General features: G+C 42.4%; 1 protein-coding gene across 1 annotated transcript; it reads left to right on the top strand.

The window, feature by feature from the left end:
* The first annotated feature begins 76,529 nt into the window (after window positions 1-76,529).
* On the top strand, window positions 76,530-120,037 carry PPP1R3A (protein phosphatase 1 regulatory subunit 3A). Its single transcript, XM_074952026.1, has 4 exons — window positions 76,530-77,323; window positions 114,268-114,326; window positions 114,437-114,573; window positions 116,836-120,037. Exons 1-4 carry the CDS (start codon window positions 76,530-76,532, stop codon window positions 119,812-119,814), a joined length of 3,969 nt encoding a protein of 1,322 aa, XP_074808127.1. The 3' UTR covers window positions 119,815-120,037.
* The last annotated feature ends 24,142 nt before the right edge of the window (window positions 120,038-144,179 follow it).

Genomic DNA, 144,179 nt, shown 5'->3' with positions numbered 1-144,179 from the left:
AGGTGTAATCGCTCCTGTCTGTGAAAGCTGCGAGTGCCAATAAAATGCAAAGAGTAAAACCTGCGTGCGCGGGTAAGATGGGAGGGTGCGTGGGGCGGAGGGGACGACAGAAAGGCAGCTCTTTTGCTGCAGTTGGTAATTTGCAGTGGATGGCTGAAAAAGTGGGATCAGATCCCTGCCGGCCCCCCACCCGGCCGCCGCCGCGTGTGTAGGAGAAAGGAAGAGGTGTAGACTACAGGTTTGGATGGGAGCTCAGCTCTCTACTCCTCAGATTCCTAACTCTCAGCCAATGGGGTTGGATCGGGTTCGAGAGGTGAAAGTTCAGCCTAAGGGCACACACGCTCGCTGCTGTTGCCTGCCACTGCCAAAGGAAGAGGGTGGTTGCTGATGGGTGGCCATAAAATATATTTATTTGCTCCATACAACTGTTATCTCCCCCTCCTCAGCCCCTTAATCGCAGAGTTACCAGTAAAGCCTGTGTGCTTTATTTCACATTAGTTTGTTAGTGGACGCGCTGCGAGTAGCTTTAATTGCACGCGTCCCACTGCCAAGAGACCCCAGCCCTCCAGAACAAAGTTTCTGGGAACACCTGACTTCTGAAGCCCCGACAACAACGAACGCTCTCGTTCTCCAGACAACTCTCGAGAGCCTTCCAACGAAATAACACACCGTGAAGGAGAGCAGCAAACGTGCTCCTAGGATGCCGCCTGTGAGGGCTGAAAGGGCACAAGTACAGCACCCTCCCCACTTCTCTGTCCCCCCTGGCTGGCCAAAGGCAGGCAGGAAAACACGATCTTAGCAAAAGTTGACTTTGCCCGAAAGTCTGTCACTGAGCGTGTCAAAACACAGTTGCAGAGAGAAATGCTTTGCCACGGGATTGTTTGAAAGAGGATCCATACGACAAACAAAAACAGAGGAATGGTTCTCGCTGGCGCCCAGCCAGCGGTCAAGTTCGTTTCACGTGTTCCCTGCCAGCGCTTCTTGCCTGAAAGTGAGAAACCTGAGCGGACTGACCCCCCGGAAAGGAAAGGGAAGGAAAATCCATCCAAGATACTAAGTATCTCCTTCTATCCAGACCTGTCCCAAGTCTCACTCCTTTGGAATGAGACTCCTCGTTTTGTCTTAGTTTTTAGGCGGTATTTACACTCCCTTCCCTATGATGGACTGAGCTCTGTTTCAAGACGGTTTTAAATCTCACTACTCTACTTCAAATTGTCACCGTCTGACAGCCTCTTTCTAGTGGGTAATAATACATGAGGGTACAATACAACGCTCAGCTGCTTAAATTGTTTAGCATTATTAGTGTCTGAATGGCGTGTAAGTCTTTATAAAAAAAACAGAGCTAAGCAGACACACTTTTCAGTTTTTTAAGCGATGCGATTATTAAGGCTTAAAATTATAACTTGGCTTTCTAATGAAAAAGGCTAATACGTTGTATTTGTTCCTGTTTACGGTTTGAGATTTCATCTGCACAGTTGCAATGTATTTCTCTCTTCAAATAAACCACTTTCAAACGTCTTTCTTTCATTAATTTAATGTATTTTTCCTTGCAACTGGCAGATAGGTGAATATCAGATTGCCATGTTCCATTATGATTGTTTATAAAGGGAACAGGAAAACAATAAACAGGCTGCTCTTCTAAATGGGTTTATTCTCTCCCCACCCCACCCATTGTTCCACAGACAGTTCGGGAAGAGGAAAAAAAATACAGTTTTAAACCGAAGTCAAATAAAGGAGAATCTATATTATAACATCAAAGCGAATGGACAAGTTGCAAAATTGGTGGAGTTACACCACCATCTGTCGTTAAGTCTCGGGACTACAAAACTTTGGACTTATAATAAATCTTAATGAGAACTAGCATTCCCCCTCCGTCTCCTAGAAATTATGCACCATTTTAGAATCGGTTTTCTGGTATTGTTCATCTAACAACAGTTTGAATCTTATAAGTGAACGTGTGTAGGTTTCAGATGCCTATTATGAAGCATATGTTCATTGCCAGTTATTACTTCTTTCTGAAAAAAGAAAGGAGTATTTTCCACAAGTGATGGCCTCCAAACAATGCCTTTCAAAATGGACAATCACCCAGACTTAGAGATATTTCCTCTAAGCCTACTGTAACTGCTTTTATGAAAAAATGAGGCTCCAGCAGCTAGACTAGCCACCAAGTGTATGAATTAGTTCATCCCATCATGCAACCCTGTTCCATGCTGTGCTGGTTGAAGTATGTGTAAATCTGCTATATTCTAGGCTAGGGTTCCAGTGGAGAGGTGTATGTAAAAATAAATACGTTGAAATAATACCTGAAGATGCAGTAAGATTAATGAACCTGGACATAACAGGAAGGGCTGAAACCCAGTGCTGTGGAAACTGTATTGTTACATGAAACCGGCCAATGATTTGATGCTACTGAATACAGATGTCACCATAAAGGTTCTCTATCAAGCTCCAGATCTTTTTAGGTCTGTCAGTAAGTCCTTAAATTACAGAGTTCCCATTTACCATAATTATTGGCAAAAAAGAGGACCTAGTTCCTTTAGTATCTTCTGGTGCAGGGGTATTTTGTAATTCAAAAGGTATATTACTACTCAAGGGAAGGTAGAAGAGAACATTTGAGTAGAGGCCAAAGTAGTACTTAAAACAAACTACAGCGAAAACTTACAATCAATTTATCACAGTTGCTATTTTTCCATCTGCCTTAAGATAGGAAGTGGTGAGCCAAGAATGGCAATCTGTATCCAGAGCATGTTAATAGACAGAGTAAAATCAACCGCAGAATTTAAGTTTGTGTTTCTCCAACTGTGGAAAGTCTCAGCCCAATGCTGTGTATTCAGCCTGACATTTTGCAGGTGTACATCATGCTTATACTGCAATTAGTTTTAGCTACCTTCAGGGTGCTTTGGATTCTTTTAAGTGAGTATGACAGTTTAATAGATTCATGTAAATCCTGTTTCCCAATCTAGTTTCTTGACACACCGCTAAAGTAAGTTTACAGTATGTCTGGGATAAATGTTGATGCTTAGTGTGATGGTTTCATTTTCAGCTTGACGTCTCCAAAAAAAGTCAGTTTCATCGAGAGACTCCCATTTTTTGTGAAACATTATCTTGGAGAGAAATATTTTAAGCATGCCTTTCTGCACCACATTATTTACCAATGTTCAGAAACAATCGCATTTGATACCTTCACCACAATCAACTGAGCTCTTCGGGGTTAGTATCAAAAGCTAAGATTTCTGAATGGGCCAGAGAGATGTTTGACGCTCAACTGAACACAGGAGATCCAGTAATATTTGCTCCAACTAGCCCAACCAAAATGATAAATTATAGGTCCTATTGGCACATCTGGCAAAAACTTGGATGTCTAACAACTAACTTTTTCAGTATTTGTATTTTTTGTAATTCTAGGTCTGTCTTAATATGATTTCATTTTAACATAAAGGCAGCAACCAAATTGCTAACCAAATAATTAGTATTGCTAGAGGGGGGGAAAAAAACACCCTCACACACATGGACAATAGATAGTTTGATCAAACCTGTCATCAAGGAGCAATACTTTTACCTGTAGGGACAAAGTACTAGAAAGGATGCTTTCTGGAATAATTCTACATTGGCGAGGAATAGATTAATGTAAAACTTCACATTCTAATTTCTGTGATTCTATTCCTAGGAGATTTTATTTAGGGAGATGACACAAGTCAGGTTCAAAACTTACACTGCTGGATGAACTGGAAAAGCACAAAAACATGTATCAATGCATTTTGCATGTACATGTCAAGATTAAATCTACAATGGTTTCCAGATTTTTCCTCCCTTGTGTGGCCAAAATTGACAAAATTAGCCGTTTTGTGATTTCAGGTAAATGTCCTGGGCCACAAACGTTAGGTAGTTGTGTACAAGAAAGCTTTACTTTAGTCAAAGGCAGGAGAACTTTGAAGGCTGCTAAACTTTCAATGAATTCCCACAGTAAAGCCCAGGGCCACCCTACCAAACCTGTACAAACTGAGTAGCTTTACACACATGAATAGTCCATGCAATTCATGCAAAGTTAAGTGTTGACAGGATTGGGGAGGAACTCTATGTACTTATAGGTACCATCAATGTATCTGATTCACATGTAAACTTAGGGAGAAGGACTTCTGATGTCAAGGGCGAGTTTTACATATTTTCAACTTCAGAGTTTTTTGTTTGTTTTTTTAAGAGAAAATGAACCCTGAACTTTCTTCCAGAATTATGAGGAGGATAGTGTTTGATAAAGAGTATGCAATCTGAAATTATTTTAATGTAATCCTTGTGTGGTGTTGTCTGATTAAAATATGACCATGTAGATCTAGTTATGATTATGCTATTTGTATGCATGTACCATTTTGGTATTTGAAGTTATGACTGTCGGCTCTATACCTGTATTTCAAAATGTTTGCTCCTGGGTAGCGCCCACAGGGTAGTTAGCCAGCACATCTTGGAGGGATTATTCAAACTTGAGTGGCCCATCAAAAGAACACTGAGCTCACAGTGGAAGATTCCAACCTTCCCTGAATAGACTTTCCTGTGAACATGCTGTTTGAGGTATATAATGGCTTCTACTGTATCTAAGTGGAATCGTGCATGGACATGTGACTTGCCTATGTGACTCCAAACTCCATCTTTTACCTCTAATTTTCCACTAGCTGTGCTGAAGGCTTTTTTTGGAAACAATGGGTTTCCCTCCAGGTGGCAGAAGCTATAAAAGGCCCTGGAAACACCTCCATTTTGCCTCTTTCCTGCTCAAACCTCTGGACTATGAGCTTATGCTAATGGGAGCATTCTAACCAATGGACTAAGGACCTTCCAATGATTTGGAAGCAGCCAGAGACTTGATTTAAGACAGCAGTTTATTCCATCACTGCTACAAGCCTGAACCAAGAACTGTGCATTTATTGTATGTATTTGATTCCTTTAATTCTCTCACTCTTTTTTTCCCCTTTTTCTTTCTTTTTATGAATAAACCTTTAGATTTTAGATACTAAAGGACTGGCAACAGTGTGATTTTTGGGTAAAATCTAATTTGTCTGTTGACCTGGATGTGTGGCTGGTCCTTTGGGATCAGAAGAACCTTTTATTTGATGAAACTGGTTTTAAAGAACCACTCATCTTTAATGACAGGTTTCAGAGTAACAGCTGTGTTAGTCTGTATTCGCAAAAAGAAAAGGAGTACTTGTGGCACCTTAGAGACTAACCAATTTATTTGAGCATAAGCTTTCACGAGCTACAGCTCACTTCATCGGATGCATCCGATGAAGTGAGCTGTAGCTCACGAAAGCTTATGCTCAAATAAATTGGTTAGTCTCTAAGGTGCCACAAGTACTCCTTTTCTTTTTACTCATCTTTAAGTCTAGTGTCTGGGTGTTGTACCCAGGACTGGAATACCTAAGGAAACTGCTTTCCTGACTTCTTGTTAGCCAGTGTGGTGAGACAGAAGCTTACTTTTGTTGCTGGTTCGGTATATCTTATGGAAGAATAACTGCCAGTTTGGGGGTTTATGTGCCCTATTTCTAAGCAGTTTGTTCTGAATTTGGTATTCTCAGTTGTGACCCATGGAGGCATGGTTACACCTTGTTCTTCCTCAGTTTCTTTATGTTCAGATATTTGCAGTTCTTTCACTTTGATTCAAGCTGCTTTTGTTGTTCCTGAAGCTTCATCACAGCAGAATTCATTTGTAGAAACTAGAAGAACTTCTCCACTGTGACTGATGGGAATCTCTGCTCCTCTCTCTCTCTCTCTTTATTCACTGTATTGTTTTCCTCCATCTCCCCAAACCTGTATGCAGCTGTAATCTCTGCAGAAGTGACTTTGCTACAGGCTGTGCTCCACCAACAGGTGTTGCCTCCAGGAAAGCTGCTTCAGGGTCAAAGAGATGGGACAGGTGAGGGAGTAAATGAGCAGGCACCTGCAAGTTAAGGAAGGCTCAGCAGACCATATTTTGGCCACCTGTGGAGTAAAACTTCATCTCATGTGAAAATTCAGCTGCCAGAACCTTTTAAGGATAGGGAGGGGAGCAGAAGGAAGCCTTACATTTGACTTTCATGAAAGATAATGGAGCAGCTGCTTCTTTAATTAATTGGGCTCAGCCCTAAACATGATTTCAACACTGATTTTAAAATACTATCAAGAGAGTCAAAGTTATCTCCTTGTACTTTCCTGTTAAATAGAGAAGACTTATATTTAGGGGAAATCATTCTGAAAGTGAATTGCAGAGGTTTCAAAAAATTGATTTGCTTTAGAATATTACACCATATATGTTGCCAGTACCTAGTCACAGACTACATTAAAGATGAAAAACTAGGTCCAGTTTCATGGCCTCTGCCAATTTTTCACAACATTCCAGGCATTTTAGAATTTTTTTCCCCACCATCAGGGATATGGGGCTCTTAAGAAACTATCTCTATACAGGGCATAGAAAATAAACATACCACCCACAAACACTTGGGTCAAATTTATGAGTTTCAGAAGTAAACTGAAAAGAGACCATGAATGCTATTAACATGGTCAGACACATGAGTATTACACCAGTCAAACACTAAATAAACAAGCCCTATTTTTGTAGAAGCTTTATGTAAGAGGGCTGCAGTGACTCAGTCACAGAATTTGTATTTTTAGAGAAATACCATCTTTAGATTTGAATTACACACTTATGCCACCAGAGCAGAAACAGAACTTGCCAAACAAGCTAACATTGAAATAGAGTCAGAAAAGTAACTGTTTGAATACTACCTTCTTACTCAACATATTTTTCATTGAGGGGGTTTGTTTGCCCCCCCCTTTTTTTGGTAGTCAATTTGCATTTAAGCAACAAACAAAGACAGCTTTTTTACTGTTATGGAGAATATAGAGCCAAAAGAGCTAAAAGAGCCAGAGTGCAATTCTGCCTCAAGCACAATCAACAAATTCGGAAGTTGTAGCAAGTTCTATATCATGTTAGTCTTTACCCTGTTGTTCAATGACCAATACAGTATAAAGAAATAAGCAGCTCAGAAAAAACACACTTTCTAGGATAGACAGACAATGCATAAAAAGAGCAGGTTCCATCTAAAGTCTTAAGGATTCCTAACAAAGTCAGTTGACTGATGATTTTATATTTGATCATAAAAAGAAAAAATAACTATTACAAGAAATGCATCTTACTCACAGCAGCCTAATTTTGGGGAATGGACTTCACTTCTTTTCACAATGACAAACAACTACCTTTAGACACCAGCTAAATCCTCTTTCTAACACTCAATTCCTACTTCCTCTCTTTGTCCAGTCATCACTTAGTTGGCTGCAGAGTTCCATTTTCCCAAATGAGAGTCTCCAACTGAGGCTTGACCTATCACATGCTAGAGTTTTAACTCTTTACCTGCTTAAACAAAATAAACTTCCTTAACTTAGTCCAGGTGCCTGATGATTTCTTGCACAAGGTCTATACACCCTGTCACAATGCATTTACCAGAATTATTTATTCTTTGTTCCTAACAATTAAGAAAACTATGGTAAAAATGTTAATAATATGAGAATCAGAGGTTTTTTAATCAACAAAACAGTCCTCTGTCTATGTGCTCCCTCTGGGCCAGCTTTTCAAAAGAAGTCACCCCCACTTTCGGAGCTAAAATAAGTGGCCAGATTTTCAAAAGTGTTCAGCACACCTTTTGAAAATTTGGCCATGTCACAATGGGACTTTTTGGGTCTTGAAAATCTGGCCTTTATTTAGTTGCCTAAGTGGGAACAGAACTGAAAGTCTGGTCCCAATTATGCATGCTGAGTACTTGAAACTTCGGCTTTGAACTCTATTGAAAATCTATCTCTACAGCACCATTGCTGGAACACAAGAATGCAAAAGAGCCTCTATTTTGTGCCTATCCTGACTGTTCACAGAATAAAGGGAAAGGAGTAAGGGCAGATTCACAAAGGTACTTAGGTGCTAAACTCTGGACTTAGGCACCTAAATCCCTGTTTTGGCTCCACTGTGATCCACAGAACTCTCATCAACCCCTGTACGTGCCTAAGCTTGGTGAGCACCTACATTTTCAAAGTAAAAGTTCCCTGGGCTCCCCGTCTCTATCTCTGGATATGCACACTGTTGCCTTGTTCTAGTCTTCTAGCTTGATTCACAAACCAGGGAAAATAGGTGTTCAGACTGCCTAAATTGTATGTGGGGCCCAATCCAGTTGGCATGCTCAGAGGCCCACCTACAGATTAGGTCCCATTTAAAATCTTTCTGGAAAATAAGGTGGTGCCCACCTTATAACTTTTAACCCAGTAGTTAAAGCACTCAGCAGGGTTGTGGGATACCCACATTTTATTCCCTCGTTGAGCTAGAGGAGAAGAAAGCATTTGAGCAGGGGGGCCCCCACCTCTCAGGGGAGTGCCTGAACCACTGAGCCCTGGGATATTCTGATATGGGGCTTCCTCAATCTCTCTTGTTGAAGCTGTTCCACTGTGTGGATAAATAATGAAAGCGGACTGGACCCCGGGTCTCCCACCTGCTAATTGGGTGCCCTAATCACTACACAACTGTTTAAGTATTTATCCACAGTAGTACAGTCATCCCAGGCAAGTGCTCTAGCCTCTGGGCTAAAAGTTGTAAGAGGCGCACTACCACCACCTCCTTTTCCTCCAGCTATTTTGTGTGTGAAGCAAGACAGCCACCTAACTAATTCCCTCAAAGAAGTGGCTAGGTGCATGGGTGTCTGGTGACCGGGCTGTTGGGGGAGGCTAGCCCCTGACCCCTCCCCTTGTGCCCAAGGCCCCACCTCTCCCCCTTCGCTTTGGTCCCCCTCCCGCACAGGAGCCCAGCGCACCCCCAGCCCCAGGCCAGCTCCGGGTGGTGCAGTCGCAGTGCCCCCAGCCCTGGTGCACCAGGCAGCTGCCCCCAGCCCTAGTGCCCTGGGTGGCCAGGCGGTGTTTTCCACAGCACCCCCAGCCCTGGTGCACTGAGCAGCCAGGCAGCAAAGCTGCAGCCCCCAGAGAGCCAGTCAGCCAGGCAGTATGGCTGCAGCACCCCCAGCCCAGGAGTGCCAGTTGTTGCAATCTGAGTGCCAGGCAGGCAGCAGGACCCCAGCGCCAGCTGCCCTGAGTCCTTGCGGGAGGCATGCTGGCCAGCCCCAGCCAGCCTGGGCCAGGGTAGAGCATGGGGAACTGCAGGCGGGGGGCTGGCCCCTGGAGGCAGAGCGTGGGCAGGGCCACACCAGGCTGTTGGGGATACACAGCCTCCCCCAGCCTATGATACCCGCCGCCCATGCCTAGGTGCCCAAGCCACCTGACTCCAGGCAGTGGATTCCCAGTTGTGGATTGATAACCAGAGCTAGGCACCTCCCTGCAGCCTGGATTTATGTGCCTATCTCTGAAGGGTCTTAGCACACACAGCTGTTGTCAGCATCTCCCACTGGGTAGTTTAAGCAGCTCTCCGCCTTGCATGCTGGCTTTTGTGGATCACATTCTTAGGTGCCTATCACTCCCCATTCATTCTGTAGGAAGCCTAGGTGGCTCACCTGGCGTTTGTGGATTACAGTGTTATTCCTGTGATTTTCTAGGCATCTGACAGTTAGGTGCCATGATGCTCAGTGTTGCAACACCTATGTCCCTTTGTGGATCCCACCCTACGTGGACTTTGAGGAGAAAGGAGATACCCCCTACTGCTCTTCTTCTTCCCATGTGTCTGCAAACTTCTTACTTACAGTATGTTATTATATTTAATGTAACAGGGAAACTGGTGCCCCTTGTCACAATGTTGGCTTAAGAGAGAGCATTCTAGGAGATGATCTGCCAGTTCATTCATTGACTTCAATGGGAGCAGGAGTGGGCCTCCAAGGTAAGCAGTACCTAAAATCTACAGCAAGGTTTCTGCTGTATGCTGAGTGGCACAATGGAAATTCTAAGACATAACTACATCTTAGAAATTGGAGGGAGGTTTGGGACACTTTCTCGGGGAACCCAGAACAATGGGTGACCTTGTTAACCTTCAGCCTTAGCAAAAAAAGAGACTTGCTGGAACTAAACTAGGTGACATCTCCCTAGCCTAGGAGATTCCCAAACAGTCTCCTCCAAAGCTCTACCAGGTTTTTGCCTTGTACCCTCAGCCCTCAAGCCCCTGGAAGAGCATTCCTCTACAGTGTCCAGCACCTACCACTGAACACTCACAGAAATTATCGAGTCCGCTGTCTCCAAAGAGACAGTATGCACACCAGCCTGCTACTTCAGCTGAGGAGCCACACTTTAGTATTACAATACTAAGAAGAGCTTATAGTCAAATCAAGAATAAGCTTATTAGTAAAGAACAGATATTTAAGTGATAGTAGGCAAAGATAATAGAAACAGTAACAGGTAATAAAAAATATTCTGGTTCTACAAGAAGTTAATCTGACCTAAAACAATCCCTCACCTAAAACTTTTCTGTAGAACTTGCTGGTATTCAGTCATACTAGGGTCCATATTTTCATGATTCCCTTATGCCCACAGCGGGTTTTTTCAGTAAATGGATAAACACCATGTCTTTTCCCCCTGTTCTTATAGTCCAGTACACCTTTGAAATGTATCCTTTGAAACATACCCCCAGACAAAGTCCCTCTCTCCCACTGTTTATTCTTCTGAGTGTCGTTGCCATGCTGTCTATGTTGATCTTCTGATAATTTGCTTTTCCTGTTGCCTCAATATGCAAATATAACCCCCATAGGCTAACCCTGCTTAATTTACATTAGAGACAGGGAGATAACTATCTCCCCTCCTATCTGGAATAAAACCTGTTTTTCCCTTTGTCTGGTCACAGACTTAGGGCTTGTCTACACTACGCAGCTTTTAGTGACGAGGCTGTGTTGACACAGCCTTGTCGCTAAAAGTCAGCGTGTGTGAACGCTCTGTGCCGGTATTTTGTCAGCAAATACTTTGAGCCCCGCGTTGGCAAAACTCTTGTCTTTCTCGGGGGGGAGGGGCTTTTTAAAGTACCCATGAAAGGCAAAAGTTTTGTCGACAACGTTGCAGTGTAGACCTGACCTTAAAGTATAATATCAGTAAGTATCTATAATTCCTTCTATAGTGTTATATGTACATTTCACAATATTAATGACCAGTGTACTATATATTTTCATGTGATACCTTACATAACATTTATAGATATATGCCATGACACAATGTCTTAGGTATAGTGAGTTTATTAGGCCTGATAGGAGGTTCTGTTACATGACAGGGAACCTTTGCCAATGGTCATTGCGGGGCTCCTAGAGCACATGAGGCCAGTGAAGTATTTTGTACAAAGAAAGGGATGAATCTTCTCTTCCCCCTCCTTTGTGGTCAGACAGGCATGGAATTGATTTTAACGTGTTCTGCAGGAGGCTTGAAGTCCCAGTTAACCACAACAGCAAACCTAAAGAGCAACACATGCCTCACTGTCCTGCTCCAATATACCCACTACTGCGTCTGACACTGAAAGATAAGCAAATTGTTATAGTGGGATTTTTCTCCTAAAATGATCAGCAATGAAACCGTTAACTCTAATAACAAAAGGGGAGGGTGAAAAGGAGGAACAAATGAACACTCAATCAAGATGCTGAGAACAAAATTAATCAGGACACCAAAGGATGTGAAGAGAAGAGAAGAAAATGTTTAATTGCCTATATAACAATTCTAAGAGCCTGGGTAACAAACAAGAGGAATTGGAACTGCTCATTTATGAGCATAACTTCAACCTAGTTGGTATTACTGAAATCTGGTGGTAAGATTCACATGACTGGAATGTTAAAATCAATGGCTATAACCTATTTAGGAAGGCTTAAGTGGCCAAAAGGGGAGAGGAATGCCACTTTAAGTCAAAAATGGCATTACCTGTTTCTGAGTCACTGACAACTCAGAAGCAAATGATCTTGAATGCTTATGAATCAATGTCCTAACAGAGAAAGCACATAATGGGGTTCAGATGTCTGCAAATCACACTAAGGAACAGGATGACCAGCTCCTTAAGCATCTATCTATATTTATGGGGGAGGGGGGAGCTGCATTCTTATGGAGGACTTCAATCTGAGTGACATATATTGGAGGTCTCATGCTGCCAGTTCCCATAATTTCTAAATATTATAAATGACAATTTCCTAACTCAAAAAGTGTTGCATCCAACGTGGGGAGAATTCTATATTGGACCTCATCTTGACAGATAAGGAGGGATTGATCATACCACTATTTTTTAGTTCTGTCTTAAGTACAAGAGATCATGACTTCATCACATTTGTTATGTACAAACAGAATAAAGTGCAAACCAGCAAAAAACAACAACAAAACTTGGTGCTTTAAAAGGGCCAATTTCACAAAGTTGAAAACAACTCTGAGCAAATCAAATGGGAGAAAGAATTTAATCTGAAAAGTGTGAATGATAGTTGGGAATTGTTTCAGAACATTTTACCAGATGCCTGAAAAGCCCCAGTCCCACAACTGAGAAAGAAAGCACACTCGTTAGAAAACAATCTGGCTTTGAGGAGAAGTGAAAGCAGCTATAAAATATATATAACAAATGAAAGAAAGGGGAGGTTGATATTAATGAATATAAATCAGAAGCTCACAATTGTAGAAAAACTGGTAAGGAAAACAAAATGACACAAGAAGTTATCTATAACCAGCAGAGTTAAGGACAGTGAGGAGGAGCGGGTTGTGGGGGAGGAGGGTTAAGTATGTTAGGAACAAAAGCAATCCCCACAACAATAATGGTCCATTACTCGATGGAAATTCTCAGTGGCATTCTCAGTAACAATGCAGAAAAGGCAGAAATAGTCAATAAATATTTCTGTTCTGTATTTTGGAAAAAGTCAGATAATGTAGTCATATCATATGATGATAATGAAACACTCTCCATTACAACAGTAATTCAGGAGGATATTAAACAGCAGCTACTAAAGTTAGAATTATTTTTAAAAAACAGGTTCAGATAACTTGCACTCAAGAGTTTTAAAAGAGCTGCTGGAGCAGTTCCCAGTTCATTAATGTTGATTTACAAAAATTCTTATAACACTGGTTACAGAAAACTGGAATAAAGTAATGTAGTGCCAATATTTAAAAAGCTAAATGAGAAGAACTGAATTATAGGCCTGCCAGCGATCCTGGGCAAAATAATGGAAGGGCCAGTATGGGGATTGATTAATAAAGGATTTTGGGAGGGTAATATAATTAATGCCAATCAACATGGGTGTATGGAAAATAAATAATTATTAATTATTTGTATTATCATATCACCTAGGAGCCCTAGTTATGACCAGAACTCCATTTTGCTAGGTGCTGTACAAATACAGTCTATGCCCTAGACAGCATAAAATCCAAGTATAAGAGCAGAGATGGATACAGACAGATGGGTGAGTACAATAAGACAACTTGGACAGCATGATAGACAGTGGCATCAGCACACCAGCAGCCTAACTGTTGTCATGTTTTTGTAGGCATCACAACAAAGGAGAGTTTGAAGGAGATACTTCCAGGAAAATAATGAATGTTATTTATGGGGAGTACCTCCTTAAGAGTGAGGGGCAGCATGGGACAAAATGTGAATGTGCTCGTTTGAAAATTTAACTAGTGGACAATGGAGGTGCATCATGGGTTGATCAGAAGCTTTTTGACCCTTTGATACTGAATGAGACATGATAGGTAGGGTGGGGATAGGCCATGAAAGGCCTTGAAATTGAAGACAAGTAGCTTATGTTTGATACAATAGAGAAAAAGAAGCTAGTAGAGGGATGGTAAGAGAGAGGTGACATAGTCAAAGTGACGGGCTAGGAAACTGATCTTTGCAGTAGCATTCTGAATGGATATGAGTGGGGCAAGACTGCATTTATCAAGGCCATGGGTTCCCAGCCAATGGGATCTGCGGGGGCCACGCTTGGGGTGGGGGGCAGCATGCGGAGCCCCCTGGCTGCCACAGCACGTGCGGAACAGGGCCAACCCCACTCCCCTGCTGGAGCGGGGCAAGCCCTGGACCCTGCTCCCTGGCGGGAGCTTGACAGCCAAATTAAACCATCTGAAGGGCCGGATGTGGCCCCCAGGCCATAGTTTGCCCACCCCTGGGCTAGATGGTGGTATTGGCCACAGTAATCGAGAAAGGAGGTAGCAGGGAAGGCTCTGGGGTAGGGGGCATGGTGGATGAAAAGCTTAGTTTTAGCCATGTTGTGCTTGATCTGATGGCTACACATCCACAAGGAAATATTAGAAAGGCAGGTCATGATTTAGTTTGGATAGAAGGAGACAGGTCTGAAGTAGAGGTAGATTTGAGAGTCATCTGCATAGAGATGGTAGTTGAATTTCTGTTTGTGGATGAGATTACCCAGAGATAAAGGGTAGAGGGAGAAGAAAATGGGACCAAGGACAGAGCCTTGTGGAAGCCCCACAGAAAGCTGGAGGTGGGATGAGGTGGCTCCTCCAAAAGACATGCTGAAGTAGCAATTAGAGAGGTAGGAGGAGAACCAGGAGAGAACAGAGTCACAGAAGCCAAGGGAGGATGAGATTTCAAGAAGAAGAGCATGACCGACTGTGTTGAAGACAGCTGGCAGGTCAAGGAGGATGAGGCTGAGGCTGGAGGGTGAGGATGATTCTGAGATTTGGCTAAGAAAAGGTCATTAGAGACTTTGGCGAGAACATCTGCAAGTGGAGTGCAAAGGGTGGAAGCCAGATTGGAGAGGGAGTAAGACAGAATTGGAGGAGGAACTCCTGACAGCAACTGTAAACAGTGTGTTCAATAAACTTAGAGATTAAAGGGAAATGGGACAGTAATTAGAGAGGCAGGTGGAGCTGCAAGTGTGTGTTTTTTTGATTTTTTAAAAAGGATGGAAGAGACTAAAATATGTTTGTACTGTGAAGGGAAAGAGCTAGAGGAGAGTGAGAGGTTATGCAGATGAGAAAGAGAAGGGACATGAGCAAGCATGAAGGAGATCAAGAGGTGGGGTGGGATGAGTCATTAGGATCAGAGAAAGGGTAAGAGGAGGACAGCAGATGAGAAATTACAGTATCTGTGACTGAGAAGGAGAAGGAGAGAGCTATAAGAGAGGAAGGGAAAACAGGTGAAGGGGAGAGAAAGATCACTTTGTATTTTGTCAACTTTTTCTTGAAAGAAATCAGCAAGATGCTGTGCAGAGAGAGAAGGTGAGGCATAAGGAAGGGATGATTTGAGGAGTGGGGAAAAGGCAGCTGGGATTGCAGGCCTGGAGTACATTTGTGTTGGAGAAGCAGATTTGTTTATATAGGAAGATGGCATAATTGACTGGGGAGAGAACACATTTGGAATGGGGAATTCAGTCTGGTCACAGGATTACTGCCTGAAACACACTGCACCACAAAAGCAGGAGTGGAGGAAGTGGATATTGGGGTGATCCAGGGCTGGACATTGGCAGGGCAGACTTTGTGATGAGAGAGAGGGGAAAGAGAGGGTGGAGGAAAGTGAGGAATGAAGAACATCAATACCCATATAGAGCTTGTCAGATTAATTTGCTATCTTTTTTTCCCAGAGGCAAATTTAGTTGATCAACAAGGAGTCAGGTGGCACCTTAAAGACTAACAGATTTATTTGGGCATAAGTTTTCGTGGGTAAAAAACCCACTTCTTCAGATGCATGGAGTGAAAATTACAGATGCAAGCAATGTCAGTATAATAATGCCTGCATCTGTAATTTTCACTCCATGCATCTGAAGAAGTGAGTTTTTTACCCACGAAAGCTTATGCCCAAATAAATCTGTTAGTCTTTAAGGTGCCACTGGACTCCTTGTTGTATTTGTGGACACAGACTAACACGGCTACCCCCTGTTAGCTGATCAAGACAATAATGTTGATGTAATATCCCTAGACTTCTGTAAAGTATTTGACTTGATACCCCACAGCATTTTGATTAAGAAACTAGAATGATAAAAAATTAACACGGCACACATTTAATGGATTAAACCTGACAGGTCCCTTCTGCTTGATGTGAAGCAGGAGTTTGAACACAGGTCTTCCACCTATCAGGTGTATAGTCTAACCACCAGACTAGAGAGTCATTCTTATAATCTCTGTAGCCCAATGCATATTTAATTATTTCTTACACAGGGAACAGCCTTCACAAAAGAGATTGAGGGAGACCCTCACCAGAAAGATGATGTGGCAAATTTGATGTACATAGGACCAATTATAGAAAGTCCTCATCACATTCTTTGTAACGTTGCCCTTTTTTGACCAAAGTGGCTAGTCAAATTTTGGGGCCCTGGGTTATTCCAGCTGGGAGTAGAAATTGATGATAGTATTTCTCTGATGCAGCTTTATTTATTTACAAAGAATGTACGAAGTCCTGTGTCTCTGAATGCACAAGGAACAGTTTTTAGCTTATAGCCTCCAAGCCTCTTTAGTCAAGACCAGACCAAAAAGCTCTCTCTCCAGCTTTTTCCAGGATCATCTCACACTGCTCTCAGCTTGCTAGGCTTGCTTGCTTTTGGCCTCTGCCTCTTTGTCTATTCTTGTCCGTCGTGAGTTTCCATGTGTTCTCTTTCTCCCTTTCTATCTCCCACACACACCCCTACATTTGGTCACAATACCCAGTAGAAATTCCCCACCCGGTGCTAATTGCTGGACAGCCTCTATTAAGCTTTGTTGTAGATATGGCCCCTTAACTGTCTCTTATGACTGTTAAATTGAGGACTTATTCACACACCAGTTTGATTTAGGTTTTAACTCATCCTTTAGCAAGATTTCACCCAGCTCATAACAACCCCACCAGCTTTGCCCATCAGCCTGATGAGGTCAGAAAAGGTGATACCCAATAACCAATCCCAAACAGAAAGAAAAGAAATAATTTAACAAATTACAAAAGGATTCAGACTTAACTATTTACAGCTGTACGGTGTCTTTGTCAGGATAATTTCATGTCATCAACATAAAGGAATTTTATTCCCACTCAAATCTTTTGGGGCTTTTCTCTCCCTGGATTTTCTCCCAACCCCCATTGAGGGACTCCTCTCAGTCAGCCCCTGAGGAACACCTACTGTTTCTATGGAATTTGCTGGCTGAGGCAGAGCCTGCCCATTCTGTTCAAATTGGGGATTCATCTCTGTAACAACTTTTCCAGCCTCAACTTCCACTGCTACATTCTCAGATTCAGGGGACAGCTATGTGAAATCCTGTCCCCCAACTGTAAGCATTAGCATCTGTGTGCATTATGAAAGGGGTTTTGAAACACGGAGAGGCCAAGACAGAAGCAGTCACAAGAGCCCTTTTCAGCTCTGAAAATGCTATTTTTACTATTCACTGCCTGTCAGAAACATTCAGCAAATGAACTGGCTTCCATTTCTGAGTCACATCCACAATCGCTTCAGAAGTTAAATTCCTCCAGACCCTAGGTCCCAAAACAGGTTCCCTCACTCATCTCTTGCTGGAAAGCTACAGTGCCTGTTACAATGGGTTCCGCCCCTAGAAGTGGGACAGTTTGTTCACTGTAAAACCAACTGCTACAAAGCATTTATCTTACCTGGGCCACATCTTTAAAGGGAATTTCCAGAAATTGAATTTGGCATTGATTACATAGTTATTACCCAAATTCCCATTAATGTTGTTTTACTCCCCAGATCTAAACAAAAATTGATCCTTGTACCTCCACTAAGCTTTGCCCCTTCAGCTTGGTGTTCCCCCATTTCCCAAACTGGGAGAGAGGCTCACAGGCTATTGCTTGGCTTTCTTGATGTTTGCCTCTGCCTCTCTCTCTCTCTCTCTCTCTCTCTCTCTCTCTGTGTTCTCCTCATCTGTCCTCAGTTTCCATGTGTTCTCTCTCTCACAAAGACAGACACCAGCCTCTGGTCACAATAACTATTGGAAACTTCCCTTTCCCTGCTACTAGTTTCTGGGCAGACTGTTTGGCTTTATTTTAGTTGTGACCCCTTAACAGTCTCCTACAACTCTCAAGTGGAGGATTCGTTCACACATCAGTATGAATGAGGTTTTAACACAATCCATCACAAGGCTACACCCAGCTCACACCGGTAATCAATCACAATTCCACTAACTCATCTAGCCGCTCCTTCGTTGTAGTATGAAAAAGTATACTAGGTTTAAAGCTTAGCAGAACCTGGTCTTGGAAGCATTTGTAACAGGGAACCCGCTCCATTCCTGCCTTTGTCTGTGCGCACAGACGAGATGGAGACTCTCTGCTTGTAAACACTGCATGTGGTTTATTAACAGTAACCCCCATCACCTTTATGGCATTGTGCAGCATCTTTTTGCAACAACATATCATCTTTAGCCCCTCAGTCAAGGATAGAAGAAGTGGGCAATCTCTCTCTTGGTTCTAACTCTGAGACACTGGCTCTCTCCCACTGGCACATCATTCCTGTGCCTTTTCTAGGCTAACGGGTTAGTTATCTTTGTAGCTCTCTACAGCCCAGCCCCAATCGATCAGGCACAGCTGTCACCTCAGGTTTACCCCCAGGCAACTAATTTGGATTGCAGTGACCAGGGTGCTAGTTCAGCTCTGTTGCCCAGCACTCTGTCACAGCATTCTTGATTTTGTTGTTGTTGCAACATAGCTACTATCACTAACCAATAGGGCAGATGCAAATAAGAGAGCTGCTGAAGAGTACATTTTCCCAGTATATTACATGTACAAAAATGCTTATGCTAAATAACAGTCTAGAGTGTAAAATTCACAGTGTCCAGCAGCCCACAAAATATCTTACTTTGTGGTGTGATGGTGTTGATGGTTGCGTATTTGCCTGCTTTATAGCATAACAACACAGAGAATCATAGAAATGTAGAGCTGGAAAGGATCCCAAGAGGTCATTTAATCCACCCATCTCCCCCACAGCCCTGTCCTGAGGAAGGATTAAGGCTACCCAGACAAACCCAGATAGATGTTCAATGACAGGGATTCCACAACCTCCCTAGGCAACCTGTTCCAGTGCTTATCTCTCCTTATAGTTAGAAAGCGTTTTCTAATATCTAACTTAAATCTCCCTTGCTGTAAATTAAGCTGATTGCATTTTCCCCTCCCTTAGCAGACATGGAGAGCAATTGTTCACCTTCTTCACGTATTTGAAGACTATTATCATGTGCCCCCTTAGCCTTCTTTTTTCTAGACTAAGCAAGCTCAATACTTTCAACCTTTCATCATAGATCATGTTTTCCAAACCGTTACTATTTTTGTTGATTTCCTCTGGATTCTCTCCTATTTGTCCACATCATTCTTAAAGTGACACAGTTCTCCAGCTGAAGGCCCACCAGTGCTGGGTACAAGGGAACAATTACCTCCTATGCATTACACAGGGCATTCCTGTTAATACATCCTAGACATGTAAATATATGGGATGAAAACCTTGTACAGAAACAAGGATAACACCTCCGCAGTGCAGTGAGGGATGTTTTTTCACAAGTTAAAGTAATGAGTGTTATCTCTTCTCTCTTTTCAGCTATCCCTCAGTGTGACGATGTTGTCTGCCAAGGGGGTTCATTGGTGGGTTTTCAAGTGGCTAAGGAGCCCAGTTCATACCCTGCAGATTTTCCCACAGAAGTAACAGGTGTAATCTGGAAGGAGATATAGTTGTTGGCTGGACTGTTGTGACCTTTCTTTCCTCCTTTGTCGCTTCTCTGTCTCATGAGCACATCTGTTCTCCCCAAAGTGAGCTGTGGCTTGGTGTATGGTGTGGCGCCAGTGTGTTCTGTTCCGTTCTGTGTCCTCCCAGTTTGTTGGGTTGATGTCTCCCTGTTTAAGGTGTATTTCAGTATGTCTTTGAAGTGCTTCCACTGCCCTCCGCAAGCCCTTCTTCCCTGACTTAACTGAGAGAAGAGTACTTGCTTTGGGAGGTGAGTGTCAGGCATACGTACACAGTGGCCGGCCCAGTGGAGTTGATGTTTCATGACCTGCGCCTCTATACTGCTGATGTTGGCTACAGAGAGAATGCTGATGTTAGTGCATCGTCTTCCCAGCTGATCCTGAGAACCCTCCTGAGGCAGTGCTGTTGGAACCACTCTAGACACTTGAGATGTCGTCTATAAGTTACTCAGGTCTCACATCTATAGAGAAGGGTAGGGATGACAAGTGCCTTGTAAACCAAGATCTTGGTGCCTGTTTGCAGATCCCTGTCATTGAAGACTCATTTGAGTAGTCTTCCAAAGGATGTGCTGGCACAGTGGATCATGTATTCAATTTCTGTGTCAATGCTGGCTGTTTGGGAGAGGTGGCTGCTGAGGTATGGAAAATGGTCCACATTTTCCAGGGGTTCTCCATCGATGGTGATTTATGGAGTACGAAGAGTAGTTTGTGCATGTAAAGGCTGGTAGAGTACCTTGGTTTTCCTGATGTTGAGAGAGGGACCCAAGCTGTGATACGCATCTGCAAAAAGATTTAGGGTGCTTTGCAGGTTGGCCTCTGTGTGTGTGAGAATGCGGAAGTCATCTGCATACTGCAATCAGTGATGCCAATTCTTGTGATCTTAGATTTTGTTTGGAGATGTCGGAGATTGAGGAGTTGGCCATCCATATGATACTCAATCCTCATTCCATCAGGAAAGCCGTCGTGAATGAGAATCAGGATCATGGCAACGTAAATATAGAAGAGTGTTGGAGCAATGATACAGCCCTCCTTGACACCAGGGCGAATGATGAATGGGTTGGGCTCTGAGCTGTTGTACAGAATGGTGGAAGTCATCCCATCATGGAGTAGTCTGATGATGGAAATGAATTTCTGTGTACAGCCAAACCTACACAGCACCTTCCGTAGGGCATCATGATTGAGAGTCAAAGGCCTTGGTTAGGTTGCTGAATGCCATGAACAGATCCTAGTGTTTCTCTCTGCACTTCTTCTGAATCTGTCATGCCACAAAGATCATGTCGGCTGTGCCTCAGGATGGCCTAAAGCCACACTGTGATTCGGGAAGGAGTTCCTGAGCAAGGGGGAGGAGGTGGTTTAGAAGGTTCTGGGCAAGGATCTTTCCTGCGATGGAGAGGAGGGCAATGCATCTGTAGTTCCAGTACAAATATTTGTCCTCTTTCTTAAATATTGTAACAATGCTGGCATTCTTAAAGTCAGGTGGAGTTTCTTTGCAAGTCCAGATTTTGTCGAGGAGTTGGCAAAGTTTGTGCTGAAGCACTGTTCCACCAGCTTTAAAAACCTCAGCTGGGATGCCATCTGGGCCTGGTGCCTTGTGATTTTTTGTCTGGGTGATGGCAGCGTGGGGGATGGGGGATCAGAAAGGTGTTCCATTGCTGAGCGTTGTGGAATAAACTCAATGGTGTCTTCAGAGACCAGGGATTCACAGTTTAGTACGCTCTCAAAGTGCTCCTTCCAGCGTTGTTTAATGGCTGCATTGTCCCTGAGGAGGGTGGATTTGAGTTTGGCCCATATAACTTTTGTTGCTTGAAAGAAGCTTCCCATGTCATCCTGGTCTACGAAACCCTGGATCTCAGAGGCCTTCTCTTGCCACCACTTATTTCTGATGTCACATAGCCTCCTTTGGACTTTGGCTTTGAGCAGGTGATAAGGCTCATGTTTTCATTGGTCAGAGAAATAATTTTGCCAGTTACAGAATACATTTCTTTTCTGTTGAATTAATGCTAGGTTTTCCTCCTTGTTTTCATCAAACCAGTCTTGGTGCCGATGAATGGAATATCCTGTGGTTTCAGCACATGCACTGTGAATGGTATTTTTAAGTTGATCCCAGTGATCTTAAATGTCATTGTTGTTAGCAGTCAAACTAGAGAGTTTCTCAGACAGGTGTTGCTGGAACGCCTCGCAGCTGGCTTCGTCTTTAAATGCTTTGACATTGTACCATTCTTGCTTAGTTGTTGGGTGTTTGCGGTGTGGTGGAGCGAGCTGCAGGTACATGATTGATCTTGCTAATCAATGGTCTGTCCAACAGTGATCTGAACCTCTCATGTCTCAAGTTATATGCAGGTCGGCGTAATCTTGGGCTCTGACTATAACATAGTCAAGGAGGTGCTAGTGTTTGGACCGAGGATATTTCCAGGTGGTCTTAAATTTGTTACTCTGCCTAAAGATAGTATTTGTGATGATCAGGTCTGCTCCATACATTTGCTGAGGAGGAGAATACCATTGGGGTTTACATTTCCCACCCCTTCTTTGCCTATTGTGCTGCTCCAGAGTTGGGAGTCCCGTTCAAGTCTGGCATTGAAATCTCCCAGGAGGATGAGTTTGTCTGCCTTAGGTGTGGCTGTGAGGACTGCATTGAGAGTGGTATAAAACTGCTCCTTGTTGTCTTCCTCATCATCGAGTGTTGGGATGTATGCACAGATGACCGTGGCATATTGGTTGTTGCTGAGCTTGAGCTGAAGAGTCATGAGATGCTCGTTGATCCCCATGAGAAGCTCCAAAAGCTGACTGGTGATCTTATTTTTGATGGCAAAGCCAATCCTGTGAATGTGTCTCTTTTCAGGTGGCTTTTCTTTCCAAAAGAAGGTGTAGCCACTTCCATCCTCTTTTAATTAGCCCTCATTGGGCAGGCAGGTCTCACTAAGAGCTGCAATGTCAATGTTGAGTCTTTCTAGTTCTGTGGCAATTATGACAGTTCTTCTCCCTGGGTATTCACTGTGCTGAGAGTCCTAAGGGTGGTGAAATTCATTGTCTTATATCTCTTGTTTTGGCTGCAGAGTTGAATGATCCCACTGGATGTGGCCATCCAGTCGGAAGAGTGTGTGACAGCCTATGTTTGGGGCACCATTTCTAGCCCTCTTACCATTTGGGGTGAGCAGAGGAGATCCTAAAAAGGCCTTCTCAGTCAGAGTTGCTGCTGCCAAAATGCACTTCTGTCTCACCCAAGCACAGGTCAACCATCACATGGCTGCCACCTGTGTGCAGATTTGTGACTAATGACTCCCAGAGATCACTGCCCCTGCCTGCACCACCACTTGTCCGTCACCGCAGGGCTTTGTGCGGGCGGGTGTGAGCCCTTTGACAGAGGTCTGTGTGTGAACTCTTTTAATATGGGGAAACCGGTGCGCAGACGGTAACCACACAAGAATTGACCAGAGGAAAACCCTGACCCAGTGGCAAGGAGATCTAAGACAACCTCCTGCTGCAGCCCTGCTGCAGCCCTCATCTGCCGTCACAGCCACAGAGTACATATACCACAGAGTATATATGCCTGATCCACATGTCTCAGACCTGCTCACTAAGGGGGACCGTACCAGGAGTATGAAAGTTCTGGACAATATAGCTCTGAGGGTCTTTAGCCCATGCAAGCCTCTCCACCATGACAAGGTTGTGGTCCATCAGAGAGGAATGAGTGTTATAGGACATATATGAATGGATCATTTGTACACTCAGTGCTCAAATCTCCAATTGAAATCAACAAGGGAGAGGGAAGAAAGAGATGTTTTTATCTTAAGAAGACCTTCTGATCCATTCATATAAATGAGTGTTATGAATGGACCAGGAGCTCTTCTTATGATAAACACATCTCTTTCTTCCCTCTCCCTTATCAATTTCAATTGGATATTTGAACACTGGGTGCACAAAACTAGTCTGAACTACAAGGAAAAAAATCTCCATGAACTGGTTTAGAGTGCCTTGTCTAAAGACCACTTTTTAAGCTATACCAACATGGTCTATGATGTGGTTACCTCTCATTAGCGAACAAGGTCAGACCTCTATTATAAAAAATAAAATGTGGGATAGATTCTCTGGTCCAGACCCTTTGTAATCCCTGAACAGCACAATTGGTTCAGAGTCTGTTCACAGCTGCCAGTGTGAGAATTCTCCTGGCAAAGGGGAATGCTCAGATGGCCTAAAACCAGAGGGGCTGGTTCATGTCTTCTACTCCCTCCTAGGGAGTATGTCGGGAAGTGGATAGGAATGTCGGGGCAGTAGGGAATTCAGGTTCGTACTGCTGGTCTCTAGCTGGCATACAGGCCAAATCCCGCTGCCATAAGTTAGAGCAGACCCTAGACTACTCTCACCTATGTTGAGGGCAAAGCCAGGGCCACTTAAAACAGAAGAAGCCATGAATGGTTCCCTGGCCGCCCTTCCTTCTGCATTAAGCAGATCTCAGCGAAGGACAGAAACTGTCTCTAAGTTATGTTCAAAGCAAACACTGTATATCACAAGTAACAAAAGAGAGTTACAACAGATAACAACACAGTTAAATAAAGCACAGAGAAATAAGGATGGTAGTGATCCCACTTACACATGTAATATATCTCACAAAAAGCACAATGATTTTATCCCCTTTCTATCCTATCCACTCTCTTCAAGATTCTTCCTCCTTCTTACTACCTATTAATGTTTTTCACAAATGAATTGGGATTGATATCTGGAGAGATGATAGGTCAATGAAAACTTGAGATAAAGAATCCCTTATTGGAGGTTCTGGAATTTAAGGTAGGCTAGGGTAATGTAAAATAATTGTGTATTTCCATGCAGCTCTTGAGTAAATAAGAGCTTTAGGTAAGTGTTTGTCTCCTTGAACCAAGTCTTACGGGTTGGGTTTGTGATTATAACCCTAAAACTTTGGAATTAATTTTTCACTTGAGGATCAACACAATGTGAATTTGGTGGTCTTCTTTGGATAAGATATAAGGAAGAATGGACTTGTGGATAAAGCACACTGGAATTCAGGAGACCTGCTTCTCTTCTAGTTCTTCTTACCTGATCTGTCTTAATGTACCTAAAACAGAGAGTAGTTTGAGAAGATTTAACTAAAATACGTAGGATTATGAAAGTTATTTAAAAACTGATCATTTTAGCCTTTTTATGTTTTCCCATAATACAACAAGGGAATATATGAAGAAATCTATGGCAGGTTCATTTAAAACAAAGAAAAGACAATTCATCTTCACCCAGCAAGTAGTTAACCTATGGAATTTACTACTAGAAGAGATTGTTGAGTTAAATAGCTTGATTTTAAAAGCTATTTAATAATTTTATGACCAATAATAACATTTAGAATTATGTTTGGTAAGGTAAGGGCAATCAGTTTTTTTGCTTTGGGGTTTATGCTGATCTCTGCAGGCATCAGGAAGGATCTTTCCCCTCATGTAGAGAATTACATAATTTGCTTCATGAATTATGCTTTATTTCCCTTCTCCTTCCTATGAAGCTTCAGCATTGGCCACTGCCAGGGGGAGGAAATTGGTCTTGATGGATCAAAGGTCTCATTTGTATCACAAATCTTATGTTCTTGGGGTCTTGCCTGCACTTAAAACACTACAGTGGCATAGCTGCGTCGCTGTAGCTCTTCAGTGTAGACACTATGTACACCGATTGGAGGGGTTCTCCCATTGGCATACATATGTCAGTAGGAGAAGCTCTTCTGACGACATAATGCTGTCCACACTGGCACTTAGGTCAGTGTAACTTATGTCACTCGGGGTGTGTGTATTTTTTTCATACCCCTGAGTGACATAAGTTATACTGACATAAGTGGTAGTGTAGACATAGCCTTAGGCTGTCTTAACTACACTGCTCAGAGGAGTGAATTTTTGGTCATACCCCTGACCAACATAGTTAAACCAACCTAATTTTCAGCCCTAGGACTGATCGATACAAAGGCCGACTGTTCAATATCTCACTACTAAAAAGGCTTACAATATTGAAGGAATCAAATGAGACACAATGGCAAAATATCTATCACTTTAGAAGGCCTTTATTTTTTTCAAGACAATCTCCAAGAAAATTCTAGGTTTTCTACAGGAAGAGGTTTTACAATCATAGAATCATAGAATCTCAGGGTTGGAAGGGACCTCAGGAGGTCATCTAGTCCAACTCCCCGCTCAAAGCAGGACCAATCCCCAACTAAATCATCCCAGCTAGGGCTTTGTCAAGCCTGACCTTAAAAACCTCAAAGGAAGGAGATTCCACCACCTCCCTAGGTAACACATTCCAGTGCTTCACCACCCTCCTAGTGAAAAAGTTTTTCCTAATATCCAACCTAAAGCTCCCCCACTGCAACTTGAGACCATTACTCCTCGTTCTGTCATCTGCTACCACTGAGAACAGTCTAGATCCATCCTCTTTGGAACCCCCTTTCAGATAGTTGAAAGCAGCTATCAAATCCCCCATCATTCTTCTCCTCTGGAGACTAAACAATCCCATTTCCCTCAGCCTGTCCTCATAAGTCATGTGTTCCAGTCCCCTAATCATTTTTGTTGTCCTCTGCTGGACGCTTTTCAATTTTTCCACATCCTTCTTGGAGTGGGTGGCCCAAAACTGGACACAGTACTCCAGATGAGGCCTCACCAATGTCAAATAGAGGGGGATGATCTGCTCGCAGTGCCCCTACTTATACAGCTCAAAATGCCGTTAGCCTTCTTGGCAACAAGAGCACACTGTTGACTCATATCCAGCTTCTCGTCCACTGTAACCCCTAGGTCCTTTTCTGCAGAACTGCTGCCTACCCATTTGATCCCTAGTCTGTAGTGGTGCATGGGATTCTTCTATCTTAAGTGCAGGACTCTGCACTTGTCCTTGTTGAACCTCATTAGATTTCTTTTGGCCCAATCCTCTAATTTGTCTAGGTCCCTCTGTATCCTATCCCTACCCTCCAGCGTATCTACCTCTCCTCCCAGTTTAGTGTTGTCTGCAAACTTGCTGAGGGTGCAATCCACACCATCCTCCAGATATGAAGATATTGAACAAAACCGGCCCAACGACCGACCCTTGGGGCACTCCACTTGATACCACTGGCAGCTAGACATGGAGCCATTGATCACTACCCGTTGAGCCTGACAATCTAGCCAACTTTCTATCCACCTTATAGTCCATTCATCCAGCCCATACTTCTTTATCTTGCTGGCTTCTTTAACTGTGGGAGACCGTGTCAAAAGCTTTGCTAAAGTCAAGGAATAACACGTCCAGTGCTTTCCCCTCATCCACAGAGTCAATTATCTCACCATAGAAGGCAATTAGATTAGTCAGGCATGACTTGCCCTTGGTGAATCCATGCTGACTGTTCCTGATCACTTTTCTCTGCTCTAAGTGCTTCAGAATTGATGCCTTGAGGACCTGCTCCATGATTTTTGCAGGGACTGAGGTGAGGCTGACTGGCCTGTAGTTTCCCAGATCCTCCTCCTTCCCTTTTTTAAAGATGGGCACTACATTAGCCTTTTCCCAGTCATCTGGGACCTCCCCTGATCGCCATGAGTTTTCAAAGATAGTGGCCAATGCCTCTGCAATCACATCCGCCAACTCCTTTAGCACTCTCGGATGCAGCGCATCCAGCCCCATGGACTTGTGCTTGTCCAGCTTTTCTAAATAGTACCGAACCACTTCTTTCTCCACAGAGGGCTGGTCACCTCCTCCCCATGCTGTGCTGCCCAGTGCAGTAGTCTGGGAGCTGACCTTGTTCGCGAAGACAGAGGGAAAGAAAGCATTGAGTACATTAGCTTTTTCCACATCCTCTGTCACTAGGTTGCCTCCCTCATTCAGTAAGGGGCCCACACTTTTCTTGACTTTCTTCTTGTTGCTAACATACCTGAAGAAACCCTTCTTGTGACTCTTAACAGCTCTTGCTAGCTGCAATTCCAAGTGTGATTTGGCCTTCCTGATTTCACTCCTGCATGCCTGAGCAATATTTTTATACTCCTTCCTGGTCATTTGTCCAATCTTCTACTTCTTGTAAGCTTCTTTTTTTGTGTTTAAGATCAGCAAGGATTTCACTGTTAAGCCAAGCTGATCGCCTGCCATATTTACTATTCTTTCTACACATTGGGATGGTTTGTTCCTGTAACCTCAATAAGGATTCTTTAAAATACAGCCAGCTTTCCTGGACTCCTTTCGCCCTCATGTTATTCTCCCAGGGGATCCTGCCCATCAGTTCCCTGAGTGAGTCAAAGTCTGCTTTTCTGAAGTCCAGGGTCCGTATTCGGAAGTCCAGGGTCCGTATATACCATCATAACTAGTAATACTTGGCACTTCTATAGTGCCTTCAATCAAAGAGTCTTAATGTTTACAAACATTAATGAACTGTCTGTCAATGCTCCTGTGAAGTAGGTAAGAACTATTAGTCCCATTATAGGCTCTAAGGTCAGAAGGGACCATCATAGTGGGGGGAATTAAGGGACAGAGAGATTGCCCAAGATCACAAAGGAATTCTGTGGTAGAGCTGGGAATAGAACCTAAATATCCTGACTCCTGGTCCAGTGCTTTACCCACAAGTCCATCCTCCCCTGTTGGTGATACTGTAAGTACCATCAACAGGTGAAATTTTTCCTACTCAGTCAGCATTGAACCAATACAGGACATTGTGTTTCTAAAGGCTCTGTCTCTCTAATGAAATGTAAAACCAAAGTCCTGGCCACTCATCATCTGAAAACAGTGCAGAAGTAATGGTGGCAACAATGCGACCCCCACGCACAATAGCTGTGTAACCCCCTCCCCCTCCCCGCCCCCATGGCTTCCTATTGGGTTGGGACCCTCATGGTTACAAAACCATGAAATTTCAGATTTAAGTATCTGAAGCTATGAAATTTAAGATTTTTAAACCCTATGACCGTGAACTTGACCAAAATCAACAGTGAATTTGGTAGGGCTCTAGCTATAACAGAATGGTTGTCAGGTCAAATACCTGGTGGTAAATAGTTATTAGATGAATTTAGTGTGTTTGTGCACTGTAAATGGCTCAGACAGTTTTCTTACATTTTTTCCATGGAATAATGTTTGCTAATAATTTTTGAGAGGCAGCATTGTCTAGTGGATAGGGTACTGAATGGGCAGTCTTGAGAACTTGGATTTATTCCCAGCTCTATCGCTGACAAGCTGCGTGAGCTTGGAAAAGTCACTTCACCTCTCTGGGTCTCTATTTCTCCTCACACCTCTTGTCTGTCTTGCTAATTAGACTGTAATCTTTTTGGGTCAGGAACTGTCTCTTACTATGTGTTTTTAAGATCTAGTATAATGGGATCCCACTTTTAAATTTGGGCCCCTAGCCACTACTGTAATCTAAATATATAAATCTTGGTCTGCTCACAAGCAGTTCATTGCATGCATTCTGTATCCAAAATTCAAAATCTGAGCTGTCTTGTTTAGTTTTGATTGTGCAATATAACAGGTGGAATAATTTCTATTTCCTCATTGGCAGAGTTAACTTTTAGGATCAAGTTTCTAGAGCAAACACTCACAATTTTCTTTCCAAAAATATTCTCTAATATTTGCTTAAATTCCATTCACTATTTCCATGCACATTCAAGCAAGTATTCTTCGAAATATTTTAATGTATTTGACCTGCTCTGTTTCTCATTTCCCATCCCAGAGTTAGCAATATTTCAAGTGGGGGACACTATATGAATGTACAGTAAGGTCTAATTTTAAAAATGTCAGTTAATAGGGAAACATTACAAATAGTCACTAGGCTGTCTTTGTGCACTACTGCCTTAGGCCTCAATCCTGCAACCACTTATGCAAGTGTTTAAGATTAAGCAAGTGAGTATCATGAAAACCTACTAAATGGGACTAATCACACACTTAAGGTAAAGTGTTTGCAAGTCTGGAGCTTTAGTCTGAACCTGAATTTCCTGCTCCTGCTAAAAACAGAAAGATGTTATATGAAAGAGTAATTGTTCTTCTAAAACAAAAAGGTTTGTAACATTAAACGAACCAAAATAGAACCCTATAGCAATATACCTGCTACTTTAAAAAGGATTTTTTTTGGTAAAGGTGACTTTACAGGAAAACAGATTAGTCCTGGTGATGCACTACTGGTTTTAGAGGAGATATTAACAGAAAAGTGATCTTTCAGTGAAATATTCTACTGAGCCAATATTGTTGTCCAAATCCAAGTAAACCAAATAATTGTTTTACCCCTGTCATAAATATAAAGGGAAGGGTAAACCCCTTTAAAATCCCTCCTGGCCAGAGGGAAACTCCTCTCACCTGTAAAGGGTTAAGAAGCTAAAGGTAACCTCGCTGGCACCTGACCAAAATGACCAATGAGGAGACAAGATACTTTCAAAAGCTGGGAGGAGGGAGAGAAACAAAGGGTCTGTGTGTCTGTCTATATTCTGTCTTTGCCGGGGATAGACCAGGAATGGAGTCTTAGAACTTTTAGTAAGTAATCTAGCTAGGTACGTGTTAGATTATGATTTCTTTAAATGGTTGAGAAAAGAATTGTGCTGAATAGAATAACTATTTCTGTCTGTGTATCTTTTTTGTAACTTAAGGTTTTGCCTAGAGGGGTTCTCTATGTTTTGAATCTAATTACCCTGTAAGTTATCTACTATCCTGATTTTACAGGGGGGATTTCTTTATTTCTATTTACTTCTATTTCTATTAAAAGTCTTCTTGTAAGAAAACTGAATGCTTTTTTCATTGTTCTCAGATCCAAGGGTTTGGGTCTGTGGTCACCTATGCAAATTGGTGAGGCTTTTTATTCAACATTTCCCTGGAAAGGGGGGGTGCAAGTGTTGGGAGGATTGTTCATTGTTCTTAAGATCCAAGGGTCTGGGTCTGTAGTCACCTAGGCAAATTGGTGAGGCTTTTTACCAAACCTTGTCCAGAAAGTGGGGTGCAAGGTTTTGGGAAGTATTTTGAGGGGAAAGACGTGTCCAAACAGCTCTTCCCGAGTAACCAGTATTTGTTTGGTGGTGGTAGCGGCCAATCCAAGGACAAAGGGTGGAATATTTTGTACCTTGGGGAAGTTTTGACCTAAGCTGGTAAAGATAAGCTTAGGAGGTTTTTCATGCAGGTCCCCACATCTGTACCCTAGAGTTCAGAGTGGGGGAGGAACCTTGACAACCCCATTCTTAGATAGTTTGGGGATTTCTTCCATTACAATCAATGTCCCATGCAGTCCGTATCTCGTGGGTGGAGGACATGATACAGCTATAAGGATAATTGACATAGATACCAAGCCTTAGTACACAAAAAAGATTAAACAACAGATACAAATTCTGCTTCCAGGAAGGGGAAACCACAGTACTTTTCTAGACCAGGGGCCTCTTGCAGAAAAAAATAACATAAAGCAAGGTAGTCCAACGAGTCCCTTGATAATCCCAAGATTGGTTTGGTCATTGGCACCTTGGGCCTTCCATTTGACCAAGGCTATAAGGCATATAATGTTCTTCTTTTATAGCAAAAGAGTGTGAACTACCACCAGAACACCACTGACATCCCTGAGCCAATAAGAATCACCCACCAGGCAGGCCAAAAATCCAGTGGGTTTTGATAACATCCTCTAGTTTGGAATAAACACTTATCTCCCAGCCTAGTCACCAGGGAGTCACAAATCCCTTTCTCCCCATTTTTAGCCTAACATGGAAATCTGAAAACTTTAGATTGTACAGAATGTGGCTGACAACTTACTGGTGGGGTTCTTGATATAGAGTAGGGGTGGCCAAACTGTGTCTCGTGAGCGGCAACTCTCTTACAGTTAAAGTGAGGGTCGTGGAGTTCCCCCACTGCCCTCCCCATTCTCCGCCTACCAGACTGGGGGGGAGGGGCACTTGGGACTTCTGCCATGTGGAGGGGTGGTGGGGCGAGCGGCTTCTGCCAGAGACAACTGGTGCCTGCTGAGTGTTGAGGGGCACACTTTAAAGGTTCACTCCCCCACAACAGCTTTAGTCACTCCCCCCTTACCCTCAGTGGCCCCTTCCTGCAGCTTCCAGGTGTTAGCTCTGCATGGAGAAGTACTGGCAAAGAACTGGGAGCTACAGGGAGGGGATGCTGCTTTATCTCCCTGGGAGATGCAGTAGCAAAAGCAGCAGCTCTCCCTGCAGCTCCCAGCTGTTTGCCAGTGCCTATCTCCACAGCCACAGCTCCCAGCTTGCTAGCTCCAGCAGCTGCCCTGCAGGGACGGGGCCCGGATGCACCATGTGACCAAGCAGGGCCAGCAAACCCTAGCAAAAATCTCAGGGAGGCACGTCACCCATCCACCACCACGCATCACCTCTGGCTTCTGCCCAGCAGGGAGGAGTTCTTGGGGCTTCAGCCCACAGGGTGTGCATGTGGACCCTGGGCATTGGTAATCCCTTTCTATTTTCTTGGTTTGGACTATCCCAGCAGGGGAAAAGCCTTGGACTGAGCTGGCCTGGAGGGTGGGGGAGAAAAGATAGGAAATGGCCCAGGGAGTGCAGCCTTAAGCAGCCTCTATTGCCAGACCACTGGTAGCCCCAAAGGGCCCTGGATTGGAGCCCAATGGAATGAGAGGGCCTGGGATCATCTGCAAACAACCCTCCTGCTAGTCACAGGTCGTGGCCCTAATCACTAAGCCAAGCTTTCCAACCTACCCCCAAGTAAGGACCATTACACCCCCTCATTCACAGGCAAAAGCAGGTCACTTTCCCATCAGAATTCTGCAGACAGCATGGTCAGGGATAGTCAACATTGAACACAGTCCCAAGAAGGCTCAAGTAAGTGTAGTTGCCCCCATTGAAACACCCACTGGAAGAACTATGGAATTTCCCCCAAGTACCACAACTACACTGAATCTTTGACAAGAAGAATGCAGAAAACGCCCCCTACATTGGGACTACAACTTCCTCATTTAAATTTAGCCAGGGTGAAGATACTATTTGGGCAGATATACACAATGTCAGAGCCTGAGCTAGTGGTATTGCAAGAATATCTCCAAGAGAACCTGGCCCAGGTGTTCATCTGTAAGTTGAGTTCACCAGCCAGTGCCCCGGTCCTTTTCATAAAAAAGGACAGCAGCCTCTACCTCTGTTCCAATTACCGAGCTTTAAATCAAATTACAATCTGGAACTGTTACTGCCACCCTGATCTCTGAGTCATTGGAGTGGGGGAGTGGGTGGTGGCTGCCTGCACATTCACTAAACTTGATGTCTGGGGAGCTTACAGTCCCATCCGTGTCTGAGATGGGGACAAATGGAAGAATGCCTTTTGGCTCTGCTATGGCCACTTTGAATATTTAGTTATGCCATTTGGACTGACTGATGCCCCAGCAACATTTCAGCACTTCATTGACAGTGTGCTACAAGACCTACCTGACCAGTTTGTGGTGGTATACTTAGACAATACATTGACCTTTTCATACTATCTGGACCATCACACCACTTACATCCACACAGTCCTGGAGAGACCACTACAACAAGGTCTCTATGCTAAACTTGAGAACTGCACATTCAATCAGACCTCAACTGCATCCCTGGGTTTCATCCTGTCCATGGAAGGAATCAAGATGGATCTACACAAGGTCCAGTCTGTCCGCAAGTGGACAGCACCCCACAATGTGCATGACCTTCAACATTCTTTGGACTTCTAGCAGGGTGGTTACCCCGCTCCTGAAATAAGAAGAGTAAGAACAGCTGGGGGAAGCTGACTGAGTAGTTGACCACAGGTGTGGCCAGCTCAGTCAGTGCCCAGCTGGCCCTGATAAGAGAGCTGGAGGCCAGGAGCTACAGTCTTTCTCTAGCTGTGGAGAGAGAAGGACCTGGCTGCCTGGGAGCTCGGGGTACCGGGAGCAGAGCAGTGCCAGGGAAGGGCAAGAGGAGCTGAGGCCTTGATAAAAGCCTATGTGGGTACTGGTGCTCGGAGTGCAGCCCGGGGTTAGGCAGAGGCAGCTGGTCTGACCCCCTTGCCAATGATGAGCGGCCATTACAGACTGCAGTTTTCCCCAGTGAGCGGACGCTAGATGACGACTGGCAGTAGCCACTGAGGCAAGGTGGGTTTAGAGGGTTGGGGGTTCCCCTGAGAGGGGAGACCTAGAGTGCAGGGGTTCTGTGGTGGGCAGAAACCCAAGGGTAAGGGGCACAAGGGTCCAGGAGGGACATGGGGCCTGAGGCAGGTGAGCCACTGGCCAGCAGAGGCACTCTGGAGCTGGAGTTGAGCTAATTCCCAAAATGACCAGCAGAAGGCGCTGCGCCAGTGAGTCTGTGAACTGCTACAGATGTCACAAACTTCTACTGGAGGTTTATTTCAAATTTTTCAAAAGAAGCTGAGTCTGACCCTAATTTCACAGATCATGTCACCTCCAACTGGGGGCCACAGTTTACTGCCCATTTCTGGCATAGGGCCCTATGTTTATGTCCACACACACACACACACCAGTCTTCTGCCTACCATCCTCAATTGAACAGCTAAATGGAAAGAATCAACTTGATCCTCAAACAATATTTAATGCTACATCAATCATCAGCAGGATGACTGGTTTTCATTGTTACCCTATGCAGAGTTCTTGTACAATAATGTGCATTACAAATCCACAGACCCTTTTATCAACTACAGGAACCCCCCATGATTTCACTCACAACTACCCACATCCTCCCATCTGCCTTGGATCTAGTACAACGCATACATCACATCCAAGAGGAGATGAAGGGACACCTTGAAAAGATGAAGGAGGACTACAAAAGGCACGCAGACAAGCACAGACAACAGGGCCCTGCCTACACTGTAGGACGAAAAGCATGTCTTTCAACAGAACACCTCTGCATTGACAGACCCTCTCGAACACTAGATTATCAGTTCCTTGTTTTGTACTGGATTTGGTGGCAAATCAATCTGCAAGCTCCCGTTCCCGCAATCCCTTATTTTAGGGTATTTCTACACTGCAGTGTAAACCCAGGGTTAGTGAGACTCGAGTCAGCTGACCCTGGATTGAGCCAAAGGGGATTGCTTCTATTTTCATTTGAGTCAATTGGAGATTCTTGGGATAGAGAAGACAAAAGGAAGTTGGCCCATGGGATTATGGGATACTTTTGGTGGACTCCCAGGACCCGAACCGGAGGTGGGGGGCTACATCTACACTACAAAGCAATAGGGCTTGAACCCTGCTTCCAACTTGACTTGGGCTCAGATCTTCCACTCCCTGCATAGTCCTAGGACCCTAGTCCGAGCCCGAGTCTGATAGATTTGTATGTAAAGGGAAGTGGAGTTTGGGCTTAAGACTGAGTCTGAGGCTGTGCTTACATTGCAGTGTAGACATACCCATAGAGTCCACCCCTTTTCCCACATCTCACTACTAAAACCATACAACAAGAACACTTTTCCCCATAGAGTCCACTTACTGCACCCACCGGTGTAAGTACAGGATCAGGAGGAATACATTGTTCACAAAGTCCTGGACTCTGAAATCATGTGGGGCAAATTATGATACCTGATTGATTGGAAAGGTTACAGCCCAGAGGAATGCACTTGGGAGCAGCTGAAAATGTTCATACTCCTACCCTGGTTTGGGCCTTCCACAGGAGCCACTCCAAGAAGTGTAGACCCACCTCACATAAAGGGCACCCCTAGGTGAGGGGTGATCTCATAACCCAGGGCCCTCAAACCCAGGCTCACAGTGTTCAGCCACGCTCCAATGCTCGACCTGGCAGCCTACTAATGGTAGCTTACCTGGGACCAACAAAGCCCATCCCATTGTGAGGCTCCACCCCGAGGGCCGATTGGCAGAGTCCTAGAGCAGCTGATTGGCTCACTGGCCCTACTGACGCCAACAGAAGGAACAGGAAGCTGTCTGAATAAGTGGGCTCCACCCTGCTCTAGACCATGTGTGCCTTGTGACTCCTGCTTCTGCTTCCCTGGTTGATTTCCTTGCATCCTGACCCGGCTTGACTCCTGGTATCTGACTTGTGGTTCTGACCTCCAGTTTGTCTCCTGCCTCTGACCCCCTGGTATCCTGACACAGCCTGACTCTTGCTCCTGACTCACAGTTCTGATCGCCAGTCTGTCTCCTGCTTCTGACCTCCCAGTATCCTGACCCAACTGACTCTTCATCCTGTCTCATGACTGTGGACTCTGGCTCCAACTACTAGGTTGGCTGTCCATGACCTGGCTGGGAAAGAGTAACTTGCAGATTCATGTGTGTTCTTGTTCTGAGCAAAAGGAGTTGTGCATTTGTAACCACAGCAAAACCCCTGTGTGGAGTTTGAAGGGTGGTTCATTTGCTAGAGCCCTTGTTGGAGTCGGGGTGATCTCTGGTAAGCTTATTAGCATGTATGTAGGTTCTTTTATTGCTTTAGTGTGTTTTCTCTGTAATGCTTTCAGCTTAAGAATAAATGTGCTTACCTAGATAGAGCTGTGTGGTAACTTAACTGTGGCCATTACACTGTTTACCATCTCTGAGGAAGGAAGGCAAAACAGGCTTGCTTAGGCAGTCTGACTTTGCTGGGGAATTCACAGAATAGGTAGGAAGCTGCAGGGGCAGGGAGCTGTATGGGCCCGTGGTGCCCAGGCTCCAGAAAATTCAGGGCCCTAGGGACCCGGCTAGACCAATATTCGGGGCCCCAGCCCCACCTGACTCACCCACGTGCCTCTCCCAGAGTGTCCCACAGTGCCGGGGGCAGGCTGAGGTGGCTGCACTGGCGGAGGGCAGAGGGAGGAGGGGAAGAGGCACGTGGCAGACCACCCCCAGCAGGCAACTCTGAGTCGACTCTGGGCGGGGGGAGACTTAGCCTGGCTGGACCTCCTGAGCAGCAGCCTGGTGAGGCTTGGGTGAGTGTCGTGCTGGGAGGGGGCTGAAGTGGGAGCCCCTCTCCCCCGGAGCTCGCTGCTGCCGGCAGGGAGGGGGCTGGGAGGAGTCCTCTCTGTCCCCCACCCCAGCCCTGGGGCAGCCTGCCTGCTGCACCCCAAACTCCTCATCCCCTGCCCAGCCCCACGCCCCACACCCCCTCCCACACCCCAACTCTCTGTCCAAGCCCAGAGCCTGCACCCAGCACCCAAACTCCATCCCAGAGCCTGCACCCCTCCTGTACTCAAACTTCCTCCTGGAGCCTGCACCCCAGCCCCCCAGCCCCACAAACTCCCTCCCAGAGCCTTAGGCAGGTGTGTGTGTGTGTGGCGGGGAGGGACTTCGGCCCATTCTGGACACCACCAAAAATTATACAAACCTGCCGCCCCTGGGAAGCTGTGCAGCCTGGAAATACCCTGGTCAGGAGGGAGAGAGATATGTGTCTTCACCCAGGAGAGATGATGGCTGGGGAGCTGGAAACTGGAAGCCTGAGAGTGGGCGACCTTGGTGGACCATAGAGGGGGAATCCAGCTGCAGTTGCCCTGAACTGTGAGAAAGGTTTCTGAGGTTCAGGAGGAGAGAGCAAGAGTTAGAGTGAGCGAGCGCATGGTGGTTAGGACACTCACCTGGGATGTAAGCAACTCAGCTTCAAATTCGTACTCTGTCTGATACAGGGACTTGAATATGTCTCTGACATCCCACACAAATGCCCGAACCACCTGTCTATTGGCTATTCTGTGGTGGGTGTATTGCTGAATTTTCACAAACAATTTCAAAAGGTCTCATTTTCACTCCACATTATGATGAAGACAAATTTCAAACCTCAAATTTTGTTGTGAAAGAGAACTGTTATTTTCTGGCCAGCCCTATTAATACCTCTCAGAAAACTTGCAAGAAATGTACAGTGCCACCATAATTCATCTTCCCAATACCTGCAGGTTAAAAACTACTCTTATTAACTGAGGCCCAGGGATATGCAGCTAGATCTCTGCTACAAACTGAAACCATGCTAATTGAGAAAGTAGGTTGTTTTATAAAAGGATTAGAACTTGCTCAATAATAATGAAGGTCCAGCCCATATGACATATTTAAGAAAAAGGTGGATCCAGGAGCTCTGGAAAGAACAGGAAGAGAGTTGGAAGATGAAGAGAAAATATGTCTTGATTCTCAAAAGATTTCTGTGTGCTCTAAGAGAAGTTTTAAGACTATTGTATCATCCTTTCTGGTATCTAACTGAGGTTTGAGCCCGTGTACCCTCCAATTAGTTGGAATAGGGTGGGAGAGGAAGAATACGCTAGTTGGAATAGGGAGGGAGAGGGTGGGATGAAGAATACGCTATCTCATATGTGTGATTTTCAAACTATGCTTAGAACACACATTTGCTCAACAAAAGAATTCTGTCTTGAGTTTCATTTATACCTTTGGCTACATCAGCAGAGAGATATAGACAGGAAAGGTAAGTTCTCTCAAGTTATGTCCCCTGAGAGGCCCCAAGATCAGGTGCCATAGTAGACTTCAGCGGATTTTTGGATTAGGACCTTTGAGAACTAAGGCAAGTCACTCCTCCAGGCTGTGCCTCAGTTTTTCCATTTGTTAAACTGACATTGCATACCAGATGTATGTGCTGCCAGGCAACTCCCACAAAGTTTTCTCCCTTCCACCTTGGGCCTCATCTATGTGTGATAAACATCAATGTCCTGGGGTGGCATGAGTTGGCAGAGAGGAAGAATCTGTTTGTGTGCCCCCATTGTAACCCAAATGCTTTGTCATAATGAGATCCTAGGTGGGAAGCAGCAATACTTGGTAAATAAACTTGTATTAAGTGCACTTTGCTTGAAATGTTTTTACTTTGTTCTTGAAAAATATGCCGAGTATGGGCACTAAAGCATGGCATTCAGCTTTGAAGTTCAAATTTGAAGAGGGTGAGTGGTAGAAAGATGGAGAGAGCTTTTGTAAAAATCTGGTGCATTCCCAAGGCAAAAAGTTTGCGTGGGAGGAGTATTTGAATAAGCCCTGAGGGCAACACAGCTGTGAATCCAGCAGTGTCCAAAGAGGTAATTTCATGAGAGACAGTGGCTTTACCCCAACTCTCCCCTCAAATTGGAGGTGGATATTTAAAAAGGGGCTCCCAGGCACACCCGTGAGCACTCTCCAGCCAATCACTGTGATCCCAGTTCAACATTGTACTTGAAGTTAGACAAGTGCTTTAGAATATTATAGTCCCACTGACGTCAGTGGGACTATTGATATGTTTAAAGTTAGGTATATGTTTAAGCACTTTGCTGAACCGTGGCTTGTGTGATGCCTAATAGCTGTTTATAAAGGGCTGGCCACAGAGAGACTCCCCATCCTGGAGAGGGAGCAGCGCTACAGTTGCTCCTGGAGACATTCTGAGCAGTGGCAAGGAGGCAAAAAAGGCCCTGCTAGGCCTCAGGTACTTGGAACTCTGAGTGTAACTGCATTCAGATGTCTTTTCTGTATGTCAGCTGTAGGTGGGGAATTATATGTGGAAGGGTGATAGGGAAAGAGTGGAAGGGAGTGATATAATAGGCATCATGGAAACTTGGTAGAATGAGGACAATCAATGGGACATGGTAATACCAAGGTATAAAATATATAGCAATGACAGAATAGGTCGTGCTGGTGTGGGAGTGGCATTTTTGTGAAGAAAGCATAGAGTCAAATAAAGTAAAAATTTTAAATGAAACAAACTGTATCATAGATGAGTCTCTATAGATAGAAATTCCATGCTTGAATAATAAGAGTATAGCAGTAGGAATATACTACTGACCACCTGTATCTTTTAAAAATGCCATAATAGAGGTTCAGACTAATAGAGGTTTGCATACCCCAAATTAGAAAAGACAATAAGAGGACCAAAAAAATTGTCACCATGGCTAAACAACAGAGTAATGGAGGCCCTTAGAGGCAAAAAGGCACTCTTTAAAATGTGGAAGTCAAAGCCTAATAAGAATAATAGGAAGGAACACAAACTCTGGCAGCGTAAGTGTAAAAGTATAATAAGGCAGGCCAAGAAAGAATTTGAGAAGAAACTTGCTAACAGTGAAAAAGCTAACAAAAAGAAAATTTGTAAGTAGATCAGAATCAGGAAGCATGCCAAACTGGCACTGGGGCCACTAGATTACGAAGGTATTAAAGGAGCACTCAAGGAAGACAAGGCCATTGCAGAGAAGCTAAATGAATTCTTTGCATTGGTCTTCACTGCAGAGGATGTGGGCATGGGCGGCAGGTGAACCGGCCTTTGGGGGAGGCTAGCCCCCGGCCCCTCGCCTTCTGCCCAAGTCCCCGCCCCTCCCCAATTCCTTCTGTCCCCCGCCCCTGTTGGAGCCCAGAGCACCCCCACCACTGCTGCTGGCCACCGCAGCCCAGCCCCGGGCTGCCCCAGCGCCCCCGACTGCTACCCTGGAGCGTGGGGCAGGTGGTGCGGCCACAGTGTCCTCAACCTGAGCCCTGGAGCTCCAGGCGGCTGGCATTTGTGTGCCCCTAACCCCAGCCCCAGAATCCAGGGCGGGTGGTGCTGCCCAATGCCCCCGACCCCAGCCCTGGGAGCACCAGGCGGGTAGCCCCAGCCTCCCAGAGTCCCAGGGGCAGGCCATCCTGCCTCAGCCTGGACCACAAAAGAGCAGGAACTCTGGAAGCAGGCACTCCTTGGGGGTGGAGCACGGGCGGGGCCATGCCAGGCTGTTTGGGGAGGCTCAGCCTCCCCTGGCCTATGATACCCACAGCCCACTGATGTAGAGGAGATCCCCACATCACAACTATTCTTTTTGGTGACAATTCTGAAGTACTGTCCCACAGCGATGTGTAAGTAAAAGAGGTTTTAGAACAAATGGATAATTTAAACTGTAATAAGTCACCAGGACCAGATGGTATTCACCCAAGAGTTGTGAAGGAACTCATATATGAAATGGTAGAACTACTAACTGTGGGAAGTAAGCTATCACTGAAATCAGCCTTTGTATCAGATGACTGGAGCATAGCTAATGTGACACGGATTTTTTTTAAAGGCTCCAAAAGCAATCCTGGCAATTACAGGTTGGTGAGCCTAACTTCAGTATTAGGCAAATTGGTAGGAATTGTAGTAAAGCACAGAACGATCAGATACAGATAAACATGATTTGCTGAGGAAGAGTCCACACAGCTTTTGCAAAGTGAAGTCATGCCTCACTAATCTCTTAGAATTTTTTAAGGATGTCAACAAATTTGTGGATAAGGTTGACTCTGTATATAGTGTTGGATTTTCAGAAAGCCTTTGACAAGGTCCTATGCCGAAGGCTCTTAAGCAAAGTAAGAAGTCATGAGATAAGAAGGAAGGTCCTCTCATGGATCAATAACTGGCTAAAAGATAGGAAACAAAGGGTAGGAATAAATGGTCTGTTTTCACAATGGAGAGAGGTAAGCAGTGGGGTCCTCCAAGGATCTATACTGGTACCTCTACTGTTCAACATATTCATTAATGATCTGGAAAAGGGAGTGAACATTGAAGTGGCAAAATTTGCAGATGGTATAAAATTTATTCAAGATAGTTAAGTCCAAAGCTGATTGTGAAGAGGGGACTCTCACAAAAGTGGGTGACTGTGCAACAAAATGGCAGATGAAATTCAACTTGAATAAGTAAAAAGTAGTGCACACTGGGAAAAATAATCCCAACTATATGCATACAATGATGGGTTCTAAATTAGCTGTTACTACTCAAGAAAGAGATCTTGGCATTACCATGGATAGTTCTCTGAAAACGCAGTGCGCAGCAGCAGTCATAAAGGCTAACAGAATCATAGGAACTATTAGGAAAGGGATAGAAAGTAAGACAGAAAATATCATAAAGGCACTATATAAATCCATGGTGCACCCACCTCTTGAATATTGTGCCCCATCTCAAAAAGAATAATAGTGGAACTGGAAAGGGTTTGGAGAAGGGCAACATAGATGATCAAGCATATGGAACAGCTTCCATATGATGGGAGACTTAAAAGACGAGGGCTGTTCATCTTAGAAAAAAGTTGATTAAGGGGGATATGATAGAGCTCTATAAAATCATGAATTGTGTGGAAAAAGTGATTAGAGATATGTTATTTACCCTTTCCTACAATACAAAAAACAGGGTCACCTGATGAAATGAATATTCAGCAGGTTTAATACAAACAAGAGGAAGTAGTTTTTCACACAATGCACAATTAACCCGTGGAAGTCATTGCTATGGGCTGTTGGGATGGCCAGAAGTATAATTGGATTAAAAAAAGAACTAAATAAGTTCATGGAGGATCAATGGCTATTAGACAAGATGTCAGGGATGCAACCCCAGGCTCCAGGTGACCCTAAATATCAGAAGTCGGGAGTGGAAGAAAGGGATGGATCACACCAAAATTGCCCTTTTCTGTACACTCTACCTGAAATTTTGGTATGGCCACAATCGGAGACAAGATACTGTGCTAGAAGAATGATTGGTCTGACCCAGCATGTTCTTAGGGTAAATAGAAATGGTCAAAAATTTCTAACAATTTTTCATTGATGTTCAAAACTTCTGGTCACATACAAGACCAGTGAGAAACTGAGTTATGTGTGCGGAAATGTTCGCTGGGTATTGTTTAGTGACAGAGTGAGTCTATAAGCAGAAGTACATGGAGAAGAGTCAGAGAGAAGGCAGCGGAAAAGCCAAGGAGATCCTGAAAGCCAGTAGACCTTTTTGAGCTGAGTGCTGGCTGGAAAGAGGTTTGGAATTGTAAGCAAATAAATGGCTTCCTGTTTGATTCCTACTGTGTTCAGGGAAACATTAGTTTGCATACATTCTTTCTAAATACACAGGATTGCATCAAAGGAATACCTGACACCATCATTACTTTCTCTCTTTAATGGAATTAATCTGCAATGCTCTGAATATTAGCTAACCACTGAGGTCAAAAGTATAACAATACCATAGCAACATTTAGGTCCCATTACTATACTGAGGCATTGTGCAGGCACAAAGGTCCACATGGATCCAGTTGGAGGTCCTGCTCTTAGATGCCATGATGATGAGTGCAGTGTAAATGTTTACACACAGGTCTCATGCCTTTCTGAAGACACCTTGCTTACTTTGCACACTGCCCTAGTTGCACAAGTTCCCTTGGCAAAGCTATCGAAGGAGGTAGAAGGGACCTTCACATGCCATTGAGTCCACCCCTCGCACTGAGGCAGGTCCAACTAAACCTAGATCATCCCTGAAAAATGTTTATCCAACCTGATCTTAAAAAACTGCCCGTGATGGGGATTCCACAATCTCCATTGAAGATTATTTCAGAACTTAACTACCCTTATAGTTAGAAAGTCGTTCCTAATATCTGACCTAAATCTCCTTTTCTGCAGATTAAGTCCATTCCTTTTTGTCCTACCTTCAGTGGACGTGGAGAACAATTGATCACAGCCCTCTTTCAAAACAGCCCTGAACATATCTGAAGACTTATCAGGTCCCCCCTCAGTCTTCTTTTCTCAAGACTAAACATGCCCAGTTTTTTTATCCTTTCCTCATAAATCAGGTTTTCTAAATCTTTTATCATTTTTGTTGCAGTCCTCTGGACGCTCTCCAATTTGTCCACATCTTTCCTGAAGTGTGGTGCCCAGAGCTGGATACAGTACTCCAGCTAAGGCCTCACCAATGCTGAGTACAGCGGGACAATTACCTCCCATGTCTTACATACAAGACTCCTACTAATATACCCCATTAGCCTTTTTCGCAACTGTTGTACATTGGTGACTTATTGAATTTGTGATCTGTAACCTCCAGATCCCCTTCAGCAGTATAACCATCCAGCCAGATAGTCCTCATTTTGCAGTTGTGCAGGGACGGCAGGTATAATAGGCCAGGGAAGGCTAAACCTTCCCCGGCGCAGCTGCTGTGGACCCACCATCAGACACCTTGGCTGCAGTGGCCCTGCCCTTTCCCCTTCCCCAAGACCTCCACTGCCTCTGCTGCTGCTGCCTGCCTGCCTGCCGCTGCTCACCGTGTCCCTCCTTTTGGGGGGTGAGGGAGTTAGGAGGGAATGCGGTGAGCCAGCGGTAGGCTGAAGGGTCTGGCAGAGGAGTGAGGCTGCTCGGCTGTGCGCTGCATATGGCTGAGCATGGGGGGGCTGGTGCTGCCGGAGGGCTGGGCGGGCACTTGGGGGGAGGTGGCAGCTCAGCCCGGCCCCAACAGCTTGGGAGGAGGCGGCGGCGGCTCGGCCCGGTGTGGCTAGGACTGGATTGGCACTCGGGGGGGGAGCGGCCCGTCATGGCTGGGATGGGCGGACCGGGACTCCTCCAGTCACAGGGGTGCCCTCAGGGCTCCCCTCCAGAGTGGGGGTTTGGGGGTCCAGCACGTGGGGGGCCGAGCCTCCGGCAGAAGGGGTGCAGCCAGCGGGCTAGCCTCCCCAAAGCGGGGGTGTCACAGTTCCTTCCCCACTCTGAACTCTAGGGTACAGATGTAGGGACCCGAATGAAAACCTCCTAAGCTTACTTTTAGCAGCTTAGGTTAAAACTTCCCCAAGGTACAAACTATTTTACCCTTTGCTCTTGGACTTCCACTGCCACCAGCAAACGTTTATCTGGGTTTATTTTTATTAGGAAAGCGTTGTTTGGAAACGTCTTTCCCCCCAAAATCCACCCAACCCTTGCACCCCACTTCCTGGGGAATCTTTGGTAAAAATCCTCACCAATTTGCATAGGTGACCACAGACCCAAACCCTTGGATCTTAAGAACAACGAAAAAGCATTCAGTTTCTGAAAAGAAGGATTTTAATAGAAGTAAAAAGTAAAAAAGAATCACCTCTGTAAAATCAGGATGGTAAATACTTTACAGGGTAATTAGATTCAAAACATAGAGAATCTCTCTAGGCAAAACCTTCAGTTACAAAAAGACACACAGACAGGAATATCTATTCTGTTCATCACAGCTTAACTTCTCAGCCATTTAAAGAAATCATAATCTAACGCATATCTAGCTAGATTACTTACTAAGTTCTAAGACTCCATTCCTGTTCTGTCCCCAGCAAAAGTATCACACAGACAGACACAGACCCTTTGTTTTTCTCCCTCCTCCCAGCTTTTGAAAGTATCTTGTCTCCTCATTGGTCATTTTGGTCAGGTGCCAGCCAGGTTATCCTAGCTTCTTAACCCTTTACAGGTGAAAGGATTTTTCCTCTGGCCAGGAGGGATTTTAAAGGTGTTTACCCTTCCCTTTATATTTATGACAGGGGGTTTGCCCTCCACCCATGTAGTTGTGCATTTGATTTTTTTTGGTTCCTAGATGAAGTACTTTTCATTTATCTTTACTGAATTCATCTTGTTAAATTCAGATCAATTTTCCCATTTGTTGACGTACACCTCATTAGCCTTTTTTTGGATTCAATTCCTGTCCTCCTCCCAGCCTGGTGCCATCTGCAAGTTTTATAAGCAAAATCGCCCCAGTAGTATCCAAGTCATTAATGAAAATACTGAATGGTACTCGACTCAGAACTGACTCCTGCAGGATGTCACTAGATACGTTCTTCCAGTCTGATGGCAAACCATAGATAACTACCCTTTGAGTATGGGTTTAACCATTTGTGCACCCACCTTATAGTAATTTCATCTAGACCACATTTCCCTAGTTTGCTTTTGAGAATGTCATGTGGTACTGTGTCAAAAGCCTTACTAAAATCAAGATATATCATGTCTACCGTTTCCCTCTTCTACTAAGCCAGCAACCCTGCCAAACCCTGACAGCTGGAACACTGAAATTTTAAGAAATAGAACTGGATCAATAATACCCACATCCGAGCTCAAGGTTTACTGACTATACCCCACAAGATGACTGGCCCTCCACTAGTTACTGTTAGATTTAAGATGCCACCTGATGTTTTCCCAAAATAAATTTGAAAAGCAGATGATTATTATTATCTTCATTTATAATTAGGCTTTAATCTATGGTGTGTGGCAGAGTTTATATATGTATTTGTACTGGTAGCTTGATTATTAGTGTACATATCTTTGTGGCATTGGTCTTGTTTATGTCCCAGCACTCCTTATATACATATATTAATATAACGTATATAGGAAGTGATATTAGTACAAAATCTTTCCGTCCTTTAATAAATGGAAGCAGTTAATCTCACGTGGCACTAACCTTCCCAAGAAAAAGTCATCAGAACTTTACATTTAGATCAGCCACAATTAATTTACTTTTTAGTGCATTTTAACTCTTGTATGATTAAAATCATTCCTAGCTAGTTTAGATCCTTGCCTTTTTAGTTTTAAATAGGCCGACATTGCAGGTAAAATGTAGGTGAATCCTCTGTATTTGGCACGCTATATATCTACTAAGCTTTTGAGCCACAGAAAGTTTACAACTAATGGCTGTTTGGTGCCACCTAGTGGTTAATGGGCCATTAGAACTGGTTTAACTGTAACCATATCAATTTTAAGGACATTTTCAACATTTATTTACCCAATTTCAAACTAATCACAATTGTATAAGACTATGTATTTCTTGGGACGAAAGCTACAAAATACAATGAAAACAAAATCTTCTCTGAGATTTAACAACATTATTGAACAAGAGTTAGCTTCACCCACAAAATCCTTTGTTTTACATAGAACTGCATAATACTTTGCAAGAGGAACTGTTTTTAACTCTATGCCAGAAGAAAGGATTTTTGGCTCACCAGTGATTGGGTTTGGGTTCTAATGCAAGGGCTGAGTACTGGTAGGGTCAGGTGCAATCCCAGGAATATAGAATCATAGAATCATAGAATATCAGGGTTGGAAGGGACCTCAGGAGGTCATCTAGTCCAACCCCCTGCTCAAACCAGGACAAATCTCCAACTAAATCATCCCAGCCAGGGCTTTGTCAAGCCTGACCTTAAAAACTTCTAAGGAAGGAGATTCCACCACCTCCCTAGGTAACGCATTCCAGTGTTTCACCATCCTCCTAGTGAAAATTTTTTTCCTAATATCCAACCTAAATCTCCCCCACTGCAACTTGAGACCATTACTCCTTGTTCTGTCATCTGCTACCACTGAGAACAGTCTAGATCCATCCTCTTTGGAACCCCCTTTCAGGTAGTTGAAAGCAGCTATCAAATCCCCCCTCATTCTTCTCTTCTGCAGACTAAACAATCCCAGTTCCCTCAGCCTGTCCTCATAAGTCATGTGTTCCAGTCCCCTAATCATTTTTTGTTGCCCTCTGCTGGACGTTTTCCAATTTATCCACATCCTTCTTGTAGTGTGGGGCCCAAAACTGGACACAGTACTCCAGATGAGGCCTCACCAATGTCGAATAGAGGGGAACGATCACATCCCTCGATCTGCTGGGCAATGCATCCCAAAATGCCATTGGCCTTCTTGGCAACAAGGGCACACTGTTGACTGATATCCAGCTTCTCGTCCACTGTAACCCCTAGGTCCTTTTCTGCAGAACTGCTGCCTAGCCATTCGGTCCCTAGTCTGTAGCGGTGCATGGGATTCTTCTGTCCTAAGTGCAGGACTCTGCACTTGTCCTTATATGTACTGCTTGGTCTGCACATGGGACATTCATTGATATCAACGGGAGTTCCCGATGCAGACTGAGGACAGTTTGTGATTCATAGAAAGGAGAGGCTTAGTGGTGGAGATTGTTTGTACTAAAGGATATATTTTTAGCAGTCCAACTCTCAGTATTAACAAGTTTTAGGTGCATAATATACAGTGAATGTCACCAAAAACCTCTCTAAAAATGTCAGTCCATGGCCAGGCAGAAACCACAGACTAAGTTATGACTCCCGGACTTGTAACAGCATGGTGGGAGGAAGGAAGTGCACCACATAAGCAACATTAGCTGGAAACAATGGACCAAATTCAGAGATGTTTTAGATGGCGTCAGTTAAATTATTTAACAGTCAGTTGCATTGCCTTACAACTACTTATATCCACTCCAAGGGAGTGTGTTACTGCAAGAGGATCTAACTTACCTCACCTTAAACATCACCTCTGAATTATGCCCTTTATGTGTACAGAGACCTGAGGCAGGCATAACGCCTTTAAGGGGCATTGGGGAAGCATACTCACCACCAGTCCTTATTAATAACCATGTTTATTCTGGTAGATCTTAAGGGCCAACCAAGAATGGTGACCCACTGTGCTGGGTATTATACAAACACAGTAGTAGACAGTCCCTGCCCTGAGGAGCTTAAAACCTAAATTGACAAGATACAGGGTGGGGGCAAGGGTGTAACACACAAGCAGAGTGAACAATAGGATGGCAGCAAACAATTTGTTTTCGTGTAGTGGGTGTTTTTGTTTTGTTTTGGTAGGCTTAGTTAGCAAGGGATGAGCTAAATGGAAAGAAAAGTACAGGAGAGGGAACACTGAAGAGAAGTGGGGTGAAGGGGGCAGGGGAAAAGAGGATAAGTCTTTGCTACACCTGTATGGAAAAAATAGCATGAACTTCATAGTAAAATGCAGCCACCTACATATTTTCAGGACAAGGCCATATCCCAGATCCTCTCCTTCATCCCCTCGGTGGTAATGAGTGTCCCAGCACCATTATTGACATCCTCTTTCTACCTGAGTGTAGACAGCCCTCATTATGGCTTCTTTCTCTGTGCAGGACTGGTATGGAAGCATGAGGCTCCTGCACCCTCTCTTTTTACTTGTGCATCTGCTCATGGGCGGTCATCATTCAGCCCTTAGAATTGCATATTAGAGTTCAGATTTATGTTGCTGAAAATTGTTTTTTTCAGTGCTGAGCATTTGCAAGTGCTCTTCAGTGGTTAGCTATTTAGAACATAAACTGTTTCCCTGAACTGTTAGTTCTAGGATTTTAAAGTTATTTTTGCCAGGGAACGTTTAGAATTTGTTCTTAAGACGCAATTTCTCTTTGAGTGTATGACATGGTAGCGATGTTCTAAACTTCAGAAATCACTTTACTGAAATATTTGTGGTGAAGTCCTGCAATGTTTACTCAGCCAAAACTTCCACTGCGTTCAATGGGATCTTTTACCTGTATAAGGACTGCACACGTTGGGTGAAACCTTTGCCCCATTGGAGTCAGTGACAAAACTCCCTTTGATTTCAGTAGGGTCAGGATTTTATCCTTTGGTTGTATAAAACTGCTCCAGAGAAAAAGTAAAGCATTTTTATTTACAATTACTTTGCTTCATGTCTGAAGGAAAAAATAGTGTTGTTTAAAATTTCCTGACTCATTTTTATAACACTGCAGCTATCAGAACATAAATCCACGGATTTTTAAATCTATTCTTATGCATTATTCTGACATGTAAATCTGTTTTGGGTGTTGGAGAAAAATGTCCTCTTTATGTGTTACTCTGAAGCTGGAGGAAAAGGTTAATATACAGTAGCCCCAGGACGATATACTGTCTCAGTCCATATGTAAATCTCCCACTCTTATGTAAACGGTTCTAATTATTCACGTTTAGCTCTCCTCTTTGGAAAAAGAACACTTCATAATTAAAAGACTTCAAATGCTGCAAACTATATGAGATAAATACATAAATAATATAGTTCCTTCAAGTGAAAAATGCAGATCTACAGTAATTTGGAATCCAATAACTACCCATCCTGAATATCTGAACACCTCCACACTGTTTAGAGTTGGTATTAGCACAGTCACTCACGGCTGTTCAGTAAGAGCTCCCTCACAGAGAAGGTATATTAAAAAAATCAATTGAGAAATCAGTACATCTGACCCAAGTTATCAGAAGTGCTGCAGATACTTAAGTTGCTAAATAGCATTTGATTCAAATAAAATATATCTCATATCCTTTGTATTAAAGGGAGAGTTGGTTTAGTTTTTTCCTTATATTGATTAGCATTTTGCACTCTGGCACCTTTATGTCAGGTTTCAATTGTTAGGGTTTTTTTAAGTCTAGCAAATCATCTCAACAATCATGGGAAATCAAGCCATATAAAATGCTTTTTAGTTTTATTTCCCAAATAAAGTGGTATAAAAACCCAATATAATGAAGGGCTATGGGAGAGATCTCCAGAAGTACTTACAAAAAGCAACAGTCAGTGAAGTGGAAAAATAAGGGAACAAAGACTGGATTTCATAGTAAACTGTTTCTGTTGGATTTCATCTCTAGATGTTACATTGATATTTTATGTGCATATAAATTATATTTCTTGGGAACACTAAGGGGTAAATTAACAGTTCATTGCATAGAGATTAGACATGCAAATGCCACAAATGGGAGATAAGTGCATTGAAAATGTACCCCTAAATCAGCATGTAGTTAACACTTTGGCAAAACAGTTAGGAATGTCAGTAAAGCATTTTAAGACCCTATTTTATTATGCAGGAAAATACATATCTTTCAGTAAGTCTGTTGGTAATGCTGTTGTCAAATTCTCTCATCAGAGAGAGAACCTTTAATTCAAGACTAATAAGTAAAATAATTCTTTTTTTTTATAAAAGAGTCAGTTTTTGGAGTAAATATGTAAAAACCAAGGGATAGTTGGCTTTACAGACTGCTAATGAGATACAGAGCCTCTCCACGGTAGGTATGAATCCTGTTTAGTCAGTAGTAACTGAAAGTTGTTGTTGATAGCTGTTTGGAAGCCACCTTACATGAATTGATCATGGTTTCTGTTAGTTCCTACTCATCAATATCCACATTTAAAAAACCATCATCAAAATTTACACTAGTTATAACCCTTGTTGGCAGACCTAGCAGAGTGGCCAAGATATGAATGGGCATGGAGACTGAAGTCATACAATCCTGGAGGAGGTGTATTGGTGAGATATTATAGGAAAGCTTGCACTGCCACTGCCTCTTCTGTGGACAAAAAGAGAATCTTTATAGCCAGAGCTGCTAATTTAACAGCTTTCAGAAGTAATAAATTCACCTCTAAAAGGCAAAGTTTTGTGGTGCTGATCAAAAAAACTTTTAATTTCGGATTCCTTCCCTTTAATCTTTGCTACCTTAACCTAGTATTTAGAGCATGAACAGTATGAACTCATCACAACATCCGCTGGCCATGTTAGGCAATAGCTCTGCTTTGATCTTCAAAATAAGAGAATTCTATTTAAGTACAATTAACAAAATTAACCTTTTTAAGTTGCTTTTCCCCTTGTATACATCAAACTGCCATTCTAGGGAACAATTTATTAGTCAGGAATGTCTGGTCTTGCAAATGTATTGCCTGCTTTTGTTTGTAATGATAGCACAATCGGTTACATTTATACAATCTAAGGATTTAGAGCAGGGACTTTGCTTTTTTCAGCATCTTCTGAATCAGATAATCATGTCCCCCTTGATTGATTTCCTATGGTTCCTGGAGGACAGGCATTGGTGGACTCTGGTTTCTGTATCTATATCTTTGTTCTAGCTTTTACTTCTGCCTTTGTATTTTCCCTTACCTAATCTTTTTTTGATGTGTTTCATTGCAATTTGCTTAAAGAACATCCAAAAGTGTACAGCCGTCTACTGGTCTCTGGATGGAATTTGTCTGACTGCAGACTATGGATTTTTAAAACGCATATGATTTTTTTGACCCTTTAAGGGAATAGCGTATATTATAATAAACAGGGCCTGGTCTCCCCTGTCTTGCATAGTCATTTACTCCAGTGCCAAGTGTATATAAAACTACTAATCTGTTTTACTTTGCAGTTTGCTGCGATGCTGGGATTTCCTTTCCCTGACCTGAGGAAGAACTCTGTGGTTTGAAAGCTTGTCTCTCTCACCAACAGAACTTGGTCCAATTGAAGAAATTAGCTCATCTACCTTGTCTCTCCAAGTCAGAATGGTAGCGTTTTGCCCTCCCCCCCCATTTTTTACTCACATCATACATACAGAAGTGACTCACAAGGAGCAAAACACTGGAGAATCAGGCCCACAGAGTACACTGCATGTTACAGAACATTTCTCCGCAAATACGCAGGCTTCAGTAATTAGGTCTTGATACAGCAAAGCACATAAGCATATGCTTTATGGATGGGAGTAGTGTAATTGACTTCAATAGGCCTACTCACCTGTTTAAAATGAAGCTGGTGCTAAAATATTTTCCTCAGTTAGGGTCTCGGTGTGTTACAGAAGGGCTACTAGGATTTCTCACACAAGCTTCATAGAACTGCCACAACTAGGTCTGATCCAAAGTCCACTGAATTCCTTTGGACTGGCTTTGGATCAGGCCCCTAGAGTAAGTTGTTCACATTGAAGGAATTGGCAGACAGAGCCCATTTTTTTCTACTCACAGCCTGCTCAGGACTGAACTGATTTCCCCCCCGGATGTTGTTTGTTATTTGTAACTCTTCAAAGAAGAGTCAACAACATTGCCAAACCCATGCATTCAAAAATCATGAGTTAGCTCCCCTGCCCCCGCCTCCAAATATTGATCTTGTCTTAAAAATAATACATTTTGGATACTTTTTATTTGTCTGCTGGTTTTTGAGCCTTTAGGATGCATGCGTGTCACATTTTCTCTTCAACCATAAAGGCTATAAATTTACTTTTTTATCAAAATAAATGGTAAGATTCTCACATGGTCACATTAATGCAGCAGCTGGGGCTTTAGGAAAAGAACAAATATCACGAGACTCACAATAAAAACACAAGCTGGCAACACTGATGTCTATACAAATAAATTTCAGCTCCCAGATTTGTTTGAGAATTTTGTTAATTTTATTATTTATTATTACTAAGGATGAAATTATTCAAATGAAGTCATTTGCCAGAAAATGGTTTTTAAGAACGTTTTTACAAGACCAGTTATGTTTTTTCCCAGTGTCTCAGTTTTCAAGTATTTTGATGAAAACTAAACAAAAACTGACCTGTTTGTTTTTCAATCTTCATTTCAGTCTCTATTTTTCGTTTTGTTTTCTTAATTTCCAGTTACTACAGTATTGCTAACCCCCAAAGGTCAAAAACCATGAGGCAGACCCCCCAAAATGATAAGATTATCCAAAAAAAATAATAATTTAACAAAAAAAAAATTTTTTGTCTTCTTAGTTTTGAAATCCCTTTGTGCACTTCTAATGTGTGAGTGATAATGAGCCGCTCTGAGCGAGGTCACTGTCACACACTGATTCTAGTTTACTTTGTTTTTCCAAAATCCATACCTGCCTACACCTTGTCACAAAAAGCCAGTGGATCTTTAATTGGCATAAAATGGCAGAAAGTTACATCATAGTGCTGCCTGAAAATGCAGAGCTTCCAGCTTCTCCCTAAGCCCCAAAATGATAATTAATTTTGTAACACTCTCCCCCCCCCCCCGAACCCTACATCAATGATGCACCCTACATCAAGTGATTATGGGTCTTCCAGCATCACATCAACTCTGCCCACTCAGCCCTACATATGCCTCTTGCCCCTCAGCACACCTCTGTTCTTTCTTCACCTCCCAGGATTGGATGCTGACAAGCTCCAGGGGCTCTTCAGATCTGGGGCAGAGGCAAGTTGTAGCAGGGGTCCTCTTCACCCCTTTTCCAGGCCTGGTGGTAATGGAGGAGAAGGGAGCAGAGAAGAGTCAACTCTTTCATGAAAGGGGATACCTTTTTCTAAGAAGGTAGAGGGGTGGGGAAGCCAGCCAATCAGAGGTGCTTTTCTCCTTGGCAGGTCTGGAAATTGCATGAAGGCTGTAGCTGTTTACATCATTTGGCCCTGCAGCAGGGCCAAAATTTTGTTACTCAAGAGAAAAATCACAAGAGTTGGCAGCATTGCCATTATACGGTGGCTCAGGGTGACTGGGTGATCCCCTTTTTTGTTTGTTTGATTTTTGGTGGTTATTTGTTGTTTGGGGTTTTTTGTATGGCCAGTTTTGATTTGTCAGTTCAGTCACATGATGGGATTCTTTTCAGAATGGAAAATCCAGTACCTGTGAACATTAAGCTGCTTTTCTAGGCTCCTAACTTTAAGTTTGAAAATGTTGGTTTCAGTTCACAGAACCAGTACAGTAGGAGACCCTGACCTTCACAGTTTTAGAAAGGCAGTCTGTTCTGGAACAATTTTTCCACAGTGTTTGAGACAATCACTTTCATCATTAGCCATGACAATATGCCTTCTTCCCATCATTTTTCCTTAAGTGCAATATTTATTGTAGACAACACAAAGAAAATATTCCTCCCCATTTTCATGTAAGTTGTCCTTTGTCAATCATAAGATATCCTGTGGCAGGAAGGCAATGTAATATCTTGTTTCAAACACACATCTGTTTTGTGGATCTACACTAGATCTGCATTTTCTACACAGTGCCAAAGAGTATCTGGAGTGCTATTTGTCTTTAGTATCATAGCATACAGGTATGTTCTTCCTTTTTGGAGGGAAGGCAGTTTAAGTCTTAAAGGAAGCCCAGATAGTGTAGATCCAGTGCTGAGTTAGTTATATCCCCAGATATTTTGCCTTCCAGAACTCTTTTATCATCATCAACATCATCTGTTAGTGCTGCCCTCAGTAGAACGGTTGGAGTGAGGTGTATTCCAGTTGTCTGACCACAATACTAGCAGCTAAGATTTCACTCCTGGATTCTAATCTGACTTGAGACCCTAACTTCTCCTGTGACCAGCCTTGTGTAATTTACTTGTCCTCATCATATCAGTTTCACCATCTGTAAAGTGGGAATAACTTATATAAATAAAGGGCAAGTTATGGCCTGGCCCTTGTGTGGAAGGGCTCGGTGGAAGTGAGAGAACAAGAAATTCCCGTCCCTACAGACCCCCTCTATGGTATTCAGTGATCACTCAAAGCCAATGAGTCTGTTTCATTCTGTGTATGAGTTCACATCCAGAGTGACTCTCCTCCTGATTTTCTAGTGCTGCAGGTTTACGTGAGTTCAGCACAGAGATCCAGGAAAGTCACCTTCTACTTTTCTGTAACAATCTTGGGGTTCATTAAATAACTAACCAGTGAATGAGACAGGAATAAAACTTTAATAAAACAAACTGGAGAGCATCGCTGGTGAATGGCTGCACACAGCAGCGTGGATGTTCCCAACCCTCACCTCCAGAGCACATCTCCAAATTCCCACACTCACAATACAATCCCTCATGAGGGAGCATCTCCAAATCACAATTTTTCATGAACATATCTCTACACTTCCAAAATTTTGTACTCACTGCTGGACATCCCAGGTCTCCAGAGCTATCCAGAACCACCACTCTGTACTCATTGCTCTGCCCCAAAGAGCACTCCACATAGTGTAGCTGATCATAGAATAGATCATAGAATAATGTAGCTAGATTTCATCACACCACACAGATTTGATCTCTACGTCCTCCTTCCTTCCCCGTATCTCTTCTGAAACATCTGCTAAAACTCCCATTGCCTCCTGGCTGCCTCCATAGTTGCCATTCTCAGTGTTGCCACCTCTGGCGACTTTTTTCGTGAGTGATGAGATTTTGGCTGGGCTGGAGCCAGTCGCGTGATGGTGTGAGAAGTTCCAGCCTTCTAGTGAGTTTGAGCCATTTGGCTGGCTGTCAGTCCCACTTGGCCACCTCCTGGGGGAAAATAACCAGTCAGACCTGCTGCAGGCAGAGCTCTTTCCCCACAGTGTGAAGCTAGTCTCACAGGAAGAGAGTCAGGAGCTAAAAAGTTGGCTCAGGGCAGCTCTGCTCCCCCTCTCTCCTCCCCTCCTGTGAGTAACTGGGTAGGACAGTTCTCTACTTCTGCCCCCTCCAGCCCCAGGGCTGGTGTTAGGGGGTAGCAAGCAGGGCAATTGCTCAAAGTGCTACACCACAGGGGGCCCCACATGGCAGGGCTCAGGCTTCAGCTTCATCCCCTCACGATGGGTCTCAGGCTTCAGCTTTAGCACTAAGTGATGGGACTTGGGCTTCATCTTCAGCCCTGTGCGATGGGGTTTGGGCTTGGGCTCCAGAAACATTGCAGAAATCCAATGTGTGAGCAGCATAAGGGAGGAGGGGTCAAGGCCACTCCTTAGTTTCTGCCTTGGGCCTGAGTGAGTCTAATGCTGGTCCTGTCCAGCACACAGAGTGGGAAGGGCAGGGGGTGAAGAGTGCCTGGGGCTGTCCCCCAGCCTGGAAGGGACCCTGCTGGAGCCCCCTCCAGACCTGGGAGAGGGGGGTAAAGAACCCCAGGAGGAATAGAGGTGAGACTGGGGGAGAGTTGAACTGAGGGGTTGGGGGGCAGGATTGTGGGCAGGGGACGGGCTGATGTGGGGATAAGAGGCACTACAGCAAGGGCCAAAAATCACCTTACCTAATACATTTTGGAGAGGGGGCAACACTACTGAGGCTGGGCAGGGGGAATTCAAACATCAAAAGACAGACCAAAAACCACAATATAGTCTTTAAAAAAATCTCATGATTTTTTGGGCAAATCTAATTATTTTTTATCTCTTGAGGCAGGCAATACTGAATGCTAGGGGCTCTCAAATAGCCCAGGGTCTGCTTTTCTGACTCAGTATTTGACCGGATCACAGTATGCCCCTTGGCCTTCTCCACGCTAAGAGTGATCAGTTTGGAAATGTTGCTGAAACTATGTAAATTCTGGCATACAGCAGGCAAAATTATTCTTCTTCCTGCCGGGACATCAATGACACCATCTGGTATGAAAAGTTCCCATAATGCAGCTGGCCTGGACATAATTCCAGAAACCCTAGGATACCTAACCATATGGAAGTTGATGCAGCACAATCCAACATGGGCACATGGCACAAATGTGAGGTAGTTTATACTGATACAATTACAACAGTGTGAACACACAGAGTAAGTAAGATACATCAGTTTAATTACATCTATGCATGTTAAGCTAGTGGAACTTTGTAATGCAGACGATCCTTCAGTATTGCTGGACATAGCAAAGAATGGCTGGACTCCCCTCCCTTTCCTTGCTTTTTTGCTATAGGGTAGAAGTTAGGGAGATAGACGGATGGATCCCTGTGGCTGAAAATTAGGGCTGAAGTCCCATTGGTCCCCTGTCCCAATAATTATGGCTGTGACTACTGGCACAGTGAAAGAAACTTCCGCTGTGTTGATGGGATGCAAGTGCACAATATATGCTCCTTGGGAAAAAAGGTACATTGTTAGCCTCTTTCTCAGGATAATTTGATTCTCTGTGAAAGGAATCAGGTGAATATTTTGAATAGAGCCTCAGAATTTGGGACTCAGAACCTGGCATGCCAAGGAGTGTGTAAAGATCAGCTCACATATCAGTCCTGCCTCCATTCATGCGGAGTGAATTGGTCAGTGCTTGGCTTCTTCTGATGGAGATGAGGAAGCTAACTGCCAGCCACGAGTGAGCTCAGAATAAAGATTTGGTGGCTGTTTGGAGTGGTCAGGCCTTCTCCTATCCATTTGGACAAGAGAGTCATCTTTGAAGGGCTGGTAAATCTGGGGCACATTTAATCTTAATCTGGATCATCCTTGGAAACTGTGATCATCGTAGGAACTCTGATCATCCTAGGAAACTAATACCAACTCTCAGTACTAGGTTCAAGGTCCTGCAATGAGCATGAGTAATATGGGTCTTAGAAAGCCCTCATCTATTGGCTTTGAATCTGGTGGAGAGGCAGACACCAGAAGCCTCCATGGTACCAGGTACTAGGACAGCAAGGTACAAATACTAGCAGGTGGGGAGTTCACCAGCTGTAACACAGTTGTACATTTTTTCTTTTAAGGTTTTTTAAAAATAACTAAACTGGCTCTTGCCCAATTAGTTGTTGCTGGTTTCCCAGGATAACATGCAATGATTATAGTCCCTGGAGTGCCTTTCATGTGTATGGGTGCTGATTCAAGGAAACCATCTGGGGAAACTCGGTTGAAATAAGGGAGTCAGTTAGGGAATGTTTCCTTCCAAAGTGTCAAAGTTGGTTTACAGCATGAATTTCAAATTCAAGTGTGGTATTTTCACATTAGTTCATGTTGATTAGTTACATAAATTGTGCAATCAGGGAACAGAAACAACACTACAGGATTCAGGTAACTGACACACATGAACCGAAAATTTGACAATCAGATATGAGTTCCAGATTTGCTTTTAGTGAATTCTCAGGCATTTGAATTAAAAATGTGCTTTGGAAAGTATTTGTTTCAGTAAAAGTGCAGTGTTTAAACACAGAAGGTTAAAGAGCTGTGAACAGGGTCGAATCCAAATTTACTGTTGAATTCAAATGAATATTTGGAGAAAAAATTTGAGTGTTCACTCAGTTTTGAAATAAAGCAGACGTGTCTCAGATCTCTCTGTTTCCGTTATGCTGGGTACTGATCAAGCTGACTCCTGAATTATTTCCTGATAAGATCATTTAACTTCAAATCTTGATACTATACAGGTCACATTGTTCTGGTGATATTCAGAGGGGAATTGTCACTTTCAGACAACTATCAGTCACTCTTCTAGCTATATTTGATTTGTAGGCTCAGAAAAGTGAGATGGCAGTTATTAACTGCTCTCAGGAAATCTACTTACAAGATGGATTTATTCCTTGATTAATGATGGAGCTTATCCAAGTATTAATTCAAATTTTTTATATCACAAACTTGATGTTAATATCATTCTTGTTCTATCCACCCTTAAAATTACTATGATTACTCTAATTGTTAAAAAGCTATTATTTGATTCTGATTTCCAGAGAAATTATCAGCCAGTAGCACATCTGCCATTTCTTACTGCATTTTGGAATGTATTGTTGCGTCTCAATTAACAAAAGATTTACCAACTGAAGCATTGCTACATGAATTCGAGTAAGGCTTTCAGACACAACATAAATTCTGTCCTGATTGATTATTACTCTTGCTATGTGCTGTATAATTTGTTGGATTGCTTGCATTGCAGAATTGTTCTCCAAACCCAATACTTGAGAGTCTGATATTTTATGAAATAATCTGAATATGCAGCAGTGCGACATCCATGTAGAGGTTTTCACTGTCTGCATACGCGTCATGACACTATTTTTATTCTTTCTGATTTGCAGTCTCTGTTCTTGTTAACTCTTACTCTTTTGTTGTGTCACAGGCTACAGGGATTAATCAGAATTATAGTTTGTAATCTCATCTTCAAAATGATGCTACTCAGTTACTGCTCACATAATGGGATAATCATCTCTGCATTTCTAGCTTCTCTGTTAGTGAAGAAATTAAGACAGCAAATATCTCAGCCGTTAATGCTGGGTGCATCATTGATTTTCCCTTTATAACTGCTACTCTTCTGATATTAAGTTGCAGAATTTTATGCAGAATGATCAACTGCTCAAGCATATGTCAAGATTTTGAGCATCCTTATACGTGGACCTTAAAGGTCTGTAGGTATTTCCGTATTAAAATCACCCCTGTGAATTGCTTATTACTCAACTGCCAAAATTCACCTTGTATTGAAATGACAATAGTTTAATCAATGAGTAATTTTGTTTTCTTAACACAGTAATTTTGTTTTCTTTACACATTGTGAAGCTTGATGTGTGCATGCTTTCAAGGTGATACTCTTTTGGTCTTCTCTGAAGGTTATTTTCAGACAAAATATCTGCTCCAAAGCACCTGTATGCTTTTCTTGGACTCCTTCTCAGCCTTCAGGTTTAGGGACTATCTATCTAGTTGAAAGGATCCCAGCCAGACATTCCAAACCCGTGAAAAAAATGCAGAAATTGGGCTTGTTTTTGGCTTAATTGGCTTGTGAGTTGCTTGTTGGCTAGTTTTTGGCTTGTAGCTTGTTGCTTGTTTGGTTTGTAGCTTGTTGCTTGTTGTAGCTTATTGCTTCTTTTTTTCAATCGGCTCCCTTCAAGCAGGGGCGGGGGGGGGCAAGCAGGGGCAAGGGGCAAACAGGGGTAAAGAGGGGAGAGAGTCAGGGGTGCACAGCAGGCCCACCACAGTCCCAGACTGCAGGCCGAGGGGATCTAGTCACATAGAGTGTTGGGATTCTTAGGGATTGGCTTGTTTTGGCCTTGTTTTGAAATGGGATTAGCTTGATTTTTGGTTTATTGTGAAAGTCGGGGTGATTATTTACCACGTGAAAGTTGGCAACTGTGATCTCAGCTACAAGATTGTATATAAATAACAACCCCTACAACTATAACACATGGAAGCATATTAATGTGGTTATTACTGCTTGATTAACTGAGAGGTGACGGCTTCTTTTACCGCTACTCTAGTTCTCCATCATAGAAGGATTCCCATAATTCTCCTGGGGCAATAGAATACCCTCTCTACAACTTTATGGTATGGATACCTCATTGAAATGGTGCCTAGACCCTTTATATTTTGTAGGGTGTTTGGCTCAGCACAACTATATTGTTTTAGACTTCGATTTTTATTGTATAATAGTAAGTAATTAATTCCATTGTCATGTATTATTCTTATTAAGCCTGCTCTGAATGTATATACAACATTACAATCTCTTTATAGTACAGAAATATATACTATATTAAATGTTTCTTGGGCCTCAATATTTCAAGGACTGGCCAATTTGGATTAGCACGGAGTGGAATGGTTGTTTTGTACAGCTACCTCCTTTTGTTGTAATGGAGACTTTCCTGAGGAATTGGAGTCAGATATGGGAAAGCACTCAAACCACTTGTCCATTCAGTTAATGTCGGGAGAAATTCACTTAGCAGCACAGTGGGGTTTTTATATCCATGGTTCTTATGTGTCAACTGAGTAGTTACAGGACACTTACACAGGGGAACTAAGCAGCCCTGTGTATGCAGAATTGAAGTCCCTGCCAACTCCACAGAAATCAGCATAGAGGACAGGTGCAGGGGAAGGCAGGGAGAGAGAGAAGTCTGACCAATACCTCTTCAATCTCAAAGACCTGCAGGATGCACAGGGGCTGTGTCCCCTAATATAGCCAAAGTGGCCCCTATTCCATGCTCTAGCCACAGGTTGTAAAGCCAGTTCCATCCCTCCCAACCTCTATATATTTGTTCCCCAGCAAGGTTTGTTTTACTCTGGATTTGTGCAGGGCAATGTGCTCTTTATTAATGCTTTAATTACTTCTTAGAGTTCTTTGTACTTACTTTTTTTGACTTTATCATTATTTAGATACTGTGAAGAAATGGATGTACATCTCCTATATCCAGCGTCATTCCTCAGTTTCCCTACCAATAACAGCCTCCAGGGGTTGGTCGGCTGCATTGGTGTTTTTCACCCTGCTGTCAAAGGACAAGTCCTCACTTTCAAGGGATAAACAAAGACTCTTAAATAAAATAAGTACTTTCACTCACTGGCTGCTGGAGTTCCAAACAGTCCCTTCATCCTTCGGCTACAGGGGTCTCCACTCATTACCTCCAGGTGGCATAGCTGAAGCGTAGGGAAGCTCAATCTTTATCTCTGTCCCAGGCCCTAACTGCACTCCTTGTTCACAGGAGTAGCCATCTGCTCCTGCCTCAATATACTGATCCTTTCTTCACTCCAAGGCTATGTCCTACCTAGCTCTCCCACAAGCCCAGACCATAAGAAAAATCTTCCACAACTCCTTATTACCTTCACACCCAGGAACCAACCAGCTACTCTTTCACCTTGAGGAAAAGCTGCCTTTTCTATATCCCAGCAGGCCTGGCTTTCAATCACATGCTCTTACTAAGCTAGATGTTCCCTCTCAGGATTACAAACACTTTGAAGGCCAAGCCTTAAAGAGGCCAATACCTCATAACAGTAGCATGGGCCAGGCCGTCCCCTTAAAGGGATCTGACAGTTGAAAACAAATCACTAAAAATCATGTTATTACATCAAAACAAAAATTCTACAGAAATTACTGAAAGCTCCAAAGTTTGTTGTAGGGTTTGCAGCTCTGTCTAGGGACCAGACTTGAAGTTCCCAGAAACAAATGTGTTTTGACCAAAGGCATACATTTGCTGAACTATTATGTTGACTGAGGCTAACCACAGTACTGCCCTACAAAGAGACATCGGAGAATTAGTATTTCATGTCTCTTGATAAGAATAAACTTCATGGGCCTGATCCAGTGGCACCAATTAGTAGGTGTCTGAGGGGAGTAGTCAATGTTCCCTCGCTCCCACAGGTTTTTGTACTTGCTCAAAGTTCTACAGGCCACAGAGCGGGTAGGGGTGGGGTGGGGGGGAGGAGGAGGTTAGGGGGTCAGGGTCTGACCACTTTTAAGTGGTGGTTCTGTATTAAATCAGTACAGCTGCTGCCAGAACAGTCTGGAGTGTCATTCCAGCTGCGTGGTCCCAATGCCATCAAAATATGACCCAGTCACCCCTCCGTACAGACAGAGAGTGGCCAGGCCAAAAATCAGTGAGTGATGTTGTGACCTGGTGCGGAGGGAAGTCTGTTCCTATACATTAAAGTGCAGGGCAGTCTGCTGAGAACTTGACTCCATGTTAGAGTGATCATATGTCCCGTTTTGGCGAGGACACTCCCCTTTTTAAACCCTGCCCTGGGGGGCCCAATTTTGGGGAAAAAACTGATCATCAGTTGGCAAGCGCAAATGGGACACAGGCCCAGTTTTGCCAAAAAAGTGGGGCATACCCCCTAGTGGGGGCAAGCCCCACGCAGTGTCTCATTTTCCCTATGGGAAATATGGCCACCCTTCTCTGTGTGGCACCAACTCATGCACTGTGTGGGTAAGAAAGAGGGGAGACTTCCCAGCAGAGGGAGACCTGGAATCCCTGCAAGAGGTGTCAGTGGGTGGAGAGGCAGAGACAGAGATGGGGTCCCTACTGGGGCAGGAGCAGGATGGGGACCAGAATTTTCTCCCCTTCACTCCCAACCCGCTCCATCCCTCCCCCGCCAAATATCTGAATTGGCACCACTGTCTTGATCTCAGTCACTCCATTCTCATGCTGGTGTAATTCAGTTGTCTTTAGTGGAATTAATCCGTTTGTACAGTTGTAACTGTGCTCAGAATCAGCCCCATATCTTCTTTTTGCATTGTTCTTGTGTCCAGCTATTGAAAATATGATAACAACAAGGGTTCATGAACTTTTTCTCAATCCTAATGCACTCAGGTGGCCTGGTTTCTGAAGTTAGACTTGAATCTTTATGGCTTTTTGTTTCTCATCAAGGCACCTGTGGAAAGAAAAGGAACAGCGTAGGGCCAAGAGAAAAACGCTCATTAAAAAAAAGCAGGGTGAAACTGGCACAGAGAGCTAGCAAAGTGAAAAACAAGTAGAGACTGTGTAATAGGAGCAGAAGTGGGGAGGAGGAAGAGAAGAGAATGTAATGAAATAATAATGGGCCACATTCTCAGTTGCATCCAATAAGCACTGGGCACAGCTGAGATGTGGGAGACACAAAGGCTCATTTATGGATCCTGGTTTATCTGCTAAACCAGTCCAGAACATAGTCTAGTGTAGCCTCAGGGATCACTGGAGAACAGCAATGCTCTGACCACACCCTCTTTCTCCCAGCCATACTCCCTATTCTGAAGTTGTGGTGAGACAGAATAGCACAGGAGGTGTTTCACAGTGGCCCAAAACTGCCCAAGGATGCCCCATGCCAGGGGACTCCTCAGATGGCCTGGATATCAGCCTCTTGTATCAGCAGAGTGGCTCAAAGAGGTCATAACATGGTGGAAAATCTGGTTATATATATCCATATATACACACAAACATATACTCACACAAACTATGTCAAAATGCAAAATGGAACTGAGTTTAAGAGTATGTATCATAAATTAGACTAAAATAAATCACAGGGATGTTGCAATTAGCTCCGAACAAAGCATTATAAAACCCAGGCAATTCTGAGTTAAAGTCACACTTAAAAGAAATCCAAATAAGTTGAAATATAGGTAAGTACTGTTAAGGCACCTAAACAAACTTAACTCTGGCTTCTGGTGATTCCATGCAATAATCATGTGATTATGATTAAGGCATTTGCGTGTTTGTAGTCCTATCTACTGATTTTTAAAGACACATTAGATTTTATTTTCTGTCATGGTGTCAGTACAGGCCAAACTTGGCAGATCCTCAGGAATCCATGTGGAGAAGCCTTAGCAGAACCAGAAGAGGAGTCTAAGCTTTGCTTCTTTGCAGAAGGGGAGAGATTTCCTGCATGCACTGATGCAGTAGGCACGATTTGGATGCTTGCCTTGTGAAGAGAAATATATATAAAAGTTAGGGGCTTCTTTTTCCAAGGAAAAACTTCACTCATGCTCTTGGAAAGATATTTTTTTATCCCTGAGAATTGTAAACTTGTTATTATTGTATTTATCAGTTAAATTGCTTTGCATAAATTAGGTATTGCATAGTACTTAGAAATCAATGTTTGCATAAACTGGGGAAGGTCAACTGAAAATGAATTCTATTTACATGGCTTAAAAATGACTAAATGTAAATAGTGCCAATAACAGGTTTTCACTTTCAGGTCTAATTTCTTTTAATATACAGCTAAGTTATAATTATTGAAAGAAATTTTACTTATGGGATGTCAGATGATGTCCAATATGTGATTATTGGATACACCATTTCATTATGCCTGGGAAGTTTTACTTGGTGCAAAAAGAAAAGAGCAATTGACAGTATTTATTTATAAGTGCATACATGACCTCAGTTCTAGCTATTTATGTCATACACTGGCATTTCATCTGTGTACTTCACAGAAGTAGATCTGCTGTAAAAAGATGACCTCTGTCTTATTTATGGGCAGAACAGAAGAGGCTCAGTCAAAATGCTGAGATTCTCTCTCGCTTCCTCTCGTTTTTACCAACCTCATTAATGCATTTCAGCTGGAAAATATTAAGGTTGTCAATATGCAGGTTTTGAATATTGTATTACTGTCACATCTGGTGTAATTTGGAGTTTGTACCTGTGATAGTTGTCACTTCCAAGAGAGCCTCTTACATCACATGCACTGCCTCAGACACTCCATACAAGCATACATGTCAGCAGCTGCCTAATTTTCAGGAGCATTCGTGGCTTCACATCAAATGAAAATTGTCTGTATCAAGAATCTGGTGTCCTCTCTAATTATAGGAGAGGATTTTAAAATCAGAAAATTATATGTTTTCATATACTGGATGGATTTTGTTTTTTGAAATTCAGTTAAAGTATGGACTTTTCTCAGATCTTTAAATTTGATTTCAGTTGTGAACTTCACCTCTGGTGGTCCCAATATAATATTATGCACCCACACCCCCCATATTAAAATAACATGATTAATTTTGAAAAGTCAAGCACTCAGAAATTAGGAAATGCCAGAATAAAGGTTGCCCATGCAATCTTAATTTGCCCCCTTGTGTATATGCATAATGATGCAGTCTTTAATTACATGACTACATATTTTTTTCCAAAGGACCCTTGCCTCATTGAATACACAGAGTTGAGCTGCTATGGGGATGAATCAGAGTTGTATAGTGAAAGAGGCCATTGCCTAGAGGACCCCTGTTACAGATGTTGGAAGTGTGTAGTGAAGGAGGCAGGGGATTGTAGGAAGAGAAAGGTGGTCTCATTGTTAAGGCAATTGAATGCTGCCCTGGAATTGAATGCTGTTTCTATCCAAACCCATGCCACAGCGTTCCATATGATTCTAGGGAAGTACCTCAACCCAACTTTGGACATGTGGTCACTAATTGTATATTCCTCACCTTCTGGGTGCCTGACTTGAGATCCTGAGGTCTGTTTTGCAGAATTACTAAGTATTCGCTGTTGCAGCTGAAGTCAGTGTGAGCGGTGCTTTGAACATTTAATGTGCTATATAACACTAATTACTCTAAAAAATCAGGTCCAAGGTGTCATAAATTGGGCCCCCTAAACTAGTGGATAATAGAGGATACAGGTTTTCTGTGCTTCAGTTCTCCATCTGTAAAATGGAGATAATATCATAGCATTGTGAAAATAAACTAACTGATGTTTGTGAAGCTCTCAGCTAATGTGGTGGTGAGCACCATAAAAAATCCCAAGAGGAAATTAATTATTCTGTTTTCAGAGCAGAGTTTGAAAAGTATGCAGTAAAAACAGTCTGGGGCCACCTATTGAACAATTAAGAGAAAGCAAAATATCAAATAGCTGTTTATTAGCAAGCAGCATCCATTCTGTGCACTGAATGAGGCAGGAGTCATGTTGAAAAAAATAATAGATGATGATATCTAATGACTATCACAAAGCCTATGCACAAGGATGCCAAATTAAGATGTATAAGAAATCTTAATTTTGGCATTTCCTAACTTGACTTTGCAATCTTAATAGTATTCTTCTAACTTAGTTTTTTGTGTATAATTTCCTAGGTTTTTTTTAAAAAGGAAACTGAAAAAACCAGAAATTCCATCATGTGCCATCACATTGACGCCCGTCTGGGTCATCATCAGACTTAGAACTTTTAGATCCACCACACAGACATCTGTCATTTGAGCTAATGGAGTAATTCATAGCAGTAGTAGGTTGTCATTCTCTATGTGGACCAGCAATAGAGGGGCATGTGACACTTTGTCAGTGGGTTTCACTGATGGTTGCTGACAGCAGAGGAATGGTGAGACTCAGAAATCTTGGGTTCCATGCTAGGCTCTGGAAGGGAGTGTGTTCTACTGGGCACAGACTCTTCTGTCGGTTCCCCCAAGCAATTTCCATTCCTTCTGCCCCATCCCCTCAAATCTGCCCTTATCCAAGTCCTATCTCTTCCCTACCCTATGACTCCTCATTCCAGCCTCATTCTCCTCACCTAGCCAGTCCCAATCTGCTCATCTCAGCCGTCTCATTCTCAGTCCTCTTGCCCAGCACATTCTAGGATTACCTCTCCAAACTCTTATCCCCCCACTCCCAGTCCCAGTTTCCTTGCCAAGCCATTCCCAGGGTGTATCCCCCCACTCCCAGTCCCAGTTTCCTTGCCAAGCCATTCCCAGTCCCAGTCTCTGCCCTCCACATTCAATCTAAATCTCTGCTCCAGGGGACCAGTCCCAGGCTACTTGTCCATCCAGTCACAGTCTCCTCTTCCACCCTAATTCTCAGTTTTAGTTTCCCTCTCCCCAACCTGGCAAGCCTACAGTCCCAGTTTCCATCCACCACACCAGGTTCCTTGTCCCTATCTACACCCCAATCCTCCCCTCCCTGCCACCAGTTTGGCTTTTGTTCCCTCTGCAACTGATTCTGACAGCTTCCTTCTCATTGCTACCGGGGCTCAGCAGGAGGGTCATGGAGAGTGCAGGAGAGACAGTCCTCCTGCTTTCAATTCAGATGCCTAGACCTAGGCCCACCATGACCTGCAGCGGCCCAGAGGTACAATTGCAGATAAACCCCTGATCATCCCTAGGTTGGAGCATGCTCAGTTCACATGGAATCTTTGGGAAATCTCGGGGCTAAGATCTAACTCTCTATTGAGTATGTGCAAACTGATTTTTCAAAGGTTTATAACTTCATCAAATATGGGCAGATTTTCACAAGATGGCACAAGGCACATCATTGACAAAAAAGTCTTCTCTCTGCCAAATTTTAAGTCCCTGCTCCAAAGCATGGGATTGCTAGAAATTTTTAAAAAAAAAGTTGCCAAAATTCTTTAACATGGACAAGACAATGCATTTTTCCTAGCCTCATTCTCAGAAAGAGCTGAAACCAGTCTGGCTGAAATTTTCCATATAAATTCATCCTGAAACAGACACCAGCTTGGAAAATTTCAGCCTGAACAAGTAAAGTATGGCAAAGTTATAAGCAAGGAAAACACCTATCATTGGAAGTGTCAAGCAACCTTGATAACAAGCAGTGCTGCCATCTCTGTGTATAATGTAGGTTGATTAATTTCAGTTTCTATACTTAAAAACTATTTCAGATACATTAAATACATGGTGGTTTAAGGTATATTGCTGGAATATGTTGTAACTATTTTACAATACACATTGCAAGGTAGATGTAAATAGTTTATCAAGTAAAAGTAAATGAGCAGTTTAGATGGTCATTAAAATATTTCAGAAATAAACTGAGAAAAAATATTCACACAATCCCATGCAAAACTGCTTCTTATTTTGGTAAACAATATTATTATTCGGGTGACATTATAAAAAAGTGTAAATTTTGTAATTTAGACAGGTTACACACAATTAATGGCTAAGCTATTAATTACTTAAATAGGTTACACAATATGCAGTTGTGGGTTTGAGAACCAAAATCAAAATGTAAAGGTTTTTTCAAATAAAAATTAAATTGAAAGAATGTTTTGATTGTGAAAAGTTTATTCATCTGGATATTTATAAAAAGAGAAGCAAGTAGAAATTCCAGTAATAAAGACCTATATAAATGTATGGTGCCTGTCAAACATAATCTGCCCGACCATAAATAATATAAAGCGAGTCTTGCCTAACAATATCAAATACAATTATCAGAAGCATAATTCATGTAGTATTTTAAAAAGTATGTTATAATTATAGCATTTCAAAAATATCAGCAATGGAGAAGGGAATTTCTTGTGATACTTATTACTATACATGATTTTTTTAGTAAATGTAAGCATATTACATACACGTATGCATATTGGCATCAGTTAAAAAAAGCATGGCGTTATATAACAGTATTACTGGTATGGGGCGATTCTAGTTTAGTTCTGTTGAGTGATCAGCCATATTTGATTTACTCTTATGCTTTATAGGCTATACAACACCAATGATGTACAAGTACAAATTTTTTAAAAAGCACATTGTTATAATTTCAAAAGTTAATACTCTAGTTCATAATCATTGCTAATCATTGCCTTAGGTAACTAGGTAAGATTCTTTCTCTCTCCACACACACACACATTATATATTATGGTGTTGTATCTCTATCCATGTTCATTAATACAGCTGCCCTTGAAATTACTGCCCTTCAAGTGCAAGTGACATTCTTTCTGATACTCACAATGTGCATGAATGCTTAACTTTTCTGCTGACTGTCAGAGGAGAAAAAAATAGAATTAGGGAATGACTGTTGAACATTTAGAAAAATATTCTGCTGTGCAGCTGACGAAGTATGTAATCCATAGAACCAGTCCATATAATTCCCCTTTGGTTCATCAGACTGTATCAGAGGTGAAAACTTTCCTATATTGAAACCATAATTAACATTCCACTTTTGATATTCATTTGCAAAATACAGCCCGTCAGCATAGAGCATTTTCCAAACAGGGTCCAGAAAATAGGAATGTGTTTGGTAAAGTGAAGTTGGTGCTAAACAGGAACAATTTTGCCACGGCACGAAGTAACTCAGAGAGAGATAAGGCTCCAAATCCTTTTGATGCCCTCGCTTTCGTGTTCTTCGATGTTGCCTAAAGTCCCCCTGAACAAAATCATTTACGTTTGCTGGGTGGATGCTCCAGTAATTTCCTTTCCCATCCTCACATCTTCCCACTTTGATAAAACAATCATTTAGTGAAAGGTTATGTCTCACACTGTTTCTCCAACCTTGATCTTTGTTCCTGTAGTAAGGAAAATTATCCTCAATATACCTGTAAATTGCAGCTAAATTCAGCTTATTTGTAGGGGAGGAGAGAATTGCCTTTGCAATTAAGGCTACGTAAGAAAAAGGTGGTTTTTCCAGAAAGCCTTTTTCATTCCTGCTAGTGGAAAGACAACTGTCAGTCCACAATTCAGAACTGGAAGGGTTGGATGGAAATCCAGGAACCAGTTGTAATTCTTCTTCTCCTCCCATTTTACAGGTGTCTTTAATTCCGTCATTGTTTTCAAGACTACCGTCAGTCATTATAGCAGTGTGATGGTTAATTTAAGGTTCCTGGTATTTTACCATAAGAACTTAATGAGAGAATTTGTTCACTGAAGCAAAACTGCAGCAGAAGTAAATGTTAGGCACTATATGCGCTGATGTAACTTGTTCAGATTCCTATTTTATACTGTGTTAAGTCAACATCCTAAACAATTAAAACAGAACTGCCTATATTTACAAAATCAAGGTACAAATCGTAGCTGACTGAAAAAAAAAAGCAAAATAATTATAATATGTTAAGTATGAAGATAAATAGACCATGGCATTAGCCTTTCACTTCATTAGGATCTGGGAAAACACCCTTCAGTGTTCCCCATTGAAACCTAATGATTAATGAAAAAACAATTGTGGTTAGATAGCATTGTGAAAAGATTGAACCCTTCACTGATATGCAGAACAAATTGAAATCAAGACATTGGTTTCTGTGTTCTACACTAGTCAAATATGTTGTATTTAGTATAATAAATGTTTGTTTTGCACACTAAAAGAAAGTACTGTATGAAATGAAACATGATGTCATATTCTATAGCTGCACATTACCTACTGTACATGAAATTGAATTAAAGCACAACTCTTTATTCTTAATTCTCTGCGCCCAATTGTGCAACTGTTCCTCAAGCTGAGTAGTACTTACTCGTGTGATTGGTCCCACTGATCCCAGGAACTACCTGTGTGAGTAAGTACCACTCAGAGTAAGTAGGCATTGCACTGTAGGGCTGGCAGAACATACAGTAGAGCGTGAACTGCATCATTACATTCAGAGCCAATTTAGGCCATTCTAAGATCTGATACCAGTAAGGACAGGCTTATGAATATCACTTCATCTAATATGAGTGGCTGGGGAAGTTCACTACATATTCTCCAGTATGTTTTATAATAATAAAAAAAAGCAGGTGAAGCATTACAAGAGTTTGAAGAAACTTGATCTTCAAAGGAACAAGTCCCTGTGGTTACTTTTAAGCATTCAAAAGGTTTGTCCTCTGTTTGGGCATTTCCTTTGCTCAGATATGTGTTTCTGATAGAAAACAATGATTCTATGGGGACAGCTGTGAGGATCATTCCTGTGAGGCTGGAGCTCCTGGCATTTTGAGGGTTCCGTGGGCTCTGAAAAACCCTGCAAGTTGCTTCCTCCAGGTAATAACTCTGGCAACCAATGACAAAGAGAGTCCTCAGCATATTAAGGCTGCTGGTGCTAACGCTCAGACCCTGTGCAATCCCATTGGCTACCCAGGCTGTGACCCTGTTCCCAACCTACAATGAATAACCCTCATTTGACATTTTCAGGTTTTTCTGGGCTGTTAGCATTAGCAGCTCAAACTTGTGGGCAGCTGTAAAAACGCCCAGATTAGGACTGTTTGGGTGAAAGGGATGTGGGCAGGCCCTGGCTCAGAATCAATTTGTGCATGAATTAACTTAAATTGTAAGTATCACTGGATCACCCTCCTACCCACCCCAATCACTTATAAACTAACTGAAGTCAAACAGTCACTAGGGAAAAAGGAGCCAAGTACAGTGTGTGGGCAAGATCATGCCATTTAGTTGCAGCCCATTCTAAGCAGCAGTGCTGAGTCACATTGCCCCTCAAGAGCTCTTGCAGGTCATTTTCTGGGTGCAGCTTATTCCCTGCTTGCCTAAAATGCTACTCATGAGTCATGATATATACTTGAAGGAGGACAGTTTAGGTGTTGTACAACTATGGGAAACAGAAGTGGCCACAGATGCTTTTTGAGCATCCAATAAAATAAAGGGTCTGTATTGGCAAACACAACAAACATAACTTAGAGATATCACTTCATCATTGTCGAGGAACTCAGGACCGCGTTGACAAAGCAAAAGTACCACAAGGATCAACCCAGACAACCTGATCTGACACATTTACTCTGCTGCTGAATCCATAGTCCCTCAGAGTGGCACAACATTGGTGGATTATGAGTCTTCTGAATGCACCAGCCTTTATCTCAATTAATCATTGGAACCCAATGTTTTTAAATCAGGTGTCCATGTACATTACCAGAATACAATGCTGAAGTTCAGTGGTGCTCAACCTACGGCCCATGGGCCATACACAGCCCACCATAGCATTTCATAATGCCCATGGCTGGCTTCAACCCAATATATTAACAGGGGATTGATTAGTGTTTTATCATCATGTTTACATCATTTTAGTTTATACAAATGTGTAAACAGACCATACTGTACATAGAAACAATCTATCTAAATACATCTGAAACAAGCTGAACTTAAAATATAAATCAATACAGGTGACTTTAGATATTATTAAAATATGTAGAATCTGTTTGGCCCACACAAGGTTGTGCTTAGGTTTATGTGGCCCTCCTGTGTAACAAGGTTGGGCACCACTGCTATATTGCATAGGTCTCAGTGCATCCAGAATTTTTTGTGCCAATGGTGCAATGTCAGCTTCTTTCTTGTCCCGCTCAATCATAGAGCTGTGTCTTCACAGATCATTGGAATGACCTGGGTCAGTCTGGCATCATCCCCATTGATGAACCTTGTAAGTTAATGGAAAAGCCTCAAGATGTTACACAAAAACAACAAGGAGTCCGTTGGCTCCTTAAAGACTAAAAGATTTATTTGGGCATAAGCTTTTGTGGGTAAAAAACCCAGTTCTTCAGGTGCATGGAGTGAAAATTACAGATACAGACATAAATATATATTGGCACATGAAGAGAAGGGAGTTACCTTACAAGTAGAGAACCAATGCTGAAGACCAATTTAGTCAGGGTGGATGTAGTCTACTCCCAATAATTGATGAGGAGGTGTCACAGATGTTACACAGAGTCTCTGTTAGTGGTCACTCTGTGCCAAGTGCAGGCTGCTGTTTTCTGGGCCGGAGTGGAGCTGTGCAGGTAGAAATTCTGGATGACTATATGGTGCTGTTCATAGTTCAGTATTAGCTAATTATGTGGCAGGTGGAATTCCACTGTGTCACCATCTCCTGCTTCATGCTATGGCAGAGATGTTGATGCCTCATTTGAGAAGTCAACATGCAGCAGAAATGGCTGCAACACTCTCAGGCAATGGTGAGAATAGTCTTCACCTGCTCATTATCTTGGACAAACTTCTTCACCACTAGGTTGAAGTAGTGCATAAATCAGGGTCAACGTGTGAGAAACTGCTATCACAGCCTTCATTCTTCATATTTGGCCCATTGTCTGAGGCCATGAACGAAGGAGAGAGAAAGGATGTTGTAAGCTCTTTGGGAGAGGGACCACCTTTTCGTTCTGTGTTTGAATAGCACAGTGCAGTCCTGATCCATAATTAGGGCTACTTGGTGATATGGTAATACAAATAAATAAGAATCTTCTGTGACAGTATTGATTTTTTCCAATCTGTAGCTAGCAGCAGGTTACTCCTCAAGCACACATGCGGGCATATTGTTATTATTATTATTATGATAACATATTATTGTTATCAATGCATTTAGTAATGCATTGTCTAAAGTGCTGATAGAACATTGGAAGCTGCCATCATTGCGTCAACACATTCTGACCAAGAGGAGGAAAATCTCAGGCTAACTCAGATAATGCTTTAGTCAAAGATTAATAGGTATGGCAAGAAGAAAGATATCATACAATTATGTAATGGGCATGAGGTTGATTAGCTGAATTGGATTTTGTTATAATTTGCTATAAATGGAATTTTCTTGAAAAGATAGCCTTGGTGAATACTGGGACAGTAATGGGCAATTCTACCCTGACAAGTGACTGTGTAAGAATGGTGACAGGTTTCAGAATGGTAGCCGTGTTAGTCTGTATCAGCAAAAACAACGAGGAGTCCTTGTGGCACCTTAGAGACTAACACATTTATTTGGGCATAAGCTTTCGTGGGCTAGAACCCACTTCACTGGGTAGCTTATGCCCAAATAAATGTGTTAGACTCTGAGGTGCCACAAGGACTCCTCCTTGTTTTTGTGTAAGAATGGGGCTCTCTCACACAGTTGATTTGCTCCTTGCGACAAAAACCTGGTATCACTGCAGTCAATGGGAGTTTTGTTATTGATTGCAACGTGTTGTGTGTATTCAGTGTATATACTACTTTTATTATTAAAATATTTTTACTGTTTCTGTTAGCACTGTAAAACCAGCACAGGTTTCATAGAATGGACTGGTTTCTATGCTGGCTCACAGAGATCAACAGAACTGATAACCAATTGGCCACTGCAGGTCCAAATTCTCTGCAGCTCCACTGAGATACTCAGAGTCTGTAATTGAGGGCAGAATATAAAGATAGCAAGAGTTGCACAGATACAAATTTGCTGTTACAGCCTTTATTAACTTGTGTTGCTCTTAAAATCACTGTTTATGAGGCCAGAATATCTTGGCAGAACACAGATGAACATGATGTGTGCATTCTTTCTTAAGACCACAGACTTAAAAAAACAATGATTTCAGGATATTCCTCAGGGTATGCCAAGACCCTGTTTTCTAAACCCTTTTGGCCTTTTAACCATCTCTCCTCCAGCTTTTATGACCATCCAGCAACTGTCTGAGGTAGGCTGTTCTTCATGGAGAAACCATTTCTATAGTCTCACCCTACTCCACCTATTATTTTGGCTTCATACTCTGAGTTGAAGTGGACTGAGGTGAATGCAATTTTTCTAGCGCACTGGGGAACATACTGTTTGACCAGGGTTCCTGCTGCTCATCGTCAGTTGGCCTGAAGTCCTCTCTTGTGGCTTTAATAAAGATGCTTCCATGAAGCCCCTCCTGGAATGCTCACTGCACAGTTTATTGTGCTGGAGAAGCTGGTCCCTGTACTGCTGTGAAAGCTTTGCTGGGACTTGTTAAATTTTACTGTGATCCTGTTCCTAGCCCAATTGCTTTTAGTGGTTAGACTATTGCTTAAATGGCATTTAAGAATATACAGAAACTGGTTAAATCTTAATTCAGCATTTGAATTTACTAATATGCAAAGGTAGATAAAAAAAGGGAAGCTAAAGCCCTAGAGAAGGAGGCCCAGGCAAGTTGTGCCAGGAAAATGGGTTGAAAATACCTTTGGTGCGATCCAGAGGGGAAATAAACTGCTCCTCAGTTCAGAAGTGCTGTCTCTCTTTAAATCAAGACTAAAAGTCTAAATCAAGCCGGGATTGTTTAGAAACAACTAGGGGATGAATTCCACAAGTGGCAGGGTAGCGTTTCAGAACCACAGGCTAATCCTGTTCAGTTAAAACACTGTGACATAACTGATGTTATTTGGGTTTGGAAACGTTTTGCCCTCCACTGTCTATTTCTGTTTTCCAGAAGGAACTGAAGAGAACAAATAGTAATTGCAAATAAAAGTCTGACCTATGTGACAAGAGCACAGAAATCCAGACATGAGGATAACGCTTTCTACTTAAAGCTCCTTGTAATGCACAGTTACTAGTCATGTGATGTAGCACTCTTTACGCTGGCAGAGTTGGCCAAGACAGCCGAACAGAGGGTCTGATCCAGTGCCCACTGAAGTCAATGTAAGGATTCCCATTTACTCCTTGGGTGTTGGAGCAGGCCCAGACAGAGCATTTTTTCTGAATTAATAGGCTTAACTCCCCCTCCCCCAAGCCCATCTCTCCTCAGGCTTCCCTACAGTCTAGCAAGAGTTTCTGCCATTGCAGCTTTTGGTAACCTTCTGCTTACTCACCTCTGTCCTTCCCTTTTTGTGTAATGGTGAACCAATTTTAAAAGGGCTGCCTGGCACAAGATAAGCCCTTACCTCCTGATTGCCTTCCTCACTGCCCTCCTAGCCCAGCCCTTCCCACCTGTGTGGCCTTCCAGAGAGTTCATCTGGGAGTTAATCCCTGTCTGCAAGCTACTGGGTCTCTGAAACCTTTCAAAAAAAGGCTTTCATAACAAATAAAAGGGGAAAATTGCAGTATGCAACAGAAAAGGACCAAATCATTACAGTAGCACTGCTGTAAGTAAGCTCCAATGGTTTATATCATTGCTACTGGAATATTTTCTTAGGTTATCTAGGCGAAGAGGGCATAAGACAGCCACAATTTACCACAGGCCTTACATGACCCAAATTGCACATAGTCAAAATGGTCAAGGGCATGTAGCTGCCAGGATATAGGTTGCTGCAGCTATGCACTGCTTTTGCTCCTCATAAGCAAGGGCAGAAGAGAAACTGCTGTCACATGAGAACTTACCTAGGGAGAGAAGATGGTGGCTGCTCCTTTGGGACCCCAGAAGGCTTCCAACAGAGATCTCCCTCCTCTCTATCTTCAGCATGCGGTCACCAATTCTCTGCAGGCATTTATGGTAAAATACTTTACTTTTTTTTTTTTAAATAAAGGGAAGCACGGCTTATATGTGCCCTGTCACAAGAGGAAGTATCAATGGAGACACATTGACAACCGGGGAGTAGGGAGGCATAACAGCAATGGATGAGACAATGGCAGAGGTGAGAAGAGTGGAGAAATAGCAAACAGGAATAGAGGTGCACTCACAGTGTGGGAGGCAGTATCGTCAGAAAAGGGGGCTCATGGGAAAGAGAGTGACATTGGGGCAGTAGGGGAAGACAGTTAGTAGACATGGATAGGGAAACAGTGGTGTTGCCAGGTCATGGCCTTTGCCTCCTGATCAGTGTAACATTGTACGTTTCTATGTACAGAGTGCCTTGAAAGTGATATCCAAATGCTGACTGATTGATGGCTTATTTATGGCATTTATCCACAGTCCCATGCTGAGGGTGATACAGAGACCTTTAACTCCAGTGGGAGCACTGGGAGGCATTCTGCAGAAAAGGTGGAGGGAGCAATACCCCTTTAAGGGGGTGAAGCACACTTCCTTCCCGGCTGGCCTGCATGGGGGCTGTGATTCTGGGTGGCTGCATAAGGAGGCAGGGGTCCTTGTTTCTGTATCCATGCAGCTGAATACGGGCTAGCTACAATTTACCCCTAAAAGATCTTATAGCGTAACCAGCAGTTAATAAACAGACAAAGTTGCAGTGATTCCTCATAACTTGATCTTCAGTTTAGTCACTAAACCTTTTAATTGCATTCTGGGTTCATTTGAATGTATATTATTATGGCTGTATTAAAATTGGCAAATGTTTCTGATGACAAGATCCTGGTGTAAATGGGCATAGCTCCAGAATCTGGCCCTGTGAATTTGCATAGTATAGAATCAGGACACAGTTTGGTTCTCTGTGTTCCTTGCATTTTTGTATTTGGACACAATGTAAATAATGTCCTTGAGAAGTAAAGTAGAAATTATGCACAGGAAAGAAACATTGTGTTGACAGAACATACATCCAATGGGAGATTTATGGCTTTACATTTGTGCTATGTTATACATTTGCTTTATAATATAAATTGATTGTATAAAAATATCTATATTTTCACATTTTGACAATGCAAAGAAGTCAGATTTTTAAATGTTACCTTGGTGCTTTGCCTGCAGATGCTTCCTAAAAAAAAAAAAAAGTCAATGCATTATTTAAAACTTATGTCTGAAATTGTAACACTAATGCTATCAGATTTAAGGCCTTTGGAGAAGAGTCCAACATAGTTTACACACCACTGCACGTATTAATAGACCTGACTCACTTTTCTTTCAATGTCAACTGTAACATTAATCCTTGTTTTAAATCATAGTGTCTCAAATATCAGCTGCCACTAGTTGCAGAGTTCTCTTTCAGTTTATATCAGAGAGCCCAATGGAGTCTTTTGAAGAACCCAGTCAGTTTAGAAGGGATAACTTATTAGAAGTTTCTGCTTTAAATGATTCCCTTTCAGAAGATGAAGATATTAAAGATACCCTTAAGCCTCGTTTCTCCCCCCTTCCCCGAAGGCGGAATTCTGCTTCTTCAGAAGACTTGGAACCAGAAACCCCATCTACCATTGCAAGAAAAGTTTCATTTGCTGATGCATTCGGCTTTGATCTTGTGTCTGTTAAAGAGTTTGATACTTGGGAAGTTCCAGCCACATCACAAAACGATGACTTAGAAGTTAAAGTTTTAACTGTGGAGGAATATTTTCTCTCTCCACTGTTTATATTACCTGCCTCACAAGAAGACCTTTTGCAACAAGTGCGTGTACAGAAAGTACTGCTGGAGTCAATTGAGTTCCTACCCGGGATAACATGTATGAAGGGCATTATTCGAGTTCTAAATGTATCTTTTGAAAAGTTGATATATGTGAGAATGTCACTAGATGACTGGCTAACTTACTATGACATCTTAGCAGACTATGTGCCTAATTCTTGTGATGGTGAAACTGACCAGTTCTTCTTTAAGATTTCATTGGTTCCTCCTTATCAGAGAAATGGAGCTAAAGTTGAGTTCTGTATACGTTACGAGACATCTGTTGGTACATTCTGGGCAAACAACGATGACAAAAATTACATACTACTCTGTCATAAGAAAGAAACTGTGCAGGAGATGGATGATGTATCTCACGAAGAGGCTACTGACAAATACATCAAAGGTTGCTTAAAGACAATGCCAAGCAGGTGAGGTGACTTCTTACTATTCAATAGTTTTCAAAGTCCTCAGATACAACAGTCACTATTTAAAAGTCAGCATTTTGTCAACAATAATCACACAGTTGTATCTGACACCAGTTTTTCCATATTTGAGAAAAGAAAATAATTGGTAACTTTGTGGTATCTGCTGGTTAATGCTGACTTTTTAACTACAACCATTGTAATTAAGCTTTGCTTCCACTTGTTGTCCAGGATTAGTAAGACCATTCTGCTCAAGAACTGTTTTCAGTAAAGCACATACTTATTTAATACAATTGTGTTAAGCTGTGAGGTCAAATGTTATTATTACTAAATATGCCACATTTCCTATTGGTTGGCGAGGTCAATGTGGGTTCTGCAGCTATATCAAATAATAAAAATTAAGGGGTAAATACTGATTTTAATCTCTACAGCACATAACTCCAATTAACATCAGTGGGAATTTGGCTGCACACTGAGGTGTGCTTACAGTACCAAAAGTTTAAATTCAGTTCTTTGCCATATCAAAACTCTTTTCAAAGCAAAAAATACCCCCAGATTTTTTATGATATATGTTACAATAGGTGTGTACTGTGAATTCATATGGGAAATTTCTAAATGTCATTACTAAAAACAAAAACCAGTAATGGTGGTTCAGGAAGCTAATAACTCAGGGAAGGGACTTGTTTCACTCAGAGCAACTGGAACAATCTTCTCTGTCATTGGCTTGGCTATGCCACAGGCGGCCTGTAGTGAGATCTGCTTCCCAGCAGTGATGGATGTTTCTGTGGGCACTGAAAAAAATCCTAAACAGGCGAGAGATACAAAGGAGATTAACAGTGACATAAAAAAAAAAATAGACAAACACAGGCACATTAAAATAAGGCTTATCATGCAAATCTGTAGGTTTTTTTAAAACAATATCTGCAGTAATTACCTGCAGATACGTACTATAGTAACTAGAAAACAAAAAGTTAATGGTTAAATTATGACTTAAACCCACAAACTCAAGGAAATTCAGGAATAATCTGAACTTCTGGATTCCTATTTTCTATTTAACTCAACCTGTTATAAATAAAGCAGCACATATATGGGCCCTGCAAAATGGCAAAACTCCCATTTCATGATCACACCCATGGAGCCCAATCCTGCAGTTTTGCTCAGGCACCATCCCATGGGATGGGAATGTTACTTGACCAAGGACGGCAGGATCAGGACCATGTTTTATCTACAGCTCTCTCTGCAATATCAAGGCACAACAGGTGAATTAATGATGAATTTTCAGCCTTAATTTTCTATGTAACTCCTCAGTCGGACAATGCTATTTTACATTTGTGGTTTTAAATGCATATGGCCTATACTTGCCCGTCTGAGCAAAAGTGAAGGGCAGGATACCCGTACTCCAACTGCAACAGAGGCTGAAGGTGCAGGGAGAAAGAAGTCAGTTGCGGGCCCTAACCCTGAAGATTGCTGCAAGACTTGAAGGGCAATACCTCTTCTATCTCTGTTACCCAACTGCTGTGATCAGCATCTACCATTTCCAGTTGTTCTCAATAACTGAATGGAAGAGCATGCAATGGGGCTTAATAGTGCTGCAGGCATTAATTCTCTGAGTTCTCCTATGGCTTGTCTAGAATCAGGGTGTGGGAAAGAAGCATGCCACTCTATGGATTTTTTCTGCCATCCCTGTATATGCTAACTTCTGACATGGGGTCAGACAGAAGAATGAAAAATAAGAAAGGGGGTAGCATCCCATTTAGCCACCTTCCCCTCCAAAATGCCCCATGTGACTTTCATCGTGGATTTGTTCCCTCCCATACCATGCAACAGGGAACCAGAGGGGATGTATGTTTTTGTAGTAGAATAAATAAAAGTCCTGGTGCGTCAGTGACATGAAGGTCCCTTTGCATGACATCAGCAAATTGCACAGACATCCACTTTAAATACCCTTTACACTGTCAGAGCAGCGTAAAGGGGCCTTAGTGTAAATAAAAGCACTCTCAAAGTATCTATAGAATCTATCTTAAAAATTCTCTATGGTCCCTGAGAGACTATGTGGGCCTGAATCTAATGTCACATAAGTGTGAGTCCATGGACTTCAGGTGAATTACAATTTTCACTGGTGCAAGATCAGATTCAGGCTCTCTGGCTCCAAAAGGACTATTACTTGCAGTACATGCAGTACGTCCATAGCTAACGGTTATTGCTACCCAGTCATCCAAACTGGGAGTTTTAAATGTTGAATCTCATCTAATGTGATTAGAGTGTTTTTTCTATCAGACAGACACTTAGGCCAAATCAATAAGAAGATCTGGTCAACATATTTAAAAATCAGGGCACTTACTCAGGTACCTACATATGGACTTAGATGCCTAATGTTAGGGACAAATTTTAAAAGTCTTTAAATCTCTTCTCAAAACATGGATAATTTGTCTGACGGCTCATGCATCTTTCAGATACATAAGTATTTAAGAACTTTTTAAGAAAGGGATTTTAAACCAGATAGGTTTATCAGCTGTGGGCCAAACCCTCCTTGCCTAATGCAGTGACTTCAGTGTGGCCTACTTATGAGAATAAAAAGAAAAAGATAGCATGCACTGTCAGAAATAAATTACTGAGGATACACAACAGTGGCCCATCTTGTCAAACGAGGATACACTTTATGGCCCATCTTGTCACATGAGTCAGACTATTTGTCTGAGTCAGGGCAGGGATGGGCCCTACAACATCATTATTTTTAAGAAACTGGACCCCTCAACATGGGCTCACATACCAAATTTCATAATGAAAAGTGCACCTCTTGACTTATAAAAGTTGAAAAGCACCTGAGTGTGATTATCAGAAACACACAAGTGCTTTTGAAAATCCTGGCACAATACTATCCCCCCACCCTCACCCCCCGCCAACTTCTGTACTTAAACATGGCTAAACAGATCTGTTCTAAACTTTTTGCCTTCCTCTATGTCCTTCCATGCTGAGATTCAATCCAACATGAATTTTAATATCTGATTTATAACACCTTTCAAAAACTGTATCGGAATTGACAGTATAATGTGTAGAAAAATGTCTTGCTATAATAGGATGCTTTTGCAAGCCTCAAAAATCATTTATATTCAATGGAGTTTTGAATAGTTCAAAAACTCATTCAAAAGAGTTTTTATAATGCACACTATTTGCTTTTTATTTGTTGGCCTGTTTGAGATTGTGCATTTGCCTTACAGAGTCCCATAAGTATACAAAGTCACGGAGGGGGGAAAAGAATATTAGACTCAAACTAATTACATTCTAGAATTTAATAATTTGAAGGTCAGCATTTAGAAAAGAGAATAGTTGGAAAATGCATATGATTTGAATCACATGAATCCTAACAGTTTAACAAATATAGCATTGTATAAGCAATAGTTGAAGTATCTTAACTCCATTTTTCTTAAATAGAAGTTGATTTCCTACTAGTTCCATTAGCCTGTACCTAAGAAAAATGTCTGTAATACATAGTAGTAGCAAGTATCTGATGAGCTGTGGAAACACTTTCAGTAAGGCACAATTTGTATTATATTTCAACAAGGCACAGACAATGAATCTGAACTATGGCCCTTGGTCCTAGAGTTTCGTACATGATTGTGTCGTGGATTAATGCCAGTACTGTCTTTAGTCCTTATTTGCCTGAAGTCATTAGAACAATGGTAGCAAGCATATGAGAGATGTGGCTGATTTGGCATCAATATTATGCCAAGAAACAGATATGGAAAAGTTGGAGTACATTGAAGCATGAGTGCAGTGTAATTCATGTGTGCACATTTGGCTCCCTACCCTCTTTGAAATGGATAGTGGATACTGTCATTTTTATCATAACTGCTAGAGATATGACCCACTTGCTTCTCTCTCTCTCTCTTTGCCCAAAATGGTACTTCCTAAATTGATGGTGCAGTTCAATAAGCTGATTGCTTGGTCTTGTGCTTTCTTTCCTAGAAGTAGATTCTTAATTGTTTTACTGTAGCATTCTTCGAGGGTTAATACATCAATTGACTTTTCTCTGTGGACTGTCTGAAGTGATGCTAGTTTTAAACAGAAACAAAAATAAGGACAAAGTCTAGGGTGAAGGCTATGTTATATGTAGTGTATAGGTGAAAGCTGAAAGGGTCAGATTTGCTGGTCCATTTTGGCCATTTTGAGTTGCATAAGTGCAGAGTGGCCTTAAAGCTGCTGGAAAAAGCTGGTGGAGATTCTTCCTGCACAACTGCCTGCTCGTGGGCAGCTAGCATAAGCTGCTCTGCTGGCTTCTGCTCTAGCTGCTCCCCACTCCTGGCAGAAGTGAAAGAAGAAGGCATATTAGGGACATAGCATGGTAGAGCTCCCTGGTGCCCAGTCGTCTGCTGGAATAAGGTCCCTGAGGGCCAATGCTGTTTCTTTGCAGCTCTAGCCTATGCCAGGGTCAGATGGTCCTGAATCAATGAGCTGCAACCAATTCCTTGTGTCTTTGCCTGCCCATCTGAGTGCGGCTGGGATGGAGTGGAGAATCAAGGCTGGAAGAACCTGAGAACTACTCTAGAGCATGTTTGCAAACAGCATAGCAGATTCTCTACCTCCAGGAGTGTCTGTACAACGACAAAATGGCATATATAAAAGAAGGGGTTTAAATTATGTTTCCTTTTTAATCTTTGCTTTTGTTTATTGTACATCAGATTCAGAAAGAGGGAAAAAGTGAGTGAAAAAGGTATTAAAATACAAGCTTCCTGCTTTGTGTACGGCTGTTTAATCTCAAGGTTGTTATGGAGAATCTTAAATCGTAAGTGTACACCTTGATCAACATATAGACATGGGGATTTGACTAAAGCTTATTACTATTATTAGGAAATGACTATATTCACATTTCTTATCATGAGAGCAGCTGTTCCCTACTGCTGTTAGAGAGGCTGTCCATTCACAAGGAGCCTTGGGTGAAAGTAAGTCTAGGGACTTACCGGTACAGGGCTGGGCTGGGGCCGGCTCTGGCCCCCGGAAAGGGTGGGGCCTCTGGTGGAAGGGGCAGGGCTGGGGGAGGACAGAGCCAGCCCCGGGCCACCCTGTACCAGCAAGTGCCTCCTTCCCCCTTCCCAGGGCAACAGTGGCAGCCGGGGGCTCTGGCAGCGGTTTAAAAGGGCCAGGGGCAGTAGCGGCGGTCGGAGCCCTGGGCCCTTTAAATCGTCCCCGGAGCCCCACCGCCCCTTCCCCAGGGCTCCAGCAGCAGGGCTCTGGGGACGGGGCTCCGGCCGCCACTACCGCGCTGGGCCCTTTAAATCATCCCCGGAGCCTGCCGGAGCCCTGGGGAAGCAGCAGCGGGGCTCCGGGGATGATTTAAAGGGCCGAGGGCTCGCCTGTCGCTACTGCCCTGGGTCCTTTAAATCGCCTCTCCAGCCCTGCTGCTGCTACCTCAGGGCTCTGGCAGGGGGGCTCCGGCAGCAATTTAAAGGGATGGGGGCTCCAGCCGCTGCTGGGAGCCGCAGGCCCTTTAAATTGCCACCTGGGGAAGCTGATCCATCCTGGTACGGCACACTGGCTTTTGCTGGTACGCCGTACTGGGGCGAACCGGCTTACTTTCACCTCTGCAAGGAGCTAACTGAAAGAGCATCATTACTGCTGTTATCAAGCCAGCCCTGATATTCCCAGCTTGCTCTCTATATTCTTCCTACCACTCCCGGTCAAAATCTGTGGAGGGCAGTTCTCACAGCTAGAGTGGTCCTGCCTCCAGTGAGAGTGATGATAACATGCTTACGGAGCCCAGTCTTGCCCCCATTAAAGTCAATGATAGTCAGAGCCTGTGGTTCCATCATGCCCTGGCTGTGGAATTCACTCCTTGCCACACAATTGTGCTCATAAATCCAAGGTTTCATTTTTTACAAAATGCTGTTTCTAGCTCTCATGGTTTTGAAGCAAACCTTGAAAATATGAAACAAAACACTGCAAAACACTGCAGTGCTGCCTTCCTGAGTCTGCAGGCAGCATGAAACACTATATCTGAGAGCTGTTCATTTTAGCTAATATGCCTACTCCACTGTCCCAAATATGTTCCTAAGCATTCTCAAGTACCAAAATGACCAATGTCCTGCTACCTACCTGCCAAAACTTGCAGCTTCCACCCCCATGGGCGCCAGGTTTGTATAATTTTTGGTGGTGCCCAGAATGGGTCCAAGCAGAGCCATCCTGTTCATAGGATGGACCGAGGCAAATGCCCCGGGCCCCGCGTTTTGGGGGGCCTCATGCTTCAGGGGAATGCTGGGTCCAGGGTGGCCTTGGTGGTTAGCAGGGGGCCTGGTGCCGGCAGCAGTGAGTGACCTGGCCCCAGCCCGCCCCACTCCACTCCGCCCCGCCCTGCTGGCTCCCGGCGTCGCTCAGGGGAGGGGGCGGAAGCCAGAAAGAGGCAGGGCAGGGACAAGGTCTTGGGGGAAGGGTTGGAATGGGGGCAGTGAGAGGGCGGAGCGGGGGCAGGCTGGGGCTGGGTCACTTGCTGCTGCCAGTGCCAGGCCCCCCACTAGCCCCCTAGGCTGCCCTGGACCCAGAGCCATCCTGTCCATAGGATGGACTGGAGCAACTGCCCCGGGCCCCACACTTTGGGGAGCCCCGTGCTTCACGAGGACGTGGGGTCCAGGGCGGCTGGGGGCATTAGCAGGGGGCCTGGCGCTGGCAGCAGCAAGCGAGCCAGTCCCAGCCTGCCCCTGCTCTGCCCCCTCCCTGCCCCCATTCCACCCCTTCCCCCAAGACCCCACCCCCGCCCTGCCTCTTTCTGGATTCTGCCCCCTCCCCTGAGTAATGCTGGGAGCTGGAGGGGCGGAGTAGAGTGGGGTGGGCTGGGGTCAGGTCACTCGCTGCTGCCGGCGCCAGGCCCCCTGCTAACTCCCCAGGCATCCCCCTGAAGTGCGGCGCCCCCCAAAGCGCGGTAAGCCCAAACATTGGTTGAGCCGGGCCCATGTTCCGAAATATTGGTGGAGCACAGGCACCACGGACCCATATCACTCGCTGCTTATGTCCATCCCAACAACTTTTCTTTTGAAATTAGGCGTTGTCATTACAAAAATTTGCAGCATATTCAAAACTGAAGTCAGGGGACAGAAAAATAAATGTAATGAACCAACAAAATAAACAACATACAACCAACGGCTACAGTACTGACTGCTATTCATTTTCATATAGAATTTGAAAACCTATTTTTGGTCTCCTTCTGTAATGACAACACCATCTCCATCAGGTAGACTTTCTTTTTAAGTTTGGGTAATTGGTACTGTAAAGTATGAGAAATATTGGTCATGGCGAAGCTTGCTTGTATGAAACTTGATTTTAAAGGTTTGACTATATTTTCTCAGCCATACTGATTATATTACTTAAATGGCCAAATCACCTAACTTAGATCTTTGTCCATTATTCATTTTTAATTTTACATTTAGGCATGCTGAACTGTTTAAGTGCGTGAGATGCTTCTGCAGCCACTATAGTTTCATTGGCTTCTTTAGGTGGTATCACTACTTTGACATTTATAATAACTATGGGCCTGATCCTGCAACATGCACGAGTAACTTTATGCATCTGGGTAGTCCCTTTGAACTTCATGGGACTTCTCACATGTGTAAGTGTTTGCAGAAATAGGGCCTGTTTCTGCAATCGTTCATGCCATTGCTTAAGGATTTTAGGACAAATGGAAATATACTGCTGAAATGAACAGTTGTACTCCATTGTTCAGCGTCTCTATTGTCTGTCAAAGTCCGTTTGCCTGCTGAACTAACACGATAATGAACATTTCAATATTGTCTTCGACCCACCATTCTTGTGCAGTTCATAAATGCTCTTTATATACAGTCTCAAAAAACTGGAAAGTTTCATTATTTCAAATCCAGCCTAGTTCCGTACTGATCAAAAATTATTAGTAACCTGATGGCTGTTCAGTGAACTGTTTGATGGTGTCAGTCCAGTTGTCAGCTGGGAAGTGTCCACATCACAAGTAATATTTTTCTGTATCTATGAGTAAACATTGGAAGTGTCTAAAATTTGTTTACATGAAACACAGCCTGGCAGCATGAGAGACAGATTTAATTAGCGGGTTTGTTACTAGAGTCACTCTAGCTGTTTATTCTGATGAAGAATTTTAAGTCATGAGCCAGCCACAGCCTTCTGGCTCTGAAGCTGAAGACAATAGATTTCAATTGCTTTGAAATAATTACTGAAGGCTAACCACATATAATTTTTAAACATAAAACTTGGACTCCCCTGCCAAATAGAAGAAGGGAAAAAGAAGTAAAATAGGCACTTTAACGGCTAAATGCGGCCTATGTTCTGAGATGAGGGAAGGGGAAAGACAGCTACAAAAATGAAAACAAGCAGCCATGTCTGTGCTAGGAGTGGCTATCTAGTCCATAATCCTTCACTGGCACACAAGAAAATGTTGGATGATGTGGCTGGCTAACATGTCAATGCCCAATAGGGGCATGGTTTTCTAGATACCTCTAGCTGGTGTGTGGCCTCAGCTGCAAGAACCAGCTGACTTTGTGACTAGAGCCGGGCAAGAAACAGTTTTCCTGTCCTGGAAAGTTCTTTCCTCTTTTGAATTGGGATAACAAAGCAAAATCTCAAAAATGTTAGTGAACCAACAACCTTCCCGCCTCCCAATAAAAAAATTGGGGGCAAGTCAACATTTTGTTTTGATTTTGATCATATATATGTGTGTGTGTGTGTGTGTGTGTGTGTGTGTGTGTGTGTGTGTGTGTGTGTGTGTGTGTGTGTTATGTATTTGGTAAATTGCAAAATGAATACTCATCATGAACCAAAACAAAATAAAAAACCCAACACTGTTTTTTCCATTTTGAAAATGTCATGATGGGATGTTTTGACAATTCTGAATCTTTTCTTTCCAAAATTTCTTTGAGATGAGAAGTTTGTTGAAACTGGCACTTTCCCACAAAGAGTTTCCGTTTTGACAAATCACCATTTTGTAATGGGGAAAAAAAGAAAAGCTTTTTCTTGAAAAACTCCAACTCTAATGACCAATTATTTGTCCCGGTCCCTGCTGACAGCAACAGCAAAGAGTACTGTACCAGACTGCTGCATGCAGCACTAGGACTTCTTGTGGATTAGACACAAGAGTTAGAACCTCCGCTCCCCTTTGCTATGCAGGTTATTGGGTGCATAGGCAGATATTTGGACTTAAAATATCAAAGTTTACAATGGTTGTCCTTGTGGCAGAGTTCCTGAAAATGAGTGTATTAAACTCTGTTGTTTTTATTTTCTGTTAACATAAGAGAACAATTGGCACAAATCTCCTTGGTCTCCTCACTTTTTTAATAGATATCTCATACGTGCCTTCTCTTTTTAATTCTAGTGATGCAAGAAAGAGATAAAAATCACTCCTTGGTATTGATCATATCTTGGTATTTTATTCACATTCAGAGCTCTATTCAACCCATGCCTGCTTTCAAGTTTCTACTGCATGCAAGCTTTCTAAGCTTCCCATGCGCCAAAGTCAGGGAACTGTCCTCAGGTAGTCCCCATTCACAAGCAGCAGAGTAGGGCTTTATATGGTCACCCATTCTGACCCCTTCACAAGGACACTATCTGTCTCTCTGTCTCACCTGACTGCCATATATCTGTCTATGGTTTCTCTATGGCACCTGTCGCCTTCTTACAGAAGTGCCTTGGTATGCTGCAGAGATAAGGTGGGTGAGGTAATATCTTTTATTGGACCAATTTCTGTTGGTGAGAGAGAAACAAGCTTTCGAGCCACACACAGAGCTCTGGAAATGACTGGAAAAAGCAAAAAACTTTCTCAATACCTCTCCTGATATGGTAGCAGAGGGTTGGTTTTATTCTAGTTAACAGTGCAGGGAATGCTTTAAAGGAGGTCACGTAGCCTGAAACCTTCTCCCTGTCTGACTTCTCCAAAATAGATTTAACATGATAGAGGTAAAGGAGCCTGATGAGGATAAGAGGATGAAAACCCCACGATGGCATTCAGGAGGGACAAGAAAATGGGACCCTCACACCTCTCCCCAATCCCTTGCCACAACAGCAATTTGAGGTTGGGCCGTACTCCCTCCTTGTCCAACGGGAATCAGAGGTTCAGTGATCTGGAAAAGAGACCCCTCTTTCACTCTCATACCCAGCTTAAAAAAATAATAACCACTGACTCATCCTTCTCCCTCTTTGCAGCTATACAAGGGGAGAGCACACAGCTTCAGCAGGGTGGACTGGGGTTGGACACACAGGTAACAAGAAGTAGTATTGCTAATTTACAAGGGTTCCTTAACAGACCCCACCCCCAGCAGCTTTGTTATGCCTGTCTTTTTTTAGTATTCCCCTTGCCCACCATGCAGACCTTGTCTCTGCAGAAGTTAGCCCATGCTATGAAGTTGGTTTCTGAGAGTTCTGTGTACCAAAGAGCAATGTAACGTGTCTTCAGGATTAGGTTCTTTATATTATTATTGTGCAACTATCTCCATAATGCTCCATATCTTAATGCTCTATGACTGTGCTAAGTGATATCTGATAAGATACACAGCGATCATATATATGGCTACTCTAGCTTCATTCAAGATATGAGCAATACACTGCCTATGTCTTTTCAAAAGCATCATAACTCTAAGATGAGCCATAAAAATTAGAGATGGACCATGCTAAGGTTAAAAATTTAGGTCTGAGACCAGTTCCAGGCTAGGATTCAGGTTTGGATTTGATGGTACCAAAGTCTCCAACTTAGAAAGCTGCTGGACTTCATAGATATACATTATAGATTCCACAAGATTGCCACTTAAATTCAAGCTCTTTTATAATGAGCTAGAAAATAAATCCTTATTTCTAGGGCCTATGTTTGCTTTGGGGCTATAATTATTTGTATCCCCAGACCTGGCCAGGCACTTTGTTCTGTGCCATCTATCTTCCCATTTCAATCATAAACTAAGACTTAAAAAAAGAAGAAAATGTTAGCAATTGGAAGCAATAATCCCCCAGGAAGCACTATCCCAAATAATCTTAATCAAAAATAGGTTTATTACAAACATTGCCTGAACCCTATTGGATATTATCTATTCAGCAAAAACATTCAATTCCCTCGCAGCTGCTCCCTGGATCAATTGGCCCTCATAATATTATTCATCCTTATTGTATATTCCTCTTACATACAGTATCTCCACCTAGTCATTTGCTTCCAGACTTTCTTTCTAATCTCTCCATGTTTGAAACCACAAATAATATTGTTGCCCTTTTATGGACCTTTTTCACCTCCTACTTAGAGATGAGGCAACCAAAAGTGGGAAACATATTCAAAGTGGTTTATATAATCTTATAATTTACTCACTCTATGTGTAGAAACAGTCAGATGTAGACTCCTTATGGCTGTGTATCTTGTTTGATTGATTAATTTTTGTGCAGATATAATGCCTGTGGTGTCCCTAGCCTCTGTTTGTCAGAGGCTGGAGATGGATGGCAGGAGAGAGATAGCTTGATCATTACCTGTTCGGTTCACTCCCTCTGGGGCACCTGGCATTGGCCACTGTCGGTAGACAGGATACTGGGCTGGATGGACCTTTGGTCTGACCCAGTATGTCCATTCTTATGTTCTTATGTTAAACCGAATTGACTGTCCTGGGTACTGAAGTCCTCTATTCACAGAACTGGAAGCAATGCAAGCTTCCTCTCACTGTCTTACTAGTATATCTCCACCCTGACTTAGTCCTTTGATGATGAGAGAGTCATTCAGTCTCCATACCCATTCAATCCTTGTCCTCTATGCTATGACTGTCAACAAAGAAGCTAATTAGTGGTAGTTGTGTTGTTTGTTTGGTGATATCTGCCCACTAAGAATTAGACTGAGGCCCGTCTGAGATGATTGGTAGTAGAAGGTTATGTAATAACGTTATACTTATAAGAAGCACACGGGATCTTTTTCAGGGGAAAAGGCAATACACCACATTTATTGGAAATACAACAATTAGCATATACAGTCAATCACACACACACACACACACACACGCAGGGATGGCAGGTTTGTAGAAATTTTGGTGGTGCTCAGAACCTGCTCCCCTGCCCCCCAAATCCACCCCCACACCTGTCTAAGGCTCTGGGAGGAAGTTTGGGTGGGAAGAAGAGGTCTGGTGTGCAGGCCCTGGGCTGGGGCAGGGGATTGGGGTGCAGGACAGGTGAGAGGATGGGCTCTGGGAAGGAGTTTGGGTGGGGGAGGGAGTCTGGGGTGCGGGCTCTGGGATGGAGTTTGGGTGCTGGGTGCAGGCTCTGGGGGTGCAGGAGGGGGTGAGGGGTACAGCTCTGGGACAGAATTTGGGTGCTGGCTCTGGGCTGGGGGTGGGGGTGCAGGCTCTGGGAGGGAGTTTGGGGGCAGGAGAGGGTGTGTGGGAAGGGGGTGGGGATGCAGGCTCTGGGATGGAGTTTGGGTGCTGTGTACAGGCTCCAGGCTAGGACAGGGGGTGGGTGTGCAGGAGCGGGTGAGGGGTGCAGGCTCTGGGAGGGAGTTTGGGTGCAGGCTCTGGGCTTGCGCAAGGGGTGGGGGTGTAGGAGGGGTGAGGGGTGCAGGCTCTGGGAGGGAGTTTGGGGGCAGGAGGGGATATGTGGGAAGTGGGTGGGGATGCAAGCTCTGGGATGGAGTTTGGATGCTGTGTGCAGGCTCCGGGCTGGGAGTGCAGGAGGGGATGAGGGGTGCAGGCGCTGGGACTAAGTTTGGGTGCAGGCTGTGGGTGGGGGTGCAGGCTCTGGGAGGGAGTTTGGGGCCAGAGAGGGGCAGAGGGAGGAAGTGCAGGCTCTGGGAGGGAGTTTGGGGGCCAAAGGGGGGGTGCAGGCTCTGGGAGGGGTTGGGGTCGACGTTATAGTTACCAGTTGAGAGTCTGGATCAATCTAGTGGCCAGCTAGGTTGATCACGGGTAGAGAGGAGCCGGGCTCTGTCAGTTGCGACACGAAGCTTCCGGGGAGGTCTTGGCAGGATGAACCCAAAGTTTCATGGTAAAGCATCCTGTTTATATAGTGATTTTCCTTCATTGGGACCAATGAGTTTTGCACTGTCATGCTGTAATCAATTGTCATTTGATGAGTGCTTGTTTTCTTAAATTGTTCTTCTCATCCTTTATATTGTTCTTTCATCAGTCTCTCAGGGAGTTATTCCATGTTTATTTTGATCACAGCTATCTTGTCCCTATTGATGGGTGCCTGCCACATGTTTTAGAGTCGTCAATCTGCCCTCCTCTGACATCTCAATCGGGGTGAGTTGCAATCTCCTGGTGCCTTTACATCCATCCTCGATTCCTCCCTAGAACATCTGGTCCGGTGATGGCCTTCACACTTATCTTCTAACACACACATTCCTCATTCACACACAAAACAGAATTGATTTACACAAAGCATTTGAACAGGAACTGCAAATTGCAATGCAGGAGAAAACAATCATTGCATTCTTTTACTTATTTCAAAATGCTAAACCTACAACAAAGTGGTGACCCTAAAGGTCTGTTACTGTTGCCTTGAAATCAGCTTCAGACACAAGATTCTGGCTAATGCATCTTTACCAGTGGGACATTAGGACACTTTCAGAAAGGGTGGCTGGCAGAATACGGTCAAATCATATCATACATCAATACATTTAATACATGCTACATTATTATTCTTTATCCTTCATTCTAAATTGTACAAAATACATAAAACATAAACTCCTAGTACTACAATAAGTCTCTGGAAAAGCAATTTTGTATAGATTTGCAATAAGGTATCAAATTTTACATATGACTTCAGTGTCATAGAATCTCCACTAATGGCACAAAATTTTTACCTTTTAACAAAGCTAAAACCATTTTTGCTGATGCTGTACATTAAGCAGGTGGGTTCACGAAACTTTCTACTATAATTTCTAGATCTTTTCTTGAGAAGTAAGAACTAATGCAGAACCTATCAATATACAAATATGCCTTACCTTGTTCTTGTCTATATTGAAGGTAATCTGCTGTTGTGTTTCCCAATTCTCCGTTTTTCTTAGAGTCATATGAAAAAGAATATTACAAGTATATAAACACCAGCCAAAGATATTTACCTGGAATACATTTAATAGCATCTTAAAAGGTACAAACACAGAAAACATGAACTTTGCTTCCTAGCAACAGTGCTCATGTAGAAAGAAAAAATCTATACTGATACTGAAAGAAAGGTAATGTATCCATTTCCACTAGAAAAAGTGTAAAAAAAAATTGTTTTCGGACCATAGAGGAGAACTTAAAGATATATATTATCACAGGAGCCATAATTTCTGTTTAGAATTCTTCTTTAATCTCAATTGTAACCTACATAAGACTGAAAAGAAGGGAAGTGACAATGAAACCGCAAATGATGGCTAATCCACGGTTTAATTTCAAGTTACATGTTAAAGATTTGCATGACCCCAGGCTGCTGCTTTGGCCTTACCGCTGATAGTTACATGAGTCTCCTTGGCCACTCAACAGGATTAGGAAACCCCAGTGTCAACTCCAATGGATGAACTTTTCATCCCTCAACAGGCAATGAGATCCCTTTCTTCCCCCACACTCCCCAATTTCTCCACAACCAGCTTCTGACTCATTTGTGGCTCTTCTGGTTGAAATGCATGACTAATAACTGTTTCTCTTAATAGTTTGCAGCAATCTGAGCATGATTTGGGACACTTCCCTGAAAAAGGGCATGAGTTCATAAAAATTCCCTCTGCCTGTGTCCAAGAGTCACTTTCACGTTTTGTTCCTTCTAATGGAGTTGTTGCTCTAGAACTCATATATGCTGTAGTGCTGACTGCCTTCTTGCCTCTACCTTTTCCCTGTAGTACACTTCATCCCTCTCTTTGCCCTGCACACCTTCTAGTCTTGTTTACGTGCCTAGCAACTTTTCCTCTTAGCCAGTCACAATTTTTTACTCAGTTCTTTTGCACTCTCCAGTGGGATTTAGTAGCTGAATTTGATTTCACTGAACTTTATCCCCCTGTCATTAATTAAAGAGATAATGGTAGTTTTGTTCTCCTTATTTACTTAAATGGCAATGTGAATTTTTCTTGTATTCTTTACATCCAGTATAGACCATCAAAAACATCTTCCTGTTTTATTTTGTTGTTGTTGTTTTGTCTGCATCCTGATGACTGTATACAGCAAAAGTGGCTTTAAAGGCTCAGAATTCTTTCTGACAATTGAATAAAGCCTCATTCTGTGTCTGGATGTGATTTCCAAAGAAGGGTGTTCTCCCTTAATTTCTAGCAAATTACATACAGTCTGCTATAAAGAAAAGTGTCTCTTCTCTGCTACCTTCTCTGAGTTTAAGACTGTCTCAGCAGGAGCTGCTGAAGGATAAAACTTTTCTCATGATGATGATAAAGCAGCGAAGTGTGTAGACTGAAACTGAAATAATGATTGCTGTAATACTCTAAGCATTTACAAGCTTCTCAAAAGAAACTATTTTGGTCAAATCAGACCCAGAACAACAAAACACTAAAAAAGATAAAAAAATGAATAGGCGGCTAATAATTGGGGCAGAGTTAGTATAATGGGAGCATGTTTTCAACAGTTATTCACAAATGCATCAGATATAGGGTGACCAGAGTCCTGTTTTGAAAGGGACGGTCCCGTATTGAAGCCCTCCTGCAGGTGCCCCGACTTTTTCTAAAAAGCAGGCAAATTGTCCTGTATTTTCTGTCTCCCGCCCCCCACCCCCATCAGTACTAGTGAGTCCTGCTGCTGGCCAGATACCTGATCGCCACCCACCCGCCCACCAGTGGTGAGTGGGAGGGTCCAGTTGCCAACAATGGGGATGGATGTGCAAGGCTGGTGGCGGGGCGAACACTCAGCACGTAGGGCTGGCCGCTCCCCCCGCTGCTCCATCAGTGCAGCCCCTACTGCGTGCCGGCTCTCAGCCAGCAGGGCCCCAGCCCCCATCCCATTTCCAGACGGTGCGGGCTGTGCGCTGCAGTGGTTGGTGAGTGCGGGCGGGTGCCAGGCAGTGGCCGGTAACGTGTCACCTCTGCTGCCCACCTATTGGCCCTCTATGTGCTCCCCCTCTTGCTGTCCTCTCCCTGCTTTGCCCCTTGGCCCCCCATGCCCACTGCTACTCCATGCCCCTTTGCCCCCCCCCACTCCAGCAGGGCGCGTCCCATTCCCAGCACTGGGTGGAGAACCAGGCCCTGGTTGGAGCACCCAGCTCATCAACAACCTGGCCAGCAGGCTCCTTCCTTCCCCCACTGCCTCTGGCTGGGCCGGTGCCCCGGGAAAGCCCAAGACCCTCTGACCCAGGATGCTGGCCAGGAGGAGCCAAGCCCTGGGAAGCCTCTCCGCCTCTCAGCTAAGCTCTGGAGTGGCGGGAGGGGGTGGGGGCAATTTCCAGCCTGTTAATGCCCCGAACCTGCAGGCTCCACAGCAGCCCCCGGGGAGGCTTAGCACCCTCTTCACCCATCCCCCGCCCTGCCCTGGGTTCCCTCAGCAAGGGAGCGTGGGGCTGCTCTGTCCCCTAGGCACTCTCCCTTGCTGAGCCACCTCTCTGGCTGGGTACACTGAAGCCCCTGAAGTCAAGTTCTCTGGGCCCTGGTGCACAAAGCATCCTTAGGGCTTAACCCCTTCCTGCCTGCGCTGTAGCCGGAGGTGGCTGGGTTATGTCAGTGGCCAGCAGCAGCCTGGAGGTGTTAGCTGCCTTTTGACACTGTGTGGGCACTGTGTGGGCAGCTGCTTCCAGCCACATGGTGGAGGGTTAGGGGGTGGGGAGGGAGGGAGAGAAGAGATGAGCTCTGCAAAGACACAGGCCAGGTCATCCCTCCCTTCCAGCCCCCCATCCTTCCCTGTGGCTGGAAGTAGCTCCTGTCCCTTCCCTCCCACACAGTGCCAAAAGGCTGCTGCTGGCCACATTCTGGTCTGAACCCTGGCAGAAATCTGGGGAGCGGGGAATGTGACCATACGTGCCACTCACTTGTTGCCTTGGGAAGACATGGCACTGGATACCAGGAGAGGTGGGTATGTCCCAGGGGCCCAGCCAGGCATGGAGGGCTGAGAGCAGCGGGCAGGGAGGGTGGGGTTGGTTGGTCACGCCCACTCCATGTGAGAGAGGGGTATAGGAGTGTGTGTGTGTCATCTCTCCCTGTGTGTGTGTGAGGGGTAGTGGTGTTTGTGTCACCCTCCCCGTGTGAACCCTAAAGCCTTAAAGATAAGAAGGTAAATAAAAAGAATCCAATTACGCAGTATTTCTTTTTAACAGGGGCTCAGTCAACTTGATGTTAATTTGAATGTTTGTACTGATAATTCTGATAGATTGCCATTGAACTCGCTTGAATATGAGTAATTTTACCAGGTGTCCCATATTCAGCATAAGGAAATATGGTCACCCTAATCAGACATCACATTAAAAAAGCAAAAAAATATGGTCCCATTTTGAAACTACAAAATATTCTATTCCACTTAATAAATCCTGAACACATTAAAAGTATCAGTGTTATCCACAAACCTATATTTACATAATTAAATTAGATATTCTGCCTTTTCGATAATTGTCACCTCATCTCTGTTGTTTTCACCTCAAGACTCTAATTGTTTCTTTTGTTGGAGCTAACCTACCAGTGTCCTTGGCAGTACAGTTTATGGCTCATGCATTTACAGCAATTGTTTGGGCAATTTGCCATGTAGTATAACAATTGAAAAGCATTTTGCCAGCACAGGCCCAAGTCATCACATCACAATCCGTTTTTATAATAGATAGTATTTAGTCTTGAAACACAGAAGTGATGCATGCTTCTTATGGTAGATAAAAAGCACTAAAGATGCCCTTTGGAAAAAGGAAGAAAAATGCTAAAGCTCTGAACTGCATGGGAAAAATATACCAATGTCAGAATGGAGCTAATTAATTTGATGTTACAAACAGAGAGAAAAGGGCTTTGCATTCATTAATGTCAGCTCCAAATGGGAGCATACAGTTCATACAAGCAGTGTTCAGTTTTATTTTTGGCAAAATTTAGAGGTAAGCAAATCAGAAATATACATTGATTCCTGCAGTAACAATGATTTTTCTATTTACCTTTATACTGAATGTCCACCTTTCCCCTTATTGGGTGCAATGTTTGAAAAGAATACATAGCCTGGGGAAGGGGATTTTGTGTGTAGAACTGCAGAATAGGCTCTACAACCCCATCCTGCAGTAGCCTCCATGCCTCTGCTGTGTGTCCAATACCACATGGAATGGTCAAATGCACTGTTCCATATTTCCATGTTTGTGATCCATGAAGTTCATTGGCCCACTAGCCACACCCGTATCCCTCCATGAGCCTGAAAACTAGAATGCTGCAGAGCTCAGCTACAAGACACACAGATGGCTGCAAAGTTCCCCTGCCAAACTTTCTCCACAGGGATAGCCCCTTACAGTAGAACAATGGGGTTATGCTGCCTTACAGCTGTTCTGGATCCCTCTTTTAATGTATCTCTGTAATGGGCCAAACGCTGCACGGTGGGGCAGTCATCTTGTGCTGACCATGTCAGAAACGCTCCAGAACAGCTGTGGCAACTGTTTCCTATGCTGCACCTTGGCTACCAGTATAGGAGGGGTTAAAGGGGCATGGACAGCGCTTCCCTGTGCCCCGGTTATTCTTAGCTTCAAATAACAATAAATAATCTGATATTTGGGGAATCCCATTACAATAGGGAATAAAAGTATATATATGTATTCTTCAAGGTCACCCAAATTCCCCAGTTATAGTCGGGATCCCATTGTGCTAGGTGCTGTACAAAGGGAGGAAGACAGGAGACATGAATCTGATGTAAATTACATTGGTGTAAATTAGGTGTAATCAGTAGTGTTACACCAAGGTAAATGAGATTAGAATCAAACCCCTGGTCCCGGTATATTGCCATTCATATAATTCTACTCCTAGACCTCTTCTTTCTTGCTTGCTTTAAGATTAGTTTTACCTAATATTTCTGGTTTTTTCCTTAGTTCCTTTCACTATGTTAGGCCCAGGTTTACTGAAATATTATACTAATGTAAAAATATGAAAATAATTTAAAAAGTAATCAGAGCTTTTCAAGTAAACTGTCTCTGTTTCAAGAAATGTTGATAAAACTGAATTTGGCCTTTTTGTCTGAGAGTTCATACTTATATATACTGGGGTTCTCTTTGGAATTTTATGTATACTTTGTGTCTTTCTACTACTGTTGTTGTATTTTTTCATGGGAATTTTTTTCCTATTTGTGGATTTTGAATTCCTTTAATACAACCTTCAGAGTAGCAGCCGTGTTAGTCTGTATTCGCAAAAAGAACAGGAGTACTTGTGGCACCTTAGAGACTAACCAATTTATCTGAGCATAAGCTTTCGTGAGCTACAGCTCACTTCAACCTATTTGCTGGTACTGATGTGGGAGTTGAATGATGTGATATTTTGAAAACTGTAACTGCGGGATGGATTAATTAATGTTTTATATTTTTTTGAAGCATTAGTGCCATTGGTTCACCCCCATGCACCCTACAAGGTGCACCGGATAAGAGTTGTTGTGAAAAGTGGATGCTATACAATTGTAATGATATATGAGGCCACACTTGAACTGTGGGATGATTGTCAAAAAATTGCAGCTGAGTTGTGGAGAAGCCAAGGAAAATTGTGAAAAAGTAATAATGGGCCTTATTATTTGTGGTAATAAAGCCCATGATTACTTTTCCATGATTTTTCGCTATCGATTGCCCGGGGCTGAGAGCGGGGTCCTATGGCTGGCAGCAGGGGCTCATGCTGTTGGCTGCATGGGGCTCCTACTGTCAGCCCCGTGCACGGCAGGGCTTCTGATGTCAAAATTACAGTGGAAGCATAATATTGCGGAATCCGCAATATCGCAAGTTAAGTAGAGCCTTAATGATATATACATTTACAGCTTCATGTACATTAATTACAATTTTAAGTATAATTTATATATAGAGAGAAATTCCAGGATGGGGAAACTGACTGACTCCTCCTGTTTTGGGCGGTGAGTGAGATTTGAGCCCTCTTTTCTCCAGCCTCTCTAGATCTTGGTTTCTAGGTCTAGGAGAGTTTTTATTTGTTCTAATCTTGTTTCAGTGGCATCTTCTAACCATGATGCTTCTTTCATCAGCTAATACCTCTCAGTTAATTCTAATGGTATGATCGATACAGGAAGTGCTAGGAGAAACATTTGGAGAGAGAGAGAGGATATGCTAAGCCACATCTAAAAGTGACCTTTAAGTCTCACAAACCTATTGTTTTAGCATTTTGTGTTTTCCTCTGCTATCACTCCGGACCAAGTACGTTGCAGACTATAAGCCTTATTTCAAGCCCACTGAATCGAATGGAAAGATTCTCATTAACTTCAGTGGGAGCTGGAAAAAGTCCCACATCTGCGAAGTGCTTAGTGAAAGTAAAGACACTTCTGTTTAAAATTCCTATTCCTGAATGTTGTGGTCAGTGCAGATGTTTAAGATTGCATTAGTTAACAGTAGCAGGTAACATAGCAATTCCTTATCAAAGAAAAACTGAATCCATTTAGCGCAGACCAGCAGGCCCCAATCCTGCATGGACAGATCCCTGCACCTGGTTGCAGCCCCACTGAACTCAACAGGGTTCTATATAGGCATAGGTGTTTGCTTACATGGGACAGTTGGAGGATAGGGCTTGAAAATTAGACAAGGAAAAATTAATGTGCCCCATTCATCAGTGAAATCTGCTTTTAATTTAGTGCTTAATAACTGTCAGCAAATTGACAGTTCTGAGTCTTGTCATTATACTGTCTTTGTCAGTGGCCAGCACCAGAAGCTTCAGAGGAAGGTGCAAGAAACCCTGCAGGAGGCACATGTGCCCCTCAGAAAATCCTTGTCCTAGCCCTAATAGTTAATGAAATAAGCTCGTCGCGGTAGGTATCTCCCCAATGCCCTCTGTGGTAAAGACTGATGTAAAGAGATCATTTAGTTTCTCAGCAAGGTCCTTAACTTCCAGCCCCTGGAACACCCACCATTTCTTTTGCAGGCTTCCTGCTTCTGACAAACTTAAGTCATTTCTTGTTTGTTTTACTACCTTTAGCTATTTGCGCTTCAGATTCCATTGTTGCTCTCAAATTCCTTCTGACGTATTGCCTGCTGTAATTTATGCCGCTTTTGCTGGTTGCACTGAGGTTAGGTTTCCAAATTTTGAAGGATTTGTGTTTGGCTCAAATAACCTCTTGATTCTTGCCATTTAGCTCTGCTGGTTTACTTCTTGCCTTCCTGGTTCCCATTTTTGTTCAGGAATATACATACCATCTGAGACTGTGGTTTTTCCTTAAGTAGTATAATATAAAGATTTTCTTCACTTCTTTTACTTTACCTAGTAATTAGAGGTGGGTTTTTTAATTAATATTAAACCTTTACTAAAACAAATTAACAGCTACTCTATAGAGTCTTTCAATGGACTCTCCTAATGCTTGTGTCAAAGCATATGTCTACACTGCAATAAAAACCTGCAGCTGGCCTCTAGCCAATGACTTGGGCTTGTGGCGCTCAGGCTGCAGGGCTATAGAATTGCATTGTAGATATCTGGGCTCAGACTGGAGCCTGGCCCCTGAGTTCCATAAAATAAATCTCAATTTAGAAAGGTATAAGATACAACATTTATGAATATCACACCTATCATTGTGATTGGTGGGTGCAGAGCATGCAAGCATACAGAAATAACTTCTGCCAACTATTTGTATACATTAAAACCACTACAAACTTCTGCCAACAATTTGTGTAAATTAAAACCACTATAACCTCTACCAACACTACCCATTGCAGAGATTAGTAGCCTCTGGCTGTAGGCCCAAATCTAAGAAGTCAGAGCAAACAAATTCAACTTGCATTGCTTTCGAAAATTTTCAGGAGTTGGGCCATGGTGAACTGTGCACTGGAGAAAATTTATCCTGGGAGTTACTAGTGTCATATTTATAAAGAATACCCTGCCAGCTGTCCTGAGGGTCAACGCTAGACACTAGGAGTAGAACATCCTAGAAGAATAAAATTTCCATTAGAGGACTGTAAAGGGAGGGCCTCTGAAATATCCAGTTCCTAAGACATTCAGAATATTATAGATATTAACTAGTACCTTGAATTGTACCTGGAAGCAGATATGTGACAGTGCAAAAAACAAAGCACAAGCATTATATGTTCATATTGACCTGCACAATTTATGAGGCAGGTAACCACATGTTGCACTAGCTGAATCTTCTGGGTGGTCTTTGAAGGTAACTCTAATAGATTGTATTAAAGGAGTTACATTAGAACACACAGAAAGCATAACTATCCATTCAGATATATACAGAATCGTAGGCGCCAACTTCTTCTGGTGCTGGTGGGTGCTCAACCCACCTCTGCGCCCAGCCCCGCCCCGACTCCATCCCTGCCCTGCCCCCTCCTGCCCCATTCCAACCCCTTCCCCCAAATCCCTGCCCCAACTCCGCCCCCTCTCTGCCCCTATTCAACTCCTTCCCCCAATCCCCGCCCCAGCCACGCCTCTTCCCTGCCTCCTCCCCTGAGCCTGCCACGTTCCCGCTCCTCCTCCCTCCCTCCCAGAGCTTGCTACTGCTGTTTGGCGGAGGCAAGCACTGGGAGCAGGAGAGGAGCGGAGACGCGGTGTGCTGGGAGGAGGCGGAGGAGGTGGTGAGGTGGGGGAGCGGAGCGGGGAGTTTGGCTGCCAGTGGGTGCAAAGCACCCACTAATTTTTCCCCGTGGGTGCTCCAGCCCCGGAGCACCCACAGAGTCGGCGCCTATGTATTTAACTATATTGGGAAATGGCAGCAGCGATCAGAAATCAAGTACTGGATTATTCTGTGATCCAGAAATCAAGATGAAAAACAAAGAATAGAGAATTTTGCACTGTAATCTCCCTGCAGGTATTGCAACTCATGTAAATTTTCAGATATTGTCAGGTGTCATCTCCCTTCAGGAACATTAACATTTTGCATAGTCATATTTTGTTATTGTTAATCTTATTGTAAATTAAGTGAGTGTGTACCCCTGAAAATCCTTTCAACACAACTTTAGAAGAGCCAATGAAGAGTTTCATCACTGGGATGAATCATATGCTCATAACCATCTTTTGTGTATGCAGTGGTGTGCCTTAAGATCCTGATATACTTCATTAGAGATGTACTTCATTCATTTTAAGAAGGAAAAAAGGCTGAACTCACAAAGGCAGAATTTGCTGAAACCCATACCCCTTGAGATGTTTAGCTGTTTGTCATAGTGGCTGTAATACTGCCAAAGAAATCAAAGCATGCGATGAAGTGAGCTGTAGCTCACGAAAGCTCATGCTCAAATAACTTGGTTAGTCTCTAAGGTGCCACAAGTACTCCTTTTCTTTTTAAAGAATTCAGGGGGTTTCCCATTTGGGTAGTGCTGAGTACTCTCACTGAAAATTCAAAACCCAAGTATAATCAGGATGAAACTCTTTGAAAATCTCAGATTTGCATTCCAAATGTGCGTTGGAAACTAAGTTGTGTTTTGCTGTTTAAGAGCTAGATTGTCTCTTCCTCTTCTACCAGCAGAGGGGACCAAGTTGTAGTCTATGGGAGAGTGCTCATTCTGCAGCATCATTCATATCTTTCCTATGACCCCAGGACAGCTCATCTCCCAGAACTCCATGGAATTTGGGGGTAGGCAAGGGGCAGGAGAAGAGGAGTAGAGGGCAGCTGCTCTCTGTTGCGTTATACCCTATAATCAAATAGGATTTAATGCTATTTAGAGTAGCAGCCATGGAAGGAGTTAGTCAGCCATTGGCAGTGTGTCTCTTCAAATAGCCAAGCTGTTAAAGTGAAATGGGAGAAGCGGTGGGAGGAGGATGTCAGCTGAGCATTATGGAGGGACCTCCATGTGGATATGTGAAGAGGAGAGGACTCACCACTAGAGCGACTCCTCATGGCTAGGAGTGGCACAGTGGTGCTCTCCCCATCTGGTGCACCCTGCCAATAGTCACTCTGGTCCTCCAGTGGTCTGCCTTTTCCCACTACTCAGCCCTCCAGGCAGGAAATTATTTATGTCCACCCCTTTTTGGATAACAAAAAGTCCCACAAACCAAAGCCCAAGACCTTGTATCAGGTCTTCAGTCCCAACTCTGGGCACTGTGGCCCTCCCATCCTTTTCTCAGGGCTCTCTATCATCCTTGTACCCTTTTCTGGCCTTGCACACCATACCAGTAGCAGATAGGGGAACCTGGGCCCTCCCACTACACTGGGTTACAGTCCAGAGACCATATAACTAGCAGCCACGGACTGCCCCATCCAACTCCTCACTGCTGCCTCCCTAGGATTCTTCCTACTCAGTCTTTCTCAGAACATTTTGCCCCGCAACCTCTCTAGGCTCACCCTTCTCTCAGGGCTGGGACTCTCAGCGCCCTCCCCTTGAATCCCTTAACAAAACAAAATGTACAAACTCAAGCCATTTTCCTTGGGCTTGGCCTTTCATGCTTGTTAAATTCCTCTTGCTGTTCTTCCACTGAACACTTCCCAGAGCTCTCTCCCTGGAAGTCTGGACCATGCCCTTGTTCCAGGGTGTACCACTGGAGCCTGCTTTGGACCCAGTGGCTGTTTCACCTCTCTTCTGGACTCCTCCCAGGCTTCCGTACTCAGGAGAAAATCCCAGGGTTTAGTGTCCCCTCTGGGCTTCCTCCTTGTCCCTCTTGATGTCTGTCTGTCATCCCAAAAAGTGACTGCAGACTTTCTCCCTGCATCCCGCTTCTTCTTTTTCCTGGGTTTTGTGGCAAAGCAGACTCAATTTCTGAGTCTATGACTGCCATTCACTGGACTTTGTAGATAGATGTTAAGTCATAACCTGTCACCATTTGCAGTATTCTTAAAGAATTGCATTTTTAATTGTGCCCCATTTTTCTTATATTCTGGGTAGGTGTTGTAAAGAAAATTCTGTTACTCTAAGGCATCTGAGTTTTCCATATAAGTATCTCCTTTCACTGGTACAGTCTTTACAAATCCATAAGAGATGATCTGTCATTTCCTGGACCTTTCATGTTTCACATAGTCCATCCTTATGTTTGTTTATTAGAAATAGATTACTATTTAATCTACAATGATCTGTTAAAATTCCGAATAGAGACAGTTTGCTCTTTCTTTCAGGGCCTTGGATTATATCAATTATTTCAACTATTGGGCATACCACATGAAATTTCCACCCTTTGTTTCATGTGCCCACAGTTCTTGCCATTCCTTCCTTAGCTCATTTTTGATTAAGTGTTTAAATTTCAGTTTGCTTAAGGGGATCTCTAGGTCAACTTTCAGAGTAGCAGCCATGTTAGTCTGTATTCGCAAAAAGAAAAGGAGTACTATTGGTTAGTCTCTAAGGTACCACTAGTACGCCTTTTCTTCTAGGTCAAGTTCATGCTTAATAGCATTTTTAGCCTCTTTATCTGCCAAAATGTTGCCAGCTATCCCTACATGTGCAGGGATCCATGCTATTGCTATGGTCATATCCAGTTGTAGAAATCCGGTTGTTAGCAGTAATATTTCATTAAGTATATCATTTCTGCTGTCAGACTTGCCATTGTATAGTACCTGCAACATTGATAAGGAATCAGACAGGATGGCCATGGCAGCTGGCTGCACATGTAAAAGCCAAGTTAGAGCTAGCAATGTCCCTGTTAGCTCAGCTGTAAAGACAGAGATAAAGATAGTTAGTCTTACGGTTTTGTTGACCCCAAATGTGGGCACACAGAAAGCTGTTCCCACTCTACCCATTCCTTCCTCTTTGGAGCTGTCAGAATACATTTGGCAATAGTGTCCCCACTTCTCACAGGTATATTGATTTATCATTCTTTTGCTTTTGTTTATCATATAATTCCATGTCTGTCTTGTTTTCCAGTGATAGAGTATTTTCCCATAACTATAGATTTTGGCTTCTTTTAAGCCTTTCTTTTCACTGAGATCCTTTATCCACTTCTTTACCTTACTTACATGAGGAATTTTGAGTTTCTGTCCTACTTGGTTTCCACTTAATATGCAACAATCAGCATATATTAGTTTAGTTTTATCATCTTCAGTGTTACCTACTGGTCTGGCCCAAAAGGTTAAGTCTAGGCACTTCATTCTAAGAGTGATAAGCATTTCTCTGGTGGCTAACTGCATCACACACAGAATCATAATAATGAAGGCACCACATGCTATCTGCAATGCCTGTGCTTGGATACAGTCTAGTTTTCTCAGATTTGTTTTCTACCCTGACCTAAAGGCCTGCCAGCCATACTCAGTAATAGATCTGATTAGTCCTCCAAACAGTATTATCACCATTTTCTTATCTGCTCCCCTGGAGCTTCCATATTTGCTTATAAATAAGTTGATTCTTCCTTTTCACTTATCTATAATATTTTCAATATGGCCCCTCCAGATCAGCTTGTTATCAAATATCACACCTACGAGTTTGTTTCTTTTTCACTATATTTATCTGCTGTATTTATAATTTTACTTTTTTTTAATCTTCCATGTTGTGAACATCATTCCCTTAGTTTTGTCAATGCGGAACTTGCAGACCCACTTGTTTTCTCATTCTGTACTCCTCTGAAGTGCCTTATTGATTCTTTCTGCTTTTGGTCCATATAGCAGAATCATCAGCAAATAATGTGATGCCTGTTCCTGCACTCATCGTCTTTGAAAGGTCATTTATGATGCTGTAGTAAAGGGTTAGGCTAATGACACTCTCCTGTGAAGTTCCAGATCTCTTCTGCTCTCAACTTCCTCTGTTTGTAGTTCTCTCCCTGCCCCTCCCCAGCTGGGCTTCATCCTCAGTTAAGTCTGGCTCTTGGTCCAGGTGGCCGCCTGATGTGTTAATTGGTGTCTCAGGTCCACATCAACCCTTTCGGAGCTTGTGTAGGATACACTCCCCAACACAGGATGCATCTGCATTCACATGACTGAGACAACCTACCCACATAGATCCCCAAGATCTGTGGAGTTGGGATGCTAAGGATACACTGCTTTTTAAAACCTGTGGCAGTAAGTCTTAGAGTCCAGGGCTACTGACTCAGGCTTGTGGGGCTCAGGCTATGGCTATGAAAACAGCTGTGTAGATGTTCAGGCTGGAGCTCAGGCTTTAAGCCCTGGGGAGGAGGGTAGGTTTCAGAGCCCAAGCCTAAATAGCTACTCAGCTGCTTTTAGCACCATAGTAAAATCCCATGGGGCTCTGACACTTGCTGCTGCATGTTCTAAAATGCAGTGTAGACATACCCCAAGACACCTACCCATCCATGTGGCCCCAAAGACTTCCCATCTGAATGGAAACTCTATATGGGTATTCTCCTGGCCTTTTATGGCTCCATATCATTATCTAAACACATGTGTTGATTAAAAGGAATACCAAATAGTCACTGAACCTACAAGAAGTGATGCTCTTTTAGATTTGGTATTGGTGAGTAATAAGGAACTCATAGAAGAACTGGTTGTAGGGGACAATCTTGGTTCAACTAAATGGAAGGATAAACAAAAATAGATCTGCAACTAGGGTCCTTGATTTCAAAAGGGCAAACTTTATAAAATTAAGGCAATTAATTAGGGAAGTGGTCTGGACCGAAGAACTCAAGGATCTGAATGTGGAGGAGGCTTGAAATTACTTTAAGTCAAAGTTGCAGAAACTATCTGAAGCCTGTATCCCAAGCAAGGGGAAAAACCATAGGGAAGGGTTGCAGACCAAACTGGATGAGCAAGCATCTCAAACAGGTTGTTAAGAGAAAGCAGAAAGCCTACAAGGAATGGGAGATCGGATGGATCAGAAAGGAAAGTTATCTCTTGGAGGTCAGAAACTGTAGGGGAAAATAGAGAACTGCCAAAAGGCATGCAGAGTTAGACCTTGCAAAGGAAATTAAAAACAACAGTAAAAGGTTCTATAACCATGTAAATAAGAAGAAAAGAACAAGTGGGACCACTAAGCACTGAAGATGGAGTGGAGATTAAAGCTAATCTAAGCGTGGACCAATACCTAAACAAATATTTTGCCTCAGTTTTTAATAAGGGTAATGAGGACCTTAGGGGTAGTGGCCGTCTGGCTAATGGAAATGAGGATATGGAAGTAAAAATTACCACATCCGAGGTGGAAGTCAAACTTAACTCAAACAGTTTAATGAGACTAAATTAGGGACCTGTATAATCTCCATCAAAGAATATTAAATAAACTGGCACATGAAAGTACAAGCCCAAATTGCAAAGATTTTTAATGAATCTGTAAACTTGGGGGTTTTACCCTATGACTGGAGAATTGCTAATATAGTACCTATTTTTAAGACAGGGAAAAAATGTTATATAGGAAACTATAGGCCTGTTAGTTTGACCTCAAGTGCATGCAATGTCTTAGAAAAAATTTTGAAAGAGAAAGTAATTAAGGACATTGAGTAAACAGTAATTGGGATAAAACAGAACGTGGTTTTAAAAAGGATAGATTGTGCTAGACCAACCTAATCTCCTTTGAGAAGATAACTGATTTTTTTAGATAAAGGAAATGTAGTAGATCTAATCTAACTGGATTTCAGTAAGGGATTTAATACAGTTCCACATAGTTAAATTGGAGAAGATGGGGATTAATATGAGAATTGAAAGGTAGATAAAGAACTGGTTAAAGGGGAGACTACAATGGGTCATATTGAAAGGTGAACTGTCAGTCTGGAGGGAGGTTAGTAGTGGATCAGTCTTGAGTCTAATCTTATTTAACATTTTTATTACTGATCTTGGCAAAAAAGTGGGAGTGCGCTAATAAAATTTGCAGATGACACAAAGTTGGGAGGTATTACCAATACAGAGGGGGACTGGAATATTACACAAGAAGATCTGGACAACCTTGAAAACCGGAGTAATAGGAATGGAATTAAATTTAATAGTGCAAAGTGCAAGGTCATGCATTTAGGGACTAACAACAAGAATTTTTGCTATAAACTGGGGACTTATCAGTTGGAAGTGACAGAGGAGAAGAAAGATCTGGGTGTATTGGTTGATCACAGGATGGTTATGAGCTGCCAGTGTGATGCGGCCATGAAAAAGGCTAATGCATTCTGAGGATGCATCAGGCAAGATATTTCCAAGCTGAGATAGGGCGGTGTTAGTACCATTACACAAGGCACTAGTGAGACCTCATCTGGAATACCATGTGCAGTTCTGGTCTCCCATGTTTAAGAAAGATGAATTCAAACTGGAGCATGTGCAGAGGGCTACAAGGATGATCAGAGGAATGGAAAACCTCCCTTATGAGAGGAGACTCAAAGAGATTGACTTATTTAGCCTAAGCAAATGAAGGCTGAAGGGAGATATGAGTATTTTCTATAAATACATCGGAGGAATAAATACCAGGGAGGGAGAGGAGTTATTTAAGTTAAGCACAAATGTTAACACAAGAACAAACGGATATAAACTGACCATCAACATGTTTAGCTTTCCAAGGGGAATAGTGGGCACAAAAAACCTAACTGGCTTAAAGACTGAGCTTTTTAAGTTTATGGAGGGGATGGTATGATGAAACTGCCTACAATGGCATTTAGCCAATCTGCATCTCCTAGTAGCAAATATCCTCAATGGCCAGTAATGGGACACTAGATGAGGAGGCTCTGAGTTACTACAGATAATTCTTCCCCAGGTGTCTGGCTGTTGTGTCTTGCCGGAATGCTCAGGGTTCAACTTACTGCCATATTTGGGATCAGGATGGAATCCCACCCCCCAACCCCCCAGGTCAGATTCGCAGAGACCCTACATTTTTTTCTGCCTTCCTTTGCATCATGGGACACAGGTCATGTTCAGGTTTAAACTAGTGTAAATGGTGGGTGTTCTGTAACTTGAAGTCTTTAAATTGTGATTTGAGGACTTCAGGAACTCAGTCAGAGGTTATGGGTCTATTACAGGAGTGGGTGGGTGAGGGTCTGTGGCCTGAAATGTGCAGGAGTCAGACTAGATGATCACGATGGTCCCTTCTGGCCTTAGAGTCTTTGAGTCCATTTTGAAAGTGAACAGAGGCTTTGTGGCTGCCAAAACATGGGGAGATGCCTGTAGAGTCCTGTGAGTCTCCTGCAATACCAATGAGATCATTAATACATAAAACAGGAGCTGCATTAATTATTTATTATTTTATTTATATTTTATATAACCCCAATAATGAGCTAGGCACTTTCCAGGTGAGTATGAAGTATTGGCTGATAGCCTGATGGGCTTAAAGTCTAGATAAACAATGTAGAAACAGTGGAAGGGGAAATGGATGCAATGAAATGCAGTGACACTGAATGGTGACGTTTAATATCTCTTGATGGTAATAGACATTTTCTCCCATCTAATTACCATTTCTCCCTGGAGATTACTAACGTTGGTAGGCTTTTTAGAAGAAGTATACTTTAAGGATGAACTTGAAAGAAGGCTGGAGGCATGGCAGACTAAGTAATAATGTATATGCTTTAGGTATTAACTGAAGTCCTTATATGTATCACAGGAGAAACACAGAACCCCAAATCATGTTGTCACATGTAAAAGAAGGAGGACTAGGGTTTGGATTTTAAGCAGTTTAGTTTTCCAATGTACTTATTTATCATTTAAATTTGTATATATTCAGTGAATAACTTGGGAGTTTAAAGTATTTTTTGAATATATACTATATGTGAAGTTGGTAGTGATCCTAGAGTTAATGTTGCCTGAAGTTGGTAGTGATCCTAGAGTTAATGTTGCCTAAAACTTTCCATTATAAGCTCCTGTTTTCAGCTGCTTATAACTTGGCCAATCTTTAACCATTTTGTCTGAAGATTTCCATGTTTGCTCTCTGCCTTAAGTTGAATTTTTAAAATAAATTTCAGCAAAAGCAATCCATCCATTTCTCAGAAGAAAGTTAGGAAAAATAGGTAGTTTTGTCCTTTTAACCATGTAAACAAAGTGTGTGTCATGTTCTCTCTGGTCCCTTATAGCCACAAAGAGTATAACAGCCTGTTACTGCTATGGGTTGTTCTTTTCAATCGAGTGGGGAGGTCTGTGTTGTGAATATAAAGAGGTTGGTTTCAAACCCAGTTGACGACCCATGTCATAATACTCACACAGTGGAATTTTTGTTTTGTTCAGATTGTTTTCAAACCTAGAAAATTACATACACAACTACTTCAAAACATTGCTTCAACATTAAGGTTGCAAGTCAAGCACTCAAAAGTTAGGAAATGCCGGAATTCAGGTTGTCCCAGCTGTCTGACTTAGGAAAATTGACGTTTTAAAAACATATCATTTGAATGATTGGTTATGATAGTGCTCAATGGCTCCATGTCTAGTTGGCAGCCGGTGTCAAGTGGAGTGCCCCAGGGGTCGGTCCTGGGGCCGGTTTTGTTCAATATCTTAATAAATGATCTGGAGGATGGTGTGGATTGCACCCTCAGCAAATTTGCGGATGATACTAAACTAGGAGAAGTGGTAGATATGCTGGAGGGCAGGGATAGGATACAGAGGGACCTAGACAAATTGGAGGATTGGGCCAAAAGAAAGCTGATGAGGTTCAATAAGGATAAGTGCAGGGTCCTGCACTTAGGACGGAAGAACCCAATGCACCGCTACAGACTAGGGACCGAATGGCTAGGCAGCAGTTCTGCGGAAAAGGACCTAGGGGTGACAGTGGACAAGAAGCTGGATATGAGTCAGCAGTGTGCCCTTGTTGCCAAGAAGGCCAATGGCATTTTGGGATGTATAAGTAGGGGCATAGCGAGCAGATCGAGGGATGTGATCGTTCCCCTCTATTCGACACTGGTGAGGCCTCATCTGGAGTACTGTGTCCAGTTTTGGGCCCCACACTACAAGAAGGATGTGGATAAATTGGAGAGAGTCCAGCGAAGGACAACAAAAATGATTAGGGGTCTGGAACACATGACTTATGAGGAGAGGCTGAGAGAACTGGGATTGTTTAGTCTGCAGAAGAGAAGAATGAGGGGGGATTTGATAGCTACTTTCAACTACCTGAAAGGTGGTTCCAGAGAGGATGGTTCTAGACTATTCTCAGTGGTAGAAGAGGACAGGACAAGGAGTAATGGTCTCAAGTTGCAGTGGGGAAGGTTTAGGTTGGATATGAGGAAAAACTTTTTCACCAAGAGGGTGGTGAAACACTGGAATGTGTTACCTAGGGAGGTGGTAGAATCTCCTTCCTTAGAAGTTTTTAAGGTCAGGCTTGACAAAGCTCTGGCTGGGATGATTTAAGTGGGGATTGGTCCTGCTTTGAGCAGGGGGTTGGACTAGAGGACCTCCTGAGGTCCCTTCCAACCCTGATATTCTATGATTCTATGATTCTATCATTCTATGGTTCTTGTGGATAAGCATAGGAGAAGAAGACAGAATATCTTGGTTGTTTTCTCAGGCTTGTCACAGATATCAGTACATTGGCTGAAAAATGAATTTTTTGTAGCACCAAAACTACTTGCAGATTTAGGTCAAATTCAGCATACAGTTTTGGCCCCAAAAAAAGGAAACATATTTTGAAAAAGTTGAAAAGTTTCTGCCATTTCAAAATGAAACATTTCTATTTCTTGTCTCAAAGTGTTTTATTTTAACCATTTTGAAATGTTTCATGTTGTTTCGATCATTTTGAAATGACATTTTGACTTTTTGTATCAATGTGGCATTCTGTTTAAAATTTAGCTAATTTAAAAAAAAAAAGAACAAAAGGGTGAAACACACCTGAAAATTACCCAAAACAAAACTCTGAAAGTTTTTTTTATTTTGGGTTCAGTGAACACATGCAGGTATTAGAATTTGCCCTCCACAAACACTATTTATGTAGTTTGTGGTTGTACACTTCAGCATTTGCAGGCACAGTATTAGAAATGTTTGACTGTGTTTTGAGATGTTTCATCCTGCAAAGTGTGGTGGTGTGTCTGTACTTGTGCACACACATAAGTGGAGGCTCAGTAGAGAGATGGCTGAAAGCGTGGCCTTTAAACTCTCTGTGATTCAGTTCCTTATTTCACAGGGTTGCCTCCAGATTATTAATATCTTAAATGCTTTGATCCTTCGTACAATCCAGAGTGGCATACGAAGCAGCCATTGCTTGAGCACCACAGTAGTCATAATTGTCCTTTTACAGGGGACCCATATCCTGTGGTTATATTATCATCATTATTTATTATCTGTGTTACAGCAGTGCCCCAAAACTCCAATCTAGAATCAGGACCCATTGTGCTAGCTGCAATACCAGCAAGTAATAAGAAGATGGACCCTCTCCCAAGGTGCTAAGAATCTAAGTTTATAACACTGTTCCACTTTAATGGGATTATAACACATCTCAGTGTTAGAGAGGGTGGCAGGAATTGACCCTAAATGAGCTGAGGCCAAGAACTTAACAGGATTCAAGACTGATTGGACATTTATATGGGTATTAAGAATAGCCACAGTTATAATTAATTATAACAAAAAAATTGTGAAAGGGATATTAAACCTCATGCTTTAGAACCTATTTCTAACGATTAGAGATCAGGATCAGATGTAATGAGGGGGAGGCAGATTACCCCACATCTACCTGCAGTGGGGTTCTTATACCTTCCTCTGATGCCTCTAGTGCTGGTGACTGTCAGTGACAGGGTAGGTTTCAGAGTGGTGGACTAGATGGATCTTGGATCCAGCCACGTAGCCAGGTGGAGGGAACAGGGGGAGCAATCCAAAAAAAGGCGCCACCCACTGCGGCGCTTTTACTCACCCGGTGACGCTCCGGCAGCAGGCCCTCACTCGCTCCAGGTGTCTTCGGCGGCACTGCAGGTCCCGCCACCGAGGTGCTGCCGAAGACCCAGAGCGAGTGAAGGTCCCGCCGCCGAGGTGCTGCCGAAGACCCAGAGTGCCGCCAGGTGAGTAAAAGCGCCTTTTTTTTGGATCGCTCCCCCTGTTCCCTCAACAGGGGAAAATTTAAAAGGCGCCAAGACATTCACAAGGTGCCACTTGTGCTCAGTGGGGGAGCGACTGCTCCCCCGCTCCCCACCTAGCGACGCCACTGCTTGGATCTGAGCCAGTCTGGCAATTCCTCAAACTCAGAGTCATACAAAAAGTAGAAACTATGTCAAATTATGAAGAATTAATATAAAAAAACAAACACAAGCATGTAGGAACAAAATTAGAAAGGCCAAGGCACAAAATGAGATTAAACTAGTCAGGGAAATAAAGGGTAAGAAGAAAACATTTTACAAATACATGAGAAGTAAGAGAAAGACCAAGGACAGAGTAGACCCAATGAGGAAGGAAACAAACTGCAGGTGGAAAGACAATAATAGAAAACACTGCAATGGCTGAAGTGTTAAAATTCCTTTTTTGTTTCAGTTTTCAAACTAAAAGTTACCAGTCATTGGATGACCAACATAGTGAACATCAGTGTAAATGGGGTAGGTTCTGAGGCTACCCCAGAGGCTACGGAAAGAGCAAATCAAGAATTACATAGACAAATTTGATGTCTTCAGGTTGGCAACGCCTGACGAAATACATCCTAGAATACTTAAGGAACTAACTGAAAAGATCTCTAAATGATTAGCAATTATCTTTGAGAACTTGTGGAGGATGGAAAAGATCCTGGAGGACTGGAAAAGGGCAAATATAGTACTTATCTATAAAATGGGGAATCAGGACAACCCAGGGAATTATAAACCAGTCATCTTGAACTTTCAGTAACTGGAAAGACAATGGAGCAAATAATCAAACACTCAATCTGTAAGCACCTAAAGAAAAAAAGGTGATAAATAACAGTCAACATAGATTTGTCAAGAACAAATCATGTCAAACCAACCTAATATTCTTCTTTGACAGTGTAACAAGCCTTGTGAATGGGGGGAACTAGTAGATGTGATATATCTTGACTTGCCTCACATGACCTCATAAACCAGGGATCGGCAACCTTTGGCACACATCCAGTCAGGGAAAGCCGCTGGTGGGCCGGGACAGTTTGTTTACCTGCAGCATCCACAGGTTTGGCCGATCACAGCTCCCCCTGTCTGCTGTTTGCTGTTCCAGGCCAATGGGGGCTGCAGGAAGTGGCGGCCAGCACATCCCTCGGCCAACGCTGCTATCCGCAGCCCCCATTGGCCTGGAATGGTATACCACGGCCAGTGGGAACTGCGGTTGACTGAACCTGCGGACCTGCAGGTAAACAAACCATCCTGGCCTGCCAGCGGATTTCCCTGATGGGCTGCGTGCCAAAGGTTGCCGATCCCTGCCATAAACCAAATGGAAAATATAGCCTAGATGAACCTACTGTAAGGTGGGTGAACAACTGGTTGGAAAACATTACTCAGAGAGTAGCTATCAGTGGTTCACAGTCAAGGGAAGGGCATATTGAGTGGGATCCTGCAGCGATCAGTCCTGAGTCTGGTTCAGTTTAATATCTTGATAAATTATTTAGAAAATGGCATAGAGAGTATACTTATAAAGCTTGCATATGATATCAAGCTGCGGGGGAAGAGAGGGGTTGTAAGTGCTTTGGAGGATAGTATTAAAAAAATTAAAAATGATCTGAACAAGCTGAAGAAATGGTTTGAAGTAAATAGGATGAAATTCAATAAGGACAAATGCAAAGTACTACACTTAGGAAGGAATAATGAGTTGCACACATACAAAATGGGAAAAGACTGCCTAGGAAGGAGTACTGCAGAAAAGGATCTGGAATTATAGTGGATCACAGATGAAATATGAGTCAACAATGTAATGCTGTTGCAAAAAAAGGGAACATCATTCCAGGATGTATTAGCAGAAGTGTTGTAAGAAAAGACATGAGAAGTAATTATTCCATTCTACTCAGCACTGATTAGGTCTCAACTAGAGTATTGTGTTCCGTTCTTGGTGCCACACTTCAGGAAAGATGTGGACAAATTGGAGAAAGTCCAGAAGAGAGCAATAAAAATTATTAAAGGTCTAGAAAACACGATCTCTGAGGAAAGACAGAAAAAATGGATTTGTTTAGTTTGTAGACGAGAAGCATGAGGAGAGACATGATAACAGTCTTCAAGTACATAAAAGGTTGTTATAAAGAGGAGGGTGATAAATTGTTCTTAACCACTGAGGACAGGAAGTAATGGGCTTAACCACTGAGGACAAGAAGCAATGGGTTTAAACTGCAGAATGGGAGATTTAGGTTAGACATTAGGAAAAACTTTCTAACAGTAAAGGAAGTTAAGCACTGGAACAGATTACCTAGGGAGATTGTGGAATATCCATCACTGGAGGTTTTTAAACACAGATAACTCTCATGGATGGTCTAGATGCTACTTAGTCCTCCCTCAGTGCAGGGGACTAGACTAGATCACCTATCAAGGTCTCTTCCAATCCTACATTTCTATGATGCTAATTCCTATGTTCCCAGAGGAGTAAAGGCAGGATTTTGTGAAAAGGTGATGACAGTAGGTGTCCAAATTCTTTTAACATCCTCCTTCTGAATTAAGGAATTTTTTGGTGACAGAAGTAATGTTATATCAGTGCAACTGAATGAAGTTTGAGTAAAATGGAACAGAAAAAAAGTTAATTGAAAAATATTAGAAAGCCATTTCCAGTACCACAACTGGTCTTGCAATTCACAAAACTTATTCACTGAGACCAACATAAAAATGTTCTGTCTCATGGAGATGGAATCCACAACTGATATAATAATTTACATTTGTCCTTTCTATTTTTTTTTTTTTTTTTGAGATTACATCCCTGCAAGGGCCTGATCCTAAGTGCCATCAACTCCCATTGAAGTGGGCACTCAGCATTTATCTTCAGGTGTTTTCATTGTATCTCTCTCTGAATCAACAATAGAAGGTGATTTCAGTAAATTTCATTCACTAGAATGTCTCCATCAGTTCCTTCTCTCACCAAGGGTTAATGTCACATCATTACAAAAAAATTTCTTTTATAAAATTGTGATCAGCAAGGTTATATTTCTGCCAAATTTCAAATCACATAAAAGATTGTGCATCATTAACCAGCTGTCTTTAGGTTTAGGTCTAAAAGGATTTGGAACAATAATTGTTGCAGAATAACACATTAAGTTTCTTTTGCATTTAACAGCAAAGAAGAAATATTGGCAATATCTGATGAAGACATATGGAATAATTCAAGGACTTCAGGTACAACAGCTAGTTTAATTAGTTCTTCCTTACTGCACATGTTAATTAAAATAGATAATGTAACAAACAGTCCAAATGGATGTTAAAATATATTTTTGTTAACTCTTCAGTGGCAAACATCCCCGAAATTGTTTGTTCACATGAGAAGGACAAAGACATTGAATCGCATCATGAAAATGTAAAAGATATAAATGTTGAATGCAATGAAGATAATAAGGAAGATAATGAAAAAGAATTAGAGTTTCTGGTAAGTGTTATACAATTATATCCACAGTGTTAGATGATATGAATCCATTTACACATCAAAGGTGGTGAAAAAGCTCCTTTTAACAGAACTGACAGATGTACTAATTTACAAATGTAAAACCATAGTCTGTATTTTCATTGTATCTCCCTCTGAATCAACAATAGAAGGTGATTTCAGTAAATTTCATTAAGTTCTTGTGGTCTTAAATTAATGACTTCTCTCTGTTACTTCCTTATCAGAGGATCTAAGTGATCGTTTCAAAGAATTAGAACAGTGACCTTTCAAAGATCTCTCTTCCTAGTCTCTGTGATGAGTATATACTTAACATAAACACTTAACGTTTGGTAAAATTCCTGTATTTATGGTACTGTGAGCCTTACAGATGTTTCAGAGATTAACTATGTAATACACTACATGAACAAAATTCCAATGTCTATAGTTTTAACAGGAAAAATTATATAACTACTACAGTAGACTTTTCTAGACCTGTATTTAGCATTAAATTTGTTATCATAAATTTCACATTCAGTGAACATTCAATCTATTTGGGGATTTTTATGGTTTGGCTTGCATTTTGCACCATGAAGGAAGAAATGGCAGTAAATGAGACACATACAGTCATCTATTATTCTCGGTGTCTGTTCTGAGCTTATGTCTTTTGGGTACATAGATTCATAATCATCGATTAAAATGGCTACTGTCTGTGAAAATGTGAATGCTGAATCAGACCAGAGAGGAAGAGGAGTGCCACTCAGTCTTTTTGATAGGGAGGAGAATTATTTCCTCGCACTTAAGTATGAAATTTTCTTAGCTCTAACTTTAAGAAAGTTCAAAGTTGTCACCTATTGTGGGAGCTCCTACTGCCTGAAAAATCAACATCTCCATTTTTTTTTTAAACAAAACATATATTTTTTAAAAGGGCCCTAAAAATCACATCTTTTTTCTTGATTTACCCTGTTACAATGAGCAGGTTCAAATATAACAGTTTGTTTATAAATTACAGAGATTGTCCATACAGTAAATGAAGAGGGAAGCTGTAATTTAGATGTTAATTTGTACTATGCAGTCTTTAATGAATTAAACAATGAAGATCTATAATAGATGGAAATACAACCAAATCTTTGAAACCCACAGGCATTGGCTCACAAGACAGCTGTGCAGTTGACAAGTAACATGAGCCTTATGTGAGAAGAAGGGGAAATCGTAAGATTTGCATATAATTATTGAGATCATGCAAATGTCAGTTATGAGAAGCAAAAAAACCACAGGCATCTCACTGTTAAATCCTGACAGTTGGCATCACCGAAGAGCTCAAATACATTTGAGCACCGGTTGGCAGAGGGTCATTAAAACAGAATTTGCAGAGACATTAGCTCCCTCACTTTTCTTTGAGTGACGTTTTACTATTAATAGTTTGCAGCGGCTTTGCAGAAAACATATTAATAAGAGAAATTGTAATGGGGATATCTACAGCAAGTGTAAATGTAACAAGGTGTGCCTGAGAAGCTATCCTCTAATTGATCAGCATGGAGCTATCAGTGTGAGTATCCTAAAGTGAAGAGAGAGTGCAATGACAAGCAGGCACAGCTGAATAATACAATATGATATTTGGGAGCTAGGGAAGGAGAATGATTAGTTTCTGGCCTTTTTCTTCACTAATCTCATTTCCAATGTCTGCCTTACCAGATTGTCTAAAAACATTCTGGTTTGACGCCTGCAAAATGGTTCCTAAGAGAAATGAAGCAAAGATCATTCTAACAGTACTTGTCAGTGTGCAACATGTCTTTGTTTTACTGGACAATACTGAATGTTACCAGGCTTTGATGTACTGTATCAATGCTCTCACTAAAAACAAAACAAAACAAAGCAACCCAAACAAACAAACAAACAAACAAACAAAAACCCAACAAAAAACTCACAACCCTAGAACTGAATGTGCAGAGCTAACTGAATTAGCCTCCTATTTAGAGAATATTCTCTTTAAGTTTCATTTGTATAAAATGCACTTGCAGCTTACTGAATTCATGAATAAAGAAACAGCATTCTGAATACTATTGATGTCCTTCTTTCAGACGCACTATAAATCTCATTACATATGTTAAAAAATACATACAATGCAAATTTTGCAAATTGTTCGGAACATGTTTCCATAAAAGCTTTGAAACAGAAAACAAAACTTTCCATAATGAAAGCCTGCCTCATTCATTTTGAATATTTTTATAGAGCTCGTTCTGATCATTCTTTTCTATTCTATTTTTTCAGCTAAGTCGGCAGTTCACAAGAACTAGAGGTACTTCTTTCAGAGATGAAAGGAATTTATGCACAACAGAGCCAGTTAATTTTCCAAATGAAGCCCAAGGACTGGAGAATAAGCTAACACTTATGGAAACAGGCACTGACTTGCTCAGGGAGCCTGTGCCTATCAGTTCCCCTTCAGAAAATACTTTACAAGAGCTAGGAGAAGAATTACATGATAACAAAAAGTATTCCATAAAATATGATTATAGTCAGCCATTAGCAAAGGAACTTACTGCAGGCTCTGTAAACAATACTGAGCAGCCTTTGGAATGCATTGGTACCAGTGAAATGCTTTTATCACAGGATTATTTGCCTGGAACAATGCAAAATGTGACTATCCATATTAAAGATACTGTCTTAAGCAGACAAGGAATGAGCCATGTAGATATTTCAAAAGGTGAAACAGATAGTGCCTCAGGAAGCGAAATGATGGGGAGGTTATTCATCAGTGGGGAAGATGCTGATATCTACAAAGAGGCCTGTGAAATGAGACCAGAAACAATTTCTTCAGAGCATGATGAATCAATGCAATTAAATACATGCATAACCGAAGCACTGGATGACAATGCTAATCCAGCTCCAGAACGACACATTCTGCAAACATCTCACCTAATGCTAGCCTCGGTATTGCCAGACAGTGACAAACATGAAGAAAAAGGCGAGATGATTTTAAGCAAAGATCAGGTACATTTAAGAGGAGATATATGTGCTGATGCTTTTGCACATTCTGATATCTCAATAGATTCCTCGAAAAGCCCGTATACAGAAAAAGAAGTTGTGGCAGAAGTATCAAAGAAAGACTATAACTCTGATATAGGAAAAGAGGAGGAAGAAATCAAGTTAGATGAGTTAGGACTAATTAAAGAGCAGGAGAGTGTTGACACCATAGCTCCGAAACTTTTCAGTGTTCATGGAAAATATATTTCTGAAACAAAAACCATAACATTGCCATCAGCTTCAGATAATAAACATGAAGCCAAGCCTTCACAAGCAGAAGACCGGATGATTTCCCATGTAGCTGATGAAAGAAGAGCTGAAGACAGTCATGAATTCAAAAAGTTTACTTGGCTAAAAGATAGGGGAAGCTCTGACAACAGAAGTCAAGGAAAAGAAATCACAAGCTCTGTTGAAGGCAAACCAGGGAAAGAGGAATACAGTGAGTTAAGTGATGACTTGAGGAAAACAGACAGTAGATACCCTGATGCTACTCAGAGTAAAATGACTACTTTCCCCGCTGGTTACCCAGACTTTGCAGTGACAACTGGCAAAGCAAGAGCTACAAGTACTGCGTCATTGAACCCAGAGGATACGCTTGATACTATGGAGAATGATCATAAGCTTTTTGAGGATCGAATGTATAGCCAAGATAATTTCCCAACAAACAAAAATATTTTGGAGACAGATCCTTGTCAACTTCAAATTGAGAAATCAGACAGCATGGTTACAGATGATCAAAGTAGGGTAAGGTGTGAAAATCAAAAGTGGAGTGTTTTAGGAAGTCAACCAGTAGAAAGAGAGAGTGAGAAAAATAGAACAGAAGAGATTAAAGAGCAAACAGATGGTGAAGTCACGTTGGGAATGAGGGATAAGACAAGGTATTTGAATGTTACTCCCACAGAAGAATTGTTTACCTGCCAAGAAACAGTGAGGTGTGAAAAGTCTTCTGTAGCTGAACATGGTAATATAGAGGAAGCAGAAGCAGGTACAGCTTATATAATTAAAACAACATCAGAAAGTGCTTCAGAAAAAATGTCTGCTAGTGAAAAAGCAGTAATTGCTAAGCTACCTCAAGAGACTGCAGTAAGTGACAGGCCCACAGAGGAAAAGGAAACAGGGTTTGATACACATGAAGGGAGAAATGATGGTTCACATTATACTCTTTGTCAACGCAATACAGTGGGTGTATTATATGACACCGAATTTGAAAAGGAATCAGTTTTAGATATTTATAATGCACATGTACGTGAAACGCTGCAAGGAGACATGATGTCTGTATGCAATACCAAGGAAAAAGTTTCCAAAGCAGAACATGACACTCGAAATAATCCACCTGTAGAGGAAACATTACGGGCTTCTGCTGTAGAAGGAAAAGCAGGTTTGGAGCAGGATTTATATTCAGAAGAATCATCGAAAGCTCCCCCGAATCCTGAGCAGTGTCTGTACAGTGATGAAGCTGAAGAACTTCATAAGGAAGAAAGCATTTTTGGAACACTTTCCCATTCAGGTGCCAAAGGTGAAACAAAACCATCACCCTCTGATACAAATATTGTGCCCAGTTGTCATTATACAAGCTCTCCAGCGACAACTTCTGAAGAGTCTATTGAGGTGGTTACTGCGGATGTAGAAAATATGGAGCATTCATATACAACCCCTGCATTCAAATCCATTGCCAATATTTCTGCTGAGTCAGGATATTCTTTCAGCCTACCAAGTGAAATGACATGTATTAATAAAAACACCTCTGCTGAGGTTGAACACAAAGAAGTTCTTGAGACTTCGGACATGTTGACTTCAAGTGATGGAAGAGAAAGGAATATAGGCCAGTGTTTCCATCAAACAGAGTTCAGACAAGAGGAGTCATTAGGGCCAATGATTTTAATTAGTGAGCCTACTGAAGAAACAGAAGAGACAAGCTCTGAATCTGAAGGTTTAATAACTGAGGGAAAAATATTAAACTGGCCTGATGACTCAGAGCACGAAAACCAGCACATTTCTGATTCTTCAGATATTTCTGACCAGAAAAGCGAAGCACATAATTTACCTAGTGAGTCTCTAGTTTTAAAGCATATCAGTTACAGAATCTTTTATTTCCTCTTGTTTGTTGTATTTGTTGTAACAATCTACCACTATGATTTAATGGTTTGCTTTGCACTCTATCTATTTTCCTTGTATTGGCTATACTGGGAGGGAGGAAGAAGCAAGGAGTCTGTCAAAAAGGAATAACATTAAGTTTAATTGTCTACATACTGTACTTAAGGTTTGAGGTTGATTACTTCCCCCCACCCTAAAGCATTTTAATTGTTAAAAGGAAATATTCATTGTTAGAACCAGAGCGAGTTTTCTCTTGAAGCATCTTTCAAAAAGGAATACATATGAAGTTTGCTTCTTCATATAAGTAATTATTCTATATAGGACCATTATGTTTGGATCATTAAATACCTATATGAATATGAGATCTGAAGCACGTCAAGTTAAAATTAAGTACAGATGTTGCTCCTTAGCAGGCTGGGAGGTTGCAATGCTTCATATCTCTGCAGTACTTAAAAACACCATTTCTTGCATTAATTTCTCTTGCAGTAAAGCTTCATGGTTTTTTCTGAGTTTTTCTAAGGTTTTATACAGTAGATAACAGGGGAATGGCATTATGGCTAAGTCAGTTCTTTAATATTGATCTTGCAAATGGTGATCTACTACTGTAATTAACCAATACATTTTGAGAGGTGAAATTTGTTGGTAGATTGAATAGTTCTTTCAGTTTTTTATTTCATTGTTTTGAGTTAGTGCAATAATAATATTCATATCTGAAAATATCAAGCTTAGACTCCAGTAACATTATGTAACTTTGAATACGTAATACTTCAGCAGAATATATTAGCTACTTTCATACTACCGAGCTGAAGGATACAGCTATGAGCCTGTTATCATTCACTTGCACAAACATTTATAGATGGGTTGTCTTCAGATCATATTTATATATTTTTTGTAAATGAAGACTGTGTAACACAGCTGAAGAATTTAATTGAATTCAAAATTATTCCAGATAGACCTTTTGAATGATGTTTTTCACCAGTGTTGTTTAAGAAAGGCATTCGTATCTTCAAAGCATTAAATAAAAAAAAAAGAGTGAATGATTTGATTGTGTGTGGCGTGTTCAGAATTGGGTTTGTGGCCTTTTTTTATAAGCTAACTAGGTCTCATTAGAGCACAGTAAAATAAACCCTGAAGGAAAACATGGGACATGAGCCTTGCCTCCAAAAAGGCTCCATTGTGCTGCTGTGGCGGTACACAATAGCCCCTAACAAGGTAGTTGGGGGACTCCGAACATAGGGGGCGTGCTGGGAGGTTCACTGCTTCTAAGACACTCTTTTCCAGTGTACAGGCATGCCAGGAGCATGTCAGAAGAGGAAAGGGAGTGGCCAGAGCATGCAGCACTCCAGCAATTTCTAGCTCAGAAAAGCCTGCGGGGAGTCATTGCAACCAAGCATACCGTGGAGTAGCCCTGAGGCTGCATAATGTTACTGGGACCCCAGAGTTTGAAGAAGGGCAAAAGTGGCTTTGAGCCACATAGGTTCGTCTCCTCGCAGCTCTGCATAGCTGAAGACCTGGGCCATTGTGGAGGCTACAAAAGGCTTAAGTGCAAAATGTGGCTGAAGCTAGATAACGGTCAGGTTAATCACTTGTTAGTTAAGCACTGAAACAAATTTTTGAAAGCTCACTTACTTGTAGCAGAATGTTAGGAGACCTTGCTACAGGAGTGACCTTGACTTTCCTGTTCTCCAGGAGGGTGAACCTTTGGAGCATCATGGAAGTGATCCATTCCGTGGGGTATGGAACGGTGTTGATGACCTACTGCTGATGTATGTACTGGTGGTTGAATATATGGACTACTATTCACTGCAATCCTGACCTGGGTGATGTTAGTAGGTGCCTAGAGGCTTCAAACAGTTGCCAGGGAAACTTGTAGTAACACAGTCCTTATTAGAAGGACAGCCAGGGAATCCAGTCATGAAAGGAAATGTGGCTAGCTCAGGTAAGGTGATCCCTGAATTTTGAGGGACTGCAAGAGGCATGAGACCTGGCGGACTCTCTTGCTCTGTGTTGGATTGAACTAGCAGCTGATCCATGCTAGAAGAATAGGGACACTTTGGTGTAGAAAGCCATCTGTATTTAATGAAGTGGTCACATTTGGCTTCTTTCATTTATTTGAACTCAAAACTTTGTTTGGTGTTCTTCGCTTGGTCTTGATTCATCTGTCCTGTCACAGTCAGAAAGGAAGGGAGGGATAAATGGTGGGACCAGAATTAAGGGTGGAAGAACATCAGTGCACTTCATCTAGATCAGTCTTTGAGCAATAGCCAGGCAAAACTAGGGAAAGCCCATGGGAGAGTATAGGTACATGCAAACTACAGATGAGCCGAATAAATATGTACGTATTTGAGCTACACCGGTATGATACATTTTTTATGAATATGCATTCAAAAGAAAAAGAATCAGTGTCCTTCTAATCTGTTCTGTGTTATAATGTAGTTTAAACAAATAGCGGAAGATCATCTAAATTATATAATTTTTTTCTGTCCCTTCATATAGTAAATATACACGGTAAGCTAGCTCCAGATAGCCGAGTTCCATTCATCCCTGTGTCCAGTAGGTTAGGAATCTCAAACTTTGCCATTTTAACATGTACAAATATTCTGAGTTGAAATTTAGAGTAAATATTTGAATGTTAGAGTGAGCATAGTTTAATCTAAATACAAGTGGAATACTGTTAGCATTTCTCAGATTTGGAATGGGATTTCTGTATTCTATATTTACGATGTTTAGTCAGCATATCATATCTTATGATTGCAAAACATAGCTCTAGATTGATCTGTGAACACAGGTGCCTGAACTTTTACTTATGTGCTTAAAACAACAAAGCTATTCTATCTTTTTTTGTTTAACATTTGATATACCTTTTAAAAATCCTCTTACCTTTCTTTGTAGTCTGAAAACACTACCCTTATAACACTGGGAAACTATTCATCTTTGTGTTTTTACTTATTTCCATGAAGAAATGGTTTATTGGCTTAAGCATTTAAAAAATCACATTTAACCTGTCCAGTAGTTCTAACAGCATGAATCTGGTTAGCCAATAATAGCCACTGCTGCACACTAAACAAAATGGATGGTATGGTTCTATACAGCTTGCAGGCTTGTCACTATGAGAAGCCCAGTACTGATCTAACATAGAGACTAAATCACATTTAATTTGAAAGAAAGTCTTTCTTTACTATATCAAGGGTACAAATTAGGGAATATGTCATGGCTGCTGTCTGAACTATACGTCTAACGGATAAATGAGTTTTCACATTTCAGCTTTTCCTCTTGTCTAAATGTAACTTTCAACTAAAATTCTGAAGAGACTCAAGGAAGTTTGTGTCTGGGCAGCTGGTTATTAGAAGACAGTGAGGCTTAAAACCACCAATAATGTCACAAACATGTGCTGTGTGGCTGATGTATTGCTGGTTGCCACTGTTGGCCTTCTGTCTGTGCAGCATACAGACCACAGGCAGCAGAGAAAGGAGAGACAGAGCAGAGAGTGAGTTTGTGTGTGTGTGTGTGTGGGGGGGGGGTTGAGAAAACCTGGATTTGTGCTGGAAATGGCCCACCTTGACTATCATGCACATTGTAGGGAGAGTGGTCACTTTGGATAAGCTATTACCAGCAGGAGAGTGAGTTTGTGTGTGTGGTTTTTGAAGGGGGGGGGTGAGAAAACCTGGATTTGTGCTGGAAATGGCCCACCTTGATTATCATACACATTGTAAAGAGAGTGGTCACTTTGGATGGGCTATTACCAGCAGGAGAGTGAGTTTGTGTGTGGGGGGGCGGAGGGTGAGAAAACCTGGATTTGTGCTGGAAATGGCCCAACTTGATTATCATACACATTGTAAGGAGAGTGATCACTTTAGATAAGCTATTACCAGTAGGAGAGTGGGGTGGGAGGAGGTATTGTTTCATGGTCTCTGTGTGTATATAATGTCTTCTGCAGTTTCCACAGTATGCATCCGATGAAGTGAGCTATAGCTCACAAAAGCTTATGCTCAAATAAATTGGTTAGTCTCTAAGGTGCCACAAGTACTCCTTTTCTTTTTGCAAATACAGACTAACACGGCTGTTACTCTGAAAGGCTTCTGAGGGGCTCTTTTTGTTCATCACTAGAGGTAGAGCTACGAGTGCCTACAGATGCACCTTCCTGCCTCTGCCTTTGCTTTTCCAAACCCAGCAACAAGTGGGGAGCTTCTGCATTGGTGGGTGGGCAGCAGGTTCTGAGTTTGGTTGTGGTGTATGTCAGGGCCAGGGGAGGGTTCTAAGCTTAGCAATGGCTTGTTGAGCCTGGAGTATTGGGGCTGGGGAAGTGAAAGGTGGCAATAGGGAAGGAGGGGAGTCAGGATGGTGTTCTGAGCTTTGAAGTATTGCGTGGGGGAAGTTTCAGAACTGAGGCAGTTAGTGCAGAGCAAAGAAGATGTTTATATAGGAAATGGGGGATTTTCAGCCTAAGACACAAGCGAGTATGTGTGTGTCTGGTGAATGGGGTTGGGTTGGAAGTTGTGGGGATTGGAAAAGTTCTGAGCTGAGAGGGGGATGGAATGGGCTGGGTGAAGAGGAACATGGAATCAACTGATGAAGAAGGTTGTGTGTGAATTGGTGGTATGTGATGTGTTGCGGCAGTGTGAGAGCTAGACTGGAGGGGTGATAGCAGGAGCATATTGGTACCAAGAAAATGTTTCCCACAAAAAATAGTCATTTGCAAGACTTCTGAACACCTTTATCTAATTACATGACAGTTTAATGGTTCAGACAAGGTTGTGTATATAGATTAAAAGAGCTGAAATTAAAAGAGACACTAATGCACCTGAACACTTTTATCAGTTTCCAGCTAGTGGAATTACTGTACAGATCTTCTCAGTGGACATCCTGACCTTAATGTTCTATAGGCAGGGAACCTGGCAACAACTCTGGCCCAGCCAGTACTCACAGAACACTAAAAAATTCCTGAGAGGCCCCCATCCTCCAGTGGCCATGAGTTTGGTTCAGTGGCTGGCTATCCAGGCCTGTGACTACGGAGATGAAACCACAGGCCATAATTCTCAGCTGTAACCAAGGAGAACATGGTGTAGATTAGTGTGTGTGCGCTTTCTGAAGTCATTCTGGGTTATTTGGTTCCCCCGAATCACTTAGAGCAGTCTGAGGGCTGCTTCAATTTGTGCCAACTGTCAATGGCTGCAGGAGGGCATTATGGCTCCCAGGGTCTACTGGGGAGCACCTGCCACAGGGAGCTATGATGGTGGCTCTCTATCACCTGAAGATTCCCTCTCCTCTGGGGAGATCCTTTTGTGGCTGGTTCTACATCAACTTTGCACTGCTAGAAGTACCCTAATGCAGAGGAAGATCAGGATAAGATACTCTGGCCCTCACTGCTATATCTGGCCATGGGGGACTGAGAACTTCTCAGCTAAGGGACAAACATGGCCCAACTCCCAGGGTAATCAGGGCAAGGCAGAGAGACACAGCCATTCTCCGGTACCCACAAACACTTCTTTTTTGGGGGGGGAGTTAATTAAGCCCTCACATCCAGGAGCTTCTGTCTTCCCTTGTAGGTTGCTTTCCAAGGCCTGCAGGGTCTGTATGTGAGAGAGACAGAGGGGGTCAGGATCTGTGGAGGAATAATGAAAAGGGCGGGGAGCTAATTTGTCTGAGTTTCAGTTTCACACCCCTCCTCTGAGGCTCTACTATATTGTGTGGCTAAGGAGCTGCTTGGCATTCTCTGCTATGCCTCTGTGAAGCCAGTCAACAATCACAGGAGTAAGTGGCTTACACACCTCTTGGTTTCATGGGACGGGGGTCAGGATCTGGCCCTTTGAGTTTAATGAGCTGTTTTAGTTAGGAGACCATACAGTTTGATTAATGGGTGTTATTTAATATGTCTGTCACTTTATAAAGCTTTATCCAGTGTATATGTCTGTCCTGATTAATAAAAGAATACGACTGGAGCCGTTAAAATACAAAATGCTCTGTCACACAGTGATGTGATGCATTTTTAGTGCAGAATCCTGTTTATATTGTGCAGAGTTTATGTTGAATTTGAGCAGAATTTGTAGACAGTCCCTTAAAACAGAGAGAGAAAGAGAGGGAGGAAGATCAAGAGCAGCATGGGTGTGTATATGTGTGTGTTAGAACTTAAATAGTGGCTAAAGGGGGGTATTATCTTACTCCAGATTCAGGTTGATCTTGTGATCAACACATCACAGCTCTCTAAAACACACCCCAATCCAGAACAGGGCACAACACCAACCAAGACTTATATTTTTCCCCACGGGTGATATTAACAACGATGAAAGCACCATTAGCAGAAAGCAGATGATGAAGGACTGCAGTCTCTGGGGTAAAAGACATGTTTCACTTTCTCTTAGGGCTTGTTTACAATGTGCTTTAGTCTGCACTACAGGGGGGTAAATGCTAGTGTGGAGTAGTAGTGTGTTGTGCAGCAGCTGGCCTGTATGGATCCTACTGGCGTGCACTCAGGGTACATCTACACTGCCCGCCACTTTTCGCAGCATGTAGGGCATGTGTAGCTACACACTGCAGTGAAAAGTAGCCTGCATCTACACTGAGATGCGTAGTTACATGATCAGTGAAAGGCTCTGGTAGCAGGGAGCTGCTGGAGACTTTCCTTGCAGTGGGAAAAGACTACAGCAAAGTGGAGGCAGTGGGACACTACGTTATTAAAAATAGCTGTGTAGACAGGGGAGGCACTGCTTGGGCAAATAAAGAGCAGTGTGGGGTACATGCAAACAGCGTTCAGGCATGGTTCTAGTCTGCTCACCTATGCAATGCCTCAACACCTACACTGCTATTTATACCCATGCTAGGGGTGCATGGAATGTATGTACTCTACATGCTGCTGAAAGGAATATGTAGCGAAGAAGTACCTAGTGTAAAAGATCCATGGCATGCATTAATGCTACATGAAAATGCACTAAGAAACTTTTAGTCCATGCCAGCAGGATCTACAAGGGACCAACTAGAGCACAATATGCTAGTGTGCACTAGAATTTACACCCCTTTAGCGTGGACTAAGGCACTGTGTAAACAAGCCCCTAGAACAGTGGTTCTCAAACTTTTTTTTTGCGGACCACTTGAAAATTGCTGAGGGTCTCGGTGGACCACTTAATGATCTTTCCAAATGTTCTTTGTACCATTAGCTAGCTGTTGTAAAGCGCTTTGGATAAAAGCGCTTATAAAAAAATGTAATAATGATTAATGTTTTTGTTCTACAAATAAAAGCACACAACTCATATTTTAATGTCAGTAGTCTTACCTTTCTAATGCAATGGATGTGCCCTCTCTCCCACACTGTGGCAGCCCCTGAGCTGGGGCTGGGAAGGAACGGGGTCTCTCCCTCTCTCTTTCACTGCAACAGCCCCCGAGCTGGGGCTGGAAAAGAGAGGGGTCTCTCCCCCGCCACAGCAGCCACAGAGCCGAGGCTGGGAAGGAGGGCCGGCTCTCCCCGGCAGCCGCAGCCCTGGAGCTGGGGAAAGTTGTCTCTTTCTCAGGCCACCGCAGCCCTGCACATCCAAATTGACCCCACCCCTCTTCTCACCCCACTGCCGCCTCCCACCTACCCCCTATTCCCCCCAAGGCCACCGCCTCACCTTACATGTGCGTCTTCTCCAGGGTCCAGGCACCTAATTAGTGGTGCCATATCTGCACAGCTCCACTAATTAGGTGGGTGGTCCTTCATTTTCTTGTGTGCAGCTGCCCAGGCACGCACCTTAGAGCAAACTATCCGCGGACCACCTGAATGGAGCTCGCGGACCACTGGTGGTCCACGGACCACAGTTTGAGAACCTCTGCTCTAGAACATCTACGGCAAGTGCACTGCTGTAAACACAAGAGAGTCCATGGGACTTTGTGCTAAAAGCTTTAGATTGGGCTACTACTTCCACACTTCACGTATGCAATTCATGTGACAGCTATTAACCAGTCTACCACTTTTGTGCTGAAACACTGACCTTTACCTTAAATCCTATGATAAGATATCCAGTAAACTGCAAGTATAGTAGAATACTGTTTCATTCTTTCAGTAATGTGGAAGTCTGTGGTGCAAAGGCATGTTTAGATAAATCAGCACATTAGCTTGAAATGATCAAACATTACAAGGCATAAAGTGCAAGAAACTCAACACTAGCAACTGCTGCCATGACCTTTAAGACTAGCTGATCTGGTCAAACTTACACCTGTAGCTGTACATCAACTTTTAATGCAGACATACCATGTAAGAAGCAACCAGAATGATTTTTTCAAATGTGTCTTGTTTATACTGCCTACAGTGGTATTGTGGCTTGTCATGTAATGACTGTAGCTTCCTTTTAATCCTACAAAACTCAACATCCTAAAAATTCAGTATATGCCAATTATAAATTCAGTGAATGAAAACTACAATGTCATTAATTCTAATTTTAATAAAACACAGTTTAACCATGTTGCATTGCCTGGGAATATGGCTGTACTTTTGACTAATAGATGGCAATCAAAATGGTGGCATTCATCTGATCCTTTATGAAGATTATTTTTTATTATACCTTTCAAATGTGTACAATGATCGTATTGTCATGGAAAAGTCATTCCCACAATCCTTATCCAATTAGATGTTTTTTAAGAATCAAAATTGCAATGCAAAGGAAAAAGTGTTGGGGATGGGGATGCCTGGTCTTCAGTTGGTGTAACTCAGCCTAGCTTCATTGAGCTTTAATGGAACTATGCTGATTTACACCAGGGGAGGATCTGGCCTAGATTTTCTTACGTATTTTTAATGCAAACGCCAAGAAAAAGCAATCTTATGGCATAACTGCAGTAAAGACTCAGTTCAGAGCTAAAGGCCTTCAAATGTATAATTATTGTTATTATTTGTCTTACATTAACTAACAACTAGAGGGCTCAACAGATTGATGGCCGCATTGTGCTAGGTGTGGTACAAACACATACTAAGAGATTGTGCCTGCCACTAAGAATTTACAATCTATATCAACACCACACATTAAGGATAGGAGAAAGGAAGTATTATTATCCCCAATTTATTAATGGGAAGCTGAGGCACAGGTGGATTAAGCGACTTGATGAAGGTTACATAGCAAGTCTGTGACAGAGCTGAAAAACTGGAAAATGAACCAGATCTCCTAAGTGATTGTCCTTATGGAGCTAATGAGGATTAATAAAAATTATCCAAATATCTTTTAACTGTACAAGAGAGACTGTACTGGCTTCTAATAAATCATAATGTTACTCTTCTGACTGTGAACCACTTCTATTACTTGAAAATGTAATGGAAGTGGTTCACAGTCAGAAGTAGTAGACAAACAAGCTAATAGAATGTTAGGAACCAGAAGGAAAGAGATGGATAATAAGACAGTAAATATAATAATTTCACTATATAAATCCATGGTACGCCCATACCTTGAATATTATATGCAGTTGTAGGTGCACCATCTCAAAAAAGATATATTAGAAATGGAAAAGGTAGAAAGGCAACAGCAATGATTAGGGGTATGGAACAGCTTCCATATGAGGAAAGATTAAAAAGACTGGGACTGTTCAGCTTTGAAAAGAGATGATTAAGGGGGGAGATGATAGAGGTCTATAAAATAATGAATGATATGGAGACAGTGAATAAGGAAGTGATATTTACCCCTTACATTACACCAAAACCAGGGGGCACTTGATGAAATTAATAGGCAGCTGGTTTAAAATAAACTTAAGAAAGTATTTCTTCACACAACGCACAGTCAACCGTGGAACTCAATGCCAGGAGATGTTGTGAAGGCCAAAACTATAACTGGGTTAAAAAAAGGAATTAGGTAAGTTCATGAAAGATAGCTCCATCAATGGCTATTAACAAGATGGTCATGGATGCAACCTCATGCTCTGGGTGTCCCTAAGCCTCTCACTGCCACATGCTGGGACTGGATGACGGGGGATGAACCACTTGTTGTGTTCATTCCCTTTGAAGCATCTGGCATTGGCCACTGTTGGAAGACAGGACGCTAGGCTAGACAGACCATTGGTCTGACCCAGTATGGACATTCTTATGTTCTTATGTTTTTATGCCAACCCGCATTTGGGGACTTGCAGCATGCTGCAGCAGTGTCCAGATGGGATGTTACTGTGCAGCCAGGTGGTGCACTATAGATTCACAGCCTAGCTTGCAAGCACAGTAACTTGCTATGTAGACACACCCTTAGTTTTGGGGATGCTAAGAGACAAGATATAAATAGGGCAACAAGGATATAGGTGAAGGGAACCATTAGGGTAGATTCTGGCTAAAAATTGAGGCTCTTCAAATTAGAGAATATATTGGACATTTTTGGCCTGAGGTCTATCACATTTCACATCAATATGTAATTAATGTAGTTTAAAATACTGAAAATCAATAGGGTGCTTGTGATACCTATAACACAGATAGTGACACATATAACACGTGATATGTCATGAATTCCACTAGGGAACTCACTATCCCAAGCTAATTAACATTGTTGCCACTCAGATACTGTGGTGATGGGCACTAGTGAAAAATCCTTAGAGAGAGAGAGATGCATTTTCAAACATCATAGATGCCAAGTCATGTGACATTTTATGGAAATTGTGTGATGAGATCATTTGCATAACCCCAATTAATGTTCGTAAAACCATAAACTTTAATTTTAAAAATATATTGTAGGGTTGTGGTGCTGGCAAAATGGCATCAAACTGACACCAGCACTCACAAGTCACAGATTTTGCTGACAGAGCCCCTTTGCACCACTCAGAAACAGGCCTACGGATGGGGAAAGCCAAAGGCTTTTTGGGAGGTGGGAGAGGGAAGTGTAGCTGCTTGGCACTCAGAGGGGCACCTGAGGGTTACTGGAGTGAACATTTGTGGGGGGGGGTTGCTACCCTCTCTTGTTAATCCTTGTCCCCTTTCTGCTTTCCCATTAGCTCCTGACCCCCACAACCCTTCCATTCTTGCTCCCCTATTATTCCCCATTGCCCCCTTTCCACTCCTGAGCTTCTGCTTCCATTAATTTCCCTTCCTCCATTAGCTCCTGCAGCCCTTTTAGTCCCTCTTTCCTTCCCATTACCCCTCACATGCCCAGTGAGATGATGCTGCTGCCACTGGGTCCTTTCCTCCTGTGGCTGGAGGGGGATCAGACAGCAGACAGAATGGGAAGCAGAGAGGCCCCCTGCCTGCCTGCTCAGCAAGTACAAATCAGCCCCCGGTGACAGACTGGATCACCTGCACCCCAAGATCTCCTGCTTGTCCAGCAGTCTGTGTGACATTAAAGCTGGCCTGAGAGAATGAGTCAAGTGGGGGGCTTCAGGTGTGAGTGGCACGTGACAGGCATTACATGTGGCATAACAGCAAAAGTGCCCATTGATTTTGGGTGCTTGATTTGAGACAGGACAGGATCTAGGTGGGCACCCAAAAACTGAAGGAGTCAACATGAAGGGTGAGATTTTCAGTAGTGTCCAGCGTCGACTTAATTCTGTTCTCATGGTGGATAACTTCAATGAGAGCAGAGTTAGGTCAATGTGGAGCACTTCTGAATACCCAATTCTTAAGTGTCCACTTTGGAAAATTTGGCACTGTATCAATGAACAAAGTGATTAAACATTAAACAAAATATTGACCTCAACCTTGCAGTCTAGTACAGGGGAAACCTCACATTGACTGAAGAAAGAACTGCAGAGTATTTTACCATTGAGTGCCAGGTTGTGCCGAGTGCATGAAGGAAAAAGGAGATTCTCCCATATTTTTGTATCAAACACAACAAACAGTAGCTCTGAGCTGAGGCAGGGGAAGGCTGAGGGCAGTGCCACAAGAGCTGAGCTGAGATGGCATGAAGTCAGGCATGGAGTAACAGAGCTGCTGCTACAGCTTGCCCTGTGCCAGAGCGCCAGGAGAAATGCTGACTGAATCAGAATTCCTTGTTGGGTTCCTGCTTCATGGGGGTGTGATGTAGAAAAACTGAATATGGCCTTGAAATTGCTTATTCTACTATGGTTAAAACAGCATTAAGGGAGAACTAAAGTTGTTGGTTTTTTTGTTTCTTTTGTTAGTCTGACATAGCTTTCCACTGTGATAAATGATATTTCTTCTCTACAAGATGTCCAGAAACAGAAATTTTCCCCCTCAAAGTAAACTTTGAATATTTAACACTTTTAATCATGCTTATTATATAGCACTGAAACTTGGAGACTTAAGACCCTACTATTTAAACCCCAAGTTTTCATAAACAGGTGCCTTAGACAAATCCTCAATATCAAATGGCCTGGGGGGGAATCACAAACAAAAAACTCTGGAGCAAAATGAAACAAAAACTGAAAAGACTGGAAATTACAGCATGACATGGAAGAAAGAGCTGAATAATGTAACAAGGCAGGAGTTGGACTGGAACCCCCAGGGCAAGAGGGGATGAGGTAGACCAAGAATAACATGGAGAAGCAGAATGTAAAGCTGTCAAAATGACATGGGAAGAAGCTAAGACTGCAGCAGGAGACTGGCAAAGATGGAAGGCAGTGGTGAAGGCCCTATGTGCCACATGGAATAGAGAGGCATAAGAGAAGAGAAGAAATATTTGTGTAGGAAAGTATACAAGCCCTACAACGCGAAACTCTGCTGGACTGGCAATGGATCCACAAAGAGCCCTCTTGATCCCTCATCAATGAGGCAAGTTCCCGTCCATCCTACTTGTGGAACTCTGAACCTAAAAGTGAGACCAATAGCATGGGCTTCTTTAAAAACTCCAGTCTGCCACCCCAAAACTATTTCTTCCTCATCAGTGACTGTGCCCCGCATATTTTTAAAGAATAACCTAGAATGAGATAATGCTGGCCCAGTAGAATTCCCTTTGCAGGCCTCAAAGGGCCGGTACACTCCATTACAGTGTTGTTTGAAAAATGAATAAACAATCTGAACACACAAAGGATAAATGACAGTTACAACTTAACCAGAGACTCAAGCCAGTAGGAGCAGCTGCAGAAGCAACTAAAGCAGAGACGGCTGCACTGAGGGAGGGGAGGGATAAAATAGATCCCAACCAGGGAAATCCTTCCTCCTACTCCAAAATCCCCCAGACCCAGAACTGTGCAGGGGAGACTACCCCTCTGCACACTAAGACCCAGGTTGTATCCTTGCTCCTTGCAGCCATGTGGGATCAGGGAAAGAAACTTCAGAGAAGGAGCCAGCCAGAGACTCAAGCTGGCAGGAACAGCTGCAGAAACAGCCAAAGCAGGGACCCAAAGACACTGATGAGGTCAGAGAATTTTCTACAGTTCTGACTGGGTATTCTCTGCACTGCACTGATTGTCTGTTTGTTCTACCCTTCTCCAGCCTCCTTCCTCAGAGTCTTTTCACCTCATCTTCACTCCACACCTGTCCCTCTTACTGTTCTCTTTTCCCTTTCCCTTTTCGTTCCATTTAGCATATCCCCTGCCAGGTAAACCCCACCCAAAACAACTACGACAGGATGCTTGCCACCATCACACTGATTTTTCTGGTTGTGTGTGTTACTTTCTTTCCCCTGTGCTGTGTCTGTTTTCCTGTCCCAGCTATGGCTGCCCCATCACACCCCCATCTGGTCATACATGACACTGCATGCATTCTCTGCCTAAGTTTCCAAGGGTGGCAGCTTGTGCCATACTCTCGGCATTAGTCTTTAAAGAGTTAAATAATAAAACTCAGAATTTGGCTGTTTTCACCTTTAAACAAACAAACATAAAAGGCAACTGCTTGGTCACAGTGCTTTAAGCCAAGGGCCTGATCCAGTTCTGGGCTAGTACTACGGGACAGCTTTGCTGTCCCCGTCTCACCCACTATTGCTTCTGAGAGGAAGCAGGCAAGCCTTCTCAAAAGGCCTGCTGGCTCCCAATTGTTAGTGTCTCCTGGTCCTTCTAGGCCTCTGGAGGACTAAGTGTTGTTAGTAGCCCTTTCTTAAGCAGTAGTGCTGTCAGGGTGCCCGTGCCTCCAGCATGGGGAAGAGACAATATGTAAGACCCTGTCACACTAGTCTGTTTAGATTGTAAGTTCTTTGGGACAGAGGCTGTCTACCAAAATTTACAGTGCTTAGCACAAAGATTGGTCCTAAGGAATTACCATACTAGACATGATGAATAATATCTTATTTTCAAATATATTCACAGTGAGAAATGCGTCATACCTGTTGAAGTTTTATATTGCTGGACTGAGCAAAATGGGTTCTAGTTTTCTTTGACGCTAGAGATAACTGTGCCACACAATCACCAAATGCAGGAGTGTAAAATATTCAAAAAGTTTTCCTATTTCAATGACATTTACGATGTGAAATTTAGACATTTTAGTGAGACTATCTAGATGTTTACAAAAAAATAAATAGCCAGTTTTATTTGAAAATTCATATTTGTGAATGCAGGACGAGGCAAAGGTACCTTTCAATAGCTGCTTTTGGAAATATTGGTTGTGATGGCTTACATGCAATGCAGCCACATTGGAATGAGTGGGTCACAGCCTGAAGGACATTCACCAGCTCACTGCTGCAGCAATGTGCTGGCTATCAAATCTAGATATGAATTTTTCATTGTTGATACTTACCCAAGCCATGTGAAAGAAGAAGTGGGTTAGTGTGGGCTATAAGGGAGCCCAGAATATGGACCAGTGACACTTGAGCAGAAAAGACTTGATCCTGGGACCTCACACCAGTGCAAATCACGAGTAACTCTATTGGTGTCAATGATGGTAACTAGTAAAAAAAAGCAGCGTAAGAAAAATCAAAATCAAGCCCTAACTAAGGTTTGTAAAGTGCTTTATTTGTGCAAAAAACAATTAAGATATATCAGTCAGTGGCAGAGGTTCGAATGATTTGTACAATGGTCCTCAAACCGACTATGATCTTGCACATCATAATTGTTGCAGAATCCATAATAAGTCACAGCTGAGTTGGCATGGAGATGGCAGCTGAGTATGAGCTTTCATTTTGAACGTCCGTTTATTGTTAGTTTTAGGCCACAAATTATTTTTGCATTTAGTATTGTCCAGAAAGCTCACTCAGTAAAAATGTCATCTTGTTACTGCAAGATGTACTTTCTGACTCATAATGTAGTGAGAAAAACAAGGTTTTATTAGTCAGCCCTGTAGAACCAATGTAGCTGTAGAACAGCAAGCCGTGTCTTATCAGCAACATGAATCTTTAACAAAACTATCAGATACTCTATCTAGATACTATCGTGATGGCCACATTAAAAATGCCAGCTAGAGATATATGGATAGATGATTTCCAAGTCATTAATGCTGGTGCCAATGTTCTGTATAAGACAGAAAGAATACAACTTGCAATGGAATAAACTTAACTCATTGGGTTGGCGAAGTGGTCAGTGAAAAAAAACAGCCTTGGTTTTGGATTTGTAAATTGAGCATAGAGGTTTTTTATTTGAATTTATTAAAATTCAACATTTTAAAATGGAATATCTGTGCCAGAGCCCAGACTGTAAAAATAGCCTACATAGAAGAATATTAGAATGCCTTTTGTTTTAACTGATGCATGTTTATTAGCTTTTTGTATATTTCCTTCACAGTTTCAATCCCATTAGTCTTAATCCATTTTAAGCAACAAACCAAAAGAGTGACATAGACAAAGTGTGTAAGTGAACTTTCCATCATTTACGTCTTTATGCTATTGTCAGAATTGATAAATACTCATTAAAAATAACTGGGGTCAAGCCACTCATTAATCCTGCTGCCCAGTGGTTCCCAAATATGTTTTTCTTTCCTATGCAGCTTATGAAAGCTGGGAAAAGTACAGAAACAGTCTTGCTGAAAAATTAAGCAAATATCTAATGGGGAAAATTCAGTGTCATTAACCCTATCCTCATGTAATCTGTGGTTTGGCCACGAGCAGTATTTTTTTTCCTAGTAATCTGTAATTTTCTTTCTTTAGGGCCTGAGTTCTTTCTTCTTTTAGGTTATTATTACACAAGACTGGTATTGCTTCATAACGAAAAATGTCCATTTTGTCAATGGATTTTAAAAAGAAACATGCAATGCAAATAAAAGAATTGTTAGTGCGTCACAAGAAATGATCAAAAGCTGCTTCGAACTGTTTGACAGCTACGAATGGCTTTGTTTAGTTGCCCAGCGTCTTTTACCTTGTGGTTTTTGTCTTCTGTCAGCAGTGTATTTCAACAAAGGGGACATCGGTGCTGTTCAAGTTATGCTACTAGACTGTTCGGCTCCCCTTCCTTCTCACCTGTAACTGAAACATTCATCTTTGCATTGTACTCATCCTTTTCTACACCAACATTTGGAGTTCTTAAAATTCCTCAGAGCCGGCATTCCACTCAGTTGAACAGCAACGTACTCTAAGGCTATCCAATAGGGCCTGGTTCTATTTGTTTTTGTGTTTGTCTGGGCAAAACCTATAGAGCTTCTGTTTGTTATTCTAAAACAACTTTAAAATTTGCTAAGGATCCAACCATTCAATTGTTACTCAGAATAAAGTCTTTTTGGGGTACCAAATTTTAACTGAATAAGCCCTGCCAGAACAAATGCTATAAATATGACTTATGTCCATGCATTTCAGTTCAACATATACTTTAAGAAGAAAAGTTAAATTTAGGGTCAAATGCTGCCACCTATACTGAGGTTGATTAGTACACTACTCTGTGAGTAGACTACTTGATTGGCCTGTCATTATTTACTAAAACGTAGAGATAGGGATCCCATATATCACATGAAATTAGCAATTGAAAAGCTGGTAGCAGAAATCTTTCCTTTGATGGTGCAAGAAGGAAAATTTTAACAAGACTGAGGCCATGTCTACACTAGTGAGCTTACAGTGGCACAGCTGTACTGATGCAACTGCCCTGCTGTGAGAGTGCTTCTGTGGCCAATGGGAAAGAGCTCTCCCTTTGACATAATAAAACCACTTCAATGAGCGGCAGTAGGTAGGTCGTCGGGAGAAGCTCTCCCGCTGACCCAGTGCTGTGCAAACTACCATGTATGCCAGCAAAACTTATGTTGCTGGGGGGGATGGGGGTGTGTGTTTTTTTCACACCCCTGAGCAACATAATTTTTGCTGACATAAGTGGTAGTGTAGACATGGCCTAAATCACGTCTTGTCAACACCTCAGTGTGGGAATGCAAGGTTACATAAAACTACAAACAAAGATTGTGGCTACACTAGAGCACTCACAGCGGCAGCTGTAAGTGCTGTAGTGTACCTGTTCAAAACCGAGAGGAGAGAGTTCTCCTGTTGACTTAATTAATCCACCCGCAATGAGCAACCGGGGCTTAGGTCGGTGTAACTTATGATGCCCAGGGGAGTGGCTTATTCACACCCCTGAGCAACATAAGTTACACCGACATAAGTGGTATTGTAGACATAGCCTTAGGGACAGAAAAATAAGTTATGCAATGGCTTAATAAGATATTTCGTAATGTCTTCAGACTAAACAGCCTTTTCTATAAGTTTAATCATTCTAAATTTCTGATGTAAATAGTTTACAATAATAACTGCAGGGTACCTCTGATTTGTGTGAAATGTTGTTACTTTTGGATCTAAAGCTAGTAACATCCGCCATAGTGAGTGATATTTGAGAAGTCTGCCTAGCATTCCTTGTTCAGTTAATACATTGCAGTAACATCCCTTTGTTTTGATGTTAATGGGATACGGTGCAAGACTTCCACTGTATAGGAAACCACTCTTAAATCCATTCATCTTCTCTCCATCAGTGCTATGTGAAATGAAAGACAATGGCAGGATTGATTCTATATCTATACAGGATATTTCTGTGAACATTGAGAATAAAAATATATTGTTAGTCTTGCTCTTTATTAATTGTTTTCCTGACAATTGACTTGACTTGAGGTGCTATATTTTTCAGAAAAGTTAATAATCTCTTTTCTATTCAGGGCCAGCATTCTTAGCCCTTTCAACATGGCAATCCCTTATTTGAAATCAAACCATTTTGTAATCCTCTTACATTTATTGTAAAAGTAAGATAATGAATCAATGGTAACGATGACCCTATATAATGTATGTATGTATATGTGTTTCGAGAGATTGACAGAGAATACTTGGAGGGTAAGGATGTGTGGGTCGAGTGTGGAGGAGCTAGACTGTGGGAGAGTCTTGTTTATTCAGTTATGAAAGGGTTGGAGCTACTACAACTGCTACTATATTTAGCCTCACAAAGGTTAAGTTTTGGCCACTCCAAATTTATTCAGGAAATTTTATTTTCTTTGCATTAGAATTATAATGAATTTTCCAACACCTTATGACCTCCCTGATTGTTTTTCTTGTCCACAGGGGGTCATGACTTACCAGCTGAGACACACTGTTCTAGTATAATGATCCTTGTTCTCTGGCTTGATACTTCATGAATTGATCTTGCAACTGTATCTATCCAGGGGTGATAAGTCATGTTCCATAATGACTGGCATCTTCTCTGGAGGTATGGTGCCAAAGTTTACAAGAACATAAGACCATAAGAACAGCCACACTGTGTCAGTCAGACCAATGGTATCATTGTTTCTGAAAGTTTCTGAAGGTGGCCAGTGCCAGATGCTTCAGTGGGAATGAAGAGAACGGGGTGATTCTGAGTAATCCATCCCCTGTTATCCAGTCTCAGCTTCTGGCAGTTAGAGGCTTAGGGACACCCACAGCATGGGGCCGCATACCTGACTATATTGGCTAATAGCCATTTATGGAGCTATCTCCCATGAACGTATCTAATTCTTTTTTTAATCCAGTTATAAATTTGGCCTTCACAACCTCCCCTGCAAACAGGTTCCACAGGTTGGCTGAGCGTTGTGTGAAGACGTACTTCCTTTTGTTTGTTTTAAACCTGCTGAGTATTAAATTTCATATTAATTTAATTACTATTATACTTAATTTATTCATTTAATTTCATATTTCATACAGTGGGCCATAAAATACTTCCCTTTCTGCACACCATTCATGATTTTATAGACTTCTATCATACCCCCTCTTATTCCTCTCTTTTCTAAAAAAGAGACTTCTATCATACCCCCTCTTATTCCTCTCTTTTCTAGGACAGTCCTTATCTTCTTAATCTCTCCTTGGATGGAAGCTATTCCATACCCCTATTCATTTTCATTGCCCTTCTCTGCACCTTTTCCGATTCTAATATGTCTTTTTTGAGATGGGGCAACCAGAACTGCCCACAGCATTCAAGGTGTGGGCATACCATGGATTTATATAGTGACATTATTATGTTTTATTATCTATCTCTTTCCTAATGGTGCTAACATTGTTAGCTTTTTTGACTGCCGCTGCACATTGAGTGGATGTTTTCAGAGAACTATCCGCAATGACTCCAAGATCTCTTTCTTGTGTGGTAACAGCTAATTTAGACCCCATCATTTTGTATGTATTGCTGGGGTTATGTTTTCCAAGGAGCTTTACTCTGCACTTGTCAACACTGAATTTCGTCTGCTGTTTTGTCACCCAATCACCCAGTTTAGTGAGATCCCTTTGTAACTCTTCACAGTCTGTTTTGGACTTAACTATCTTGAGCAATTTTTTGTATCATCTGCAAATGTTGCCACCTCACAGTTCACTCCCTTTTCCAGACCATTTATGAATACGTGGAACAGACAGGTCCCAGTACAGATTCTCGAGGGACCACACTATTTACCTCTCTCCATTGTGGAAACTGACCTTTTATTTCTACCCTACTGAAGTTAGGCTTACTGATCTATAATTGCCAAGATTGCCTCTGGAGCCTTTTTTTTTTTAAAAAAAAATAGGCATTACATTAGCTACCCTCCACTCAGTTGGTACAGAGACTGATTTAAGCGATAGGTTTCATAGCATAGTTAGGAGTTCTGTAATTTCATATTTGAGTTCCTTCAAAACTCTTGGGTGAATACATCTGGTCTTGGTGACTTATTACGCTTTAATTTATCAATTTGTTCCTAAACCTCCTCTACTGACACTGCAATCTGGGACAGTTTCTCAGGTTTGACACCTAAAAATAAAAGGCTCAATTCTGGGGCTCTCCCCCGTATCCTCTGCAGTGAAGACTGATGCAAAGTATTCATTTAACTTCTCCACAATGGCCTTGTCTTCCTTGAGTGCGCCTTTACCACTTGATCAACCATTGGCCCCACTGACTGTTTGGCAGGCTTCCTACTTCTGATGTACTTAAAAAAATGCTGTTAGTTTTTGTGTCCTTAGCTAGTTGCTCATCACATTTTTTTCTTGGCCTGCCTTACTATAGTTTTACATTTCACTTGCCAGAATTTATGCTCCTTTCTATTTTCCTCTCTAGGATTTAACTTCCAGTTTTGAATGAATGCTTTTTTGCCTCTAAATGCCTCTTTTACTCTGCTGTTTAGCCATGGTGACTGTCAGGGTTCCTTCCCAACTCTGAACTCTGGGGTACAGATGTGGGGACCCACATGAAAGACCCCCTAAGCTTATTCTTACCAGCTTAGGTTAAAACTTCCCCAAAGCACAGATTCCCTTCTTGCCTTGGGATCGCTGCCACCACCAAGTGATTTAACAAACAATCCACTTGGAGTCCTATTCCCCCAAAATATACCCCGAAGCCTATACACCCCCTTTCCTGGGGAGGCTTGAGAATAATATCCTAACCAATTGGTTACAAAATTATCAAAGACCCAAACCCCTGGGTCTTGGAACAATGGAAAAATCAGTCAGGTTCTTAAAAAGAAGGATTTTATTTAAAGAGAAAAAGGTAAAAGAATCACCTCTGTAAACTTAGGCTGGTAGTTAACCTTACAGAGTAGCAGAAAATTCAAAGAGCACAGAGGAACCCCCTCTAGCCTTAGTTTCAAAGTTACAACAAAACAGGGATAAACCTCCCTCTAGCAAAGGGAAAATTCACAAGTTGATAAAACAAAGGTTAACTAATATGCCTTGTCTGGCTGTTACTTACAAGTTTGATATATGAGAGACTTGTTCAGGAAGATTTGGAGAACATGGATTGACGTCCGGTCTCTCTTAGTCCCAAGAGCGAACGGCCATAGAAAAACAAAAAACCCAAAACAAAACCTCTTTCCCCCTCTCCAGATTTGAAAGTATCTTTTGTCCCCATTGGTTCCTTTGGTCAGGTGCCAACCAGGTTACTTGAGCTTCTTAACCCCTTACAGGTAAGGAGGAATTTAGGCTACCCTTCTGGTTATGACGGTGACAATTTTTGTTCCTCTTGCAGATTTCTTTGTTTTTATTTGGGGTGTACATTTCATTTGTGCGTCCATTATTTAAAAAAGTTTCTACATTGTTTGCAGACATTTCACCCTATTTCTGTTTAACTAGCCTCCTCATTTTTGTGTAACTCCCCTTCCTGAAGATAAATGCTACTGTGGTGGGGTTCTCTGGCATTTTTCCCCCTACAAATTTAATTACATTATGGTTGCTGTTACTGAGTGGTTCAGCTATATTCACCTCTTGGACCAGATATTGTGCTCCACTTAGGACTAAAGCAAGAATTGCCTTTCCCCTTGTGGGTTCTAGGAAAAGCTGCTCCAAGAAGCAGTCATTCATGGTGTCTAGGAAATTTATTTCTGCATCTGTTCCTGAGGTGGCATATACCCAGACAATATGAGGACAGTTGAAATCCCCCCATTATTATTGGGCTTACTGCCTTTGTATCCTTTCTAATCTCTGAGCATTTCACAATCACCATCACCATCCTGGTCAGGTGGTTGGTAGTATATTCCTATTGCTATACTCTGATTGTCCAAGGATGGAACTTTTATCCTTAAAGATTCCATAGTACAGTTTGATTCATTTGAGATTTTTACTTTATTTCTGACTCTATTTTTTTCTTTCACATATAGTGCTACTCCCCCACCAGTGCGATGTACTCTGTCATTCCTATATATTTTGTACCTGATATTACTGTGTCCCGTTGGTTATCCTTATTCCACCAAGTTTCCGTGATGCCTATTATATCAATATCCTAATTTAATACCAAGCACTCTAGTCCAGGGCAGGGGCATGGCCAGGGTTCATGTCACACTTCCTGTTAGTACCCAGCCTGGGCCAGGGTAGCTAGTGATCTAACCAGCGGACCAAATTCAATGATGAATCCTGGTCATGTGCCAACTGAGGCACACTGCACATATGCTAAGAAGACTCTTATCCATTTTATTATTTAGACTTCTAGCATTTGTATACAAGCACTTCTACATTTTTGTCAATATTCAGTTGCTTATCTTTATGTGTTATATTTAAATGGGACTCTTTTACATTTTGCTGTTCCTCACTAGCTCCTAGCCGTACTTTACCAACTTCTTTTCTATCCTCTTTACTAAGATCTAGAGTTTCTCCTTTAATAAATTCATCCTGAAGGGATGTCTTCAGCCAAACCATGTGCTGCTCCACACCTGTCATCTTTCCCCCAGCTCTTAATTTAAAAAATCCTCTACCATTAAAAACTTATTATAACATCATACTTCTGCTGTAGTGTGAACATGGAAGTTGTGTTGCATTACACTGAATTAGAATACTGTCAAAGTGTATCGTGCCTCATCTCATTACCTGTTGTCAATAACTAGTTTATGCTGGGGAATGGAATATATAGTTCTGAGTATGAAACAATATCACTTTACAGGATACCTTATGCACTAGTTCTATATTCCAGCAGGATTGCTTGGTAATTGTCATGTAATGACACAAAATTATATATTGTAAAACATCACAACTGAGCTGGGACTTGCAGTTATATTTTTGGGACCTTAACAAGTAAAATAAAAGTAAATGTAATTGTTTATGTGCTGATTGTACCTACTCCGCTTACCCTGACTAGCGGAGACATTCATTAAGTATTGCTTAAGAAAAAGAAAACGATTATTTGGATGTGTAGGTCATCTTTAAACATGTTTTGCATAAATGCACTAGTAGAAGCATTCTGACATTCTCTATATCAAAAAATCCTCCAAAATATTGATATAGGTTTAGTTTTATAATGCAGCAAAATAATAAACTGTGGCATAAAATATAAATACAGTATGTACAGATGAAAAAGCGTGCATGAATATAGAGGAATAGAGGATACATGCAATTGGCAATAAAATATGATTAACCCATGTGCAGGGCAAGGCCTTACTAATTCACAAGCAGTGATCTCATTAGTGAGTTATAGGGGTTTACACATGAGTGACGAAATCATGTATCATAATTGCTCATTATATACCCTATTTATTCCTAGGATGTCTTTTGAAAAACTTTATTCCCCCCCTTAGGTTGGGACTAGTTGAGAAAAAGGGATAAACAGAGATCCCAAAGTCTTTCATTTCAATGGCAGTTTGGGTGCTATTCACTAAAAGGAAAGTTTGTTAATGCAGAAATGAAAACTATAGTTTTTGTTGTGAGAGAGAACATGCATGGGTGTTTTAGATCTTATTTGCTAAAGAAGACTTTGAAACATACTCAAGAGCTAGACCCACTAGTATGTACTGGCTTGAGACTAAAAAACAGAAGAACCTACCAATTACCTGGGAGACGTCGTAGAAACTGTCACGCTATCTCTCCTCCTTCGAATTCTGGTTTAAACAAAGTCGTCTAATGATATACAGGATTTTGAGTCTTATAAATAACTCCCAGGAAGACAAACAATTGAAAGGTTGTTGTGGAAAACCCCACTAAACTACCAGGAGCTGGGAATGTCAAGAAATTAATAATAAATGGGAAAATTTTATGACATTTTTCTGAAATGTCCCTCCAATTTCTTTGACCAACCAAAATAGCCAAATGAAATTTTTTGAATATTGAAATGTCAAATTATATCACTGGAGTTACCCTGGAATAAAAAGGGAATAATACAATGGTGAAGCATAGAATCATAGAAGATTAGGGTTGGAAGAGACTTCAGGAGGTCATCTAGTCTAGCCCCCTTCTAAAAGCGAGACCAACCCCAACTAAATCATCCCAGCCAGGGCTTTGTCAAGCTGGGCCTTAAAAACCTCTAAGGTAACCCATTCCAGTGCTTCATCACCCTCCTAGTGAAATAGTTTTCCCTAATATCCAACCTAGACCTCCCCCACTGTAACTTGAGACCATTGCTTCTTGTTCTGTCATCCACCAGCACTGAGAACAACCGAGCTCCATCCTCTTTGGAGCCCCCCCTTCAGGTAGTTGAAGGCTGCTATCAAATCCCCCCCTCTCTCTTCTCTTCTGAAGACTAAATAAGCCCAGTTCCCTCAGCCTCTCCTCATAAGTCATGTGCCCCAGCCCCCTAATCATTTTCGTTGCCCTCTGCTGGACTATCTCCAATTTGTCCACATCCTTTCTATAGCTGGGAGCCCAAAACTGGACACAGTACTCCAGATGTGGCCTTACCAGTGCCGAATATCACTTCTCTTGATCTCCTGGCAATGCTCCTCATAATGTTATACCAATAAAATAAAAACCAGCAGGATCTTATTAAAGGGGATAAGACAAAATATCACATTTATTGTGAATACAAAAAGAACCATAGTAGATAGTCAGTTATAGCTATAACATTTCATTCAGTTTCACATTCATTCACACATTCGTTCATACACATAC

The sequence above is a fragment of the Natator depressus genome, chromosome 1 (genome assembly GCF_965152275.1).
Source record: "Natator depressus isolate rNatDep1 chromosome 1, rNatDep2.hap1, whole genome shotgun sequence".
NCBI classification, from domain to species: domain Eukaryota; kingdom Metazoa; phylum Chordata; order Testudines; family Cheloniidae; genus Natator; species Natator depressus.
Note: the sequence above shows the minus strand (reverse complement) of the source record. Positions and strands in the feature narration are given on the sequence as shown.

Bases quoted from the DNA above. Each gene is read 5' to 3' on its own strand.
- PPP1R3A (XM_074952026.1), top strand. From the start codon at position 76,530: ATGGAGTCTTTTGAAGAACCCAGTCAGTTTAGAAGGGATAACTTATTA. The intron at 114,327-114,436 runs GTACAACAGCTA...TTAACTCTTCAG, and splicing joins GAATAATTCAAGGACTTCAG to TGGCAAACATCCCCGAAATT. The intron at 114,574-116,835 runs GTAAGTGTTATA...CTATTTTTTCAG, and splicing joins AAAAAGAATTAGAGTTTCTG to CTAAGTCGGCAGTTCACAAG.